At 38.8% G+C, this 142,663-nt stretch overlaps 14 protein-coding genes and 2 pseudogenes across 21 annotated transcripts in view; 9 read left to right on the top strand and 7 right to left on the bottom strand.

Annotated features, from left to right (window-relative positions):
* Positions 1-9,383, bottom strand: part of LOC146482386 (CUB and sushi domain-containing protein 3-like) — a 19,219-nt gene extending 9,836 nt beyond the window's left edge. Inside the window, exons 1-4 of one of the 2 annotated variants that reach the window (XM_085107214.1) lie at positions 8,953-9,383; positions 6,745-6,948; positions 4,087-4,281; positions 1,024-1,224 (exon numbers count right to left, since the gene is read on the bottom strand). In XM_085107214.1, the coding sequence (XP_084963340.1) occupies positions 1,024-1,224; positions 4,087-4,281; positions 6,745-6,948; positions 8,953-9,049 (697 nt within the window). In that variant the 5' untranslated portion in view covers positions 9,050-9,383. The remainder of the gene's footprint in view (positions 1-1,023; positions 1,225-4,086; positions 4,282-6,744; positions 6,949-8,952) is intronic. The other variant, XM_085107215.1, reaches the window with a different exon arrangement.
* A 1,482-nt stretch (positions 9,384-10,865) lies between these two features.
* On the bottom strand, positions 10,866-29,226 carry LOC146482385 (sushi, von Willebrand factor type A, EGF and pentraxin domain-containing protein 1-like). Of its 2 annotated transcripts, XM_085107216.1 has the most exons (8): positions 28,791-29,226; positions 23,672-23,860; positions 18,489-18,689; positions 17,556-17,771; positions 16,423-16,620; positions 14,480-14,797; positions 13,893-13,982; positions 10,866-12,635 (listed from the first exon to the last, which is right to left on the bottom strand). In XM_085107216.1, exons 1-8 carry the CDS (start codon positions 28,885-28,887, stop codon positions 12,325-12,327), a joined length of 1,620 nt encoding a protein of 539 aa, XP_084963342.1. In that variant the 5' UTR covers positions 28,888-29,226; the 3' UTR covers positions 10,866-12,324. The 2 variants fall into 2 exon arrangements, with proteins under 2 accessions (XP_084963342.1, XP_084963343.1); XM_085107217.1 differs by lacking the exon at positions 13,893-13,982.
* Positions 29,227-31,617: 2,391 nt separating this feature from the next.
* Positions 31,618-47,780, bottom strand: LOC146482384 (E-selectin-like). 2 transcript variants are annotated; one of them, XM_085107224.1, is made up of 8 exons: positions 47,382-47,780; positions 43,091-43,294; positions 41,487-41,556; positions 40,353-40,553; positions 39,499-39,726; positions 38,365-38,589; positions 36,314-36,670; positions 31,618-35,548 (listed from the first exon to the last, which is right to left on the bottom strand). In XM_085107224.1, the coding sequence occupies exons 2-7, from the start codon at positions 43,256-43,258 to the stop codon at positions 36,621-36,623; spliced, it is 942 nt and encodes a 313-aa protein (XP_084963350.1). In that variant the 5' UTR covers positions 43,259-43,294; positions 47,382-47,780; the 3' UTR covers positions 31,618-35,548; positions 36,314-36,620. The 2 variants fall into 2 exon arrangements, with proteins under 2 accessions (XP_084963350.1, XP_084963351.1); XM_085107225.1 differs by having other exon boundaries at positions 38,365-38,475.
* Positions 47,781-52,267: 4,487 nt separating this feature from the next.
* Positions 52,268-71,123, top strand: LOC146482381 (uncharacterized). Of its 5 annotated transcripts, none has more exons than XM_085107218.1 (9): positions 52,268-52,338; positions 63,551-63,624; positions 65,080-65,145; positions 65,642-65,891; positions 66,955-67,108; positions 67,887-68,107; positions 69,603-69,656; positions 69,767-69,892; positions 70,912-71,123. In XM_085107218.1, the coding sequence occupies exons 1-9, from the start codon at positions 52,326-52,328 to the stop codon at positions 71,121-71,123; spliced, it is 1,170 nt and encodes a 389-aa protein (XP_084963344.1). In that variant the 5' UTR covers positions 52,268-52,325. The 5 variants fall into 5 exon arrangements, with proteins under 5 accessions (XP_084963344.1, XP_084963345.1, XP_084963347.1 ...); XM_085107219.1 differs by having other exon boundaries at positions 52,282-52,332; XM_085107221.1 differs by lacking the exon at positions 65,080-65,145 and having other exon boundaries at positions 52,311-52,338.
* LOC146482383 (uncharacterized) lies at positions 55,125-57,563 on the bottom strand (annotated as a pseudogene).
* Positions 57,689-60,027, bottom strand: LOC146482382 (uncharacterized). The gene is made up of 4 exons (XM_085107133.1): positions 59,928-60,027; positions 58,600-58,734; positions 57,966-58,150; positions 57,689-57,889 (listed from the first exon to the last, which is right to left on the bottom strand). The coding sequence occupies exons 1-4, from the start codon at positions 60,025-60,027 to the stop codon at positions 57,689-57,691; spliced, it is 621 nt and encodes a 206-aa protein (XP_084963259.1).
* Positions 71,124-76,650: 5,527 nt separating the features above from the next.
* LOC146482380 (beta-2 adrenergic receptor-like) lies at positions 76,651-78,326 on the top strand. The gene has a single exon (XM_085107118.1). The coding sequence runs from the start codon at positions 76,733-76,735 to the stop codon at positions 77,744-77,746; it is 1,014 nt and encodes a 337-aa protein (XP_084963244.1). The 5' UTR covers positions 76,651-76,732; the 3' UTR covers positions 77,747-78,326.
* Positions 78,327-81,697: 3,371 nt separating this feature from the next.
* LOC146482379 (metal cation symporter ZIP14-like) lies at positions 81,698-94,981 on the top strand. The gene is made up of 12 exons (XM_085107148.1): positions 81,698-81,902; positions 84,004-84,084; positions 85,316-85,435; positions 87,144-87,437; positions 88,390-88,908; positions 89,570-89,762; positions 90,327-90,496; positions 91,402-91,599; positions 92,322-92,474; positions 92,741-93,023; positions 93,337-93,524; positions 94,234-94,981. The coding sequence occupies exons 1-12, from the start codon at positions 81,900-81,902 to the stop codon at positions 94,375-94,377; spliced, it is 2,346 nt and encodes a 781-aa protein (XP_084963274.1). The 5' UTR covers positions 81,698-81,899; the 3' UTR covers positions 94,378-94,981.
* Positions 94,982-95,130: 149 nt separating this feature from the next.
* LOC146482378 (melatonin receptor type 1B-B-like) lies at positions 95,131-99,091 on the bottom strand. The gene has a single exon (XM_085107213.1). It carries the CDS (start codon positions 99,047-99,049, stop codon positions 97,970-97,972), a length of 1,080 nt encoding a protein of 359 aa, XP_084963339.1. The 5' UTR covers positions 99,050-99,091; the 3' UTR covers positions 95,131-97,969.
* Positions 99,092-101,352: 2,261 nt separating this feature from the next.
* LOC146482377 (neuromedin-K receptor-like) lies at positions 101,353-102,673 on the top strand. The gene has a single exon (XM_085107117.1). It carries the CDS (start codon positions 101,353-101,355, stop codon positions 102,397-102,399), a length of 1,047 nt encoding a protein of 348 aa, XP_084963243.1. The 3' UTR covers positions 102,400-102,673.
* Positions 102,674-107,416: 4,743 nt separating this feature from the next.
* On the top strand, positions 107,417-108,485 carry LOC146482376 (melatonin-related receptor-like). The gene has a single exon (XM_085107147.1). It carries the CDS (start codon positions 107,493-107,495, stop codon positions 108,483-108,485), a length of 993 nt encoding a protein of 330 aa, XP_084963273.1. The 5' UTR covers positions 107,417-107,492.
* A 7,449-nt stretch (positions 108,486-115,934) lies between these two features.
* Positions 115,935-116,927, top strand: LOC146482375 (beta-2 adrenergic receptor-like; annotated as a pseudogene).
* Positions 116,928-122,349: 5,422 nt separating this feature from the next.
* Positions 122,350-123,541, top strand: LOC146482374 (melatonin-related receptor-like). The gene has a single exon (XM_085107116.1). It carries the CDS (start codon positions 122,350-122,352, stop codon positions 123,352-123,354), a length of 1,005 nt encoding a protein of 334 aa, XP_084963242.1. The 3' UTR covers positions 123,355-123,541.
* Positions 123,542-127,142: 3,601 nt separating this feature from the next.
* LOC146482373 (melatonin receptor type 1B-like) lies at positions 127,143-129,246 on the top strand. Its single transcript, XM_085107115.1, has one exon. The coding sequence runs from the start codon at positions 127,164-127,166 to the stop codon at positions 128,190-128,192; it is 1,029 nt and encodes a 342-aa protein (XP_084963241.1). The 5' UTR covers positions 127,143-127,163; the 3' UTR covers positions 128,193-129,246.
* Positions 129,247-132,242: 2,996 nt separating this feature from the next.
* Positions 132,243-133,256, top strand: LOC146482372 (melatonin receptor type 1B-B-like). The gene has a single exon (XM_085107146.1). It carries the CDS (start codon positions 132,243-132,245, stop codon positions 133,254-133,256), a length of 1,014 nt encoding a protein of 337 aa, XP_084963272.1.
* Positions 133,257-136,919: 3,663 nt separating this feature from the next.
* Positions 136,920-138,469, bottom strand: LOC146482371 (adenosine receptor A3-like). Its single transcript, XM_085107145.1, has 2 exons — positions 137,608-138,469; positions 136,920-137,191 (listed from the first exon to the last, which is right to left on the bottom strand). Exons 1-2 carry the CDS (start codon positions 138,467-138,469, stop codon positions 136,920-136,922), a joined length of 1,134 nt encoding a protein of 377 aa, XP_084963271.1.
* Positions 138,470-142,663: the final 4,194 nt, after the last annotated feature.

Genomic DNA, 142,663 nt, shown 5'->3' with positions numbered 1-142,663 from the left:
CAGCAAAACATTTGCACAAATGTGCACAGCACTTACAGTTCTCAAATAAGCTTGAAGTTTAAAAACTTGCACTGAATGCTTGTCTCAGTGAGGTTGTACCTCGTACTCTTGCACTTGCCTGAAGTGTTTTAAATCGTCCGCGATGAATTCAGTTCAGCATGAAAAAAACCGTCCTTGCCCTGATCTCTTCCTTCGCTCGGCACCACATAGCAGAACATTTGCTCAAATGTGCACAACTATTACGCTTCTCGATCAGCTAAAACTTCAAAAGCACTTGAATGCTAGTCTCAGAAAGGTTATAATTCATACATTTAAACGTTTTTTCAATTTTAGATGTCCGACTGTGTCCGATTTTCTTCGCCTTCGATTTTTCATTCAACTCCGTTTGCAAAGCGCTGCGCGTGTCATGTGATCATTAGGTTTCGCGCGCTTTGGTCGGAGGTTGCCTCAACATCCGGTCGTTTTAATTTGAAGGAAATTTTCTTAAAATTATAAAAATTCAGTAAACTTCAACACCAATATCCAAACGCGGAGAATTTAATAAAACAATTATTCCATTTGCGCTTGTTGGATATGAAATTAGTTATAGCCAACTCGGCGCTTCGCGCCTCGTTGGCTATTTACCATCTCATATCCAACGCGTGCTCATGGAATAATTGTTAAATGTACACGTATACGATAAAAAAAGATAAGGATTTCACAACAACTCAACAATGAATAGAACCTACAGTAACTACATGTATATAAAATAATAATAAAATAATGAAGGTTTCCAATTCACAAATTGGCAACACAGAAGTGATAATTATAATCACATATAAAATTTAAAAAGCAATTTGGCCTCCGTGAAAAGATTATAATTTTGAGTGCTGATGTTTGTGGCCACCATAATGAGATTTGAGAGCTGGCGTTCCAAGCCTTACCCTTTGTCAGAGTGAATTTAAGAGCTACTGCTCAAAGACTACAGTTAACACATACACTGTAACAGTGTACATGTATGTACTGTAGGCGTAGGCCACTTACCACAAGTAGGTGTTGTTAATAACCAATAACCTGTCTGGCTGTCGCATGACCGTATTAACCTAACAGTAAGCCATAATCCACTTCTGAGTAACACATAGCCAGAGTCGCAGTAGTAATTGGCATAAAAAGTGTCACCACGTGTGTAGAAGGTGTAATTTCCATGGCCTGTCCTTGGGTATGGAGGGCGGCCACAGGTTTTTTCTGATGAACAAAACAAACACTTAAAGTTATTTACAATCTATATTTTTAAAGAGTGGGAAGAAAATTTAAATTTTTGTTTGTTCCCTGGTCATCCATCTCTGAAGTTTAACTTAAGTCATGTACATGTACTTTCCTACAGACAATTAAAATTATTATTTTCATTTATTACATGTATATAGATACTGATGAAATACCAGGATTTTTCCTTTTACTAAAAATTCATATCTTCATCGCGCGCAGTGAAATGCTATTTTTATCTTTCAGGTGCCAGGATATTGGTGTCGCCATGGTTACTAACATGATAAGCCAATTACAAGAGAGCTTCCCGCTCAGGAGCGCAGCCAGTTCTTTTGAAATTTCATTCACAAAATGGCTTCAAGGTGCAAAGACAGTACAGTTACCGGTGACTTTCTTGATGAGCTGCCAAATTTTTACATCAATACTTTTTCCGAGCTTAAAGAACATCCAGGAAGATTTGCCGCGGTCTCAGAAAGTGATGTTGAAAAATTCATTGAGGGGAAAGAAAATGCAAACACTAAAAAAAAAGACCTTCTACGACTTAAAATTAGTCAAAAAGTTTCTGGTAGAAGAGTGCCACGAAATCAGACAAATAGAGAAGATTCCTCCAACTGAATTAGACGGGCTACTTGAGCCAGTTTGTTTTAGCTGCAAGGTCGACCAAGACTGGAAAGGATTATGAACCGTCATCTCTCCGCGGAATTTTGGCGAGTGCTGAACGCCATTTGAGTCGCTCCAGTTATGGCAAAACTATCTTCAAAGACAGTGATTTAAAAAAAAAAAAGAGATGCGTGGAAATCGAAACAAGAGCAACTCAAGCGACATGGACCCTGAAACAGACCAAACGCCACAATGGCTCCTATGGACAATGAAATTGAGATTCTATTTGACAAAAAGTTGCAGGGTTCTCATTAGAAGGCGGGGCCCGGGTACCAGTCCCAGGATACACAAGAGTCAGTACCTGCCTACTTTCAAACAGAACATAAAGAAATTCCCTTCAAGTGTAATTTTCTTCCCAGCTATTCTTCTATAGGTGCCCGCCTACTTCAAAACTTAATGAAACCCGTGAAGTTGCTTGGATTAAGTTCACCACAAGCTCTGTTAAATACTGTGTGGCTAAATAGCATGATTCACTTTGGCCTTCGTGGTTGTAAGGAACAAAAAGAACTCCGCTGCGGAGACATCGTTAAACTGACAGTGATGGTAAAGAATATCTTGAGTACTTTGAACGCCAAACTAAGACTCGAACAGGAGACGATCCACGGAATCAATGGTTGATCAAGCCACAAATGTATGTCAACAATGATGCCATTTCTGTCTATCGTGATCCGGTGCACGTTTACAAGATGTACAAAGAAAAACGACCACCATCCATGCTAGAACCGGATTCAAGTTTCCATTTGTCTGTAAATTACTTAAAAACAGAAACTCCTGCATCAGTGGAAGGCAAAAACTGGTTTAAAGCACAGCCAATGGGAGTGAACAAGTTAACAATATCATGAAAGACATGACACAAGTGGCGGGAATTTCAGGCAAAACAAACCACAGTGGTAGAAAAACTTTAGTTCAAAAACTACAGGACAGTGGAGTTCCTCCCAACCAGAGAATTCAAATAACGGGGCATAAAAACTTACAGTCAGTTAACAATTACAGTTCTCTACAAGAAAAGCAAATGGATAGTATTTCACGTATTCTTTCCTCTACAACCAAAGCCGCTACCAACATCGCACAGACCGAAAACAACTTGACAGAAAAACCCCTGGCTGAGTATTGAATCGCTTCAACGTCTACCACTTTATCTACCTTCGATGTGAATTCCTTCAATGAGAATAGGCTCCAAACGATGTTTTAAGGAAATTACATAACTGGAGGCGTCTTTAACATTAACTTAGCTCCCGCAAAAAATGAAGTAAAGAGTCCAGAAGTTGACCCGAAGCGTAAGAAACGGCGACTCATTATTGAAAGCCACAGTAGCTAAGAATCCATAACATAATGCTACTGTATTTTGAGATATGCTTTTGCTGTTATAGAATTTTTCTCTTCTCCATTAGAATTTTGACTTTTTTGAACAGAAAATTCAAGTATTATTGTCTTTATTTCTCCTTTATATGTAACTTTATACCCGAGTTTCAAAAAATTTTTGTGACAGGCATTTTGCGATAGGTGACCACTTTAATTGCACTATTTGCTGTTTCAAAAATGATTAAAAAAGTGTGTTTTATGTGGGAATTTCATCAGTACCTATAAAATAAACAGAATTTATTACATGGCCGCTTGAGAATACAAATTTTATCTTCTCGTGCTGAAAGTACATGTATGTCTCACTCGTTTGCGAAGAGATAATTTCAGCACTCGAAGATAAAATTTGTTTACCTGCGTGGCCATGTAATATCCTCTACTTCTCACTTGCTCTACACGCAGTGCCATAATGTCTGTTCCTGTCACATTATCACTTCCCACACTGACGATCATACATGTAAGTTACAGTAATTCAAGCTGATTCTGTAAATTTAAATTATTGAGTAAAGACGTTAATCTTCCACCCAGAATGACGATTGTACATTGTATCTAGATGTATGGTAAACTATGGTGTACAAAGTCATGTATTAACAAGCTCAGATGGCGCCCTTTGTTCGACAGTGAGTCCCACATATTCCTGTCTAATTGAAATGAATTTTTAACTACAGTACATCTGGGGTCAAAAGTTCTGCTTCTTTGACAGACGAAAGCGGGTACAGGCTGTAACTGGATTTTGGTTACAATCCCTGAATGCATCATTGTTATTACATCAAACTAGAATTTAGAAAAGTTGGTATATTTATTTTACACCTATTGTCTACTTACTCTTGCAAGTGAAGTTGCCACTCCACTTGTAACCATGCGATGAAGGGTCCTTGTCACACAGTATGCGGGTCTTTTGGTCATCAGCCAAGTAATATCCATCATTGCAAGAATAATCAACATAGCTGCCCTTACTGTTCAGTACTGGATGTGTTGTTATGTTGGCGTGAGCAAACGTTGGAGGCGGCATTGGACACCCTGAACATAAAATGAAAGTAACACCAACTTTCAGTAATAATGCACATACATGTACAACAATGTGTAGTTCCAGAAAATATCCATACCCCCACCACGGAGGGAATTTCACATAGGACCCCCCCACCCCCCAGGATTTTCCATTTTCGGGGTATTTTTTTAACCCCCCCACCCCTTTGGAAATTCCTCAAATACAGAATACACCCCCACCCCCCTCTGGAAAAGTTTTATTTCAAAAGAACGCCTCAACAATCAGTTTGATGTGAACATTTCAGAAATATCAAGAACTGCCGACACGAGAAGAAAATATGCGTTATCAAAGAGCGCGCGCGCTGTTCAATTTCACCAGTAGAGTTTTCCAAAAAGCTCTTGATACTGAAATAATTGATGTGTTTTATATTTACCTGTGGTCATTGACATCAAACTTTACCATTAGCTTCGCTGAAGATTTTAATATAAATCTAAGTTGTTGATTAAGTCCAGCAATGCAAAAATGTGTTTTCATTTAATTTGCATATGTCATGTTTACGTTCCTATGCAAATTTGTAGGAGATCAAAAGGATTATCGCTTCAGTTCTACTCAATCGATTTTTCTCATGGTAATCATTCAGTCTAGTTATTTTAGTCAATAGTTTTCCTATTGAATCGGAATAGCTTGGACAAAATAAGCATTAGCAGGGCAGGGAGACAAATTGACCTTTCAGATCGTAACTTGAAACCGCAGACGAAATGGAGCCGCAAAACGAAATTAGCATGTTCAAGTTCTTAGGCAAATTTTGAATGAGATCAATAACGCATTAAAAGAATGTCGACTTGGCTCTATTTTGTTGAATTTTGGCATAGAAATTAAGTTAATAGTTTTGGACTTTGAGTTGAAATACTTTGGACAAAATAAGTTTTAACACGGGTCAGTTTTGACAAACCAGTGTTAATTGACCCCGGGAATTGACCTTTGCCCGTAACTTTACACAGCATATAAAAATAACAAACAAATATTTCAATGTTTTATGTAAAATTGGGCTTTCACTTTATAACCATACAAAAGTTTCCCTTTTCCCAATTCAATTGTTGCCAGTGAACAGTACTTTTCTATGCAAGAAAGTTTCACAAACAACAGTTTTAAAATAACTGAGTCACGCAATGCAGACATAGATTTCTTGTCTCACTTAGACTACTTCGCTTACAAAGGCTTTCCGGAGAAGGAAAACATGTTTTTAATGTAACAAGGGTTTCTTTAAAACAGTTAAACAAAGTAACGTCTTCAAGAAAGATCTACGAAGTTGCTAAGTTGGTAAGTTACAATTTTGAACAACTATGTCTGACATGAACGTGAAGTTGACCCTCTGGAAACTTATCCAACCATTCACCCCTCCTCCCCTCTGGAATTTCCAGGGCCATTGACCCCCCCCCACCCCTCTGGAATTTCCAATTCCCTCCGTGGTGGGGGTATGGATATTTTCCGGAACCACACAATAGAGAACAGTTCCTTTCAGTCTCTAAAGTTGAAAACTTCTCATACACTGCAAATCATGTTCTTGCAAACACAATTACAAACAGAATCAGCATTTAAAGTACTCCTACAGGTACTGTATGATTACTATGCTCTTTCTTTGTGTTTCATTATTGAGTGATTTAAAACAAAATTTAATAAAGGGTTTTTGGCATGACAAGTATGAATGCCCTTTTTGCCTTGAAATTGCTCCAAATAAGCCCTATTTTGACACACAGTACACATGTACATGTGAGAAACTTAGTTCGGTATTTAATTCTTGAATAAAATCGTTAGTTATAAACAAGAAACAGCGTACTACTTTTCTTGAAAACACAAGCAACCTACACAGAAAAGAGATGCCAGTGCTTGACAGATTTCTTTTGTATACAAGACTGAACCAAGACAAGCAAAGTATTGGTGGTTATGAACTTTTAAATCAGTCAAGTAGGGTTATTTCCTTTGTGTAGGTCAATTTTGTTTTTTTCTAGATTAGCGATGATCTACCAAGTATCTCTTGTTCATTTAGTTCGAAAGCTACAGTGTAAGTATGCAAGTGTAGGCTTAAGGTTTCTTAAATGATAATTATTCTCTGTGCCAATGCTACGTATTGTGGCTATAGTGCTTTTACAGTTGAGTGGGGTTTAAATTCAGCTTGTATTATCTTTCAGTGCTATATTGTATCAGTTACAAGCAAAGGTACACTGTACTACACATGTATTTATCGTTGAAATATTCCACCATTACGCAATGAAATAAAACAAAGAAGGAAAATCAGATGTCAAATTTTATTCCATACAGTGTAATAACAAAGCCTTATGTGGCCAGATTTCTTGTAACTTGGTTGTTGTGCTACGGCAAATTTTATCCACCAATATACATGTACTCTATTTTTAATTTCAGTTCAGTTTCAATACTCCCCTCTAGAAAAACCTCTCCAAGGGATAACAACTTCCATAAAAGGCAAAAACACTTACCTTGGGAAATACATTTTGGTACTTTTCCACTCCAATAATAGTGGTTTTTCCAGACACTACATTTAATTTTTGGGACTCCACTCAGCATATAGTGGGAATTGCAGTAAAAAGAGACCACAGTTCCCACAGGAACAGGAAATCTACCACCTCCGTTTGAGACAGTCTTGCCACCATGAAGTGGAGATCCTGGATCACTGCAATCAGCTGAAATAAGAAAAGAAAACTATTACAATTATAATAACAATATCTAGTCCCTCCTGATTAAAGTGATAACGTCACAAAATTAAATCAATTATGAAATAATAGAATTTGCTGAGATATTATTGACTATTGTGAAAGAGCATGATGAAAAATACATACAGGTACTTGCCAAAAATCAGCATCTTATTGCAATTTTGGAGTGAGATTTTTACTGAGAAGTATGATCATTGTACAATGTAACAAAATAATTATTTCTTTGACCTTCACTTTGCATAACCATTAATTATTTTAAAATGTTCAAACATGTACATGTAGTACAAAGTTCTGAGCCTGAAAACCTCTGAGAATGAACAAATTTGACTTATACAGTGTACTGCCAAACTATAATACACTGTAAATTAGTCTTCCTTTTAAACAATCAAGTTTCAATCGTGGTTACCTAATGGTCAGATACAGATCGTGGAACGAAAACTTGTCACAATTTAAACTTTATACAAAATCATGACCTATGTTACACCATGCTTATAAATGTACCACTGAACTGTCAAAGACATATAGCACAAATAATGTTGTTAATAAATGTAGATGTACAGTGGGTTAGACATCTGTCGAGCTCAGTGCCCAAAGTTGGAACCTGTTTCCCATGATCGTGTAGCTCTGAGTGCTACATGTGACATGAAACTAAAGAATCTACGCTGCACTTTTAAATTACCGAGATTCCAACCCACAAACAAGGAAGTTAGAGAGATAATTACGCTTACATGTACTAGCCCTTCACAACATAATAATTATATTCTGTGATAAAGACATAGCTTGTAAGGTAATACTACATGTATGCATGAAACACCCATAGCCTTGCTATGTTTGAAGTTTTAATTTTTTGTTTACAATGTCATTGATTGGTTAAAAAAAAATAATTATCTTTATTTAAAGGTGGTGCACTTTTCAGTTTTCACTTTTCAGTTTCACATGCATTGCCCAAGTCTATTATCCTGAGTCCTAAAACAATGCTACATGTAATCTTGGGACTCTCACTTGTCCCTCTGGGACCCTAAACTTTGGTCAAAGGAGTCCTTAGGAATTCCAAGAAGAAATTTTGAGGGAAAACCTTGAGTTCATAGCTTTCTGGTAGTACAAGACCTTTAAACCATATCCAAAATTAAGAGTCAGGCCGCTTACATCATAATAAACGCGATGTTATCACATAATTATCAGTTTTCAGTTGTCAGAGAAGGTTACATTGTAAATCCGACAATCTTTATGGTTTCTTGGCAAATGTTGAAATTCCTAAAATTGCGGCAAAGAAACTTTTCATCAGAAAATTGTTTATTCTCAGCACAAATATACATGTACACATACAGATGTAGATACATACATCAACTTTTTTAAACTTGAACTTTAAAGTAGCTCAAAAAGGGTATTTTTGAGGAAAATTATAACAATTACAAAATAAAACAAATTATACAGTATACATATATGTACTGTATAACCATAAGTGTACCACTAAAACAACACCAAACAGTCAGCAAAATTAATAGGTTAAAACAAATTCATATAAATTTGTAAATGCTGGAGTTATTACCAAGAAAATGCGTCAAGGCCAATCAACTTTAACAAAATACCTATTAACTAAATTTATATTCCACAAAATATTTGTAAGTGAATATTAGGATACCATAATGGTGACTCAACATTTTTTAGGAGCACTTAATTACATCTGCAAACGTCTCTCTTGTGTCCCTGAGGGCAACGAGTGTGTGTGTGTGTTCCACCGCTGAGCTCACGTCACGAGACACATGAAAATGCTTTCATTAATCACTTCGTGAAGCAAAACACAACAGTTTATTGTAAGTTTATGTCTACAAGGAACACGTATTTTCACGCACATGATATGTACGAAATTATTAAAGTACATTATGGCAAGTAAGACAGGTTTCGATAGCAAAGAGACGGAAGTGAACAGCAAAAAATTGTGAGGAAGTAAAAGATTAATTTTACTAAGCTTACCTGAAACGAGGTGAATCGTACTGTAGCCAGCCATTAGAATTGTGACTGAAGTCGCTAATATCCGCCAAATTTCTGCTCTAAAACGACCCATCATCATTGGGAAACGTCTAAAACAACACAAGCGTTTCTTTGCAGGGTAAAAGGACTGCAAAAACGGCTAAGAATGTCGAAAGGAATGCTTCGGCGGTATGAAAACTGCGTCACCCAGGCGAGTCACGTAGAAATGGAATTCGCTGCTTTCCCACGAAATAAACTCTGTGTGCTACAGTAATATTATGTGAAACGAAGCAAATACAATTCTTCTTTCGATTTACACTGGCAAAATGTTCGTAGAACTTCGAATATCTTACCAAATCAGGCTTTTTTCGATCGTCAGACAACCGCCTTCGATATTTCCGCTATCAAAGCGAAACTCCTTGTTTGAGATGGCCGCGAAGGGTCTGAGCACTGGTAACTATGGCGCAAAGTCATTTTCAGTCTCTAGGGTAGGGTGGGGATGAGTTTTGAGAGCCTACGTGTACGTCAAATGTTTGTTTGTCAGTCTTAAGCTTCTTGATGTTAATTAAAAGCTACCAGCAAATGAGAACGAAGAAGAGCCGACGAACTCTTTGGGAGCAGACGAAGGTCGATGAGATTTTCAGTCGGTCAATCAGAGGACGAGATTGGTTTCTAGGAATAGCTGATATCGATAGTTTTCAGCACTGACCTTGGGCGTCGCTTTGTACGCTTGTCAACAAGCAAGGTCATTATATCATTTTAATGTCATGCGTTGTAGTAAAAACTGATTCCCGTTACAAAAGAAGAAAAAAAAACCCAAACAAACAAGGAAAAAAACAAGCCAAACAAAACAAATAAGAAATCAGCTTTCATTTCCCTGCAAAAATTCTTAATTTTAGACATAGAACTATGAGGTTATTTTGATCAAGGGTTGCTAGCAGTAAATGTCACTGAAGCGACTAAATGCGCCCATACACGACAAATACACGCTTGGCAGTTCTAAATTGAAGACCAGTGGGCCGGGTTGTTCGAAAGCCGATTAACGCTAATCCACGATTAAAAGCTAACCGAGGTTTTCGTCTCGCTCATTAAAAATGACTTTAAAAGGCTCATTTTAAGCTAATGGTAAAGAAAAGTCTAAGGTAATACTTAGGGACAAAAATCTTTAGGACGAATCCTTATGGATTAGTAAATATACTCGAATCAAAGTTCACGTCAACCCAGGATTAGCTTAATCGGGCTTTGAACAACTGGGTCCTGTCTGTTTTCTTGTCTATGGTTAAGCACACTAAGGTCATAGTTATCTCTCGTTATCTCAGTCTTACTGAATAAGCGCACCTGCCACAGTAGCGATACACTGACACATAAATCAAAGGATGTTAAAAATTAAACAAAATCTTCTTTAGATCTCAATTTGCAATTGCCAAGCAACTCGACACAACAAGATTTGACTTTTGAAAATGCAAGGCCTGTACAGGTAATTCGAAATGGCATTATTTTCACATATTTTCCATATGGGTAACTATGACGCTTCAAAGAAGTCGAGTTCCCGATCAGTCTACCGTGGGTGGACTCAAAGAGGCGGGACAATTAGTAAACGAAAAACCGTTTTCCGTACTTATAAACAAAATAAAAAGCGACGAATGAACGATTTGCGTAAATGTAAGAGGTTGAGCGCTGTTCTACTTTTAACGTTTACGTACGCGGCTCATATATAGCTTAAGCTTCATATCATATTTACGTACGTAAAGAAAGCTAAACGGTTACGTCCGTAAACACATAAAATGGAAATACACCTTCATAGCTTGCCTAATCGATTTAATACCAAAGAAAATACTAGCAACCACAACAATATATATTTGTGTCACACTAGCTTGAGACAAACATAACATAACATGACATGACATGACATGACATGACATGACATAACATACTTTATTGACTTTCCCCAAGAGGCTTTTCAAAGACAATGAACTAATCTAAAAGATGATACAATGGTACAATGTAATAAAAATAGAATCGAAAAGATTTAGTGTTGGATATAGTAAGGCATTAATTATGTTATTAAGAATTATAGAGGTCTTTGCTGAGTTTACATTTAAGACGGTATTTAAAAACAGATATGGATTGCAGAACGTTTAAGGGAGCAGTCTAGGGAGTTCCATTTATACATTTAACTCACGTCTCTCAACGTGGCGTCCTCGAAACAAAATTCCTTGAACAGCTCTCTTAAGCCCCATGCATACAATTTGTTTTTCGCAGTATCTGCCCTCTCTTTTATCGACTCCATACGTCTATTTAGAATTCGTTCCACCCTCATTAATGTGTCATCCGCATCATGATACGATGACTTTTCCGATCCTGATCATGATAAAAAAATCCCTTCAGTTCATTATTACAACCACCCTTTAAGGTCGGCCTGTTACACGTTGTTAGTCGTATCGACGGCAGTAGGTAGTCTGTGCCCGGCACGTTGTCTTAAGACGGGCATTGCGTCTGGTGCGGTATTTCAGGCAGCTCACGCATTTCCACTACAGTATCACACACCGCCAATGTAATAACGGTAATGTATCTATTTTCAGAGATGACTTATAAAATGAATTCCTTGTTTGTCGTAGTCATCTTTTCTATTTTTTTTTAATTATTATTATCTTTGAATGCTACAGAAAACAGTGTTTACAATACTACACACCACTTACAGAACTTTCAATAATTTAAATCTAATTTGCAATATTAACAATACTTTTTTCTACTAACAATACTTACTATATTTACAATACTGACTGTATTTACCATTCTTAATAATACACACAATACCTATCCTACTTACAATTGGTTATACAATACTAACAGTATTTACAATACAACACAGTCTTACTACAAGTCTTACTATACAACTTGATTACTTACAATATTGATTGCAAAAATCAGTAATGAATCCCACTGGGTGTCCTGGCTACTCAAATACCCAGCTTCTATTTTGATTTGACAAAAAAAATTACTTTCCCTCTGAGGAGGAGTATTTAAAAGGGGCCCACTTCTTCTTGAAAGAGGTTATAGATCTGTTTTTCGATGTCCATGGAGTTCATAACCAATTGTTTGTATACTTCTAAAATAGGGAAAGTGCTTCTTAGTCTGCAGGTGTATATATTGTGTCTAGCGATGAGAAGAAAATGGACGTGCAATCAGCTTCTCTATTTACCTTGAAGTGAAATTTGTTCAGGTGAGAGGAACTTTGTGTCTGTTTCCTCAAAGTGAACCTTAAGTAAAACGTGAAATGACCCCAGGCTACGCTATCGAACCGTGAAATACAGGAAAGCAATTCAAGCTTCGAAAACTGATGCAAGTACTGAACTACAAGTATAAATTAGGGTTTTATTTTACTGTTTGTGTTGGCGGCGAGTTTTGCACCTGGCCCATAGACTCGTCGTAAGAAGGATTAATAAAATGAACGTCTCCAGTGTTTGCCGCGATGATCGCAATCCGATCGTCTTTGCTGTGTCTTTGGCTTCTAAACGCCGAGTATCGGAAACGGCGACTGCGGTGAAAGCGCCAAAAGCAAACCAAAGCGGTCAGCAACACGACAAGAGCTCCAAGTGTTGAACCTACGGTCGCAACGGCAATTGTCATCTTGTCTACATTATTGCCATTGGACTTCCTAGTCAATACAGCGGGGATACTTTTAGCTGAGGAAGTAAAAAAAGTGAAATAAGTTGCAGTGCTAATGCTTTCATCTTATTTGAGAACAGTTCACGCGGCTGTCCTAATCCAAACCGAGATATTTGAAAAATCGCTTAACTTTATTACTCGGGCCATGAGGCGCCGAGTTAAGTTCGCGGTCGCGTTTTTTTTTTTTTTTTTTTGTCGCTATTGTCTAAGACATAATGCATAAGACTTTGTATACACTCGATTGCAAAAACGTTGACACCTAAAAAGCATAAACCATGAACGATGAGACCCAAGGGATTTGTGGATAGTGTTTAAAAATTCGCCCTTATTGGCCAACTTGATTCACCACGTGCAATTAATTATGGTTATCAACCGTCGCACGAGAATAGAATATTATGCAAATATATTTAGTACACTTATACCCATAAAGCCATTGAGTCTCATCGTTCACGGTTTATGCTTTTAAGGTGTCAACGTTTTGCAATCGAGTGTATGACCAAATGACGTGTCACATACAACTGATACAAGATGCCGGATGCAAAACAGATGACTAAAAATAAGACTTAAACATTCATAAAGAGAAGTTTTTCGGAAATTCTTAATGACTACTTTAACTCATTTCTGTCCAAACCTGTAAATATCCGGAATTGAACAATGATGACGGAAAACGCTTGCAAAAGTTTGCGTTTTAATACAATGTCAGTGATCACCAAAATATTTGGTTGAAAGCGTAGAACATTTGCATGTGGCCTTCACGACGATCATACTGGAAATTGCGATCGTTTTAGCGTCACCATGACCCAGGGTAACACAGATACTTATCTGACTCACGGTTAGAATTGAAATAATCAATGTACAAATAGGTTTCTGTCTCCAAATCAAAGGTGAAAACGTAAGGATTAAAGCCCGGGATTAAAGCATCCGTATGAAGCACAAGGTATTCTACTTAACAAATGTACAGTCAACTCTCGCCTTGCGGACACCTCGCTATTACGGACACCCCGATAATACGGACAGGAACAAGACCCCAGTCAAAAAGATATTACAGACGTTTGACTGAAATAAATTCCCGCTATTACGGACTCTCGCTATTAAGGACACTAACTCGCGGTCCCGTGGGTGTCCGCAATAAAGGGAGTTGACTGTATTTCGTTCTGACTGCAATATGCAATTCTGTCTGGTGGTTACTTATTCGTCACTATATATCTGTATCTATTGATTTGGGTGAGTTAGCGATGCTGGAGGTTATCACTGCTAAAAGATCGTAGGCTTACGTGTTGAACCTGCGGTCGCAACGACAATTGTCATCTTGTCCACATCATTGCCATTGGACCTCCTAGTGAATACAGCGGGGGTACTTTTAGCTGTGGAAGTAAAAAGAGTGAAATAAGTTGCAGTTCTAATGCTTTCATCTTACTTGTACAGTACAGACTCCTTGGTATCCTGAACCAGCAATTTCCTCGCTCCTCCAATCTTGCACCCAGAGTCCTCAGGCTCTTTGGCCAGTGGTCGTTAGCGGAGACTCTTATTTACATTTCTTGATTGGCTGCTCCGTAACGGCTTGCATTGTTTTACCGCAGAAATCCCGCAGTATTAAAATTCCAGTTCTCCAGAGTCCCTCCCGGCAACCAACCGCTGGCCAAAAAACCTGGAGACTCTGGGTACGAGATTGTCGTTCCTCCATTTAACGCCCACCATTTTGTCTATTGTATCACAGCCTGGGCGCATGGGGAAAAAGGGCAAGAACTGACAAAATCCTGTTCAGACCAGTGCCCATGCTAAGGACTGATGCCTGACGCAGTGTCCGTGCACACCCCACAGCCCACTAAACACATACTTTGTTCTCGGTCATCTGCTGTACCTTGGCTAGACGGATCGCAAAAAGCTTCGTTGTTGATCGTTGCATGGTGGCCAGTTTTCTGAATGCACTTCTCATCATACTGAGCTGCTAGAAGACACTCAGGATGACTGATTGTACAGTAACGATAAGAAGGGCAATTCCCAGGGAGCCAACCACCAATGTTGTCTAGGGCTGTGCATACCAACGTTTGCTCGCCCCAGAGGTAATACCCACGGTTACAATAGTATTTGACTCGATCATTCAGAAGGTAGTTCTGCTGTACGCGTGAATAAAAACCATGGGCAATCCTGGGCGGAGGCCCGCAAGTCAGCTCTGATTCTGCCAAACACAAAACAAAATAGCAAGGCATGTCAGTTACTGTAAGGGCTGTGTCCAATTAATTTCGGCTGCAATGTTGGTCATGTAAGCAACAATGAAATGAGCCCAAGTTCTTTTGGCGGGAATCAATTGGCCATTTTCCAATCGGCCATTTTCATGACTGTGCCACACATGCATGTACATTCATTCACACATCCATCAGCTAAATTAATCCTAGCAGTCGGAAGACTATACAGGATATTGAGAATATTAAAAGCGGTCACGGCGGGAAAGGAAAGGAAACAAAAAAATCTATACCTACAGTGTGTAATTACCTAATTAGATAGCAAACTAGGTAAATAAATACATGTAAACATATACGTGAATAAAATTGTGACATCATCTCATCACACTGCTTAACAATTAGATTTCATGTTGCCGTGCGTCTGTCCAGTAACAGATCACAGATGACGTCAAAATGTTGTAAGAACAAAGAAGTGGCACACGAGGCACAGCCGTCATCTGTGATCTATTACTAAACAGACGCATGGAAACATGGAATTTTTTTTAAGACAGCAGTTGACTCTGCATTAGTGGCACACAGGTAGACTGTTCCATAATAGGATTGTGCGCGGAAAAAAGAGTCACAATTGGTTTTCGTTTTCCTTCTCATTGGCTGAGAAATTAGTCCAAGGTTTCTTAACCCTTTACTAACTGTAGTTACTGTAATACATCGGTAAATTACTTTCTCAAACGTATTAATAATTCATCAAGAGAAGAGAAAGAAACTCACCACTGTGACTATGGTTTTGATAAGTGTTGTTAATTACTATAAAATTTACCAACTTTAGCCTTGAATTTCTCGGCAAGAATTATTGATTATTTGAGAAGCCAAATCAAACACTCGAAAATGTGTTTCATCAGATATCCAAACACTGAGAAGTAATTTGAAAAGACGAGGCGCAGACGAGTTTTTTTAAACGACTTCGAGGTGTTTGGATATCTGATGAAACACACTTTTGAGTGTTTGATATGGCTTCTCAAATAATCAATAATTCTTGGAGAAATGCAAGGCTTAAGTTGGCAAAATTTTCTAGTTATTAGGATCACATATCCAAACCACGGTCACGGTAGTGATTTTCTTTGTTTTCTCTTGATGAATTATTAATGAGTTTGAGAAATATTACTTCAACACCCAATTGAAAACAGGGTTGGAAATTAGCGCTCCCCAGAAGAAGAGGAGGACGAGGAGGAAGTTGTCTTCACTTAAAAGAACGATGACTGTGTTGGAGATGACGACGAGGGCGGTGTCAGATTATGAATCAGATGCTGAGATGCCGAAGAAATGATTCTGGAAAAACTAAACTACCTGTAACCTAATATTAAGCTAAAAAAGTGCTTGCAATCAACTAAACACCAAGAAAAAAACTATCAACAACAAAAGCAAAGTTGTTTCCTATATATATATATTTTTTTTTTGGGGGGGGGGGGGTGGGGGGGGGAGTATTTGTGAAGTAAAAACGTATCCGGGCGAATACAATCTGAACGTCACTCGCCTAGAGGGCGAGTGCTGAGAAATTTAAGTTTCCAACCCTGTGAAAACCTCTCCATTTTCTACATTCACAGTATATTTAACATTTCCCTACTTTGGCACGTAGGGTTATGACCTCCAGTCCACTCTCCACTGGGGAGACACTGCCGAGATTGGGGGCCATGCAGCCTGTATCCAGTGAAGCACTCAAAAGTCACTGTTGTCCAAATGGGAAAATCAGTCTGAACAGTACCATTCAGTGCAGAGATCCGTCCATGCTGTATACCACCAGGGCTACCACACTTACTCAGCACTATAGAGGGTAAAAACAGCAACAGTGGAATAATGTAAAAAGGATTAAAATATCACGATAGTACACCTGTTTGTTAGACTGCGAACAATCATACTTTTTTTCTCAGATCACGCACGTAATGGTTACATTATGCAAAAGTGGATAAAGAGGGATTGGCGAGAGGGAGGAAAAACTTTGAAGCTTTGGGACTCGCTAAATCCATCGCGCACTATACAGAACTCAGGAGAAGAAAGAGACTGTGCAGTCTACATGTATGTCTGAACTTATCCTTGTGTTTATAACAGAACCCTTCTTCAAATCACCTTAAAGTGTCAGATGATGGTGTTCTTAATGCTGTTGTTATTCCTTTATTTTGCACATGGGTTTTAATTTCATTATTATTGAGCAACAGAGTCAGTATAATTAAAGTGATGTTACCACAAAAACTTAAATAATTATTTATTTAATTATGGGATTTGCTGAGACTGAAAGAGCATGAAGAAAAAAATAGTGAATACTTGACAAAAATCAGCGTCTAGTAATATAAAAATAATTATTATTGAAATTTGGGGATGAGACATTGGCACTGTTATGCTCTGATGACTCCATACAAATCCTTCTAATTTTGTATCAGTTCTGAAGGTAACATGGTACAGCCTGTATTTATTTTTCTAGGAGGATCGATAGAGCATTGCGAGCCACTTTTTGGTACGCTGAAGATTGCTTTTTGGGTGACCTTCAATTCTTTCAGAAGGTGACCATAAAACAGGCTGCTAACATACATGAAGCTCTTTAGGCACTGAACTCGCTATCTGAGCAGTGACCAGTCATCATTCTCTGACAGCCCCAGAAGAGCAAAAACAACAATAGCAAGGGGAGGGGGGAGGGAGGAGGAACGAAGAGGGCAGAATGTCTACAAATGAGCCACATTCATGCAAAGCTTCACTACCACTTACCACAACGAGGGCGGTTCCCATCCCATTGGCCATTCTCTAAACATCGTAGTTTGGCACTTCCTTCAAGCCTGTACCTGCTGTCGCAGGTAAATGTCACTTCCACACCTTGTGCAAACCGGTAAAAATAAGCATCCTGATACGTGTACATGTACTGCGGCTTTCTTGATTTAATTCTACCATGATCAAGTTGGACATCTGTTGCACTGCAATACTTTACTGTAAGAAAAAGGAAAACACAAGACTACTGTCAGTGAACAAAGCATGTCTATGACAAAATGTTAATGTACACTTACTGAAAACAAGACTATAACAATGATATCTAACTTAGCAGCTCGTTCCACGGGGTTAATTAACATTTTGAATCTTGAAAGAGGTATAAGCCAAAGCTGTTAAGGCAAGGGGGTTGGTTTCTAAAGAAACTGTGGTGTTTACATCAGTGAGGGAGTGGAAATGAATGTTTGGTTTTATAATAATTTTTGGTAAGGTACATACAGTGTATATACATTAAATAAATTTTATTTCATGTAGCAGGTTATAATTAAGGCAACTTATAAAAGCTGATGTGGACCTGCTAATTATCAAATTACACTGTACATCAGATAAGATACAGTGTACATGTACAAGATAAAAAAAGATAAGGATTTCACAACAATGAATAGAACCTAACTATACACAATAATAAATCAAAGTAAAATTTCAATTCACAAATTGGCAACTCAAAAGTGATATAATCACATATAAAATTTAAAAAGCAATTTGGCCTCCTTGAAAAGATTTGAGTGCTAATGTTCTGGCCACCATAAAGAGATTTGAGTGCTGCTTCCAAGCCTTACCCTTTGTCAGAGTGAATCGAAGGGCTACTGCTCAAAGACTACAGTTAACACATACACTGTAACACTGTACATGTATGTACTGTACACGAAGGCCACTTACCACAAGTAGGTGTTGTTAATGACCAATGACCCCTCTGGCTGTCGCATGACCGTGTTAACCTAACAGTAAGCCATAATCCACTCCTGAGTAACACGTAGCCAGAGTCGCAGTAGTAATTGGCATAAAAAGTGTCACCACGTTTGTAGAAGGTGTAATTTCCATGGCCTGTGCTTGGGTATGGAGGGCGTCCACAGGTTATTTCTGATGAACAAAACCAACATTAAGTTATTTACTATCTATATTTTCACAGAGTGGGAAGAAAATTAAAATTCTAGTTTGTTCCCTGGTCAACCATCTCTGAACTTTAACATAAGTCATGAACAATGTTCATGTACTTTCCTACAATAATAATTATTATTTTTATTTCTTAATTGCTCTTCATGTACATGTAGTGCCATAATGTCTGTTTCTGTCACTGATTATAGTACTCCCCACACTGACGATCATACATGTTACTTTACTTGTCCCCTGGTGTCAAGGTGGCGCATAAGGCCTCCACATGGGCTTTCCAGCGATTCCTGTCTTGCGCTGCAGTGCGCACCTCACCTAAGGACTGCCACCCTGCTTTGGACCTCTCTTTTTCTACCGTGCGCCGCCAAGTTGTTTTTGGCCGGCCTCTCTTTCTCCTTCCCTCTGGGGTCCATGTTAGGGCTGTGACACAGTCGTTGTCAGGTTGCTGTCTCAGGATGTGTCCAATGAATCTCCATCTCCTTCTTCTTACCTCTTCACTCAACTTCTCCACTTTAGCCCTTTCCAGTAGCTCTCTATTACTGATCTTATCTTGCCATTTAATCTTCATTACCCTTCTCAGGCATCGGTTCTGAAACACATCGATTTTCTTGGCATCACTTTCGTTCATTTTCCATGTTTCGCAACCATACATGAGAACTGGTTTGACCAATGTTTTGTATAGCCTGATCTTTGTCCTCCTCGACACACTGCTGGAGCTCCATACTCGGTTTAGCTTCACAAACGCTCCTCTCGCTTTCCCTAGCCTAGCCTTGATGCCCTCTTCGCCACCCCCTTGTTTACATACTGTGGCGCCCAGGTAAGTAAACTTCTCTACATCTTCCAACGCCACACCGTTCACTGTGATGGCTTCGTTATTCCTCGCATTTACTCTCATGACTTTGCACTTCCCGACATTTACCCGAAGGCCTGCCCTTTCTGCATTCTCTACCAGCCTGTTTGTTTTCAACTGCACGTGTCTTTGCGTCGAGGAAATTAAAGCTACATCGTCCGCGAAGTCAAGGTCCTCAAGTTTTGATGTAAATTTCCACCTCAGTCCGGTTCCCTCCTCCTTAACAGTATGCCTCATTACCCAGTCTATAATAAGCAGAAAAAGAAAGCCAGACATTGTACATCCCTGTTTGACACCAGTCGTTAGCTCGAACCATTCTGAGGTTGCCTTCCTCGACAACAGCACATTTAAAGCCATCGTACATCGCTTTAACTATGTTGATGATCTTCTGTGGGATATCATACTGGCTCATTATCGTCCATACCATATCGATCATACATGTAAGTTACAGCAATTCAAGCTGATTCTATAATTTTAAATTATTCAGTGTAGACGTTAATGTTCCACCCAGAACGATTATTGTACATTGTATCTAGATGTATGGTAAACTATTGTGTATTATGGAGGCTCGCGGCAGTTTTTCTGGACTTAGGGTGGAAGTTTTGAAATTACAATCTCGCGTACAAGATAAACTTCGATCTCCTTCATACTACATCATCATTTCAACATATGCATATGATCAAAGTTAATTTTTTTCATCGGTTTCCAAGCAACAACAGTTACCATAGCAACGGAAGTGCAACGCCTCTCATTTTAAACATTGTTGATTTTCTCGAAATCTAATTATACACTTTATGACGAAACTTCAGGCATTTAAACTATTCAATCTAGACAACTTGTAGGCAAAATTAGAAAAAAATCTGCAAGAGCATTAATTTTTTTTCTTTTTTGCCTCAAAAGACCCTTTTGGTGAGCTATTTTTAAAAAAATAATATTCAAAAGTTCCAGCGAATTTTTATTTTTGTAAAAATTGGGAAAGTTCGAAATCGGCCTAAACGTGCCCGATGGCCCGATTGAAAGTATCACATTTTCACATTTTCAAAACTCTCGTTCAAGACAAGGAGACGTTTTCTTGAGTTGATGTTTTTACATCCCTTGTGCTTGCTTCCAAACTATATTTTATCTCGACCTGAGCATTCTTTCATTTTGAAGTTGCCCACGTGAAGAATACAATGTTTGCATGCTATTCCTTATATAGAGTGATTTTTGCCATATTCTCAGATGACCATATCATCGGAAGTATACGAATACACTGCTAATATGGGCAGCACCCAAGTTTAAAGCTAGTTATTTACGTGTACAAAAGCATGAGATGAAACCAGAGACCTTGGCTTTTATCTAAAAGCTTCCGTGAACTGTACCGACGCGTGCAAAGTAACAGGAGGAACATGAAGTACTGAAATAGCGGATTGTGCCAAACTGCATTCCACACATCTCGACCTAGCGCGCTCACTTTTCACGGAGCAAACTAAATATTTTAACATGATAAATAAGAAATATTGCACGTTCAAAGACGTTCTTTTATTAGCAGCATATTCGTATACCCCCGATGATATGCATGGTCATCTGAAGTCACTGACAAAAATCGCTCTATCTAAAGAATAGCAAACATTGTATTCTTTACGTGGGAAACTTCAATGAAAGAATGTTCAGGTCGAGATAAAATATAGAGGACCTCCCAGGGGGTACATGTTCCCTTGTTCCCTTGAAAAAATTGGAGTTTCTCCCCTGTTCCCCAAAAATAAGTTAAGATGTTCCCTGAAATTCACTCTCGTCAAGTTCTTTGTGTGTCAGATCGGTGGAGCAAGATGAAGTCTCTCGCTATAGCATTGCAGCTTTAATATATGGGAAACCTTCTAATGTTTAAATATAGCTTTTAAATTTTAAATTTTTAAGATTAAGCCCATGTAGAAAGCTAATTAATTTGTAGAAAACCGTGTCACTAGTAGAACTAGTAAGATAACCGAACAATGCGGAAATATGGGAAGGGACAGAGTGAGACAGACGGAAAGAGGAGTGAACATAAGGCTGAAACCACTAAGGCCAATGAGAGACTAACCGAATAATCAGACAAATACCCCATGGATACCAGCCAAAATGAACAAACTACACAACCGAAAGCCAACCCAGCCCCATAACCGAAAGATCAGCATAATAAGCCAATTGCACGGTTTTAATTAGTTTGAAAATGGGCTATTAGTGTGTATATCATTAAATTTTTCAGTTCTCTGTCCATATAGATATTGGATATGACCGCACGACCGAAAGAACAGCACCAAATGCCAATTTCACGGTTGTTTTTCCGAATTGAGGGCTTCTTCGTAATGTTTTGATGCAACTTTTAAATGGTTAAATTTTATTCTTTATAACATGTTTATGCCCATGGATAGCAAGAAGACCTGGGCAAACGGAAGAACAACTGAACAAACCAGAAATGCAAACGAACGAGCAAATGGAAGGCCAAGCGGGCGAACGGATGGCCGAATGACCGAGTTAACGAACAAACGGTCTACCGAGCGCTCGCCGGCAAAAACGAACGAACGAAAAACCGAGTGAACAAACCCGCGAAACGACATGAACAGTTGAACGACCGCGTGGACAGTTCTTTTGTTTACAGTCATAAGTGTTTACATGGATCGATTTTCTCATATTCTAATGCAAACTTAAAAGTGCTTATCTTTTCGGAACGAGTGAGGAGCGATGTAGCTTTCGTTCTGATTACTTAATGCTAAGTAATTATTAAAAATCTTACGCACGTATTTTAGTGAGCTCACCAAAAAGATAATTAAGAAACAGCATAGATTGACAAAAGCAAAATAAAGCTCCGTCTGCTCAGAAGGTCTGTCAATCTCATCAGGGGGACAGTGAGCAGACCCGGTAGAGAGTACAAAAAAAAACAAAACAAAACAAAAAAACACCAAACAACGAAAACCACGAAGGAAATATGTAAACGTCATAGCGAGGGAGAAAATTATGAATAAATTCAGGGTGAATCTCTCTACCACACGTTTCAAACTGCGACACCACAGCTGGCCCTACGTGCCTGAGCTGACATGGAATATTAACGGGCACATTTACCATAAAAATGGCGGTCGACCCGACGAAATTCTCCAAGGTTGCCACGCGTTCCAAACTCGTCACCAGTTCATTGTGAAGATTAGTCGCCAGGCCCGATAGAGAATTCAGTCGTCGGCCGCATGTGAGAAATGACGGAAATTTCTTCATAAACAGTAACAGGAAATTTCTCCAAAAGTTAGAAAATGGTCGGAAGAAAATGTTCCCTTGTTCCCGAATATACCTGAACAGTTCCCTTGTTCCCTAAAAGTTATTTGAAAATATCCCTTGTTCCCTAAAAGTAAATGGCTATGTTCCCTTGTTCCCTAAAACCCCTGGAAGGCCCTCAAAATAGTTTGGAAGCAAGCACAAGGGATGTAAAAACTATTGTGAAAACATCAACTCGAGAAAACATTTCATTGTCTTGAACGAGAGTTTTGAAAATGTACTAATTTGCATACTTTCCATCGGGCCATCGGGCACGTTTAGGCCGATTTCGAATTTTTCCAATTTTTACCAAAATAAAAATTCGCTGGAACTTTTGAATATTATTTTTGAAAATAGTTCATCAAAAGGGTCTTTTGGGATAAATAAAAAGGAATTCAAATTTTCGCTTCTGTCGCTGGATTCTTGAAAGTTACTGAGTCCCAAATACAGTATTCCTGTCTAATTGAAATGAAATTTTAACTACAGTACACCTGGGCCGAGTTGAACTTTGGGTTAGCATGAACTTTGATTCGAGTATATTTACTAATCTGTAAGGATTGTTCCAAACGATTTTTGTCCCTTAGTTTTGCCTTAGACGTTTCTTTACCATTAGATTAAAATGAGCCTTCCAAATAATATTTAATGAGCATGTTTCTTGGATTAGCGTTAATCGGCTTTCGAACAACCGGGCCCTGGAGTCAAAAGTTCTGCTCTTTTAACAGATGAAAGTGGGTACAGGCTGTAACTGGCTTTTAGTTACAATCCCTGAATGTATCATTGTTTTTACCTTGAACTAGAGTTTAGAAAAGTTGGTATTATTTTACACCTATTGTCTACTTACTCTTGCAAGTGAAGTTGCCACTCCACTTGTAACCATGCGATGATGGGTCCTTGTCACACAGTATGCGGGTTGGCTGATCAGCCAAGTATCCATCATTGCACGAATAATCAACATAGCTTCCCTTACTGTTCTGCACTGGATATGTTGTTATGTTGGCGTGAGCAAACGTTGGAGGCGGCATTGGACACCCTAAGCATAAAATGAAAGTAACACTAACTTTCAGTTATAATGCATGTACAACAATAGAGAACAGTTCCTGTAGTGTTCAAGCATAATTATGCACTATTATTGTCCAATCAGGATAAAGCTATTATGATTGATTCCCTGAAGGATTCAAGGATTCGAGAATCGACGGGTCGAAAATTTAACGGGAGCAGTTAAAAGATGCCGCGTGGTGAATCGGGCGTAGCGGGATCAAGTAGCAGAACGGAGCCGAGCGATTCAAGAAATATACATAGCGACGTCCAAGAAATATATTTCAAACTGGTCAGCGAGGACGAGATTACTACTTTCGAGGCCAAGATGAAAGTACTAGATGATTACTTTATCCCAAAGGCAAACGTTCCTTTTGAGAGACATTTGTTCAGGCAGATTGCACAGGAAATGGGCGAAACCGTTGATCAGTTCGTTTGCAGACTTCGCCAACGCGCAGCTAGCTGTGATTTCGAGGATAACGAGGACTACTTTATTCGCGATCAAGTCATCGCCAAGTGTCATTCGAGTGTTATCCGTCACAAGTTTTTGGAAAAGGAGGGAGCGGTGAGTTTAGACGATTTGTTAAGGATTGCTAGGTAACAAGAGGCGGTCGATCGCCAGATGAAGGTGATGGGGACAAACGCAAGCGCCGATCAAGTGAATACAGTCGGTGGAAAGACGAGTATCAATAAACATTCTGCTAGAGTCAAGATATGTTTTGGTTGTGGTCAAGATGGTCATTTTCGTGGAGACAAGAAGTGTCCCGCGCGCGATCAGGCTTGTCGAAGGTGTGGTGGTATTGGGCATTTCATGGTTAGATGTCCACAGCTTCAAAGTCATACTAGGGGTGAGTTTAGAGGTTCTACAAGTGGAGGCCGAGGTGTTACTGGTCGGAACAGAGGTGCGGCTAGTGGAGACAGAGGTCAAACTCGTAGAGGTAGAAGTACTACTGGTGGAGGAAGTTTTAGACCTGGTAGAACAAGAGAAGCAAACCAAGTGATTGGCGGAGATCATAGTGAGCAATTTACCGGACCAGTTCAGCAGAGTCCTGAGTATGCATTCTTGGTAGAACAGTGCATTGACCAAGTGAAACAAGATAGTGGTTTACTAACTCTGATGATCGGAGGAGTGGATTTAGCAGATGTCCTTATCGATTCAGGAGCTACTTGAAATGTGATGAGCCAGCAGACTTGGGACTTGTTGAAACAGACAGGAATCAGGTGCGAGTCTCGTAAGTCAGCTAAGGCACTTTTCGCTCATGGTGGCACAGAACCATTACCAACTCTGGGCACTTTCACTGCAGATGTTATGCTCTCGGGGAGCAGTAATGATTGTACGGCTGACTTCGTGGTTGTCACCGGCAACGGGCGAACGCTGCTAGGTCGTGGAACCGCAGAGAAGCTTGGTGTCTTACACATCGGTCCTTTCCAAGCAAATAATTTGAGAGGGTGAGTGGAGTGTGATATCCGTGAGAGATACAGCAGTTTGTTTTCGGGCGTTGGTCTCTGAAAGGGGTATGAGCTGAAACTGCACCTTGACGACGCTGTGAAGCCTGTAGCACAGCATGTGCGTAGAATTCCGTTTGGGTTGCGGGAAAAGGTCGATGAGAAGCTTGACGAACTACTGGAGCTGGACATAATAGAAGAAGTACCAGAGGGGACGTCGGGATGGGTTTTACCTTTGGTAGTAGTGCCTAAGGGAGACGGAGACGTCAGGGTCTGCATGGACATGCGCCGTGCAAATGAGGCAATTGTTCGATAACGGCATCCGATTCCAACGGTGGAGGAGTTTCTACATGATTTAAGCGCGGAAGTACCGTCTTCAGCAAAATTGATCTCAAGTGGGGCTTTCATCAGATTCTGCTCAGTGACGTGAGTCGACACGTCACAACGTTTGTCACTCATCGGGAGCTTTACCAATACAAGCGGTTAATGTTTGGTGTGACATCAGCACCGGAGAAATACCAACAAATTATCCGAGATGTTTTGAAGGGTTGTGCGGGGGTTGCGAACATTGCTGACGATCTCATTGTTCATGGCAAGGACATAGAGGAGCATGATGTACGTTTGTTTGCAGTGCTTGACAGGCTGAGTGAAGTGGGACTGACCGTGAATGGAGACAAGTGCCAGTTTAGACCGACAAAGCTGACGTTCTTCGGTCATTAATTGACTAGTAACGGAATTAATTCAAGTGAAGAGAAAGTGGTTGCTATTCGAGACGCAAGACCTCCCAAGGCCGCAAGTGAAGTTCGATCTTTCATGGGTTTGGTCCAGTATTCAGCGAAGTTCATGCCAGACCTAGAATCCATAGCCAAGCCCATTCAGGAGTTGAAAAGGAAGGGCGTTGTGTTCAAGTGGGGTGCGGAACAGCAGAGATCATTTCAAGAGTTGAAGAGGCTGATTACAGAAGCCGAGACAGTGGCTTATTATCAGGTGGGCTGCAGGACACGAATTGTCGCTGATGCGTCCCCAATGGGGTGAGGGGCAGGTCTGACCCAACAGCAGGGAGGGGTATGGAGAGATTTCCTATGCGTCCAGAAGCTTGTCTGGCACACTGAAAAGGAAGCACTTGCATTGGTCTGGGCGTGCGAACAATTCAGCATGTACGTTACTGTTCAAACGTTTGAACTGGAAACAGAATACAAACCCTTAGAGCGCATATATTCGCGCACGTCAAAGCCTTGCGCGCCAATTGAGAGATGGGTGTTGCGCTTACAAGGATTTAACTTTACAGTGGTGTACCGGCCAGGGAAGACGAACATTGCTGATGCCTTATCCAGGTTAAACTCTGTGGAGTCATGTGACGGCGGCGAAAAGTATGACTTCGTCAAAACCATCGTAGAGAACAGCGTGCCTGTTGCTTTGTCATTTAGAGAAATTGAGGAGGCGTCTTACAATGATGAGGAATTATGTCAAGTGAAGAGCTGGGTACGTACTGGTGACTGGGAACATTGTACACTCTCCTCGTACCTTCCTATCAAGGACGAATTATGTATTTATGGTGACATTTTGCTCCGTGGTACTAGGATTGTAGTTGCCAGGATCCTACTGGACAAGGTCGTGAGATTGGTGCACGAAGGGCATCAGGGGATGGCTAAGACGAAATATCGACTTCGCAATGAAGTTTGGTTGCTGGGAATGGACAAGGACGTAGAAAAGGTGTGCAAGGTGTGCCATGGCTGTCAGGTTACTTCAGGTTACGACCCACCTAAGCCGATGTCTCGTGTGTTGCCTCCTACCGCCCCGTGGCAAGATTGCAGTGCAGACCTGCTAGGTCCCCTGCCCTCGGGAGAAAGTATTGAGAAAGCAATGACGTCCGAAAGTCTTCCAGAAGTCGCTATCTTGAAGTCTACCACAAGCGCCAAGATTATTGAAGCCAACCCCCCGATATTTGCGAGAATTGGTGTTCCGTTTTCCCAGAGGACAGATAATGGTCCACAATTTGTGTCCGAGGAGTTCGAGACGTTTCTATGTAGTCATGGTGTTGAAAATCGAAGGACTGCTCCATTATGACCGCAGGCTAATGGCGAGGTCGAGCGTCAGAATCGTTCTTTGCTTAAGTGTCTGCAGATCGCACATAATTTGGAGAAGAACAACCTGCGCACTGAATTGGTTACATGGTTGACAGCGTAGAAGAGAGATGTGGTCCAAACTGCCGGAACTGAGAAGAGAGACGGTGGACGTTTTTCACGGGAAGAAACACGCGACAAAGACTGGTCGAGCAAGTTAAAAGGGAAGACATATGCGGACGACAAGAGAGGCGCTGTCTCTAAGTCAGTCAGAGTCAGCGATGCAGTGCTTCTAAAGGCAGAAAAATCGAACAAGTTGTCAAGCAATTTTCATCCAAGTCCATTAAAGGTCGTTCAGAAGACGGGAAGTGAAGTTACTGTCAGGAATGACGTGGGAGTAGAGTTCAAGCGCAACACAGCGTTTGTCAAGAAATACAAAGTGATGGCGGTTGTTCAGCTGATCGTGAAGGAGATAGACAAGAGCCAGGGCCAGCAAAAAGAGACAACGGACGAGATGAAGGACACTGGCCGTAAACTGCCAGAGCCAGAAGTCCGCCAGAATGTTGTTTGTAGGTCTACTCGCCAAGTTCAAAGACCTTCGCGGTTCAATGACTTTGTTTTGTCGTCCATTAAGGGTCCATTAAAGTCCATCAATGGTCGTTTAGAAGACGGGAAGTGAAGTTACTGTCAGGAATGACGTGGGAGTAAAGTTCAAGCGAAACACAGTGTTTGTCAAGAAATACAAAGTGATGGCGGTTGTTCAGCTGATCGTGAAGGAGATAGACAGGAGCCAGGGCCAACAGAAAGAGACAACGGACGAGATCAAGGACACTGGCCGTAAACTGCCAGAGCCAGAAGTCCGCCAGAATGTTGTTCGTAAGTCTACTCGCCAAGTTCAAACACCTTCGCGGTTCAATGACTTTGTTTTGTCGTGAAGAAATTAGTTTGCGGTTCAAGGACAATGTTCTGTCATTATAAAGTGTTTATTCCGCTTATATCGTGACTGCTAAGCTGGATCTTGTTTTGTTTTGTTTGCTGGCAACGAATCCAATTATAAGGCTTTTATTGTTTTTTCTTTGTTTAGCACTGATACGTAGCCTTGATTAGGTTTCATTTAAGAAAAGGAGGGATGTAGTGTTCAAGCATAATTATGCACCATTACTGTCTAATCAGGATAAAGCTATTATGATTGTCATATATTTATAAGCGAGTTGCGAGTTAACGGTCGAGTTGCTGTCATGTCATGTTCTGCGTAAGCGGGTGAATTAAAATACCGATCTTAGATGCTGGCGGTCCGTTTTCATTTGAGAACTTGAACCGGCGTTCTACAGTTCCTTTCAGTCTCTGAAGTTGAAAACTTCTCATACACTGTAAATCATGTTCTTACAAACAAGATTACAAACAGAATAAGCTTACCAGAAACGAGGTGAATCGTACTATAGCTAGCCATTAGAATTGTGACTGAAGTCGCTAATATCCACCAAATTTCTGCTCCAAAACGACCCATCATCATCGGAAAACGTCTACAGCAAGACGAGCGTTTCTTTGCTGGATAAAAAAGGACTGCAACAACGGCTAAGAATGTCGAAAGGAAAGCTTTGGCGATCTGAAAACTCTTCGGTCTGCGTTACCCAGGCGGATCACGTAAAATGGAATTCGCTGCTTTCCCACAAAATAAACTCTGTCTGCTATAGTAAAATTATCCCAAACGAAGCAAATACACTTCTTCTTTCGATCTACCTTGACAAAATGTTCGTAGAACTTCGAATATCTCACGAAATTAGGCTTTTTTCGATCATCAGACAACCGCCTCCGATATTTCCGCTATCAAAGCGAAACTCCTCATTCTCAGTCTCTAGGGTAGGGTGGGGATGAGTTTTGAGACCGACTACCGTTACATCAACTGTTTGTTTGTTAGTATCTCACCCTGGCGGGGGAGGGGGGGGGGATCTCACATGAAAGGGGCGGGGATGCTCGTCGTCTCGCTTAGGGGTACAAATTTCAGATTTTGGTCTCACATATACACGCTCGGCAAATCTAAATTGAAGACCAGTCGGTTTTCTTGTCTATGGTTAAGCACACTAAGGTCATAGTTACTAGTAATAACCAAAGGTTAGGAAGTGCGGGCGAGGACGATGCATTTTTGGCTATTTGGTTAATGAAAGATTTGGCGGCCGATAGGGAGAAAGGATTTGTTTTGCGTGATTGAAATTTTAGCCCATGAGGACACGACATGAACGGAAACGTCTAATCCAGATGGTCGGCGATGCTGCTATGCGTGAGCTTCACGTGATCCAAGGTCCAAACTACGCGTGATGCGCGTGAGAAAATAGCGTTCTTTGCATTCCATACATTCTTAGTGGAAGACTCACGAATTGAGCAAAAATCGAGTCCTCAAGCAGTTTTTAAAGGCCTGGGTTTGAAGGGTGTTCAGAAATTATGAATGATCCCCTATATCTTCGGTTTGTCTGCCTAAAACAGGATGAAATTTTCCCTGGATATTAAACTTGATGTTTTCTTTTGCTTTTACGTATAATTTTGATCACGTGACACATCACGTGACCAAAAAATGAAAATTTCGTAATTCGGCGATATGGCGGCGAATTTTCTTTATATAGATAACTGAATTAGTGTTTCCGAAGCAGATTTTAAATATTTAACTTTTTACGTTTGGAATGATTGTCCTTAAAGGGACAGTGTCACGCTATTTTTAGTAACACATTGAAAATCGGAAAGACGCTATTCAGTTGATAGCAGCCAAGATATAATGACAAAATTCCATTAAAAGGCTATCAGAATGCAAAGAAACTATCCACGGATATTTTCGCCAGCAGATGACCAAGATAGAGAGGGGTTCAAATTTGAAAACGTCTGGCAGACGTTTTCAAATTTCGCTGATGTAACGCACTAAAAATCGCCGGTTGTACTATATTTTGGTTCAACCTTTCGTCTTAGAATCACTAGTAATATTTCTTTAAATTAGCGATTGAGAAATTAAGTAACACAGTGTTCAAAGTTTAAAGTTAGTGAATTTTGGCCGAAAATCATGATATCTCCCATCGATCTCCCATGATACTGCCCCTTTAAGTTTTTAAATTGGAGAAATTAACAATCAAAGGCTGAATTGTGGACTAAAAATTGACCTTTGTCCTGATGAATTTTTTCTGGAGAACAATGGACGATCATTCCAAACGTGAAGCGATGGAGATATTTAATCTTTATTAGAAACGCGTTTTTGTTTGATGTTTTCTATTAAAACCGTCGCCTACCTGCCAAATCTTTGCTTTTTTTCACAAAAACGATCACGTGACATGTCACGTGATCTATAGTACCACTTATTACGCTTAGAAATTTTTAGAATGATTATATCTTTTTATCTTCCAAATTTCAGTTCAGTGCCATTGAATTTGTTAAAGTTATCTAGAATAAACCATTTTTCCTCTTAAAAGCCCTTAACCCAGGCCTTAAACTGCTTGAGGTCAGGGCCAAACTACATAACTGCCGCGCTTGCGTTTGTAAAAACAACGTTGAGATTTGGATTGCGGGCTCCTCTTGTCGCCCGCAATAAGGTCTTATAATGTCACGTTATCAGGTCTTATAATAAGCGCACCAGTGGCGATACACTGACACATAAATCAAAGGATCTTAAAAATTAAACAAAATCTTCTTTATACGGATCTCAATTTGCAATTGCCAAGCACCTCAACACAACAAGATTTGACTTTTGAAAATTCAAGGAAAAGGTAATTCGAAAAGGCATTACTTTAACATATTTTAAATCGGTAACTGTGACGTTTCAAAGAAGTCGAGTTCTCCATAGCTACTGTGGGTGGACTCAAAGGGGTGGGACAGCGTCCGGCGTTAGTTCTTAGTAAACGAAAACCGTTAGCCTTACGTGGATTTCATTTCCATTCTCGCGTAAATCTTACTGAAGTTCGTATGGATGTAGATTGGGCTGGTTCTCCGTACGTATAAACAAAATAAGAAGCGACGTATGAACGATTTGCGTAAACGTAAAAAGTTGAGCGCTGTTCAACTTTTAACGTTTACGCACGCGGCTCATACATGGCTTCATATCTTATTTACGTACTTAAAGAAAGCTAAAGTTATGTCCGTAAACACATAAAATGGAAATCCACCTTCAGAGCATGCCGAATCGATTCAATAGCCAAGAAAATACTAGCAACCACAACAATATATGTTTGTGTCACACTTGAAACATGAATGAACGAAAACAAACATAACATAACATAACATACTTTATTGACTTTCCCCGAGAGGCTTTTCAAAGACAATGAACCAATCTAAAAAAATGATGCAATGTACAATGTAATAAAAACAGAATCGTAAAGATATAAAAACTATTTTGAAAAAACTACTGTTGGATATTAGTACTGAGGCATTAATTATGTTCTTAAGAATTATAGAGACCTTTGCTGAGTTTACATTTAAGACGGTATTTAAAAACAGATACAGAATTGAGAAAGTTTAAGGGAGCAGTCTAGGCAGTTCCATATATACATTTTACTCACGTCTCTCAACGTGGCGTCCTCGAAACAAAATTCCTTGAACAGCTGACTTAAGCCCCATGTACACAATTTGTTTTTTCGCAGTATCTGCCCTCTCTTTAATAGACTCCATACGTCTTTTTAGAATTTTGTCAGCTGATAAAACCATATATTCGTTCCACCCTCATTAATGTGTCATCCGCATTATGATACGACGACTTTTCCGATCCTGATCATGATAAAAAAAATGCTTATGCAGTAATTTCGTTAATCCCTATCCTGTCCGTATCTAAGCAATATCCCATTTATCCGGACCATCCCTTCAGTCCATGATTACGACCACCCTTGAGGCCGGCCTGTTAAACGTTTTTAGTCATATCGACCGGGGACTGTCTAGATACTCTGGGCCGGGCACGTTGTCTTGAGACGGGCATTGTGTCTGGTGCGGTATTTCAGGCAGCTCATGCACGCATTTCCACTACAGTATCAGTTTCATTAAACACCAACCCGAAACGATTATGGTCATTTGTGAAATCATGTACAAAGAAGCAGAGCACACCTGGTTGTATTATATACAACGGAACTCGCGCGTTAACTCCAGAGGAAAAAGCAGACGTCTTTAATCAATTCTTTTGTTCGGTATTTAATAATAGGACCGATAAACTGTCATCCATACCAGGACGTGGATGTGATTATTCAACTGTTTTGCCTACACATCTCAGTAATGACCTGATTTGTACACCTAGTGAAGTGGCTTAAGTACTTAAATCTCTAAAATGTAAATATGGCCTGTGGACCAGATGGGGTTTCCCCGCGGTTGCTCAAAGGAATGCCACATGGAACTAGCTCCAACTTTGGCAAGGCTCTTTAATTACACCCTTTCTCGTAGCACACTACCTATTGAGTGGAAGACGGCCCACGTAGTTCCAATTTTTAAGTCGGGGGAGCAAACGGCAGTTGATAATTATCGCCCTGTTTCTTTAAATAGTGTAGTTGTCAAGTCTTTAGAACGTCTTGTACACAATCACATAATGAGTTTTCTTTCCGATAATAAGTTATTATGTGATAATCAACATGGCTTCAGACCACTTCGCTCATGTGTAACTCAGCTGCTCCAGCTTGTCCATGGCTGGCTTCGTATTCTTGAAGAGCGTGGCGCTGTGGATGCAATTTTTCTAGACTTTTCGAAAGCTTTCGATAAAGTGTCCCATTCACACCTGCTACTAAAACTCCAACATCACGGAATCAAGGGTCAATTATTGGAATGGATTTCAGACTTCTTGACTACCAGAAGTCAAAGAGTAGTAATTGACGGCCATTCTTCCGGCTGGTCCGAAGTAACATCTGGCGTGCCTCAAGGAAGTATTTTTGGCCCCTTGCTCTTTCTTGTTTATATTAATGAATTTCCTTTGGCGGTTAAGTGTAACTGTGGACTCTTTGCTGACGACAGTGTTCTTCACCGGAAAGTTGCTTCAGCGTCGAATTGTGAAGATCTTCAAACTGACCTTCATAGTGCCTATGACTGGTGTAACTCCTAGCTTGTTACTCTGAAGTCCGAAAAGTCCAAGGTCCTACACCTATCGAAATCCAAGGATTCATATCATCATGAGTACTGGTTGTCTGACAAACCCTTATCAGCAGAAGATCACCATAAGCACCTTGGTGTCTGGCTGGAGTCTTCCCTGTCTTGGGATTACCATATAAACTATATCTGTGCTTAGGTTTGATAAGAAGAACCTTTGGTTCAAACAATCCTGAAGGAGTCTCGACAGCATATAAGACTTTAGTGCGTCCAATTTTGGAATATGGATGTCAGGTCTGGAATCCGTATTTAGTGAAGCACATCAAAAGTATAGAGTCGATACAGAGGCGAGCTATTCGACTCATTTGCGGATCAGAGAAAGAATATCAGGAGAGACTTGGGGTCTTGAAATGGCCTTCGCTTGAGTTCACGCCGAAGGAAGTTTATCTGCTCAGTGCAGATGTACAAGATTATTTTCGGACACTGATCCTCATATGTTTTTTGATTTTAATGTATTAGCGAAAACGCGTAAGAACCATAATTTCAAGATAAGACCTAAGAAGACACGTACGAATTACTTTAAATTTTCATTTTTTAATCGCTGCATAACAGACTGGAAAAGTACCCGAACAAACATTATGCATGCATCTTCATTGGGCAGTTTTAAATCCCATCTTTAAGATCATTTGTGTCATTTAAATCAGGAGTAACTCGTTAGGTTAGCTTTGGGCCATTTGTAAATTTTACTTCACAATTCTTAGTATCAATTTTAATAGGTAATTTAATTAAGCTAGTTTTTAGCCGCATTTAATATTTGTTTCATTTTTTGTTTCTTTTTTTTTTTTTTAAATGTTTACATTTTTTTTTGGAGAATATTCTTTGTGTGGGAATTTAGTTTCCCCCAATTATTCTCCGGTCATGTGCTTTTTATAAGTCTTGAAATTTCATTTTTTTTATTGTACATATACTAGCATGGCAAAGCATTATTAAACATTAAACATTAAACATCACACACCGCCAATGTAATAACGGTAATGTATCTATTTTTAGAGATGACTTATAAAATGAATTCCTTGTTTGTCGCAGTCATCTTCTCTATTTTTTTTAATTATTATCATCTTTGCATGCTACAGAAAGCGATGTTTACAATACTACACACTACTTACAGAACTTACAATAATTTAAATCTGATTTGCAATATTAACAATACTTTTTTCTACTAACAATACTTACTATATTTACAGTACTGACTGTACTTACCATTCTTAATAATACACACAATACCTATCCTACTTACAATTTGTTATACAATACTAACAGTATTTACAATACAACACAGTCTTACAACAAGTCTTACTATACAACTTGATTACTTACAATATTGATTGCAAAAATCAGTAATGAATCCCACTGGGTGTCCTGGCTACTCAAATACCCAGCTTCTATTTTGATTTGCCAAAAAAAATTACTTTCCCTCTGGGGAGGAGTATTTAAAAGGGGCCCACTTCTTCTTGAAAGAGGTTACAGATCTGTTTTTCGATGTCCATGGAGTTCATAACCAATTGAATGTATACTTCTAAAATAGGGAAAGTGCTTCTTAGTCTGCAGGTGTATATATAGTGTCTAGCGATGAGAAGAAAATGGACGTGCAATCATCTTCACTATTCACCTTGAAGTGAAATTTGTTCAGGCAAGAGGAACTTTGTGTCTCTTTCCTCAAAGTGAACCTTAAGTAAAACTTGAAATGACCCCAGGCTACGCTATTGAACCGTAAAATAGAGGAAAGCAATTCAAGCTTCGAAAACTGATGCAATTACTAAACTACAAGTATAAATTAGGGTTTTATTTTACTGTTTGTGTTGGCGGCGAGTTTTGCACCTGGCTCATAGCCTCGTCGTAAGAAGGATTAATAAAATGAACGTCTCCAGGGTTTGCCTTGATGATCGCAATCCGATCGTCTTCGCTGTGTCTTTGGTTTCTAAACTCCGGGTATCGGAAACGACGACTGCGGTGAAAGCAAACCAGAGCGGTCACCAACACGATCAGAGCTCCCAGTGCTGAGCCTGCGGTCGCAACGACAATTGTCATCTTGTCCAGATCATTGCCATTGGATTTCCTAATGAATACAGCGGGGGTACTTTTAGCTGAGGAAGTCAAAAAAGTGAAATAAGTTTATAATGCTTTCATCTTACTTGGAAACAGTTTATGGAGTAGTTGGAGCATAAAAGTGCCAATTTCTCGTACCCAGATCGAAAAAAAAAAGCAAGTAGACAATGGTCAACATCCTCTTTCCTAATATCTCATCTAAACCCATCATTTCCCAAATTTAGTTTTCATCATTAATTCAAATTTAGTTTTATCCTTTTAAGACTCTACCGAGTTATGGCAGCTGGAATTTTCAGATCTTTCCATTCTGGCTGCGGCTGTTTCTTCAAATTATTCAATCTAAGGCCCTGTTCACACAGTTACCCGTCCTAAGGCCCTGTCACAAGCACTGAAAGGGACATTGTTCAGACTCCTTGGTGTCCTGAATCAGAGTCCTCAGGCTCTTTGGCAAGTGGTTGGTCGCTGGGGGAGACTCTGGAGAAATGGAATTTTATTTACACTTCTTGATTGGCTGCTCCGTAACGGCTTGCATTGTTCTACCGCAGAAATCCTGCAGTAATGAAATTCCAGTTCTCCAGAGTCTCTCCTGGCAACCAACCGCTGGCCAAAGAGCCTGAAGAAGCTGGGTACGAGATTGTCGTTCCTCCATTTAGCGTCCACCATTTTGTCTATTGTATCACAGCCTGGGCGCATGGAGAAAGAGCGCAGGAACTGACAAAATCCTGTTCAGACAAGTGCCCATGCTAAGGACTGGTGCCTGAGGCAGTGTCCGTGTACACCCCACAGCCCACTAACACACATACTTTGCTCTCGGTCATCTGCTGTTCCTGGGCTAGACGGATCGCAAATAAGTATGTAACTGTTCTTCTTAAACGTTGCATGGTGGCCAGTTTTCTGAATACACTTCTCATCATACAGAGCCTTTGGAAGACACTCACAAAGAATTGAACAGCAACCATAAGAAAGGCAATTCCCAGGTAGCCAAGTACCAATATTGTGTACAGGTCTGCATACCACCGTTTCCTCGCCCCAGAGGTAATACCCAAACCTACACGTGTAAACGAGGCGATCATTCAGAAGGTACTTTTGCTGTAGGCGAACGGCGTGATCCTAATAACCATGGAGAATCAAGGGCGGAGGCCCGCAAGTCAGCTCTGATTCTGCCAAACACAAAATAAAATAGCAAGTCATGTCAGTTACTGTATGTGTTGTGTCCAATTAATTTCGGTCATGTACGCAGCAATGAAATGAACCCACGTTCTTTTGGCGGGAATCAATTGGCCATTTTCTAATCGGCCATTTTTATGACTGTGCCATACACACATCCATCAGCTAATAATCCTAGCAGTCGGAAGACTATAAGGATATTAAGAATATTAGAAAGCGGCCAGGGCAGGAAAGGAATGGAAACAATTAACAATTATTCCACGAGCGTGCGTTGGATATGAGATGATAGATAGCCAACGAGGCGCGCTGCGCCGAGTTGGCTATAATTATCTCATATCCAACAAGCGCGAGTGGAATAATTGTTTTATTAAAAAACAATCAAGAAACATTGCTAGATCTTGTTGATTTCGCTTTGCAAGAACAATTAGAAGACAATTTTAATGGTCTCTATTTCTCAGCCTGGTATAATTGCTCATATACCATTGCCGCTAAGCCAATCAAATCGCTCGAATTGCATTATACAATGATCCAGTTTTTAATAAAAAAATATATACCTATAATTATCTAATTAGCTTGCAAACTAAGTAAATAAATACATGTAAACATATAAGTGAATAAAATTGTGACATCTTCTCATCACATTACTTAACAATTTAGATCCCATGTTGCCGTGCGTCTGTTCAGTAATAGATCACATTTCTTTTTTGTTCTTACCACGTTTTGACGTGTTCCATAGCGAGATTGTACGCAGGAAAAAGAGTCGCGATTGGTTTTGGTTTTCCTTCTCATTGACTGAAAAATTAGTCCAAGGTTTCTTAACCCTTCTAACTGTAGTTACTGTAATGCACAACCAAATCATCTGTAAATTAACAGGGAGCTGTTACCAGCTTAAACTCGGGCCATATTTGACTGTGTGGTGCGTAAGCCTACGATTTTTTAGCAGTGATAACTTCCAGCATCGCTAATTTCGCAAAATCGATAGATATAGAGATATAGTGAGGCAATATGTAAACACAATTTGTCAAGATAGAATTGCATTACTTGCAGTCAGAATGAAATACACGGGAAAACGATATTTGTTAAGTAGAATACCTTGTGCTTTATAGGGATGCTTTAATCCCGGGGCTTCGCTTTCGATTCTACCAGATCTTGTGGTGATTGCCGACATTATATTAATCACTGTTCAAGTCCAAATATTGTCAAGTGTGGACAGAAATGATTCCAAGAAGTCACTAAGAATTTCCGAGATGTACTTCTCCCTTGAATGCCAAAGTCTTATTTTTAGCCATTTGTCTTGCATCCGCAATCCTGTATGTGACACGTCATTTGGTCATATACGATGTCTTATTGGACAATCGCGACCGCCCCCCCCCCCCCCCCTCAAAAAAAAAAAAAAATTAAGAAAAATATAAAGAAAAAGAACGACCGAGAAGTTAACTCGGTGCCTCATGGCCCAAGTAATTATTGATTATTTGAGAAGCCATATCAAACTCTCGAAATTGTTTTTCAGTAGATGTACAAACACCTTAAAGTCATTTTCAAAAACTCGGCTGCACCTCATTTTTTCAACGTACTTCTCAGTGTTAAAATATATTCTCGTGTTTGATATATACATTAATACTTCAACACCCAATTGAAAACTTCTCTATTTTCCACATTCACAATATATTTAACATTTGAACCCTACTTTGGCACGTTGGGTTATGATCTTCAGTCCACACTCCACTTGGAAGACACTGCCGAGAATGGGGACCATGTAGCTTGTATCCAATGATGCACTCAAAAGTCACTATTATCCCTATGGGAAAATCAGTCGGCTCAAAGACCATATAGCCTTGTTGTTGAACAGTATCATTCAGTGCATAGATCCGTCCATGGTCTATATAACCTGGGCTACGACACTTACTCCGAACTATAGAGAGTAAAAACAGAAACAGTGGAATTACGTAAACAGTCGCACCTTTTTTCTCAGATCACGCATGTGACGGTTAAATTATGCAAAAATGGATGAGGAGAGATTGGAGAGAGGGAGGAAAAACTTCACAGCTTTGCGACTCGGCGCTTCATCCATCACCCGCTACGGAACTTATAGGATAAGAAAGAGACTGTGCGCGGTCTACATGTACCTCTGAACTTATCCTTGTGTTTATAACAGGACCCTTCTGTAAATCACCTTACTGTGTCAGATGTTGGTGTTCTTAATTTTTATCTTTTTTATTTGTATCTTAGCACAAATGTATAACAAGTACTACACTTAAATCACAGTTTGGATAAAACTACGGAAAACACTTAGTACTATATACTATCTTATGTTGGTGTTCTTAACGCTGTTGTTATTCCTTCACTTTGCACATGGGTTTTAATTTCATTATTATTGAGCAAGATCGAGGGTACTTTTAAAGCGATGTTGCCACAAAAACTTAATTATTTATGAAAGTACGGGATTTGCTGAGATATACTGAAAGAGCATGATGAGAAAAATTAATGTCTTCTTGCTAAAAATCGGTGTCTAAAAATCTAAAAATAATTATTATTGAAAGTTGGGGATGAAATATTGGCACCGAACAACCACTTTTTAGTACACTGTAGATTGCTTTTTGGGTGACCTTCAATTGTTTCAGAAAAGTGACCATAAAACAGGCAGCCAACATAAATGAAGCCCTTTAGCAACTGAACTCGCTATCTGAGCAGTGACTATTTATTATTCTCTGACAGCCCCAGAAGAGCATCAACAACAATGGCAGGGGGGTGGGGTGGGGGACGAAGAGGGTAGAATGTCTACAAATGAACCACATTCATGCAAAGCTTCACTACCACTTACCACAACGAGGGCGGTTCCCATCCCATTGGCCATTTTCTAAACATCGTAATTTAGCCCTTCCTTCAAGCCTGTGCCCTCTGTCACAGGCAAATGTCACTTCCACACCTTGTGCAAACCGGAAAAAATCACCTTCATCCCAGCCAAAATACTTGTACTGCGGCTTTCTTGATACAATTCTACCATGCCAGTGATAAAGGGGTTGGACATCTGTGGCATTGCAATACTTTACTGTAAGAAAAAAGAAAACTCAAGACTACTGTCAGTGAACAAAGCATGTATATGACAAAGCGTTAATGTACACTTACTGAAAACAAGACTTTACTGAACAATGATATCTAACTGAACAGCTTGTTCTACAGGGTTAATTAACATTTTGAAGATAAGAGGTATAAACCAAAGCTGTTGGTAAGGGGGTTGGTTTCTAAAGAAACTGTGGTGCTTACATCAGTGGGGGAGTGGAAAATGAATGTTTAGTTTTATAATAATTTTTGATAAGGTACATACATACATAATTAATTTAATATAGCAGGTTCTTAATAAGGCAACTTATCAAAGCTGATGTGGACCTCAATGGATGTGGATTTCAAAACAATGAATAGAATGTATAACAATATACAAATTATAATAAATGAAGGTAAGATTCCAATTGACAAATAATAAATTTTATTGGCAACTCAGAGGTGATATAATCTCATATAAAATATTTTATTTGAAAGGCAATTTAAGCTCTGTGAAAAGATCTGAGTGCTGGATTCAAAGCTTTTGTCAGAGTGAACTGATGGGCTACTGCTCAAAGACTGAAACACGTACACAAATGTACACTGTAACACTATATGTACACATAGGCCACTTACCACAAGTTATAGGCACTGTTAATGACCAATGACCCTTCTGGTTGTCGCATGATGCTGTTATACTATATAGAAGCCATCCACCACTGACAAACACGTAGCCAGAGTGGCAGAGGTATGTGGCATAAAACCTTCGACCACGTGCAAAAAAGGTGTAATTTCCATGGCCTGTGCTTGGGTATGGAGGGCGTCCACAGGTTATTTCTGAAGAACAAAACAAACGTGAGTTATTTACAATCTATATTTTTACAGAGTGGGAAGAAAATTTAAATTCTAGTTTGTTCCCTAGTGGTGAACCATCTCTGAAGTTTAATATAAGTCATGTACATGTACTTTCCTAACAGACAATTATAATATTATTTTTATTTCTCACTTGCTCTACATGTAGTGCCACAGTGTCTGTTTCAGTCAGGTTTTCTATAGATCATATAAGCGTTTTTTTTAAAGTCTTTGTTATAGTAATTTCACAATTTTATGGTGTGAGACCTTGTAATAAACTGTTGGTCAAATCTTGATTTTGTGTCCTATGATACCTCTTATGATGTCTTAGCTTGAGATTGATTATTTTATCTTGACTATCGACTTCAAGTTCCTTACGAAGATTCTTATCAGATTTTACCAAGATCTTGTAAGATCTTACTATAATCTTACCAAGATCTTGTAAGAATCTTTCAAGAATCTTGTAAGAATCTTACAAGATCTTGTAAGTTTCTTGTAAGGATCTTAACTATTGTAAGAACTAAGATAAGATCTTGTTAAGAAACTTAATAAGAATCTTACCAAGATCTTGTAAGAAACCTGTAAGAATCTTACAAGGTCTTGTAAGATCTTGACTTACAAGATCTTGTAAGATCTTACTGTAATCTTACCAAGATCTTGTAAGATTCTTGTAAGAATCTTAACTAAGAAGTAAGATAAGATCTTGTTAAGAAACTTGTCAAGATCTTGTTAAGATTTCCAACTGGGTGTACAGCAGCAGCTAGAACACTTGGAGTCAAAAGTTCTGCTCGTTTAATAGATGAAAGCGGGTACAGGTTGTAACTGGCTTTTAGTTACAGTCCCTGAATACATCATTGTTATTACATTGAACTAGAATTTAGAAAAGTTGGTATTATTTTACACCTATTGTCTACTTACTCATGCAAGTGAAGTTGCCACTCCACTTGTAACCATGCGATGAAGGGTCCTTGTCACACAGTATTCGGGTCTGTTGGTAATCAACCAAGTATCCATCATTGCAAGAATAATTGACATAGCTTCCCTTACTGTTCAGTACTGGATACGTTGTTATGTTGGCATGAGCAAACGTTGGAGGCGGCATTGGACACCCTCAACATAAAATGAAAGTACTGTAATTCAGTGATAATGCACGTCGCACAAAAATAGAGAACAGTTCCTTTCAGTCTCTGAAGCTGAAAACTTCTCAGAAGTCGTGTTCTTACAAAGACGATTACAAACAGAACCAGGTTTTAAAACGTATTCCTTCAGGTAATGTATGATGCTCTATGCTCTTTCTTTGTGTTTCACCATTGAGTGATTTAAAACAAAATTATTTTAATAAAGGGTTTTTAGCAAGGCAAGTATGAAGGCATTTTTTGTCTTGAAATTGCTTCAAATATAAGCCCTTTTTTGACATGCAGTAAACAAATTACATGTAAAAACTAATAGTTGGGTATTTAATTCTTGAGAAAAATCCTTATTTATAAACAAGAAACAGCTTACTAAGTTGTACTTTCCTTGAAAACACAAGCAAGCCTAGTACACACAAAGAGATACCAATGCTCGACTGATTTCTTTTGTATACACTTGACTGAACCAAGACAAACAAAGCATTGGTGCAGGTTATGAACTTTTAAATCTGTCAAGTGAGGTTAATTTTTCTTTGTCAATTGTGTTTTCTAAATTAGTGATAATCTACATTTATTATTAAAAACTAGATCATTGTATAACGCAATTCGAGCGATTTGATTGGCTTAGCGGCCATGGTACATGTATATGAGCCATTATACCATGCCCGAGACCGTTAAATTGTCTTCTAATTGTTTTTGCAAAGTGAAATCAGCAAAATCAAGCAACATTTCTTGTTTTTAAAAAAAAAAAAAAAAAAAAAAAACCAATTACTTCACTCACACTTGTTGGATATGAGATGATTATAGCCAACTTGGCACTACACGCCTCGTTGGCTGACTATCATCTCCTACCCAACGCGCGCTCCTAGCTAGAATAATGTTATTGTTAAATATACAGTGTATAGAAATCTTGTTCATTTAGCTCGAAAGCTAAGTACATGTATGCAAATGTAGGGTTAAGGTTTCTTAAATGCTAATAATTATTCTCTGTGCCAATCCTACATGTGGCTATGGTGTGAGTTACAGTTGAGTGGGGATTAAATTCAAATTTTAGAACTTTTCAAGCTTGTATTATCTTTCAGTGCTATATTGTATCAGTTACAAGCAAAGGTATATGCACTGTACACTGTACTACATGTATTTATCGATGAAACATTCCACCATTACGCAATGAAATAAAACAAAGAAGGAAAATCAGATGTCAAACTTTATTGCATACAGTGTAGCAACAAAGCCTTATGTGGCCCAATTTCTTGTAACTTGGTTGTTGTGCTACGGCAAATTTTATCCGCCAATATACTCTACTTTTAATTTCAGTTAAGTTTCAATACTCCTCTCTAAAAGAAACCCTTCCGAGGGATGAAAACTTTCATAAAGGGCAAAAACACTTACCTTGGTAAATACATTTTGGTACTTTTCCACTCCAATAATAGTAGTTTTTCCGGACACTACATTTAATTTTTGGAACTCCACTAAGCGTATAGTTGGGATTGCAGTAAAAAGAGACCACAGTTCCCACAGGAAATCTACCACCTCCATTGGAGACAGTCTTGCCACCATGAAGTGGAGATCCTGGATCACTGCAATCAGCTGGCGCTGATGAAATAAGAAACAAAAACTATTACAATTTTTCCTATGATAATAATAACAATATCTTAAGTCCTGAAGTGGTCATGTTGAAACGCAGACCATGCAGACTGCAGACCGCGGACTGCAGACAGTGCAGACCATGCAGACCGTGCAGACTGAGTGTTATTTTTTTTTTTTTACTTGTACCTTAATTTTTCTTGTAAGACATTAATTAACGTAGTAAATACTTTCACTAGCTAGTTTCCTGCTTCCTTTTTTACAGTGCAGGGCCAGAATTTTAAGTGAGGAAGCCTGACTTAATTGTTATAAGCCTTGCGGTTTCTTTCAGGTTTTCTCACCATTTATCTTCTTTCCTTAACTTTCTTTATTTTTTCCATCTTGTGCTGTAAATGTTGTGTATATGGCTGTATTGTATTGTATCGAATTAAGCGAACCAAAACATACACGTAAAACGCGTCTGCTGCGGATGCGTATACGCGTCTAAAAATCTGCAGACGCGCGTCTAGCTATAGTCAGACTCATTAGCATGTATGAGCTAGCTCATTGTTTTACAACTTTAAAAAAAAAAAAACGCTTGCCGAGAGGCTTGCTGTATTTTGCGAAACGAAACGAAACGAGATGATGAATAAATCCGTAGAATTGAAGATATCAAGACTACAACAGATTTCCGTGGGTGACAAGCTAAAAGAGGAATTAAACGCCGGAAGTGGAGAGTTTCTGTACTTTGCGAAACAAGCTCTCCATAGACCATGAAGGGAACTTGTTTGTTTATATTTGTAAACGCTTTTCTTATTTATCCCTTGCCCCAGGGGTCCAGTGTGAGCGATCAGATCGGTTACCCGGAACAAGCGTAAACACTGCGAGTCTACTGTACTGAGTACTGCAACGCTTGACACATTTCTATATTCAGTACGTTCGCTTGGATAAAGCCAAAATAGCATCTTTTGCAAGATTTAAAGCTTCTACTGACGTTATAAAACACTGACAGAAGCCGTCGTTCCGACGTAGAAAGGAATTGCCACGCTGAAAACACTGGCAAGATTTTTGCCACGTGCTAGGCAATCGAATTCCTTCACATGTGTCAAGTTACATTCGGCAACAACACAATGCAAGGAACAAAATTTACAGAGGTTCTGGGAAGGAAATCTAGACGCTTTTTTTTATTCAATCAACACGGGAGCCACAGTGCCTTTCCAATTATACCCAACTTGTGCCATTTTCAGCCCTTCGAAAAAACCTCGAAACACATTAATATATGTATGTACACCTGTAATGGCCATGGCTAAAAAATGAGAAAATCACAAGAAAAATTAAGTTACAAGTAAAAAAAAATAATACTCAGTCTGCACGGTCTGCCGGTCTGCACAGTTTTCACGGTCTGCAGTCTGCATAGTCTGCGTTTCAACATGACCGGTCCTAAAGTGATTATAATGTCACAAAACTTAAACTAATTATAAAATAATGCTTATTGATTATTGTGAAAGAGCATGATGAAAAATACCTACTTGCCATTAATATCAGCATCTTATTGCAATTTGGGAGTGAGATTCTTACTGAGAATTAATAATACTTATGCCCATTGCAAGATGTAACTAAATACATTTTCTCCAACCTTCACGTTGCATAAACCCTTTACAATGAACATGTAATACAAAGTTCTGAGCCTGAAAACCTCTGAGTATGAACAAATTTGACTTACACAGCGTACTGCCAAACTATAATAAAATTATTGCCTTCCTTTTAAACAATCAAGATTCAATCGTGGTTACCACATGTCAGATTTTGGAACGTCACAATTCAAACAGTTACATGTATACAAAATCATGACCTATGTTACACCATACTTTTAAATGTACCACCGAACTGTCAAAGACATACAAACAATACTAACTGTTTTTGGTTACTACATGTAGGTTTAAAGACATCTGTTGAACTAAGTGCCCAAAGTTGGAACCTGTTTCCTAGGATTGTGAAGTTCTGAGTGCTACAATTGTGACATGAAACTAAAGTATCTACGCTGCACTTTTATATTACTGAGATTCCAACCCACAAACAAGGAAGTTGGAGAGGTAATTGCGCTTACTAACCCTTCACAACGACAACATATATAGCTTATGACGGTCATACTACATGTATATATGAAATACCCATTACCCTGCTATGTTTGAGGTTTTAATTTTGGTTTACAATGTCATTGATTGGTTAAAAAATTAATTATCTTTATTTAAAAAGTCGTGCGCTTTTCAGTTTAATATAATTATTGTGTTGTCCAAGTCTGAAGCAAATTATTCTCCTAAAACAATGCTTCATGTAATCTGATCTTGGGACTCTCACTTGTCCCTCTGGGGCCCTCAACCTTGGTTTAAGGAGTCCTGAAGGCCTTCCAAGAAGAAAATTTGAGGGAAAACCTTGAGTTCATAGCTTTGTGGTAGTACAAGACCTTTCAACCCAATCCAAAATTAATAGTTAGGCTGCTTACATCATAATAAATGCAATGTTATCAGATAATTATCAGTTTTCAGTTGTCAAAGAAGGTTACATTGTAAATCTGACAATCTTCTGGTTTCGTAGCAAATGTTGAAATTTCCAAAATTGCGGCAAAGAAACTTTTCATTATAAAATTGTTTATTCTCTTTATAAATATATACATGTACACATACAGATGTAGATATATATATCAACTTTTTTAAACTTGAACCTTAAAGTAGCTCAAAAAGGGTATTATTTTTGGGTTAAAATTATAACATTACATAATTACGAAATAAAAAAAATATATATATACAGTACACAACGCCAAAACCGTGTACCAAGAGGCACTCAACAAAAGTGGCTACAACTACAACCTGTGTTACAAAGAGTCACACAACGCTACGCAGCAATCACGGAGAAACCGTCCAAGGAACATTCTTTGGTACAACCCACCCTACAGCAAGAATGTTAAAACGAACGTAGGAAAATGCTTCCTTTCCCTGATTGATCAGCACTTCCCTAAATCAAATCCACTTTACAAAATTTTCAACCGTAACACGCTTAAATTGAGCTATAGCTGCATGAGTAATATCAAAACCATTATTTCCAGCCACAACAAAGCCCAAATTAATAAATCTGATGCCATCAATGATAGTAATTGTAACTGCCGGAATTCAAGCACGTGCCCCATGGACGGAAAATGCAACGATCAAAGCATCATCTACCAAGCCGAGGTCACAACATCCACCTCAAAAGAGACATACATCGGTCTTTGTGACACGGCTTTTAAGTTAAGATACAGACACCATGTATGCTCATTTAGGAACGAACGGTATAAGCACGCAACCGAATTAAGTGAATATATTTGGAACCTAAAGGATAGAAATATTATGTACAACATCAAATGGCGCAAGATAAAACAGGCCCGATCGTATTCAAATGTGAGCAAGAAATGCAATTTGTGTCTATGGGAGAAATATTTTATTAGATGTCGACCTGAAATGTCAACACTGAACAATAGAAGCGAACTTATATCCACGTGTAGACATTCCAAAAAATTCCTGTTCCTCTGAGAATCTATATATACAGTACACATATATGTACTGTATAACCATTAAGAGTACCACTAAAACAATGCCAAACAGTCAGCAAAATAATAGGTTGTAGATGCTGAATTTATTAACAAGAAAATGCGTCAAGGCCAAACAACTTAAGTACTAACTTTAACAAAATACTATTACCTATTGACTATTTATATTCCACAAAATATCTAGAAGTGAATAGGATACCATAATGATGACTCAACATTTTTTATGAGCAAACGTCTCTCTTACTATTACATGAGATCATGTTCCTGAGGGCACAGAGTGTGTGTGTGTGTTCCACTGCTGAGCTCACGTCACGAGACACATGAAAACGCTCTAATTTCACTTCGTGAAGCAAAACACAACAGTTTATTGTATAAATGTTTATGTCTACCAGGGAACACGTACTTTCACGCACATGATATGATAAAAGTACATAATGGCAAGTAAAACATGCACAGATTTCGATAGGAAAGAGACGGAAGTGAACAGCAAAAAATTGTGAGGATGTAAAAGATTAATTTTACTAAGCTTCTTACCTGAAACGAGGTGAATTGTACTATAGCCGGCCATTATGATTAGAATTGTGACTGAAATCGCCAATATCCGCCAAATTTCTGCTCTAAAACGACCCATCATCATCGGAAAACGTCAAAATGCAGCAAGGCCATCGTTTCTTTGCAGGGTAAAAGGACTGCAACAACGACTAAGAATGTCGAAAGGAATGCTTTGGAGTCTGAACTTAAGTACTGCGTGACCCAGGCGGGTCACGTAGAAATGGAATTCGCTGCTTTCCCACAAAATTAACTCTGTCTGCTACAATGAAATTATCTCAAACGAAGCAAAGACACTTCCTCTTTCAAACATGAGACAACCCCCTCCGATATCTCCGCTTTCAAAGCGAAGAAACTCCTTGTTTGAGATGGCCGGGAAGGAATTCTGAGCACTGGTAATTAAGGTGAATCCTTGCTGCGCAGACTGCTGCGCATAATTTTTCGCGTCATTTAGCGCGCGCACGCACAACATTGCGGGATTTAAGGACGGTGCCTACTATTGTTACTGCGCATACGTTCTGCGCATCGCAAGATTCTCGGGTTTCCTATGGGTGATGCCTACTTATACAGGAATGTTTTTGCGCGGTTTAAAACTATACGGAGAAAGCAGAACTTAGCAAATGCTTTTGGTTCATCAAAAGAGAATTGGGGGTAACCATGCATTTTTCAGAGATAATTAAGCTTCAATTTAGGAAAAAATCCCATACATTGCTTTATATTTTGGCGTTTTTTAGATATATTATTGCTTAATTGTCTCTGAAAAATGCATGGTTACCCCCAATTTTCTTTTTGGATTCCAATAGGCCTTGCTAAGATCCACTTTTCCCACATAATCATAAACCGCACAAAAATACTTCGGTATTAGTAGGCACCGTCCTTAATGGTCCTTTTCTTCTAAACGAGCATGGCGACCCCCATTTTTTAATTCATTAATTTAAATGTCATACGGTTGACCACTATATATCGCGATTTAAAGGAAAGTTTAACACTCTATTTTGAGATAAAGTCGAGCTTCCCGTAAGCGACCACCCATAATGTCAAGGATATGTGGTCGCTTACGGGAGGTGGTCGCTTACTAGAGGTCACACCAGAGGGGGTCTAAACATCGGGTAATATCAGATATGGTCATTACGTAGACCTAACCCTTTTGTCAGTGCTTATCGAAACCCATAGTAGTAACTTTTATTAGCTTTAAGCCTGGTCCAAAAATAATTATTCTAGGCAAAAAAATCTTAGGGTCTCTGGTGATTCTCACAAATTACAGCGATTGAGACAATTACTGTGAAAGAAACTTGACTCTTTTATTACTCCAGGTAGCGCTGTCAAATTTTTCAGGGAACGGAACATAAGCAAAAAGATAAGAAAGATAAAAGATAAGAGTTTTTTTTTTCCTACAATGGATGCAATCTGATTAAAGTTTATTTCAGTGTGAAGTAGTAGTGCAGGTGTATTTTATCAATTGTTTCAATGCTATACCGGGAAACACTTCTGGTAACTCCGACTGTGAGGTTTACGGTGTCTGCTGTAATGATGTGGCCAATATGTAACAGCAACACATTTTTCAATTTCAATTTGAGAAATACAGCCCATTGTGTGTCAAATGGTCGCCTACGGGAGGTTAAAAACAATTGAAAATTTTAAACAATCATCTCTAAAAGTGGTCGCTTACGAGAGGTGGTCACCTACGAGAGGTTCCATCTATAGTGATTTGACTTGAAAACGTTTGGTATTTTGGAAAAGTAGTCGCTAATGAGAAGTGGTCGCTTACGAGAGGTGGTCGTAAAGGGAGGTTCGACTGTATTTTTATTTTAATGCTTTAAAAAGCACGTATTTAGCAGTGCTGCTTACGTGCACACGCAGCAAAATCTTTTATTTCTTTCATAATCTTAATTCCAGTTCAATTAAAATAGTTTGTTGTGTAAGATTAAAGTAATGTTTGTTGAACTGCTTCGATATTTTAATGCAAGAAATTAATTTTTCTAGAAAGGGTAGTTCCCTTTGCTGATTACTAGCATTCCTAATATAAACCGCGTGGGTCATCTATTTACTATAATAGCCATCCAGGTTGCACAAAAACCAACCTAGTTCCCAGCGTCTCTCTTCTTCCCGCCCCCCTGGAGCGAGAGAGGAGAGACCGTCTCTCCTCTCTCGCTCCAGGGGGGCGGGAAGAAGAGAGACGCTGGGAACTAGGTTGGCACAAAAACGAGCACGGTGACCCCCATTTTTCATTCCATTTTTGTAATGCTCATAACATAGTCATGAACTGGACCAAGTCTTAGACAATTTTAAAAACTCCTTCTTTTTCAGTGGAATTATCTTAACTATGGCGCAATGTCATTTCAGTCTCTCTGAGGATGAGTTTTGGGACCGGTGACCGTTACATCAAATGAAATGTTTGTTTGTTGGTTTCTTATACTTTCTCAGACTGGAAAATGAAATTGATAACATTTTACTGCCCTGAACATGTTTAAGTTCCCCTGTCTAGCCTATTACTTAAATCTACAGCCGTAAACTATAGCATTGGGGACAACTCGAGGAAATCTCCTGGCTGAGCAAAAAACGACAGTACAATATAAAAATATTCTCCGCAATGCTGATATCTATAAACAAAGTTTATTTGAGAAGTCGAAGTCGGTAAAACCGTTTATTTCAAATTGGTTGTAAGTCCTTGTCCCAAGCGGTTTCAATTCTACGCGCTCACTGTGCATGTCATGAATATTCGGCGCTTCCACATAAATTTGTAAACTGTCATTTTTATTACGAGTTTGTGCCGGGGTTTACGTAATAAGCCGGACCAAGAGAGGATCTCTTGGCCGGACATGCCGAGTGCCTGTAAAACAGTTACTGGTTAAAAAAAGTTAGAGATTACCGAGCGAAAGGTTACAAAGAATTCAGTTTATTTACAGAAATTACATAGTCAAACTAAAAGCTGCCAAATTGAGTAGATTCCTTTCACAGATCAGTGTCAAATTTTTCAACATTAGTCAGAAGTGAATTCTCGATTACTGATCCTTTCTGCTGAAAATTTTACTGCTTCTTATGACGGCTGTTAGCTTACTGCTTTCAAGAAGTATTACACGTAAGATTTGAGATAAATGTTCATTCGTTTATTACGGTAGTTGTTGATCTATGGTCATCGAAAGGACAATAAAACAGAAAACTGTAAACACACGTTCTTATCTGTTTTCAAACTCTTTCTTTTTTCTTTTTCTTTTTTTTTTTTCAAGTGCACAGGATAAATTTCCTCAACATCAAACTAGCAACAAAGTAAGCTAATAATTTGCAGAATGATTCCGGCAGAACTTTTAAAAGAACTGAAGCTAGAGTTGAAACCGCAAAAAACTAGCAGACAAATGACAAGTTTTCATGCATGTCCGTGGGAGTGAAAACAAATATTAAGATAAAATAACAGCAGAGAATTTTTACCGCTTATTTTGAAGTTAAGGGTATCTTGACTAAAACCCTGAACTCCCCCCCCCCCCCCCCCTAATCTAAATGTTTCAACTCGGTGTCGATCATAGTCAAATGCATCCATCCACTCCACTTTTTTATTAATCCGGCATCAGTAAAAAGCTTTGTTTATAATAGCTAAGAAACCAGCTGCGGTTTTACGAATGTGAGAAGGTATAAAGCTGGTATAATTTTTAAGCGTAATTTTTTTTCCTGGTTAGAAAGTCCATCCACGTGGCCGGTTGTTCTATTGCTTCTTCATTTGTATGGCCACGGAACTTGATTCCAAGCAGCAAAACGCTCTCTTTCCAGTTCAACGTGAGCAAGAAAACAGTGAAAGCTGACAGAGCTCAATATGCCGGGAGGTTGCGAAAACTGCGTAACAACTTTGCAGAATCATAACTTTCCACAACTGTTTAGCCTTTCTCCAACAACAAATAGCTGAGTTTAGACATTTTTCGGCTACTGTTTGAACCACATCATACTGGCAAAAGCAGCTGAGAAAAAAATTCACTAAAGTCACGTGTCTGAGCTTTTTCCATTTATTCAACTGTAGCAACGCACGCAGCGTCACCGCTTGGCGCCTTTTTGACTTTTACTGTGAGAGTCATGTGATCAATAGGCCGCTTATTTCAACTTTCCCCGTCTTCTTTCAATTGCTATCTTTTCGTTGTGAGAGTCTAATTCCTTAAGTGTGGGCACTGAGGAGATATTCACCGGCAGAATTTTAAAATTTGGACGTCATTTTGAACTGGTAGAAAAAAAAAAATTAATTTCTCCACGCGCGATCCTGGCCATTTACACTCGTGCGCGCACGCGCGTATGGTGCAATTTTTTCTAAAAATAGATTTTTTGGTATAACACATGGGGACAAGCCCACAAGGAAAAATGATATCTCGTTACTGTCTCCATCCCTGATTATGGCTCCTGGTTTCGAGGAATAGCTTATATCGATAGTTTTCAGCACTGAACCTGGGTGTCGCTTTGTACGCTTGTCAACACGCAAGGTCATTATATCATTTTAAAAATGTCATGCGTTCTAGTAAAACTGATTCCCGTTAAAAAAAAAAAAAAACCAAACAAACAAAGAAAAAAAACAAGCCAAACAAAACAAATAAGAAATCAGCTTTCATGGCCCTGCAAAAATTATAGAAGAATTAGTAGTAGAACTACGAGATTATTTTGATCGAGGGTTGCTAGTAGTAAATAATGTCACTGAAGCGACTAAATGCGCTCATACGCGACATATACACGTTCGGCAGTTTTCAATTGAAAACCAGTCGTTTTTCTTGTCTATTGTTAATCACACTAAGGTCATAGTTATCTCGCGTTATCAGGTCTTACTGAATAAGCGCACCTGTCACAGTGGCGATACACTGACACATAAATCAATGGACCTTAAAAATTAAACAAAATCTTCTTTAGATCTCAATTTGCAATTGCCAAGCAACTCGACTCAACAAGATTTGACTTTTGAAAATGCAAGGTACAGGTAATTCGAAATGGCATTATTTAACATATTTTATATCGGTAACTGTGACGTTTCAAAGAAGTCGAGTTCTCCGTAGCTACTGTGGGTGGACTCAAATGGGTGGGACAGCGTTCCGCTTTAGTTCTTAGTAAACGAAAACCGTTAGCCTTAAGTGGATTTCATTTACATTGCCGCGTAAATCTTACGTTCGTATGGATATGGTTGCGGCTGGTTTTCCGTACTTATAAACAAAACAAGAAGCGACGTATGTACGATTTGCTTAAATGTAAAAAGTTGAGTGCTGTTCAACTTTTAACGTTTACCTACGCGGCTCATTTATAGCTTCATATCTTATTTACGTAGGTGAAGAAAGCTAAATTTACGTCTGTACACACGTAAAATGGAACTACACCTTTATAGCTCGGCTAATCGATTTAATACTCACGAAAATACTAGCAACCACAACAATATATGTTTGTGTCACACTTGAAACATGAATGAACGAAAACAAACAATATATACATTTTACTCACGTCTCTCAACGTGGCGTCCCCGAAACAAAAAATAGTCTTCAGTTGATTAGCCGACTTAAGCCCCATGCATATAATTTGTTTTTCACAGTATCTTTTTAGTATTTTGCCTGGAGACATTTTTGGCATTTATTTTAGTCAGCAAAAAAAAAAAAAAAAAAAAAAAAAAAACTTGACATCCGTGAAAACGTGGAGACCATTTCTGCTGAAGATTTGCTTCAAGTCGAACAAGGCCTTGTGCAAAAACCTTTTTTATCAGATGAATACATAAATGACTTAACATAACATAACATAACATAACATAACATAACATAACATAACATAACATAACATAACATAACATAATATAACGTAACATAACATAACATAACATAACATAACATAACATAACATAACATAACATAACATAACATAACATAACATAACATAACATAACATAACATAACATAACATAACATTCAGGAGGCTTCAACACAAATACAAAAACACCCTGAATAGGGAAATCGTGAGGTTAACCCTGTATAAAAACAGTTTCCCTAACTAAAAACTTACAAAAATATTTTTAAAATTTCTAGAACTAGATAAAATTAGATGGCTACTGATTCAATAAATATTCAAGTAAATTTTAAGTCTACTCTCTTTTAAACAGATAATGATTCGGTATGAAGATTATATCCTGGAAAGTCATTCCATTTCCTTGCAATGCAAATAAAGAATTAAAGAATATTTGTAGTCCGGAAAATCCGATCAACTCGTCAGCTGATTAGATAAGAGTTCGGTCGTTTCTAAGGAAATTGTGGTGCTGCGTCGGTGGAAGTGTTGTCCAATACACACGAACGGAATCCAATGGAATGCAGTTGGCAGTCAGTTAGCATACCATTGGTGAATTGCATATCATTAAGGGGACTTAGACTATTTTCGCTACGGTTCGGTTTGAGTACAGTGGGATTCCGTTCGTCCATTGGTAGCAATGGTACGATCTGTACCAATAGAGTGACTTGGCATTCCATTGGTACACCATTGGTGAATTGACTAAGACTATTTTCGCTACGGTTCGGTTTGAGTACAGTGGGATTCCGTTCGTCCATTGGTAGCAATGGTACAATTGGTACCAATAGAGTGATTTGGTATTCCATTGGTACACCATTGGTGAATTGCATCTCATTAAGGGGACTTAGACTACTTTCGCTACGGTTCGGTTTGAGTACAGTGGGATTCCGTTTCGTCCATTGGTAGCAATGGTACGATCTGTACCAATAGAGTGATTTGGCATTCCATTGGTACACCATTGGTGAATTGAATCTCATTAAGGGGACTAAGACTATTTTTGCTACGGTTCGGTTTGAGTCGGTTGGATTCCGTTCGTCCATTGGTACCAATGGTACGATTGGTACCAATAGAGTGACTTGGCATTCCATTGGTACACCATTGGTTAAATGCATCTCATTAAGAGGACTTAGATTATTTTCGCTACGGTTCGGTTTGAGTACAGTTGGATTCCGTTCGTCCATTGGTACCAATGGTACGATCTGTACCAATAGATTGACTTGGCATTCCATTGGTACACCATTGGTGAATTGTATCTCATTAAAAGGACTTAGACTATTTTCGCTACGGTTCGGTTTGAGTACAGTTGGATTCCGTTCGTCCATTGGTACCAATGGTACGATCTGTACCAATAGAGTGACTTGGCATTCCATTGGTACACCATTGGTGAATTGCATCTCATTAAGGGGACTTAGACTATTTTCGCTACGGTTCGGTTTGAGTACAGTGGGATTCCGTTCGTCCATTGGTACCAATGGCACGATTGGTACCAATAGAGTGACTTGGCATTCCATTGGTACACCATTGGTGAATTGCATCTCATTAAGGGGACTTAGACTATTTTCGCTACGGTTCGGTTTGAGTACAGTGGGATTCCGTTCGCCCATTGGTACCAATGGTACGATCTGTACCAATAGAGTGACTTGGCATTCCATTGGTACACCATTGGTTAAATGCTTCTCATTAAGAGGACTTAGATTATTTTCGCTACGGTTCGGTTTGAGTACAGTTGGATTCTGGTCGTCCATTGGTACCAATGGTACAATTGGTACCAATAGAGTGACTTGGCATTCCATTGGGACAACATTGGTGAATTGCATCTCATTAAGGGGACTTAGACTATTTTCGCTACGATTTGGTTTGAGTACAGTGGGATTCCGTTCGTCCATTGGTGAAATGCATCTCATTTATTTGTGTAAAAAAAGTTATTAGATACATTTGACGTAAAATTTAATTTAAATTCCCATTTAAAAAGAAACAAATGGTTCTGGATATTTTCATTGTCAAAACAAAGTATTGTTTCACCAAAGCTTGTGGTTGGCCACAGAATCTCCATCAATTCATATGTTTAGTTATGTGGCTCAACTTTGATAACCATGAAAAACAACTGCTCACATACTTCGGTGTTGACGTCCTGTTAATGAAGAAGAACGATCATTGTTATCTTATATCTGTTTAATTTGTTTATTTTGTTCTGGTATGTTTGTGAAATGATTATGATTGTTGTTAAAATAAAAAGGGAAAAATTATCCCTTTTAAGCATTGAAGGTCCATTATGATACAACTATTGCTACTGGTTTCTTTTGGGAAAAAGTTTTAGTTATGACTTTGGTGCATTTTGTATCCTTTAGGTATGTGGTCTAAAGGAGTATTGTTGTATATGTTAGAAGATATGTGCTATTTATGTACACATACTGCCACATCGCGTTTGTCCCGGGACTAATTAATTTTGGATATTGAAATATTTTTTTTTTTTTAATTTTGGATCATGTTATTTAAATGAAGAATTTTTTATCGTAAAGTTACAAATAATTAATGTCGAGCATAGAGTGATTACAGTATGAATTGGCAGGCAAATCATTATTTAAAAGTGAAGACTGAGGAAAAGCCGCATGATAGACAATTAAACTTGCGAAATTATGCAGTCAATTTTTAAGCTGTTATTACTAACGTGCCCAAAGTAATTTTCATCGTGAACTTGACCTGTAATGCTCTTATGGTGGCATCAAATAACAGGTTTGACTGTACAATCATTGCTGTTTCTTGATGTAAAGTATGTACTTAAGCTTTTAGCTAGGCAATATAGTTACTTCCTTGGGGTTTGTCACTCTTGTAGGGATTGCAGTTTTCCTTACACCATCCACCAACATGATTTTTGAAGTGGAATCTGTCAACCACTATTTCCATATTTGCCATTTTTTTGTTTTTGTTGTGAGTGTTGATCTACAAGGAATTAGGGCAAATTTTTTCAGGTGGCATGCATCATCATAGCAGATGGTTTCTGTAACAAGGGAAACTTAGTATGAGGAAAGATTTTATTTATTTCACATCACTGTTCACTGTGTTTCAGTAGGCATTGACTAGACACTGAGGAAAGAACAATTTATGTCATTCAGGAGAGACAACACATAATAGATAGCAGTTTTGTTAAAAGTATGTTATTGAGTAATTTGAGTAGGGTGATGGCTTAATGTGCTGTGTTGAAACTTACCTATATCATGCATTTCAGGCTTCGGCAGTTGTTCGTGGAGATGTGCATATACTTGTGTTTTACTTTTTGCCCCAAATAGTTCTTTCACACTGACATTACTATAGAGCAGGGTTTTGCAATTGCCAGAATTCCTGTGTCAAAATAATTAGCATGAGAAATTTGTAAGTAGTTGTATTAGATGGAAACATACAATGCAATTTCAGCGTTTTAATGGTAAAATTAATGGGATTAATCAGTTATTGGTACAAAGAAGTTATGTTGAAGGAATATGGCAAGGAAGTGTCTATTAATTTGTTCAGTGTTGTCCTTTTCAGTCGGAAACCGGTAAAATTTACTGCATGACGCACCACATATCACTGCATAAGGTCCCTTAAAATTCTTGAAAATTCATCAGGTAAATGAATAATTAAAAACACTTAAAAATTACAATTCTGCTCCATTTCATTAATTTAATTTTGATATCGAATGTCTACGGTGTAAAATTTCAGTGCAGTGAACTGTAATACTATCTTTTCAAAAAAAAAAATGCTTGTTTTAGGAAACAACAACATCAGCGATGAAGTGGCTTTGCAATTTGAGAAAGAATTAAACATAGCTGCCATTCACCGGATTGCGCTACTGGTTTGAAACGTTCTTTTACCCTTTCTTGCTGAAAACAAGGGAGAACTCTGTTGTTTAAAGTAACAATGACTGACCTAAAAATATTTTTTTATTTAATTCCTTTCCTGGCTCAGCTTCCCCTTCTTATAGTGATAAATGTAAAGTTTTATAGGATGAAGGTTGTAAAAATTTTTTGTTCACCATTGTCAGGAACTTGTGCGATCATTACTTAGTTGTAATAATACACCACATTATGTTGGTAATTGAAGTGTAATGTACAGTTCCTGCTGTTCTATGTTTTTTTGCCTTGTGTCTTGCCTTTTCGGTGCCAAAAGACAACTTTGAAACGCTTTGATGGCCTGTGTGATGTTCAATGGCGAATCCAGTACTAAAGTATAGAAAGATGACATTAAAAGTGTTTAGATAAATAAAACTGGCAATGGAAATAAAACATTTCATCTAAGGGTATAGGGAGTTCTTTTATAAAATTGTTTTATACTTTAGTATGAATATGCGATTTTTATTGATTTAAAGGAGAATAAGGCTTCTGGATACTTGTGCCCTGATAGTAGAGGCATTTTATGTTTTTAATGTTAAAAAATGTAAGAATACTTTATAAATTGTTATTGTTCTTTACTTAAAAAAAGTAATGTAATAATTACATGAATAAATCATTATTTTAACGTTATGATCTTTAGTACCGTTAACCTCTTAATACAGCAGTAATGGCTCTTGGTTGTGAAGCTGTGGAAATGTGCCTGAATTCTATGCGGGTTTGCCCATATTCTTTAATGGTCATTTGTTGTTGGTGGTAATTGTTGCCATGATTCTTCAAACATTCCTGTATCTTGGTTGGGAGATTCTCTTTCTTTACCCAGCTGGTGCGGCCACCAGCCCATAACACCTAGTTAATAAGCGATAATCTTTAAGTTCATATATTTAACATTTGAAATCAGTTTATACAAGATGTTTGCTTTTACCTGATAATTACTACTGTGGCAAAGTTGTTTTTCATCTAATATTGCAGTAATCAATGACCCAGGTTGGTCACTGTCAGGGTGCTTGCTAGAAGTGGTGCTGTTGTCTTCGTCATCCCTAAATACCATTGCTCTTCGACAATGATCGGGACAATATCGTGCTCCTTTTGCATGTGTATTATGGCAGCCTGTGGAACGTTTTTTTTTATTTTACCTAAAAGGACCCTAGTCAGCCTCCGCCGTTTTAGATGCCATCGAAATTATTGTTATTGCATGGTGAAGCGAAATCTTATTGCTTTACTGTAAGTTGTGTTCCTGAAAGTATTTTTTATTATCTTTAGTAGTTTCACAGTGATTTCGTTCATTTCGACATGCTCCGAATAAAATATAATAGCCAAACTCTCGCATTTAAACAAAAACAAAGGTGTGTCTGACTAGGGCCCTTTAAGGAGCTGGTGTACATGCTGTAATTATGTTACAAGTGCTGTTACGTCTACGAAGGTGATGAAAAGGTAGAAATATCAACAAAATCTATTTATCCATTTTATGCCTTGGATTGTAAAAACTGGTGGGATTTTGGTTAATGATTAAATAAATTCAAGTTTGAGCTGTTGCACGATCATTAACCCATATTTACCGACTACAACTGATCCAGGAATGCCAGGGAAATGGAGCTCTTCAACCTTCTTTAACATGCACACTTGGCGGGCATTCTTCATGTTGCAATCAAGAACTAACACTGTTTTGCAACCAGGGATGTTGCATGAATGATCTAAATGCAAGGGAATATGAAAAGTCAATAAACTAGTACTTCTGACAGAAATGGAGTGTAGGCTTTTGTTTGTGTTTCAGCTCACTCTATTGTGTGGCATTGATCACCATGGTTCTCAGAATAATAAACAATAAAAAATAATATGGCAATGATATTAAGTAACGGAGTATAAAGGATCTTGTATTTTTAATGATTACAATACAGCTGCACATAGTTTTCTACGGGAGAAATGTGAAGTGGAGTGGCTCAAATAAAAATTACATGACGATTAATTGGGATTATAGCACTATATATCAGGGAATTCCTAGACAATTTTTGTGTCATTTGGTGTGTTTGTTAATAGTAGAATGGTAAAAAATGAAAAGGAAATAAAACAATGTAGCTTTAGGTGGCAATATTTTATGGATTATTTTATGAAATATTATAATTTGGTTATTTATTTTAATGGTGAATGGTCTGTGTGGTGTCTTCAATGACTTGTGGTCAAAATTCATCGGAGAGCTGGAACGACAGATCTTACGGAATAGTATTAAATGTTTTTGTTAGGATTGTCAAAAGCAAGCTAAAATAAAACTGAGATTTTAATTTCTTTTAAGCCAACTTATCCCCTTTAAATTTTTAGAACATTTTTGTGCTCGTGCTAATGCTTGTGTCGGCGTAAGTTTTCATTTGCCGGGGACCTTGATGCTCGCGCTTGTGTAACAAGCGAAAACCAGACTTAAAAGTAAAGAGAACAACTGATGGGACTGATAGTTCGAGTCGGATCAGAACAATAATTTTACGCGACAGTGACAAAATTGTCCCCAATTTTCCTTTCTGGGTTAAGTTATTTCAAATAACTGAAGAAGAACGTTTTCATAGTGAAATGACATTACCAGGTTTCTCTTAAAACGGTATCCGGTCGTTTCGCTACACCGTTATAAGTATGAACATGTGATTATTTATCGTTCTTAAAGTGAGTCAGTCGGGGGAAAAATCATCTTAGCTGTTTCTACGTTTCACAGTGTTTGCGCGAGACGTAAATTGAGTTCAAATATTAGAGGATAATGTCAATTTTAAAATCTGCCGTGTAGCGAAAGGACCGGTAAGCCTTAAAACATCGTTTTGATGATTGAGGGCAGTTAATTTTTAAACAGACGGACGTTTGTCAAAACGGCATCGTTTCAAAAAAAAAAAAGTAAGCATGCAAATACTTACTTCACGCAGTTTTTCTGGCATAAGTGTCCAGTCGAGGTCATTTTCATAACATTTTTCCAAATCTTCGCCGTCAAGTCGTTGCAACCAACTGGCCATTTCTCCATACAGTTGTAGCAGAACAATCCTGACAACGCGTGCAAACACAGTGAATCTGAACAGCCCGTTTAGAAAGCGCCGACTATCATCAAAAATGTTTATACATGGACCAATTAGAAAGTGAGAGGTTAATTCATATTGTTGTGTTTCGAATGCAGCCTTTGTGATCATTCTTGACCGAAAATGATTGCAATTATAACAAATAACTATAATGGTTGATTACTGAAAATGTATTAAGACAAATATAATTGCGTAAAGTAGCGGAACGCAGTGTAACATTTCGTGTATTGCGTGAAATATACCCAACGGTATTATTTATTTTAATACTGTATAATAAGACAGATTGCCCTATTTCAACACAAGATGATAAACATTCAACATTTTTCTCACACGCCGATTCAATCCTCTTTGGACCTCGAAAGGTATACAAGGCAGCATCTAATAAAAGGGTGTGAAACTCACGCGCCAATTCAATCCTCCTTCAGTGTCCATAGAGAGGTATAAGGCAGCATCCAATAAAAAGGTGAGACAACATTAAGTCATTTATAATTACAATGTCAAACTTTAGAAGAAAGATACCGAAAAAGTGCAAATTTGCATAAGACATTAACCTTATAACGCCGTGGTTGTTTCGTGAAGTAGCCACTCTCATGAGCTTTAACGAATTGAACGAAGACCGTCACTCCAGAGCGATGTCTACACTGCGTGAATAGCGCGAGACGGTCAGACACCTTTCCAGAAGTAAAATATCCGAGGTGAGAGCAGACCTCTTCAAGACCATGAACGGAGACTCTTTCTTTCCTCTAAAATGCTGGCCAAAAGACCTACGAATGGATTTTTGGCGGAAGCCTATTAGAGATTGCGATACATTCAAGCTGATGCTATTCTGTTTAGGCAACGGCTGTTCCCCAATCTTGATCTCAAGGTGGATTCTACTGTCACAAACTTGAGAGCCAGAGAAAGCAGAGAAGAGAGCTAGACAGATAGACTTCGTCTTGAACAATGCAGACGGAAAAAGAAGCACGTGGTTTTACTACTATACGACCTTGATAACAAGAAACTGTTGTTCCTCAACGGGCTGCCGAAACAGTAAAGCCAGCACCTGTACTCTGAAGTATGCATAAAGAAAACAAGAAAAACATTAAAAAAAATCCCTGCAATGCAGAAGAAAAAAAAAAAAAAAAAAAACCGGCTCCTTTAGGAGCCACCAAATTTTGTGTGCAATCGACACTTTTTCGTATGGTTCGCTTTTAGATCAAGGAATATTCAAGCTATGACGTTTGTCAAGTTTACTCAGTCGTTTGATATAGAACATCTCTAGCGCACTTGTTTCGGCTCATGGATTAGAAAACGAAAAATTCATGTGTAGCGTGCTTGTTTCGGCTCATAGATTTAAGAACGAGATATATTCATGTGTAGCGCGCTTGTTTCGGTTCATGGATTAAAGAACAAGATATATTCATGTGTAGTGCGCTTGTTTCGGCTCATGGATTAAGGAAGGAGGTATTTTCATATGTGTAGTGCGCTTGTTTCGGCTAATGGATTAAAGAACGAGATATATTCATATGTAGTGCGCTTGTTTCGGCTCATGGATTAAAGACTACGAAGTATTTTCATGTGTAGCGTGCTTGTTTCGGCTCATGGATTAAAGAACGACGTATTTTCATGTATAGCGTGCTCGTTTCGGCTCATGGATTAAAGAACAAGATATATTCATGTGTAGTGCGCTTGTTTCTGCTAATGGATTAAAGAACGAGATATACTTCATATGTAGTGCGCTTGTTTCGGCTCATGGATTAAAGAACGAAGTACTTCCATGTGTAGCGTGCTTGTTTCGGCTCATGGATTAAAGAACAAGATATACTCATGTGTAGTGCGCTTGTTTCGGCTCATGGATTAAAGAACAAGATATATTCATGTGTAGCGCGCTTGCTTCGGCTCACGGATTAAAGAACGAGGTATTTTCATGTGTAGCGTGCATGTTTCGGCTCATGGATTAACGAACGAGATATATTCATGTGCAGTGCGCTTGTTTCGGCTCATGGATGAAAGAACGATATATTTTTAGGTGTAGTGCGCTTGTTTCGGCTAATGGATTAAAGAACGAGATATATTCATGTGTAGTGCGCTTGTTTCGGCTCATGGATTAAAGAACGAGCCGAGGTATTTTCACTGATGTGTAGCGTGCTTGTTTCGGTTTATGGATTAAAGAACGAGATATATTTATGTGTAGCTTGCTTGTTTCGGTTCATGGTTTAAAGAACGAGATATATTCATGTGTAGTGCGCTTGTTTCGGCTCATGGATTAAAGAACGAGATATTTTCATGTTTAGCGTGCTTGTTTCGGTTCATGGATTAAAGAACGAGATATATTCATGTATAGCACGCTTATTTCGGTTCATGCATTGAAAGAACGAGTTATTACGCTTACAGATCAAGGAATACTCAAGTCATGGCGTTTGTTTTAAGATGCAGATTCCAATGGTTAACCAATCAACTGATTACTTTTCCATTTGTACCAATGGTACCAATGGAACCAATCGACCATTCGTTTTCTCATGGCTTACAAGTCAGTTAATTAGAGGCCGTTTACAAATGGTATACCGATCGACCGAGGAGCTTACCATTCGTTCCAATGGTACGAATCGTAATCTTTTACCAATGCTACGATTGGCGAGTGTGTTTTGACGAATCGTAACCGTTTGTGTATTCGACATGAGTGATTCCAATGGTTCACCAATCGACTGACTACTTTTCCATTTGTACCATTGATGGTAACAATGGTACCAATCGACCATTCGTTTTCGCAAGGCTTACAAGTGTTAGTGAGATGCATTTCACCAATGGAATTCCGATCGACTGAGGAGCTTACCATTTGTCCCAATGGTACGAATTTGACAAGTCGTAATCCTTTACCAATGGTACGATTGCTGAGGGTGTTTTGACGATTCGTATCCGTTTGTGTATATTGAACATGAGTTGTCGGTGGGGGGCGTGGAAACGAATATTGGTAGTTGATAGTGGGTTACTGTCCGAGTATCGACAGTTTGCAGTGCTAGCCCTTCGTCAGACAGTTGACCAATGGCTAACGTTCGAAACGTCAGCTCTCGGATCTCTTTATCCGGGTGGCGCACCAAATAACCTTTAAAGTCAGTTCATAAAATGAAATATTCGTTCCACCCTCATTAATGTGTCACCCTCATCATAATACGACCACTTTTCCGATCATGATTAAAAAAAATGCTTATGCAGTAATTTCGTTAATCCCTATCCTGTCCGTGTGTAAGCAATATCTTATTTATCCGGACCATCCCTTCAGTTCATAATTACGCGTACGACCACTCTTTAAGGTCGGCCTGTTACACGTTGTTAGTCGTATCGACGGCAGTAGGTAGTCTGTGCCGGCACGTTGTCTTGAGACGGGCATTGCGTCTGCTGCGGTATTTCAGGCAGCTCACGCATTTCCACTACTAACAGTATCACATACCACCAATGTAATAACGGTGATGTATCATTTTTTCAGAAATGACTTCTAAAATGATCTCCTTGTTTGTCGCGATCATCTTCTCTATTTACCTTGAAGTGAAGTTTGTTCAGGTAAGGGGAACTTTGTGTCTCTTTCCTCAAAGTGAACCCTTAGCAAAACGCGGTGAAATGACTCCGGGCTACGCTATTGAACCGTTAAATACAGGAAAGCAATTCAAACTTAGAAAACTGATGCAATTTTAGTTACTAAACTACAAGTATAAATAAGGGTTTTATTTTACTGTTTGGTGTAAATGTTTATCCTGTGCCGGTGGTCTCCTCAATTCAAATTCTTAAAATTATTTTGCATAATTTATAAGCGGTCAGCTGGTGTGGTCAATAGGCCATTTCCGAGTTGCTATGAACCCCCATTTTGAAAACGAACCTTCGTGCATAGTTTTATTATCAAACTTAGTTTACTTTTCATCCATATGCAAACAAAACTAATATTGAATAATTGTGATGGGATATTGTTTAAGCTTGGTGAATGAATGAGAATGATGTATTATTATATTCAGTAAGTGACTTAAGCCCCATTCACACCAACAAAACATGTTAAATTAAACCAGGTTAAACAAAATGAAAATTGATAACAGAAAGCTGAACCATTGGCTTTCACATAGGATTCAACTAAACTTTAACTAATGTGCTAAATCGATAGTCGGTAAAAATCCGAAAGCACCTTTTATGAAAGAAACAATGTTAAACTGTGTTTAACTAAACAGCTTTTAAACGTGTTTAAGCCTTGGTGTGAATGGGGCATTAGGCATACTTGGAAAAAGAAAATCCGAGTTCTCCTATTGAGAGTCGAACCTGAGATCTTATCGAGTATGCCTGTGACACTTTGAATAATACACCATTCTTATTCATTCATCACGCTTAAAAATATTCCATCACATTTATTCCATTGTGCATCAGTGCCACACATTGATATTCAAATCCTAGCGGTATGCCGAAAGATGTTTGACCCATGAAACTAGTTTTATCCACAGTGATGCCTGTGTTACTTCAATTGAATAATACATCATTCTTAAACTAATTTTCACGTGAAAAGCTTTCCACTCAGCCTCTCTTTCGTAACGAGGCTTACAACATTTCAGAATTGGCCAAAGTGCGAGTTTTCAGCAGTCGTTCCCAGTGTACCGTCTCGGGGACGCAAAAAAGGCAAATGCGCGAAATACCGAAGACGCGAACGAATTCGTTTAGCGTCCCTGTCTTGGGGACACTTAACGTCTCGTCTCGACGCTGAGAAAAGCCAACTGCGCGAAATAGAAGAGACGCAATGGACTTCGTGATGGACTTCGTGCTAGAAAACTTACAGGAAGAAACGCTCTGCTAACAGGGTAAAGGTTCCGAAGCTTGTATCGTATTTTACATTGTTTTTCTGTGCAAAAGTAAACCTAACCGGAAACAATTGATGAGATGAGCGTAAACTCCTCTTCCGTATTGATCCTCCTCTGAAATGTTAGCTTTTCGTCTTCCATCAAGTCATTAGAATTGGTTCACATTTATTTTTGCTGTTTACAGGGAGAAACGACCATGGAAAATGTCAAAGCAATATGGAGTCGATATGTTCAGGTCACCAAAGGTGATGTAAGTTACACTGAAACTTGGAAATAAAACCCAAAACTGTCAAAAACAGGAAAATAATGTTGATTTTGGACAAGAAAATACTAACATACTTGGGATTCCAAAACATTATTCTTCGTTGAAAAATGAACCTCCTTGATCACAGTATAGGACATTTCAAAAAAACATTTCTTGCCGCAAAAGGTCACAATGTGTCGACCTTGACAACCGATACCTCTCTTGAGTATCGACATCATTCGATAATACCCCAGTTTGGACGACATCGAATATTTGGGACCATTGCTGGCCCACCTTTGCTGAAAGCTATTTTGAAATTCTGATTGGGTAGTAAAGTTGCGAAAGTAGATGCATGTTACTTATTGGAAAAGGTAACTTTGCGCTGAGAAACATCGACTCCTATGCGAGAAATTTCATCTAGGGACTTGGTTGCCGCACCACCCCCTCCCGGCAAACTGTATAAAAGCATATTTATATATTAACTTTTTTTTTAACTTCCAAGAGCACTTACTACGGGGTTTATCCAGGAGGAGGAGCATGCGCTTTAGATCCTCCTTCGCCGCTGAACAAACAGCCCGGATGGATTATGGTTGCAGCTGGCCAGTATGATTACCAGAAGTCCCTTGGGTGCGGTATGTGCATTGAAATCACGGCCAACGGAGAACAAACGAGCCCCTCCACTGGGGGGCCCACACCCATGAAGGGCACCTACAAGGCATACGTTGGAGATCTATGTGGAGGCTGTCAACAGGGTGGGTTTCAATTGAGTGTCGAAAGTAATTTCGCGTTTGCGTTGTTTTTGCATTACTACGCTCTGTAATTGGTTAACAAAACTCGCGCCACTTTCTCAACCAATTGGAATCCAAGCTAAAACCAACCGTGTTTTGGCCGCACGCGTTTTCCCGCGCTTGGCGCCAGTTACATGCATTTGCTTTGAATTCTGATTGGCTCGTTGTGTTGTTTATATCTGATGCAATTGGCCAGCGTAATTACTTTGGTTTTGGTTCTACGACACTCGATTGAAAACCGTTCTAAGCAGAAAGATGATATGATAATAGGTCAATTACTTGATCTTGCATTCAATTCGAAGTTCAGGTGAGCTTAGCTTGTAGGGCCCCAGACCGGGAGAGGGAAGTCAGTTAATTTTCGCTTAACATTTGTCAATGATTAGACCTTAACTTAACTTGAATGACTTACACTTTAACCATTTAAGTTGGAACAATCGTCATGTGAAGTGGGAAATACTGAATGACCTTGCTCACCACGATTTTCCCCGGTGGTTCATGACCAGTAGTTAACATCTGGTTCGTGTCCGAAGATCATTAATTCGGCTCCTATCTGCAACTGATAAGAGTCTCTTCGCCAAATCTGAGTTTCCTGCGTATGACAAACTGGACAATGAAACGTTCCCGCAAGTGTACATGTATTAAATTATATAACAATTATCCTGCGAAATCGCACCTAATATCGCCTGATACTTAGCCGAAAAGGCCGCGTTGGCTAAAATCAGGGGAAATTCAGTAAGATTGAAGGGTGATTGTTTTATTATTCAACACATTCAACAAAGCACAGTTTTATCGCAAAAAAGCTAGAGACGATCTTTGTTTTGTCATTTTCTGCCCGACACCTTTTACGTTTATCGCAGGAAATCTGTTATCTTATGCGAACGACAAGTATTCAATGCATCATGACCATATTTGGGTAGTGTTCGATGTGTTGAATACTTGAAGTGCTGATATAAGCGGTTTGTTTTTGATCCATTTTCGTGCTGTTTTAAACTCTTCATTATAACATTTCGTTTTCTTCACTGTCCAGCTGGGTTTGATCTTTATATCAGTGGTTTTGGTAAATACAAGACTTCCTTCAAAGCGGTCCCGTGCCCCAGTGTGCCAGGCAAACAGGGAAACATCCAGTTGCGTTTTACCGGAAGCAACCCCTGGTCGATGAAACTACAGGCTCGAAACTCTAAGTAAGTCTTTAGTTATGCAAGGCTTCAATAAAGTTTATACTGACAACAAAAGGAACTACAAGTGAGTGCAGTATAACCTTGTGGTTCTACAGCGTTCAAAAGCAACAAGCTAACCCCACACCCGGTTTCGATTCAACAAGCCTAACGTTGCGGATTAGAAAGCAATGCAAAAAGGGCCAAAAAAGAGTAGGAGTAAACAAAAACAACATGCAACAGCTATACATATGTCTTCATACGTTTTCAATACAAAAATGCTTGTCCTCCGCTAGCTAGAAGCTTCAAAGCAAGAGAGGATGAAAGTACCTTTTATTTATCCTCTCTTCCCTCAAAGCTGATTGAGGATGGGAGAACGATTAAAGCGAGCTTCACACCGGCAAAGCTCGGTGGCTAACCATTATTTACTTGAACGTGATTAAATCGTCGTCTTCGTCATTTTTGTTGCACTTGTTCTACTATATATTAGGGCACTTCAGTATCATATGAACCTAGTTAATGACCTGGTATCCAATAGAACCCAGCCAGTGTGCGAATGGTCAACGGTGCAATTCCTGTTGACGATTTACTAACGCCAAGAGTTTCTTTCCAAAAAATGAATCGAAGAAGAAGATCTAGAAAATTTCAATATCTGTAAACCTTTTAATTTTGTGCCAGATGGGCTTAGCAACTTTTTCAGCTGAAGGTAATTTGCGCGGAACATATTGGAAGGAAACTTTCAGTGGTCTTTTTATGAACCTCTGCTCTTAGTTTGGTGTTGTTGTTTCCGTCCTTGTTTCAACAGGATTGTAACTGTGGGTATGGAAATAGAGCATAATAACAAGTGGGTCTGTATGAAGCGTACAGATGACAACTACTTTACCATCAATGGTCTGGGAGAAATAAAATTCCCCAAGAGATTTAGATTGACAAGCATCAGTGGAGAACAACTCGTCAGCACGGTGCCTGGGATAAGGAACAATGAAAACATCCTTACTGATATACAATACTCGGGATTTAATCCAGGTGGGTTTGCTGGGTGGACCCAAGTTCCCCTAGAATGACCGAACAGATAGAAATATTATATAGTGTTCTAAAATGAACCTACAGAGCTATAAAGGCACTCCAGATAGCCTAAAACAGCGTTTCAAAGGATCTGAGAGAAAACTGTCGTTGGGTTCTCCTGATGTTAGCCTGGTTGCGTGGCTAAGTTTTTTTTTTTTTTATTTGTTTTTTGTCAATGTTGCACTCCACCAGTGGGAAGATATAACCAATCCAGCCCAGAAACAAGAACTGGGTATTGATCCAACTTATTATAAACGAGAGTAAAGCGACTAATAATTCCTAATGAAGGGAAAAACGCTTTGGTTACTTTCAAGGACCCCATATCTAGCTCCGAAGGATATAAAGAATTCCTGAGGAAAGAAAACATCCATCCCAAAGAAAAATGTTCTGTCTTCTCACCGGGGTCCACTTACCTCAAGGACTTCCTCAATATCGCTCCGAAAGAAAGAAAATAAAGTGGACTAATCTTTGAATTTGTCAATTTTTCCTCGACCGTTTAGAAATGTGCTTACTTTTGTCTCATTCAAAGGGAGATGGGCAATCGAGCTATGTGAGTCTGTTGAGACTAAGGGTTGAAGGGTTGTAAGACCCTACGACTGTAAATACCTTGACAATTTCAGGAGAAGTGTGACGGAGGTTTGGTACCACAAAAAACCCCAGACGTTTTCGTTTTAACGGATAGCTTAAACTTATAATGGTCCAGTTTTACCATTAAAATTATCATGGCAATGTACTAAAAACTGTCCTGATTGTCTCTGGCCAATAAATGAACAAGGTCGGAATGGATTGCAACCTCAAGCAAAAAAGGTTGGGTTATTTTTTGTAGCCTGCGTCGCAGACAGTCTATACAATCCCTGGCATAGTCCGATTCTTGAGTGACAAGTCAGAGTTTCAAGTGACATTAGTCCAACTGCAACGCAAGGCTAATTTTTTGGAGTTGTCGTATTTTTGTTTCTAAAATGCGCTAGAACAGATTATGAGTTGTTCTTTTCAAGAATTCGTTGTTTTTTATTCTCTTGGTGTCATGGAAATGCTTTGCAAGTTGTTCAGCTTAGTGATCGCTGTACCAAAAGGGTCAAAATCCTCGCGATACTTTAACTGACTTCATACCAATCCCTATCAAGATTAAAACAAAAGAACAAGAGAAGGAAGAGTGGAGAAAACAAGCTCCAGCTTAAGAGAGAAAACGTTTCTCCCCTCAGGAAGCTTGTTTTGCTCTCATGTTTGTTTAGCCAGCTCTTCCTAATATTGCAACGAAGTATTGCTCACCGAGAGTAATCACGGATGGCATCAGACAATCTTCTCGAGACTCTTGATGACGCCCTTCATGTATTGCGGCACACAAACATTCCGGCCAATTAACGAGTTGCGAAAGTATACTACAGTAAGGCTAGTTTTGCATATCCACATCCAAACTGCTACTTTTAATTTTCAATTTCAATTACTATCTTTTCAGGTAGTAAGCCAGAAAACATAAAGTGCTTCGGGCAAGCAGGAAAAACTGAGCAGCGTGAGTAATGAGAGCTGTTGTACTCATTATATCCTATTGAAGTGGAAAGCTACGTTCGGGAAAACCTCATTTAAGGATGAGTATTCTTTCTGTTTCGTTTAAACTCGCAGCTATTGGTCCAACTAGCGCACCAGGTCCAACTTCCGCCGGAAGCACTCCGCCCACAGAGACTGGTACCTCACAACCAACAGGTGGACAAACTCCCCGTCCCTCTACTCCCACAAAACCTACCGGAGGTAAGATTAAAGGGATAAACAACCTTGCCTGTATGAGAATTAAATAGTTTGGTTGTGTTATACAACCATGATCAGTCGAAATTCACTATTATTGTTGTCTACGACCAATGTGTGCATCAACTCCATTGCCTTTAGCAGTTAAATAGTTTAATTGAATTCTACAACCATAACTGGTATTGGAAATGAATACCTTTTTTGTAGTGTAAAAGCAATTCATAGATCATCAACTGCCTTCAGTCAGGAATGTCAACGGGGTGGGTGGGGGAGAGGATCATAATCACAATGTTTTTCAAACAACGGAAAAAGCAAGATCATACTGGTGTTCCACGCATTTTCCATGTGGTGCAGGGAACTAGCCTCACTTACCGCTTGGTTGATTTGCGTGAGATTTAGTTTACAGTAGCCTAGTATTGAAGCAACTTTTATAAGGCGTGCTTGCGCACTAAGTATAAGAGATGCCCTACAAGGCAGTATAATTTGTGTTAAAACAACGCAATTCATATCTTTGAATTGTATTACTGCATTCCAAATAAAGACCTTTTGACTTCATTGTTTCAAGATCTAAGGAGAAATTTGGCCAGACCAAGACTCTTTCAGTGAGTCTTATCCAAAATTCAAACTACTTTTGTGTTGTTTGCTTTTTATTCTCTACCTACTCATTGCCCGTACCGTTCTCGTTGCTTTTGACTCTATTGCACTAATCTCGTACCCCAATGAACCAGAATCCTTACGCTCTTTCACCAAGTAGCAGTTGGTGGCCAGCAGAGACTCTGAGTTAATAGTAGCTGTGAAAATTAAATTTTTTTGAGCTCTGTCTTTCACTTGCATTATTTTACCGTAGAAATCCTGCATTGAAAAAATTCCAGGCAGCCAGAGGTTCTCCAGGCGACTAACCGTTGGCCAAAGAGCCTAATGATTCTGGGTACACGAGCAGAGTTAGCGATGAGCTAGACATGGAAATCATTGGCAAATTCTAATTAAATATGAACTCTTTATCGGTGTACTTAATCTGATTCCAGAGGACAAGAATTTCTGCACAGGAAAAGCCACAGGACTTTACGCTGACCCAAACGACTGCGGCAGCTTCTATCAGTGCGGTAACGGAGCAACGTACTGGAAACATTGTCCTGCGGGTCTCCACTTCAACGCCAATCTCAAGGTTTGCGATTGGCCAAGTAGTGCTAAATGTACCGCTGGGATGGAGATGGTACTGAAAAAAAGAAAGTTTTGAAAAAGCGTTCAAAATACATTAACTCTTATTCTTTTCGTCAATGAGGCATTCATGATAATGGACAAAATATTTCTAATTACATCTGATTGCCGGTTTTGCTGCAGAGTTTTACTCTCTTGAGAAGTCTAACTGTTCTGTTTTAGTCATTTGTAGCATTCAGTTATAAACGATATTAGTATATTCTCAGCTCCGACTATTGCATTTCTAGCTCTCTAATTGGCTCAAAAACTCCGACTATGAGCCATTATAATCCATCAAACATATTTTCGCTCGCGCGCGATTGGTCTAAACTCCTCACGTGACCGAATATACCCCAGCTAAAACTGGGGAATATCCGAGGATATTCCCCAAGTGATATTCCCCAATTTCAAAAACTTCAAGGAGCGTCAAGTTTGCAATTAAAATTAATGTCAAGATGGGGCAACGGTTTGCTTTTGTGACAGAAGAAGAGATAAACCTGCTGGTCGATAAACCACTACCAGAAAACAACATTACGCTCTAAACGTTTTTGACGGTAAGCTGTTCGTAAACGAAATGTTGAAATACTCAAGCTCGTATTTGCGACATTTTCTCTTGGTTTGAACTCTGTTTAACAGTCTTTGTATTAAAAATGTGGTAAAACTGAAAAATATGAAAGGCGAAAAGTTTTAGCCCATCTCATTTAAGAGTATTTATGGTTTTCTTTCAGTCTGGCGAAATGAGAAAGCCATCAACAAGCTATTAAACGAGTTTAATTAATAAGACTAATAAGCTCGAAGCTCGCTCACACGACGGCAAAATTACAGTTGTAATTCAATGAGAGCAATTCGTGCTGGCCTGGATACAAGAAATTTAAATAACGAAAATATAAATTTCAGTACCATTACTGACAGTACTGACAGAGTTCAAGCCGGTAAATGATGCTATCAATGCTCACCTGGTCGAGATCGCTCGCGAACATAAAATCTCGTCCACGAAACAAAAACCAGCCATGATACCCCGAGATGTCGAAATTCTCTATGAAGAGAAGCAGCTTGTCCGGCCTACTCTCGAGCAACAAGTTTAATCCTCAGTGATTGTGAGCGACTTCGTTGCTGGCTCCATTCAATGTCAAGTTAGCAAAGAAAGCGCTTTGATGGAATCCAGCAAAAACAACCGGTGGCGTCGTATTCGACTGCAGGTTCAGCTTCGATTTCTTCACAGGTCGTTTTCGGCTAGCAAATTCCACAATTGTATTTTCGATATAAAGTGCTGCTCCAATTGAACACGAGATAAAGGAAGAGAACGACAAAGCGCCGGCTGTTTCGTTGACAGCAGTTTACACTTTTTACGGAATGCGATACTTTAAAGTTTTTCGCTTTCAGTGATCTTTAGCTTGTTCTCGGAGAGGTAGTTAGATTCCCTGTAACCTTATCCGCCACTTGTATCTTGCTTTTGTCTTTCACGGAATTAAACAAGTTTACTTTCCTTTCAAATGTTTTACCTTTTCTCCAAACAAACGCTTTCGACCTGAAGCGAAATCTGACGTGGAGATTTTGGAAGCCAACTGACAAACTTTGACGTGATTGACATATGACAGAATGGCACATCCTGCCGATTCCCGCGAGATTCCCGTATGTTGCGAAAAATATTTGAAGGATAATAAACACAATAGCCTCCATTTGACTTTAAAAATACGCTCAGATATTTGTCCTTGGACATTATCTGCTCCTCGAAGCTCACAGTTTTCCCCGAGCTTCGCTCTCGGAAAACTGTTCGCTTCTCGGAACAGATAATGTCCGCAGACAAATATCTGAGCATATTTTCGCGCCAAATGGAGGCTATTGTTTATTTAGTCGGAGTTTTACCTAATATGGAAAATAGTGCGCCAAGTTTAAAAATTTTCCGCACGAAGTTGTTAACTTCAGCTCTCCATAATGACCGATACTGGCAGGTTTCAGGAGCTGTCTCCCACTAAACATCAAGAGATACTAGACAATGCCGTTCCAGAAAAAACCAAGAAAGCCACAAAGTTCGGCATGAACATATTTAATGGTACGTATCTGGGAGTTTTACTCAAAAACTAGCAACAATTGTTTACGTTCACTGTCGATATTTTGATAATTTTATAACTGCGTAACAGCGACAAAAATTCTCACCTTGTTATTTACAGAATGGCGGTCAAGTACTGTTGCCTCAAAATTTTCGAAACGAATGGAAGACATGTCCAAAGAGGAGCTTAATGAATCTACACCTCCACAAGGAAGAAAGACGGCACGTATTACAAAAACACATCCATGAAGTCCATTCGAGTCGCCATAGATCGCTTTCTTCGCTCGCCACCGAACAACAAGTCTTTTTCTACCATCTCCTACGCTGTGTTTACCAAAGGCAATAAAATTTTCGATGTCTTTGTAAAGGATCTCAGAAAGACGGGTAAAATAGCTGAAATTGCCCACAAGAAAGCAGTGTCAAAATATCAAATCCAGAGGCTCTTTGAAAGCGGCGAACTTGGGCCGGCCGACAGTCAAAATCCAGCCCAACTGCAGAGAACGGCATGGTTTTATCTCACCCGTTTCTTCGGACGACGAGGAGGAGAAAATCTGCGGCAGTTGAACCCTGGAATGCTCTCCCTAAGAACAACGCCACAAGGTGTCGAGTATTTTGTTAATGATTGAGTTTTTAATGTATTTGTTAATGTATTGAGTTAATGATCGCCCATCCATATGAGAACAGCAGAAGAAGATGTCACACGTTCTCAGTGATTTTGTCTCAGCCGGAGCCTCTGAAGCTTCCCAATGCACTGGTATCTCTGCAGCTGAGAAAGAAAACGAATGCCATGGCCAGCAAGAACGGCAACCTCAAAGTGAAGGGACAGTTTTAGTCCAAAATCAGGTCGTAAATACCGAGGTTCGGCAAAGCGAGCGAAGAAGCTTTCCGCAGGTTTTCTTCAACTGCAATGTCCAAGTTCACAACTATTACGGAGGCGGAGAATAAGGAAAATCTTCCTGAACTTTGAACACTATTTAACCACTTGAAAGCTTCCGAAGCCGTCTTTTCCCGTTGCATTCGAACGGTTGAATATTCCAAGGTTGATTTTCGTTAAGAGTTGACCACAGTTTGTCGTTTGTGTAGCTGTCAAATTTCATTCAGCTCATCCAGTGATGTAATAATCAGGTGACCACGGCGCGCGTGTGACCGGAAGTTGTATGCTCTTTTGACCGCTTTGTAAAATTGTTGAAATAAAAATCGGCGGCAAACACCCGATTTGAGAATATACTAAAACAATTATTCCATTCGACCTTGTTGGATATGAAGTGATCATAACCAACTCACGCTACGCGCTCGTTGGTTATTTATCACTTCATATCCAACGCGGTCTCATGGAAAAATTGTTATGTAGATTCACATCAGCGATAGTCCTGATGGGTTTCTCATTGTCTTCAACCTCCTCGTCAAATAAAAGTATATCATGTATGTGGAAGAAAGTTTGAGAAATTTGGTCATTAACGACTGCTTCTCCTCAAGATTCTCTATCTATTATCAAGGTTTCCGTGACTAGTAAACTTGTCACATTGAAGAAGGTTAAGAATAGCAAAGCAAACTTGATGGTTTGCTTCCCAAAATTTCCAGTCAGGGAAACTGGATCGTTCCCTTTGACTTTCCACCAGAGCAACCAGGGTTTAAATGTATGCAAAAAAGAAAAGCGCTCGAGAATTGTATTGTCATTGTACAACGGCCCTCCCTAAGCTAGCTTAAACTGGCCCCCGGCTGCGCAAAGAGCCGATAACTTTGTGCGGCAAAATTGCTATCCAGCGAATTGGTTGGAGTGCATTTTATTCTCTGGATAACGGGGCGGATTAATATCCGCTGAATAGATTATTTTACCCCCTGTTAAACAACCGAGGCCTGATCTACTTTACTTCAGTCAAATAATTACAATATGATACAAATAATTCAAATTTAAAAGAATATAGTAAAGGGAGACGTTTTACATCTAGTGGGCACACGATTCACCCGTGATCTCAAGAAGGAGATGGACTAATCAAAATAAAGGTCGTTTAGAATCTCGGTGGTTTTTAATTTCATGGTTTGTATACAACAACGTGCTAAAAAACATTTTGGATATTAGTTAACACGTCCTTTTAATAACAAAATCTCCCGGCGGAAAGAAAGAAGTTTAAGCGGTAAATAAAATAAAGCCAAGTACAAAATGATAAGACTTAAGAAAACGAAAAACAAAAAGAAAAGATTTTCTTAAAATGTTCACGGTTTTCTGGAGATGTACGAGGGGATCCGTTAAAAAACTTCTCGGCCTTTGAACAGCTGTCCGCTTTCCTAAAATCCAGAAAAAGGAGCTGAGAGGAGTTAGAGGCTGTACAAAAGCTTTAATACCAAGCCTGTAGAGTAAGATTAAAAGCACATGTTTCGACTTAAAGAAACTAACCGTCGTTGCTTTCAGGACGGGACCTTCTTTTGCAACTGCGCGTTAAGTATTACTTTCTGAGTTTCTCAGGATGCCTTTTAATTCAAAGAATATTTTTACACGGTCTTACGGCTGTTCGGGTAAAGATGATCTTAGTATGGGCTATTGAGCATAACAACGCATTTTTCAGAGAAAATGTAACTTCAGTTTTGAAAGATTTTCGATACGTTGTTATGTATCTTAAGGCCTTTTAAGAATTATTGTTGCTTCAGGTTATCTCCGAAAAATTCACGCGGTTACTCCCAATTTTCTTTTACGATTTCAATAGTCCTTACTAATACCTTTTTTTCCCGCATAGTCATAAAAACCGCCCAAAAACACCTCTGTATTTAAATCAAATTAAATTAAACATTACGGCAAATTCGGTAAGAAAACAAGAGGTCCAAATGCATAAACCTCCAACCCAAATGTTTTCATAACAAGCACTGTTTGTGGATCTACGTACAGGTTTTTTTTGCAAACCTGCGCAATTGCATACATCAGAGTTAACGTTTTTCCGAAACATTCAAAACACCAAACGATTTGAAAACTAGATATATAATTTGTGAATTTCCGATGAATCACGAAGTAAATAACTCGGGAAGGCAATCATAGGTGCAAACGATATCAGGTGTTCAAAAGCGAGGAAAAATATCGCATGCTTTAGATAACAATCTAACCGATTCCCGCACAGTATGCATATGGAGTACAAAACGCACAGTGGACTGTTCTGCGAAATCGTTATAAATAGAGAAATAGAAATATAACTGACTTTAGAATGTTATATTTTTGATCTTAGGCCAAAATTGACAGCTGTTTTTGTGTGTTTAAAGAAAAAATGAGATTTTATTTGAGTAAATATTATTAAACTACCACCGAAATCCTTTTTAACTAGTAGGTAAGTGTGCCAATAAAATTCCTAGGGCTGATTGGTTGAACTTCTGTTTTTTTAACACCTCATTTATTGATATGAGGTTATATGAACAACCAAAGCCTTTCGTTTAATAACTTCTTGTTAGGCTTTCCGCCCGCCGGGCTTTGGCATATACCCGTTGGTTAAATACGCGCATATTGAAAATAGCTGGTATTGACAAAAAATATCACTAGATGCAATCACTACATAGCTGACGGCCAGGAACCAAACCAGGTCAGAAAAATCACCACCGCATTCTCACCCTTCATCAGCATGAATTCAGCTTCAGAACAGCAACTGAAAGAAATGCTACAAGAATTGCAGTCAAGAGGAAAAGCCCAAATTATCTCTGAGTCGGTGTTTTTGGCGATAATACAGTTTTTGATGATCACCGGAAACTTTATAACTCTGTTGATCTTAGCCTTGAAACCCCACATGCAGACGGTACCCAACATGTTCGTTGCATCGCTCGCGATTTCCGATTTCCTTCAGGCAGCATTTGCCGCCTGTCCGTTTGGCGTTCCAGTATTGGCAACATCCCAATGGCCTTACAGTAACGCTGCTTGTCAGTTCCAAGGATATTTTGCGGTCACTATGGCTGTTGCATCGACGCAAACTTTGGCCTTGATGGCGATGAATAGGTACTTTCGAATCGTGAAGCCGGCAGCTAAGTACGCACGCTTCTTTACGAAGGAGAAGACACTGGTAATGATACTTGTGTCGTGGGTCTATTGCGCTTGTGCTCCGTTGCCTTATATTTTCAGCGGACACAAAATGGTGTTTCATCCTTCCAAGTTTTTCTGCTATCTTGAGATCGATAGCAGAGCATTCACAGCGTTTCTGGTGACAGTTTACGTCGGTATTCCAAGCTGCGCGATATTTTACTGCTATCTTGAAATCTTTAAAACTGTTCGAGCCCACAACAGCAATTTTCAATCGGGTAGCGGTGGAGGAGGTACAGTTAACGTAGAAGAGATTAAGATAACACGCATGCTGTTTGTGATCGTTGTCTCATTCAACCTGTGTTGGACGCCCATTTTGTTAATAGACATGGTGGACACCATTCGCGGAAGGTGGACATTCCCTCGCGAGGCGTACGTGGCATACAGCTTTCTAGCAGCTATAAGCAGCGCATTGAATCCTGTGATTTACGGTGTATTGAACAAAAACTTTCGAAAGGAGTACCTAGCAATGCTGCGTTGTAACTACTGCAGCTCCGGAAACGCAAGAGTTCAACCGTCCATTGTAAAACCGCGAACAGAGACGGCAAGTACAAGCCCAACGTAAAAATCTCGACAAAGGACAAAAATAACCTGTGATATAACATCAGATTTAACCCTTCTACTACTAAATGCATAAGAGCCGAAACATTTTGCCAACATTAAAGGGGCATTTCTGAACTTTGTCTCGACTTGTAGGCATACTTCCATACTTAATTTTTCAACATTTTTGTTTTCCTCGTAAGTTCTTTACCTTCCCTAAATTCTGTGTGTATCAATCTAAATGTCTCGATTGTAATAAATATAACAATATTTATTTTATCCCTTAATAGTTGTTAGTCTAGCCCGCCTAGATTAGCTCTCGCTACCTGCGGGCCAGTCTCTTTTGCTTCTTTTTCTTGTTGGATTTTTGAATAAACATTTGTTGTTGTTGTTGTTGCATTGAGAGACGTTGCCTGTTTCGAATTTCCAGCAAATTTGATGCAGTTTACTTATCTGTGCATTCTAAGAACGTCTTACTGAACTAGCTGTTATGAAAACATCTTTTCATGGCAAAATCTCAGATTTTATCACAACTTGTCTCCCAGCAAAACCTAGCCAAGGGTTCAACAGTTTAAGAGTCGTTATCCATTTTTTTTTTCTTTTCGCGTGCCGTGATTTTCAGATAAGAGGTAGAAACTTTGAAAACCTACACAATGTTTCAGCACTGAAAGGTGAAATTTTAATAAAATGAAGGGAATAATTATAAGTTTTGGAAAGCAATTATCAGGTGTAAGCAAAACCAGGAGGTCCAATATTTTCCAGGCCGTGGTTAATTAAAGGCTAGCTTGATATCTTTAGTACAGAGCTAAAACTGAGCAAGAGAATATAGTCTGTGACATTCTTAAGTGTTTTTAAAAACTGTACCAGACCTGTATAATTATATCTCTGTGAAGCAAGAAAATAAAAATCTTTTGATTGTGACCGTATTTATGTGTTTTTGCTTTACCTAATACCTACGCACTGCACGGGATCTGACCACACGTGAAAATGCAAACCATCCAAACCTCGGAGACAAATTTCTTTTTTCCAAGTGCACGAGTAGCTCATAATGTCATCTGTAATGTCCAGTTCAGTAAAACAGCGAGACTTAAAGGGAGGGGTTCACGGTCCTGCGCATGTCCATGAATTAAAATACTTTTTCGCCTTTGCTTGCTATGACGCAAACCTGTTTAAGTTAATTTGTTGTTTATGAACCATTCGGAAGGGAATAGGTAACTCGGGTAGTAATTTTTTTCATGCGATTGCGTTTTTTCGCATCCAAATAACTGCAAACACATCAACCGTGGAATAAATCCTACGGGTCAACGCTAAATTCAATATCGACAATATGAGTGCAATCTAGCATTTTCTGTGAATTTTGGTCATCAGTCATTTTGCTTGGACTAATTATAGAATGTGATTACTGAAATACATGTGACTGGGATTTTAAAGGTCATAAAGTTGATAAGAAAGAGAAAAAGCATTTAGATTCATGCACATGCGTTGAAATGTGAACCCCTTCCTTTAAAGCGGATCTCCCGAATTGTATTGTTATATTGTATCAAAAAACCAACAACAACAAATACAACAAAAATGCCAGAAGAGTGTAACCATAAGACATGCAGTCACATAACATATCAGAGTTTCAGAGGGACATGTTTTGCTGGCGTTACGATGGTATTATAAGCCAGGTATGTGCGGCGCCAAAGGGTATGAATTTGAGCCGTTTTTTTTTTGACTGAAATAGGGTATAGAATTTACCCATCTTGGTCTGAAAGTCTGAAAACGGGAATGGATTTTACATGAACTTGTTTGGATTCTAGAAACATGGTCTGAAAGACATATGAATTTTAGAGGCCAAAGGGTACCGGAAAAGACGTATTTGGGTTTCAAATAGGGTCAGGGTTTTGAGTAACGAGCCGCGCAACTCCACAAAAAGATTCCAAGGAGTACCCCTCCCCCCGGGTATCCACCCTACCCTACTAGGTTATTCCCAACTGTACGTGATGTGATCGAGTTTATTTGAACAGAAGCTGACAGCTGGCTCTGTATACAATTTTGTCACTTTAGCAAGCAAGTCAGCTTACATTTACCCGGAGGAAGCGTTTAGATCAGTAACCTACTAATGAACTCAATTGAAACCCAGCAAATACTGTCATGCAGGAAAATATACATCTTCAGTTTTGAATTCTAAACTGCAAAGATATCTAAACGAGCATTAAAGCGTCAAAATTGCCGATAAGCAAGTTTTTATGAAAACATGACAAGTACGTAAAAAAACTGTCATTCTTTCGCGGTGGTATAGCAGAATTTTGACTCGTTTAAGCACAAACTTCCTGCTTCTAACAATTTAGCCACACAAGATGCTAAAAATGTTTGGGTTAACTTTTTTATCAATATTTTAAAAAAAGCTGTTTTTGATGATTGTGAAAATGCCAAATAATAGTGACCACGTCCTCATAGCTGGCATGTTTTTCAACTTTTCTCGAAGATCTTACTTTATTCATCCGAATATAATGAGCGAAGGGGATGTAAATTACCAGCTCCTAATTTGCTTGTTCTTATTTCCCCCTCCCTCGAAAAGTTGTTTAAAAATTAAGTCGAATTATTATGATTTTGAATTTTTCAACCCGTTAATATTGTTGATTCTACTTTCTATCGTTTTGGTCATAACACCTTCTTTTGTCATTCGAAGCATTTCTTGGCAACATGAAGTGCCAAATTAATAATTGCTGTCCCACAACCGCAACCCAGAAATGTGAGTGGCAGATGCAAAGCGGATTGATTTTAAATAAATAAGTTTTCTTTACCCCGTCAATCAATAGAGTTTCAAGATTCCTCAACTATATTTGGAGCAATATGAGAATCACGAGACCGAACCAATTGACAAGGGAGCACGTGATAGTCATTACAAGAAAATATTGATCAATCGAGTATTTTCTCGTCGTTTTCATTTATTTAAAACCTACAAGTGTAACTTTTTCCTGGTATCTTAGTAGTTATGTGCTTGTTAATGGAAATCTCTTTTTAGCACGAGGCGATTGGAGAAATAAGGTATTTACGCTTGTAGAGCTTGGACTACCTGTGCAGAGACGTCTCCTACTTCCTTTGAGAGGAAGGAAGGAGGCACAGGCTACTAATGATTCAAAAAGCTGTTTTTGACGATTGTGCTTGGTATGGAATATTCAGTAATGTTCTTCTGTGGCAACATTTAGATCAGTAAATATAACTGGCATCGTCAATGACTTTCTTGGCTGAGCCAAACCGCAAAACTGTAGCACAAGGAATTGTCAGTGAAATAGAATGCCAAATCATAACAGCTACATAACTGGCATTTTTTTAAACTTCCCTCGAAGGCTTGACTTTATAAATCCAAACTAAGATAACTTAGAGGCTGTGAATTTCCAGCTCCTAATTTGTTTGTTCTTACTGTCCCTCCCTTGAAAAGTTGTTTTAAAATCAGGTCGAATTAAAATGATTTTGAATATGCCAAATCCTTAACATTGTTGATTTCCTTTTGTTTTGATCATTAGAAGACTCATTTGGACCTCTCACCCCTCACCCCTCAGTTCCTGTTAGGTACTGAGTGGAGATCGTTTGTCGACAGTCTGTGACGAGATGTCACTCAGTGAAGGGGCTAACAAATTGCCTGCAAACAGGCTTCCCGGCGCGCTCAGAAGGGGAAGGGATTCAGCGCCCAAAATTAGTTTGAGGATCTCACATAGCAGACTTCCTGTTTTTCATCTAAAATATAAACTTTGCCTCTTTTAAAAATCTTTGTAGGAAATATATTAGACCATATGAGAACAATTCGCCCCCATGCGAACAACATGCACAAAAGTGACGTTAATTGAATTCCCTGTAAACCGGAGCGGCTCCTTCGTTTTCTTAAAGGTTTTGGTCCCGAGAAAAGAACGAAAAAATACTACTCTGAGTATTAATTTTCAGCGGTCATGGTGAGCATAACAGTCTTATTATCAATGACCCAACAAACAAACACAGTTACATAGAATGACCTCAACTTCCGTAATCTACAATAGCTAGAATTTCAAACATTACCGTGAAATTTAAGGACTGTCTGTAGGAGTTGACAGCCAGTCTTAAAACGAAGCTTATGGTGTTGGATCATGAGGAAAACATAATCACACAAACCAAAATACGAGTTTAATTTACGCACGAGCCTTCAGGAGACAACGAAGATGGTGAGTTCGCGGTTTGAACACATTTATCCTTAACAATATTATCGCAGCTTCTATTCTAGTCTCCTTCGTCACTGTCACTGATTTCTCAGTAGCTGCGCCCCTCAAAAGCCGTTGCGCAGTGTTGTGTTGCGTGGATACAGCGCAACAGTTTTTCTACGCTCTTTGGCAAAAAAAAAAAACGTCTTGTCTGATTGGCTTTAGTTGCCGTACTTACGAGGATAGGTGGACCTGATAGCTACATCTTCGCATTTAGAATAACATACAAATAACTGCGCATTTTTCTAAATTGTGCTGAATCATCAGTTCCTACCCATCATATGTAATTACGCAGGATGCCCGAAGGGGCATACCGTGTCTTAAAACGGGTCGATTTCTTTTTTTTTCTTCGTCGTAGCTACAAATCTGTACATTAATTTATTTATTAAACTCTCCCCTCTCCTACTCGGGATGTATTGTTCTGATTATCTTCAACAAAAGCAGGCCAGTTAAAATCGATTCTTGTCGCTTATATCGCGAGGGAGGGGACCGACTCACCCCTACCTGTGTGACGTCAAAGCATCATTTGATTTATTCATTAATCTCGGATTAAATTTGTGGTGCCATATTGTTAACATGTTGTGGACTCAAGTGTGCCGTTTTCAAACGGAGATTTCACCATTTTGAAAAGGTAAATCGAAAGAATAACCTCTAAGAAGCACTCGAAATTTAAAACGGTGGAAATTGGAGAGTTCCTGGCGAAGGAATCATGCTTTGTTTGACAGTCTTATGCCACGATAGGAGACTGAAAAGTGGTCATTGAGAAGCTGACGTTATCGTAATGGAACTTCCGAAATTTCCGGGGAAAGTCTGAGTAGCGTAACACAAGGGAAGCAACGTAACGCGATCGTCGTTACTCAAACTATTCCATTAGCAAGGATAGTTTTATAAATCTGCGAAGCATACAGTTGGAATAAATGCATCTCGCGTAAATGCCAGTATAGGCATCTTGTTTCTCTTAGAATGACTGGTTATTATTCAAGTTGCGTAGCGACATCCAACCAAAAGCTTTCCTGAATCTGAAAGCGTAGAGGCTGGCAAAGAGTTCCATAGCCGAATAGCCCAGCATGTAGACACAGACGCGCGATCACCAGTATTTTTTCCACTTTCTCATCTCATCACTGCTAAAATTATTATTCCATAATAGAAGCTTCTTTAGTCAACGAGAATTATCTTGGAATTAATTAAAATAGAAAAGCTAGGCCTTTTTGATTTTCGTTAGTTAACAATTGTTGGCTTCACACTACAAGCTAAGTTAGTTTCAAGTAGGCACTTGATTCAAGTCCACTTGAAAATCTCAAGTCGCACTTTAGAAAACTTGGCTTCACACCTGGTGACAAAGTATACACTTGAAGCACAAGCTGTCAATCATCGTTCGCGTTAAAATCAGAAATGCGATTGCTCGCCGGATAATCATGGAGCCTTTGCGACGGAAAAACGTTTTATGTTGTTTACTCTTTATTTTGTGTTTAATTTTAACTGAGAGAGTCTTAACATTACAGGAAATGCATACTAGGTACTTCATTGTTTACGAGTACTTGGCGATAAAACAAAAGAACAGGCGACATCTTCTGAACTGAAAATCGATGGTTCAGGGCTGTCTGTTAAGATGAAATTCAAATAAGATCGTAAGTTTAACTATTTGTATCGGCTTTTCCTTCCTTTTTTATGTTTACTTACAAAAAAGGACTGTTCCATGGAGTCCTCAAACTGCGAGGCGTATCTCCAGCCATCCATTTTGATTTTTTTTGGGATTAATTTTAGTTCACGACAAAATGTTTTTCTGTCCTGGCACCGCAGCACGTGGCTTTCAGTTGGTTTCCCTTTTCCTATTGGTCAAGTACGTTCTCAAGTGTGGTGTTGGCCATACTTGGCGGCGTACTTCGGCTTCTTTGAACTACGAACGTATCCATGGTCACTAAGCAAAGTTCAAGTTGGTAGGTTTTACCCCTTCACACTCAAGTAGGTTTCAAGTGCACTTAGATTATACTTACAAGCTCTAGTGTGAAGCCCCCAAATGTAGCTTTTCATGAGAATACATTACAATTGTGGATTTCTTTAACAGGTCGTCAAGTTGTTCATTTTGTGGTCTGGACTTCTAGCAATCACCATCACTGCGTCAGCTACTTGCGAAAGTGACTCAAAGGTAAAGGTATTTATAAAGTAAACAACGAACACTCACAAGGTTTTAACTTCCGTGTCTTGGTAAATAATAAGCACGCGATGCAAAAGGAATTCCATTTACGCTAAAAAGCGTAAATTGGATGCCCCTGGATAAATATTAAATTAAATAAAAAAAAAATAAAATAAAATAAAAGCTCAGTGTCAACCTGATAGCTGATGCATTAAGCGTGTGGCGGCGCCACTGCAAGTTAATTAAAGCTTTATTATTTTGCCACACAAAACCGGACACACATTTACGTTCACTAAAATATAAAGAAAAAGTGGCGAGAAGACTTACAAGAAATTATAAAGTTTTTTTACGATTAGGCCTCCACAAATTATTAAAACTTCTTTAACAGACCTTGTTTCATGTAACCCGAGTTATTCGGAAGTCTGAAAGTGCCATAAAAACCTGTCGTTTTGTACGAAACTTTTTCAAAGTCCGTTTTTGTGGGAGTCCAGTCAGGCTTCGTCGCACGTTGGTAACTCTTCGTTTCGGCGCATAAGATTCTCGTGTCTTCGTCACTGATCGATTACTCTTTTCGACGCATAAGAAGACTTGAGGAAAGTCTAGTTTAGTACTTGCTCAAGAATTTAATATTCTGTGTAAGACAGATATATTTTAATTTTTAACTGTAAAAAAGAGTGCATGCGATCGAAATGACAGCCGTGTATCATTTCTTCCCTGTTGAGCTGTTTATTGTTAATGCTTATTTTGTTGTATGAGTGCGGTTGCAACTTTTGGGTTCTTGGACGAAATCTTCACTGGGTCTTTCAAGAACATAGAAACTAAAAACCCAACAAACGATCATGTCTGAGTTCTACTGGCGTCAATTATGATTGCAACGGCGACCAATTAGCGCAACACCAAATACCAATAGTGTGATCAAAATCCTCCAATCACAGCGTAACGGACGCGAACTTTGAGCCCAGCGAGGTTTTCTAAGACATCCGCTGCCATGACTGAAAGAAGTGGAAAAATTTCATCTTGACATAAAGAGTTCAAGCGTGGCACGTGTTTTTTTTATAGGCAGAGTAAGCGTTACTGTTCAAATGAAACCTTTTCAGCAAGCAGATGTTCAGTCTTATTAGCTTCCGCTTAAAGGAAGATCGTTTCTTCAAATATTTTAGTAACAAATAAAATTAGGGAACCTTTCTCTATTAAAGTTAATTAATTGAGGGGTTTATTCACTCTCTTGGTTTTTTCTCCACAGCAAGACACTTTTAAAGCAGTAAATGGCGACTTGCTTACGTCCGATGACGTTCAGAGGCTTTTGTCCAAGCTCCATTTCTTGAATTGCAACGACAGCAAACCCAGTCTGGATTTTCAAAAGGTATGTGGTACCGTGTATTATAGACAACCATCAATCAATGAAGCCCTTTTAAATTCTTGCCAATACATAGCCCAGAAATCGATTTGCAGTTTCAAGCTACAGTTAGGTTTAAGGGAGAGTAATTTGAACAATTTTGGAATTGGTCGGATTTGCTATGTCTGGTTGTGTTAAAGTTTCTCGTGGGCAAGATTGATGATTGCTGCACAATAGAAAAACAAGTGAAAACAACATTGTGTTCGTTAATGTGCTTGCAATTCACGTCATTCAAACAATTCACCCACACGATACTTCATTGTAGCTACTAGCCTGATAGCAGTCGTTTCGCCGCTTGCCACTCGAGGATCGCCCAATTCTCGATTTTTGCATTGCATGCTTAACCTTCTTTAAAGAAAATTACAGCTGTTCTCAACCTATTTTCGAAGCTGTGTTTGCATTTTGCAAAACACTCCAGAGTACGTTTGCCTCGTACGCGTTACGCTTGCCATGCAACCATATTTCGGAGCCAGGGATTGCATGACAAGCCCCACAACAGGATTAAAAGCATTGAAATAAATGAAATGATCAAATTTTATAGTTTTTATGCTTTAGTATGTTCCGTGTTTCCTTGTTATCATGGTTGGCAAGATTAAGGTCATTATTCATTCGAGTTTTTCCCGTCAACATGAAGCGCCTATATGCTTTTGCGCCGCCACATTCCACAATGGTGAGCGACGGAAGTCAAGCGAATTGGAATGAATGAGTATTCCTTAAGTCGACTCTCGCAAGAGTTTCACGATTCCTTGACTATTTTCGGGGCACGATAAAGAAGGGAGCACGTGAGAGTCAATGCAAGGAAATATCAAACGAGTATTTCTATTTGATCAAGCTTGTACCGTAAGTTGATAAAGCCAAGACTTATAGGATTTCGTTTCAGGAAGTCTGTTATAATGTTGGCATGGGAACGGATAGCCATTGAGTGGACGTTTTGACCAATTTAGCGTGTTATCGACGTTTCCATCGGTTTAAAATAGCCTGGTGCAACTTTTTTCCCTTTTCTAGCACGAGGCAGTTGAACTAACTTCAGTTTTCGGCCAAGTAGCTGCTCTTGTAAACCGATCCATGTTTTTTTTCTTGTTGGGGGGGGGGGGGGGGTACTGGATGGTTGGGGATTGGATGGGAGTGGGGCTTGGGGCCTGTCTGTGACAACATAAAACTGAGAATTTGAGCCCTGAAAGATGTTTGAAAAAAAAATTGCATAGTTTAGAACAGCACCGTAAACGATTGAATAATAGCCCTTTAAAATGCTGGTAACCCTTTGTATGCCGTGAACAAACCCTGTGATAATTTACTGCTCCACGATATCTACCTCATGCCAGGTGATACTCGAATGCACGGTCACTCGAGTGCACGGTCACGAGAAGATGCGAATCATGGGCTGAGCACAGAACAGCGTGTTCTCACAGTAAGCGATTATCCGGCGCCCGCTAGCGTGTTTGGCGTGTTTAGATTCCTGATAGAAATAAGGAAAACTCGCAGTATAATCCCTTGAAGACCCTCAACCAACTAAACACGTTCGGGAAACTCTTGAAACCTCTCCGCGAACCCAGTTTTTTTTTTTTACCTTTGTTGGTCTTATCAATATAGGTCCTTAAGCTATAGTCGGCGTGAAGTTTGGTTGGAATGATTTTTTTTAGTATTGTCACGTTAAAATTTACTTTTTTCTTTGCAGTGTTTCACGCCAACAGATCTCTACAACTTCCATGGTTCATCGCCATCAGAACCGTTGAATTCCACCGAATTCACGAAAATCAGTTCTGCAATTGTTTATTGCCTTTTACCAACAGCCGAGAAGAACAATGGCTTTCAACAGTGCCTAATTAGTCACAAGAATAACAGCGAGCTGTTCAACTGGTTTGCAAGAAATTTCAGCCAGCACAGCGAGGGAAGCATCACACTGGAAGCTCTTGACGGCATATTGGAGGAGATAAACAAAACGAGTGGAGAGTCTTTAAGTGGCAAAAAGGTGAACCATTCGCCTTAAGCTTACTTAATTTAGTGTTAGCCCTTTTTTAGACGTGTTCGGAAGATGTTTCCATGCACTATGACTGAAGTATTTTAAAGAAAGGTATTTTAGTACAACTAACACGTCTTATTTTCATGGAAGTTTTGCGTGAATATGACCAGCGGAGCACAACTGACCATAAATTGACGGTTGCAAGCCACCATCACCTTAAAGAGGGGTCCGTTCTACTTAAAAGAGGATGACAGTTCAACTGTAAAAAAAACATAAAAAAAAATATTCTTTCCATTGTTAGAAATCCCATTTAGTCTCATTTATTTCCAAAGCTCGTTGGAAAACACGAAAATAATATTTCTGTCAGTCAAAACATGATTTGATTATTGCTTATTTTCGCTTTCAATTTCCTGCGCATCGCCATTCTGGATATCGACGTCATCCATTGCCCAATTGTAGCAAACAAAAGGACATTTACCTCCTGACAATAGTGACAACAATACGATGTTATAAAATCCAAAATGCCGCGCACGAGAAATAAGAAAACGAACATAGCCGATGTCCGTATCCAGTGTTCATAAAATTATCTCTCCAGGGTTTGAAACAGCATTTTAAATTAAGGTGTTTCCAATTTGTCAATTTGTTCTTAGAGTGGAAGTTCCCTTAATTCAACCTAACTGATTACTACTTGCCGTGTAAACGTATAAGTTATCAGAATAAGTAGAATGTTAACAAACAATAAGATTTCTTGATGCGTGAACAATTTCCTCCAAAGTAGATTCAAGAAATCCAACTAAGAACTGAACAAGGAAGTAGACTGGTCCGCAAGTAGCGAGTGCTAATCTAGGCGGGAAAGACTTGCAACTCCCATAAGAATATTTGAAGGCCGGTTGTTGCTTGGGGAGTAATATATGTCAGTTTGGAATTCGTATAAAAGTTCTCGTTGTTTCTTTTTTTTAAGTGCTTTTCTGCTGAAACCATCATGAAGAAAATCGGAGGAGAACATGAGGACCACGAAGAGGAGGACCACCATCACGAAGAAAAGGAAGATGAAGAGACTCCAATTCTTGATCAAGACGACTTTGAGAAGGCTTGTACAAGCATTATAATACATCTTGTACAAGGATTCTGTATTGAAGAGGGCCATGAACATGAGCACAACGAGAAGAAATCGTCTTTACCTTCAAAGGAATCCTTCGTTAAGGACCTCTTCAAGGAGAAAGAACATCTATCTGAAGAAGACTTGGAAAGGATTGTGGAAAGCCTTGGTATCGGCAAGGTCACCGAGTCGCCAACCTCGTCATCAAGTGGAGGCCATAAACATGATCAACACGATCACAGGCGCCGAAGATCAGATAGATCGTCCGAGCCCAGGCCACAGCAGATCTTAAGAGCGTGTCATAAACTTCGTCGGCGAGAGGCACAGGAAAATGGTCATGAAGACGAGAATGGTTACGATCAGAAAAATAATAAGACAAGAGTAAGTGTCAGTCTCTCCCGTCTGTTATCTAAAATGGATTATTGTTTTATATCATTTGCAAATTAACGACACTAGGGAATTCAAAGTTGCACATTTGGGACAAAAGATGACATGCTTCAGTGTGACTAGACTTATGGCCCGGTTCTCACTTGTGGGATAACTGAGCGTGTTTATGCTTATATCACAAGTACAAAACAGGCTTAAACGAAACCAGATTCTTTTCTTGTGCTTGTGCTTGTGCTGACCGCACAAGTATGAACCAGGTTTATGGAATTGTGAAATATATTCATGATAAGTTTAAGCGAAAAATCCGAAATTAAATATTTAAAAGAGCTAGACATCCACAAGGGATTGCTGTTAGAATGACGCTGTCATTCGGGTTTTTTACTTTTTGTGTGATTAGTATCAGTTTATGTCCTCAAGCAATTCAAACCAAAAAGCAAAAGAAAAAATCCTTTAATTACTTTGCATGAATGTTTCACTTGTCAACAACGTAAATTAACTAGCATTTCTCATAATTCGAGTGTTAAGTGCATCGTTGAAAAGTATCTTGTTTACGTATCATTTAAGTTAGTCCAGATCAATGTATATAGGTTCTGCAGCTGATCAATTCCACGGTTGTTGGCTGCAAAAGTTATTAATACTCAATATTTTATTACAGTTTTTTTCACTGGACAACATGTTGGAAATTTTTGACATCGATCATTCCGTTGGTGCGGATGAATGTGCCTTCAAAGAGCTTTGCCCCGCTTTAGTTCAACAAGCGACCAGCGGAGCCTGCAAAGCATCAGACCATGAAGATCATCATGACGAAAACGAAAAACACCTTAGTCTTCCTCGCAGACACTCTTTTGGCTAGTTACACAAAGAGCGTCTGCGGGAGAGGCTAGGTTTGGTTTAGGCCAAAAAATAATACTTAGGGCGCTTTTCATTTGGCAGAACTGGCCGGAGAGATCGGTCAGGTCGTAAACGGAATGTAACATTTTGAAGGATACGTTTAACCTTAGTCCTTCGAATTGCATCATCATCATCATCATCATCATCATCATCATCATCATCATCATCATCATCATCATCATTTTATTAATTTCTTTAAAAAAAAAACGCGTACTAGTTTTGAGTGATTATTTTTCAAGATTTTGCAGCTCCATCCCGTCAAAATGACGCATTCCATTGAAAGACTGGCAAATAAAAAGCCCATTCAGTTGACAAACATTGCACAGAAAATGAAACAAACCCCTTTCCCAGTCTCTTTTTTACGCTTCCCACCCCAGTGGTAGCGTGGTTGAAATTCAATTTCGAGGGCCAACTGGTACGCTATCAGAAACTGCAAGAAAAAGGTCTCAGGACTTAACATCCTTTATGTTATTCAAGGGGATATAATTTTTATAATTTTGAGCTCTTTCCTCTCTAACTAACTTGGGGCTATGGCTTTCTTTCTGTGACCATTATCAGTCTTGCATCTCTGGCTGGAGTCGCAGCCATTCCTTTCATGGGAAAGGCAATTTACAAGAAAGTTTTGACCATCATGGTGGCCCTTGCTGTCGGATCACTAACTGGAGACAGTCTACTTCATCTTTTACCACACGTAAGGACAGTTTATCTAATAACAGAGTTGGACATTACTCTTAACCTCTTTTAAACAGTTCATAATATCACCCTAAAGATTTAGACCTAATCAGGGCACGTCAGCTCACTGATTCGGTTAAAACTTGGCATGTTTTTTGATTTGCAAACCGAATCACAAGTAGATGTTTTTGAAGTTCCTGTGCCCCGTCATAGTGAACCTGCAAGCAACCTGTCTAGTATTAAATTTAAGACCTAATATCCTTTCTAAAGGCAAGTTTTCATTCTTCTCAGTCGACGTAGCATCAAATATATGAAGGAACAGTAACCTAAATGGATTTTAAATACTCTATTTCTTTTTAAAAAATTAGTTCCAGTGGCCGACTTCATATTAGAAGACAAGAAAGTCGTCTTAGACGAAATTCCATCCGACAATACTGACGTAACTCTGAATGGGAATTTAAGACGGCTTTTAGTATCAGACTATTTTTCTATCTGATGAAAGTAAATGGACAAATCTGAGACGGAATAGCCTGTTCCACGCGCTCTCATGTTAACGTCGGCGAAAGACCGAAAGTCAGAAAAAGAACGCGAGAATTAAACGCGCCGGTGCTTAAGGGGGAAAAAGATTAATATTCGCCTTCGTTTTCTGATTGTGGTTTTTAGTCGGCCCAACTCAGTTTCCCGTCTAAGACTTTTTTCCGTCTCTAACTTGAATTCGTACATTGCTTGTACAGTGTGGTGTATTCACCCATTGAACCTGGAGGATGATGCCGACTGAACCAAGGATTTAACCACAGACAGTGAAACACAAATTACTTGCAGTTGAATCACGAACAACCAATACGCAAAGCCATGCTTCGCTATACTAACATACATGAATACTATATTCCTGTGTCATGTTTGCCTCGTTTATTATTTTTGCAGGCACTTGGTCTCCATGGTCACGAGAAGGAAGGTGGTGGCCATGGTCACGAAGAACACGAGGAGGATAAGGAGTTCGTTTGGAAAGCGTTGGTTTTAATGGCCTCTATTTACGTCTTTTTCCTGTTTGAAACTTTGATGCATTTAAGTCTGAAGGGCAAAGTTGGCGAAAAAACTGGGAATAGTCATACGGATGCTGGGGTCAGTAATGTTTGCAGCAGCAGTAGTTGTAGTAACTGCTAAGAGTAGAGGTAATAATCATAATGACAGCCATACAACACCAACAACAATAATAATGATAATATTAACAATATCATAATAATACAAACTACTACTATTGTTGTTATTATAATTGAACGTTTCTGGAGGAGATCCCGGGGCACATGTAATCTAAGGGCTTGAATTTAAACAGCTAGAGAAAACGCATGGACGGCTTGCGTACGTTGAATTACGCGATGGTGGAAATCCATGCACCTAAAACAGTCCCGAGATTAGTCTCCTACGCGACGATTCCAAAGACCTGCTGCATTTCAAGGTGGCGTTTCGTGTTTCATGCGGTTTACTTGAGAAAAAAAATCTATTCAAAGGAAAACAATAAAATCACAATAGGCTAATGGTATAAGAAGCTACTGTGTCGGGCCTCGTTCTTTTGACAGCGGTAAATATTCAACCTAGGTTTCGTCTCGTGAACCGCGCGGGCCTTCATGCGTTCTGCCCCTGCGGTTCACGCCTACCAATGTGCATATGGATACGGTACTGTAGTAGTAGTAGTAGTAGTAGTAGTAGTAGTAGTAGTAGTAGTAGTAGTAGTAGTAGTAGTAGTAGTAGTAGTAGTAGTAGAAGCAGCAACAGTGAAAATGGTAGTAACAGAGGTAGTGATGTTGGTAGTACCTATTAATAATCTTCATTTTCTCTTTCAACAGATTCCTGGACCTTCCAGTCAGCACATGACCTTCATGAACAAAAGGAATTGTTCCGAGCTCGAACACCATGAAGGATCCCCTCAAATCGAAAGGAGCGATAGTTTCGGACGTCTTGGAAATATGGACAGTGGCAGTGTTATCTTAACAAATATGGTAAACTCAGTTAATTGGTGGTATTAAAGTGCAAATTGAAATTAAATGTTAATGTTTTTAATATTTGATTTATGTCTTGGGGTGTGGTCAGTCAACATCGTTATCGAAAGGCAGTGAAAGCGCGAGGAGTGCAGGACATGTTGATTCAGCGTATTAAGAAGATTATTTTAGAAAAGCTCAGAAAAACACGAGCAGATTGATTAATTGGTCACGAACGTAATTTTCTTCACTATTAATTCTTGTTCATTTCTCTTAATCTTCAACAGAATACCAAAGGCATCGACAACTTAGCAGGGCCTGAAGAGTCAGAGGAAGGGCATAAGAAATCAAAATGGTCACTTGGAGGTGCGTTAAGTGAAGAAGAAGGCGCAAAAAATCTGAAGGACATATCAACTGTGGCGTGGATGATCATAATAGGTGACGCGCTTCATAATGTCGGTGACGGATTGGCCATTGGTGCGGCTTTCTCTGAAGGTGGTGCTTCTGGGATCTCTGGAGGAATGAGTACCTCTATTGCTGTGTTTTGCCATGAGTTGCCTCATGAACTCGGTAATTGTTTTCAAAAGTATACGCTTTTAAGCCCTCACCTTCCACGAGCCCCACGATACAAACTGAACCGAAGATGTTTGCAAACAAATCGTTTGGCTTTTCGACTAATTGTTAGTAAGAGGCGTTCCCTTTCGACTAGAAGAAATATGTGTTCAAAGTTTTGTTTAAAAATGTTCTTTTAGAGAACCTAAGAGACGGGAAGAAAAAAACTAAAACCCCGTTCCCTTTTCCAACCAGACTGTTCACCATCCTCTTTTGCCTTGTAAATTCACACATTTTTCTTGAAAAATTTCTCTTTTATTTTGACACACAGGAGATTTTGCTGTCCTTCTAACGGCTGGTATGTCGGTGAAGATGGCATTGATAACAAATTTCCTGTCCACCCTTACTTGTTACATCGGTCTTGCAATCGGTATTTACGTCGGTCAGGAAGCCAACATACGATTGTGGATGTTTGCTCTTGCTGCTGGGATGTTCCTGTATATCGGATTGGTTGACATGGTAAGTCTTGGTCACCTTCTCTTTTTACTCCACTCTGGTTCTAAGGATTTGCCGGTCTATCAAGACGCACATCTCGTTTAATCGCCATGTTGGTTGTAATCTCAATCAACTGGGTTCAATTGCTCCCAGAGTTTAACTGAAAGACATTCAGCGTTACTCTTATGTGGTGTCTGTTTTGCTTTACGATGCATGTAGTTGTAACTAATATCTGTTTCAGTATGAACTCTTACTTTGAAGCTTCACCATTCCGAACGGTACGGTATTTTCTCGAGTTGCGAGTTATTATGCTGCACAAGGAGGTTACAACTCTTGAGTCTGTGCGTGAAATCCTAAGGTGTAACCATTCAAAAAAAAAAAAAAAAAAGTAAACTGTTTATTTTGCTGTTCAAGGTGGTTCCAGCTTTTGGGTCCGTGGACGAAATAAAATTCCTTATTTAGTTTTTAATCAATGCAGTGACCACTAGACGGGACGAGTGATTATTGTGAATTTTCAAATGGGAGTGAGATTGTAAGTAGGTAACCAAGTGCGCAATTGCAGTAATCTAATTTGAAGAAGTTGCTATTGAACAACTGTAATTGGACACCCACGTCACCTCACTCCACTAACAGTACAAACTGACGCTGAGGAACCAACGGGAACCAAGTAATTTCTTACAGAAACGATATTAATTAATTAATTCATTTATTTATTTGATTTATTTATTCATAGTTCCCGGAGTTGATACACAGCGAGACGCTGCAGACAGAGCCCGTCGTGACCTTTCTGTGCCAGAATGCCGGTCTTCTGGTTGGAATTGGCATCATGCTGATAATAGCCTTATATGAGGAGCACCTCATGGCTATAGCATTTTAGCACAGCTAAAAAACTGAGTTATTCACAAGGATGATTAAGCTAATCTAGAATAAGAGTCAACTAAGTTAATCTTATACAGCTGTAAGCTTCCATTATCAACAAATAGTTTCCCTTTAATAGTCTCCATATATTTCTTATGGTAACCATTTTGAAAATTTGTTTCAGTAAGAAGCCATTTTATCTTTGGTAATCATGTCGTCTTTCAATTCTAAGGCCATAAAGAGTTTAAATAGTAGGGTCACTTGTGGTTCGTTATCCGTTCAGAAAGCTTTTCGTAGCAGTGCATGGCCAGATTCGTGAAGCCTTCCGGAATATAAGATAAATCTTAACAAAAGCCAAGAGTCCAATAATAGACCATTGTTAAGAAACAATACATAAGATACAGCTCAAATAAGGAAGACTTTGGAAGTGGCCCAGTTGGAATCTAAGGGTCAGTTATTAAAAGACAGTTTAGACGGTGTTTAACAAAATCACGTTCTAAGCCATTTTTCAATTTTACCAACAGTCATATCTAAACATTGTCTGCTGTTGACGATAACAAGAAGGTTTGCATCCCAGACTAGAAAACTATTCATCTACGTACAATAAACAACTTATAAACAGATTTGGAGGCCCACTGATTGTCTTTAGCCGCGGCCTAGGTTAGACTCTGTTTAAATAACTGGCCCTAACTTGTTTTGTTTTCAGAAGGACAAAAATTCCGTGCGAAATTTTGGAATAAGGGCAGCTAAAGAATTTGAACAGGCCAAAATGTGTTAGCTCAGAGACACAAAATTACCCCCAAAGAACCTTCATTCAGACTGGAAACTCTGATCTGAGTGCCCTTCTAATACATTCATCAGTAAAGATTGATGTTGAAGTTTAGTTGATCTCTGTTAGCTGAGAGTCTTTAAGACTGTTGAAGTTCCTTAGTAGTAACTAAGAGCTATACAGGAGGTGAGGTCACCTTACTCTGCTTAACTGCCTCGAACTTTAAACTAAAAGGTTAACAGAGTTATCGTGGTTGCAGTTTTACAGCCAGGGCTGATACCCCCTCCCCCCTCTCCCCCACAAAAAAAAATACACATCGAGAAATCACACTAGCTAGTTCACACAAATAACACTACAGCTATGTAACTGGCTCCTTGATATTGCCTTGACACAAATGCGCCTTATTTTTGTTACTTGGTTTTCGTACGCTAAACTAAACAAATAAATAGAAATAAAATATGTATAAATAAATTGTATCTCCAGTTGTTTTAAGAAGTATGTTCCGATTTTCCTCGGATATTTCGTTTCCTGGAATTTTCCTTCGAACTTCGCTCTAAAAAAACTGTTCAACTAATATTTGTCTGAGTAGCAATTTTGAATATATAAATATAGATGTTCAAAACGTCATTGCTGGATAGTGAACAGTAAACCCCATTGTCTAATTTCTATTTCAGGGGTTTTGAGAAATCACTCTATCAAAATATGAGCTCCTGATATCAAATAGAAGTTATCATTTTTCTCTGATTATACAGCTGTTTCCAGCAGGCGACATAAATCAGTACAAGCCCTAAGCCTATCAATGAATCATCGGCTGACATATAATACGTTAGTACAGTTATATGAACATCATTATTAGTGAACAACACTCGATTGCTCGATATTTGAAGTAAGAATACAGGCAGGTTGCTTAACATTTTGTTGACAAACGTTTTCAACTCCATTTTAGAAGAGACATTTTGTGAGGTCACACACAGAGCGATGTCGCGTGATTCAAGCAAGCGCTCTCATTTTGTTGATATTATACTAGTCAGGGCCCAGTTGTTCGAAGCGCGATCAAGCTAATCCTGGGTTAACGTGAACTTTGATTCGATTTTATTTACTAATCACTGAAGACTCTTCAAAAAGATTTCTGTTCCCTAGTTTTGATACTTTTCTTGACCATTAACTTAAAATTAGCTTTTAAAAGCATTTTCAATGAGCGACATGAAAACCTCGGTTAATTCTTAATCGGAGATTAGCTTTAATCGGCTTTCGAACAACCGGGCCCAGATACAAAACATGCGAAATCTATCAAACTCAGATACAATTTTACTGGAGAATAATATGAGTAATATATATGGATTTCTCTAACGTTTCACCGATGCCTTAGCTGGCCTGGGCATTCTTTTATTATAATTTGTTTTATTTTTTTCATTATTTGAATTTGCCTTTGTATCAGCAAACCTGATAAAACAATGCTGCTTGCTTTTTAAACATTACATAGCCAGAAAATTAACATTCAGCCATACATGTGTACGCTTTTGATAAATCAAATAGTCAAATAGAGAAAACGCAAACAAAGCAGTGTTACTGTTAAACATTGCGCCGGTGATAAAATTTGGGTTCATTTTACACTGATTAAATACACCAAACTCCTACCAGGCCATTTCGTAGAAGTGTTCTCGCTGATTTAGTACTCGTTTTAAAAGCCCTCAAACTAATCGTAAAACTAAAGCTTAAAAAGCCTTCCTTTATCAATCCATTGATAACTTTTAGGTACTATAGGCCCAAAGGTAAAACATTGAGGGTCAGTTATTAAAAGAGGGTATAGAGGGTGTTTAACAAAACCACGTTCTAAGCCGTTTTCAATTTTGCCACCAATCATATCTAAACATTGGCTGCTGCTGACGGTAGCAAGAAGGCTTGCATCCCAGGCTAGAAAACTATTTATCTACTTAAAATAAAGCACTTATAAACAGATTTAGAAGCCTACTGATTGTCTTAAGCCACGGCTTAAGTTAGACTTTGTTTAAATAACTTGCCCTAAATCGCACTTTGGGCTTAACTGACCCATACTGCCAGGGCATATTAACGCGGCATTTTACATGTGGCGTGAAACAAGTGGACGTAATATTACTCCTCCTTGGGTAGGATCCTTAAAAGGGTTAATCCGGCCCCCAGCATTGTTCCGCCTGCATACTCATTTACACAACTGGGTAGAGAGAGAGAGAGAGAACGTGGAGTAACGTTTCTTGTCTATAAAGAAACGGCATGGCAATTCAGAGACCAACCTGCTATAGTCGACGACTCTACAGTCCATAACTTACGTTGATGAGCTTCATCCTCGATGTAATCTTTTCAAAATGGTCTTTCGTCGTTGTCATTGGCTTTTCTGTCTTGCTTTTTCACAATTTTTTCGTATTAATCTCATTAAGGGTGGAAATCTTCTTTCAAAGGAAGAGCTTCAAAAATTTTTTGCTAACGGAATCTGAAGAGAAGCACCCTGCTTTTGATAACCCTTGCTTAACACACCCGCCAGCATTTTGCAATCACGTTTGTCAAGTGACGCTGTTAGCTGAAATTGAGTTTCTGTTGGCCAAGCAATTCGCAATTTCAATGGTTTCATTACAAGTTCGATAAGCGATGTTTAAAAGCTTAAAAAATCGATAATTTTATTTTAAATCGACAGTCTTTGTTGCCTTCCACGGTGAGATAGATCATCAGCTTTCCCGCATCGTAGTCGGGTGACGCTGTTGTCTAAAATTCAGTTTCGTAGTGGTGTATGGCTAAACAATTCACAACCTACAACGGTTTGATTCCGAGTTCGATCAGGGTTGTTTAAAAGCTTAAAAACTCGATAATTTCATTTTAAATCGACACAGTTTTTGTTGTCTTCCATTATGAGACAGATCATCAGCTTTCCCGCATTGCTGTTCACCTCATTAAGGGCTGTAGCCACTGTACTGGCTCCTTCTTCGACTGTCAGCGGCTCTACAACGGTTTGCGAACGGCAGTGATTGCAGCTAAGAATCTTCAAGTACCCCTTTTGAAAGTTTTTGTTCAGCACACCGTATATCACAGGATTCAAAGCGCTGCTTATAGTGGCCAGAAAGCTGTATGCCACGTACGCCTCTCGAGGGCAGACCCAGCTCCCGCGAATCGTGTCAACGAGGTCTATTAACAAAATGGGCGTCCAACAAATATTGAAAAACACCACAATCACGAATAATGTCCGCGCTACGTTAATTTCTCTCACGTTTACAGTGTTAATTCCATTCCCAGCAGCTGGAAAATTGTTGTTGTGACCGCGAACAGTTTTAAAGATTCTGAGGTAACAGTAAAAGATGGCGCAAGTTGGAAGCCCTACGTACACTGTCACCAAGAAGGCTGTGAACGCACCGCTATCGATTTGAAGATAGCAGAAGAACTTGAACGGGTGAAAAACCATTTTATGTCCACTGAGAAGGTACGGTAATGGAGCACACATGGAGTAGAGCCACGACACAAGAATCATGATGGTGGTTTTCTTTTTAGTGAAGTGTCGTCGATATCTATTTGGTTTGACGATTCGAAAGTACCTGTTTACAGCCATTAATGCCAGTGTGTGAATCGAAGCAACGGCCAGGGTAATAGCCATGTAGCCTTGATATTGGCAAACAGCATCGCTAAAAGGCCACTGAGATGTCACCAATGCGGTGAGACAAATAGGACAAGCCGAGAGGGCCCCCAAACAAAAATCCGAGATAGCGAGGGATGCCACGAACATATTCGTGATCGTGTGCATTCGTTTGTTTAGCACCGTAACTAAAAGTGTTAAAAGGTTCCCAATAAACAACAGCGCTAAAATTAGGGCAAATAATCCTGATTCCAGGATGACCTTCGTCTTGTTCCTTGATTTGAATTCTTTCAACATGTCTGCCAGTTGCTTTTCAGTCTCATCCATGTCGACTTTTTATTCTACATAAAAGACGATTTCTTATCGGAGAACACCAAGCTCTCTGAACACAAAGAACCTTCGACTGAATACAATTCTAATTAAAATCTGCATCAATATTCGCCAGGTTTAGCTTTGAACTAATTGTTTCAAAAGATTGACCAATCAGATTAATCCATTATATACAAACGCCCACTGTATAATGACGGTTGTATTCCGAACAACAAATAAAAGGCAAAATTTATTTAAACGACGTGAAAGGTAGGAAACAGCTGAAAATTGCCGCTGGATGATTGTGACTTTTACAAATAAATATAGCAGAGATATATAAGTGTTAAATAAAATTTTTTTATAAATTGAAAAATTGCAATTTTCTCTACCATCAAATCTTGGCCGTGTAAACTTTATTAATTTACCTCTCTTCGAGGTCTTTTGCAATTGCATTATTACGTAAACTTAAAACCTAGTCATTATTTAACTAATATATAATATACGCTTTGGAAATAGCCTCAGTATTTTTACTCAAGAACGACTAAAGACAATTTTAATTAAAGGATACTTCAGAGAGGGAAAAATTTACTATACTTAGTCGCAATCCCTGTTAGATTTGCAGATATCTACCAAATTAAAGACAAAGGGTAAGGTAGTTCAACATAATTAATAAGCCATGTAAGTTCCTGTCATGTTAATTAATTAGGAACACTTTGGATTGGCAGCAGTCCAATCTGGTGACCATGGATTCATAATCAAGTTAAAAATATATATTTCTCGGTTTCCCTGAGGTAAGCTTTCATACACAGTTTTTTTTTTTTGAAGTCTTAAAATTGTAAAAATCACATGATCATGCAACACAATGATAATAACATATAATAAATTCAATATCAGCTTTAGTCAAACAATATAGAGCAGATTTTAACAAAAATAACTCTTAGGGCAGATTTTAACAGAAGTGATCCTCGACAGATTTTGGCGAAATTGACCCTTACAGAGCAGATATACGGCGTTTGAATGCGGCAAGCGTTTCAAAGTAGCTCGCCAGAAACTTGAAGCGCCTAACAAGCTACGCCACTTAAGACACTGCTTCCCCTCATGCAAGCTCAGTCAGACCGGCTCTTTAGCCAGACGAAAGTATTAAGAGGCAGTAACAGAGAAAAAAGGCGATAGAAAAAAAAAAACAAAAAAAACAAACAACTAACTGGTAAAAAAAAATTGCAGGAAAAAAATAAACAAAAAACAACAATCACCAAATCAAAACAAAACAAAAAGACAGTGCCCATTTCCTTGAAGCAATTGATTTTTACCCATTTTTTTTTTTAAATACTATACTCTTGATGCTGGATACCACAATTCTTTTGTTGTGAAGAATAGAAGTACAGTGTAAATGACGCTCTGTTGTATAGAACGTGGAAAACGAACCACGAACATCATGCCAAGAAACGCAAGCGAGCCAAAGAAAGAAGAAACACGGCAGTGAATGCGGACAGCAAATGGACATGCATGTTCATCTTTGGGCCCATTTAAACGGTTTCAACATTTGCTTCAACATGCGTTCAAAAATTTGTTCAACCAAATGTCGGGGGCGTTTGAACAGGTCGTTCAACATAATTGAAAGTGCAAAAAAAGTCGAAAGCTTCTTGAAAGTATGTTGAATCAGGAAGAACAGAAGTGTCAAGATAATTTTTTTTTAAGTCATGCGTCTACGCACGTGCAAGGCGTGCAACTTTCATTGACCAATCAAATTGGAGAACGTAACCGATTTTACCAGATATTATCTGGGTACGAGATAACATGGAAGTTGGGGAGTTTTACTGGAGGGTAGCTGATATCGAGAAGAACTGTCTTTAACACAAAAACAAACACTGGTTTATGAACATAGTTGGCAAAGAATAAACTGAACATAAACCTCCTGGGATGAGTAGATCCCAAAAAATGTGTGTAACTGATGGCGACTTGCCATGATTTTCACCGAAAATTCGCTTCACACAATACTGAATGTGATTTAAGTCTACAATGACTTAACCTTCGGGAAATGTTCAGCTGTTTTCTTCCGTTTACAATTCATTTCCTTTGAGAGCAACACCAGCTGTGAACTGTTTGACCATGCCAATTTAAAATGTTGTGATTGGTTGATATTTTCCCAAGTTGTAATGGCTTGAAAGGTGTGTCAAAATAAATTAAGAATTGTAATTTACATAGTAGGCGATAGGAAATTGTTTATGCAGACAAGTGGATCAAAATTGGCAAAATCAAGTGGCTTTCTTAAGCTTCGATGCTATCAACTTAAACCACTTAAAGCTATTGTTAAAGAAAGCATGGATCCGACAGATAAGCAACTAGCAGAAATGCTTACAGAGCTAAACGCGAGAAGCAAAGCCAGAATTGCCCTGGAGGCAGGATTTTTCGCTGTTATTTTATCACTGTGTTTTGTGGGAAATTCAATAACCCTCCTCATAATGGTGTTAAATCGCAGGATGCGAGTAGTTCCAGCCAACATGTTCGTCGCATCGCTTGCTATTTCGGACTTCTCTTTGGCTGCCCTTTCCAGTTTTTCCGGTTTTGTTGTATTGTCGACATCCCATTGGCCTTTCAGCAACACATTTTGTCAGTACCAAGGATATATGGCCATAACTTTGGCTTTTGCTTCGATGCAAACTTTGGCCATGATGGCGGTGAATAGATATTTTCGAATCGTCAACCCAAAGAAGTACCAACGCTACTTCAGCAAGAAGAAGACCATGACCATAATTTCTGTGGCCTGGTTGTATTCATTTTGTGCCCCGTTACCTTACGTCATAAGCGGAAACAAAATGGTTTTTCATCCCTCAAAATTCTTTTGTTACCTTCAGATAGACAGTCGTGCATTTACGACACTTTTAGCGATAGTCTACGTTGGCTTTCCCACCTTCATAATAATCTACTGTTATCTAAGAATTTTTAAAACAGTCCGTAGTCACAACAACAATTTTCAAACCTCTTACGTTGGTAACAGCGCGGTGAACGTGGAAGAAATTAAGGTGGCTCGCACTCTCTTCGTCATAGTGGTGTTTTTCAATCTGTGTTGGACACCAGTTTTTGTCATTGATATCGTTGACACCATTCAAGGGAGCTGGATTTTCCCACGTGAAGCTTACGTCGCGTACAGCTTTCTGGCCACTATAAGCAGCGCTTTGAATCCCATTATTTACGGTGTGCTAAACAAGAATTTTCAAGATGAGTACTTGAAGATTCTTCGCTGCAGATACTGCCGCTCACAAACGACTGTAAAACCGCTGAAAGTGGAAAATGGAGGAAGCGTATTAGCAAACAGCCGGGATGATGTTACTAGTCGCTGTAGGACGGAAACAATCACCGAACTGTAAAGAGAAGGCTTTTCTCAAATAACAGAACAGTAAACTACACGGTAATATTCAACTTCAATCGTCTCAAGAGTAGCTACTTTTCTGTTTATGCCCAACGCAAAATCAGAAATTAAAGTCTGCTTTCAGCTGTCTTAAGAATTTAATTTGCACCCTAGAGCCTCAAAAACCTGAGCTAGAAACATTATGATTAAAAAACAAGTCTGGAACGGTACCGGTGATAATCTTTCATTTGAATGCGTTCACGGGTTGGGATTTTTTTTTCAACTGATTCGAAACTTAGCGTCATATTACTCATCCACGAAGACAATGGCTCGACTATGAAAGAGAAAGCCCTAACCTTACAATCCTGTACTCCCTTCGTGACTTTAAACTACTGTACTTTAACTTCTTTGTGCCCCGTTAACTTGGGCTTCGATCGGACTTCTTCCATCAGGAAAACTCCACAGTGCTACACTAGAAAATGCAGCCTCGTTGTAACGAGCCTTAGTGAAATGAAATGAGGTTAAATGGGCTAACACACCGTAATCCTCAGCAACACAGAAGATTAATATCTAACTCAACTAGCTCAAACACCGAGAACAGAAGTGCCGGTTTTTTTTTTTTTAACTTATTACATGGTCTTCTTTTAAAAGAGCGACCGTGAAATGTGATATATCCCTAAATTAACGAATTTTGTAGTTTATAAGACCCCTTTCACTGGCAAGGCAAAATCTAGTCAAAGTTATTTGGCTGATTTTTTTTTTAACACCAAGCGATAAAGAACTAGCGTTATGACATTTTCACAGCAGGAAAGCCTTTTGGTTCCGACTATTTTTCCCAAAACTAATTAAATTTAATTAAAATTTCCCCAACAAACGATCTTAGGTATCTTAATTATAAGATAACAAATGAATGGTTTGTCAATGTTTGACATATTCGTATTGCAATTGGTTCATCACCTTCACTCAATAATTAACAAATATTTAGCAAAATATGGCGATTTGTCAGCGGCAAATAATTAATTGGTCTACGAACCACTAACAAATCACGATATTTTGCGATAACCGAGTTCAATAAACGTTTTGCCATTCTATCACCGAGTTTGATTTTGCTAATTATTTTAGAGAAGCGGTGTCGTGACAGCTCAGGGAAGCGATCTGTACTCGGATGTTCAGTTATCGTGCTTAAAATAAAGTCAAGTTCATATGCAAGACTATTAAGGTGGAACACGATAGATTTATCGTGTGTAATAATTTCCTAGTCTAGAGAGCATATTCCGCACTCGCTAAGCTGACAGCCTTTCACAAGACCAATACACCTTTTCCGAGTTGCTGTAAACCTGATTTGAAAGCGAGGCTAACTGCAAAGCTTTTCATCTAAAAAAACTAATTACCCAGGCCGTGAGGCACCGAATTAGGTTTTCAGTCGCTCTTTTTAAAAATTGTTGTTGTTATTATTATTATTATTATTATTATTATTATTATTATTATTATTATTATTATTATTATTATTATTATTATTATTATTATTATATGTATATTTCGTGTCGTCATTCTCCAAAGACTTCGTATATGACCAAACGACGTGTAATATAAGACTTTGGGCAGTGAAGAACGTTATCTCGGAAAGTCTGAATGAATACTTTTAAAATCATCTAGAAATAGTTTACACTACAACTGCCCCCGCTGTTTAAGACTGTTACAAATCACTCATCTGCGATCTGCTGCGCGAAGAATTCGGTTTTGGAAAATGATATGGCTGCATTTCGCACCTTTACATCCGTCAAGATTGGTCACTCATCCTGTAATAAGATGGTCAATTTTTGAAATCAAGGAAAATCAGAAAAGTAATCAGCGCGCAAAAAGACAAAGATTACACAACCATGCGACTGACTTGCACTTTATCTCTTAACGGTTGCTTACTGACATAGCCGAATGACACTTACCCGGTAAGAAATATTTATGATAACCAATTTCTTATAAAACACACCGTTGTTTACTGACTCGACAATTTAAAAATTATGCACATGCTTTCTCATGTCGTCACACTAGTGTTAAAAATTTAATTGCACTAGAGGGCAAGTATTCATGGTAAGGGACCATATCGTCACCCACATAACCCTAACCCTACATATAGTCTCCCAACCCTCCTTATAGTCACCTTTTCCTTATTATGAAGTATACACTCGATTGCAAAAACGTTGACACCTAAAAAGCATAAACCGTGAACGATGAGACCCAACCGATTTCTGGGTAGTGTTTAAACAATAACCTCATTTCCATAATCAATAATTTACCATTCTCTTCTTTGCAAGAAAGAATTCAGTGCTGACTTAATTCTTCCTAACAATTTTCTACCAAATATTGCTTAAGTTCATTGACTGATTTGAACTTAGGCAAATCGCGATATCACTCAAATTGGCCCTCGGTGGCCAACTTGGACACTTTAAGGAAAGCTTGGACTGTTTCCATTATTCACCACGTGCAACTAATTTTGGTCATCAACCGTCGCACGAGAATAGAATATTATGCAAATAAATTTAGTACACTTATACCCATAAAGCCATTGGGTTTCACCGTTCACGGTTTATGCTTTTTAGGTGTCAACGTTTTTGCAATTGAGGGTATGCTCAATAGAGGATTTGGGCTTGTTAACGTCAGATCAATCTATTTATTATATGGTATTGACTATTTACGAGCTCTCGACGTTTCAGGGATGAAAAAAAAAGCAGAAAATTAATCCACGCTTTACGACCTAGTTAATAAATTAATGCAGTCTGATAGGTAAGGTAACGAGGTTGCTACGTCATCATTATCCATTTTTCCGCGCGCGCCCTGTTTGGGCAACATCGACATTGTTTCTAAAAAAACAACTGAATATTTTTCACGATAATCATAATACATTTAACTGTTACTACTATTACGCGGGGACTCCAAGGATGCCTCCTCAGGTTTTGGCCTCTGGACCAAAAAAGGCTGTGGGGGCAATAATGTTTAGAACAGTTCAAATGCTTCATTTGCAACAATTCTTTGTCAATACAACAAATTGGGAACCGAAGACAAAAAACCGAAGCAGTCGTGCTAATACTACAATTTGGCACGATGCAAGTAGGGAGTTTAAAACCTGTATCAATTTTATTTATGTATTCTTAGGAAGTGGTAAATGTAATGTACAGTGAAACCTCTCCTTACGGACACCTCTATAATGCGGACACCTCTCTATTACGAACATTTCACTTGGTCCCTAAGAGACCAAATTGCATATAAAGCCAACTTCTCTAAAACGGACACCTCTATCAAAAGGACCGCTTATTTCTGTCCTCTTGGTGTTCGTAATAAAGAGGTTCGACTGTATTTCATCACGATCTGATAATATAATTGTGACTTTTCCCTATGAGCAATATTGTGTTACAAGGGTTCGATTTATAAGGGTTTGTATGGAGACAAAACCTAGTATTTATTTCAAAACGTATAAGTTCAAATGTTTTGTGAATATAATTAACTTACCTGTTGCTATCTATTGGTTATTTATTGCCTCACTACTGATTTAAACGAGTTTGGGGAGTTAGGGATGCTGGACCGCGTTACAAGCTCAAGGCTTTGAAATTGAAAACCTAATTGACATATCTACATCCAATTTTTTGGCGCACTAATGAGACGGCTAAAATAATCCACGCTCTTTTTGCGTTCTTTTCTTCCGGTTAAAATTAAGAGAAAAGTTCTCGGTATGTCCATATTTCACACAAATCGATAAGGAGGTGAGTTTCTAAAGAAATTGCGGTTCTGCGTCGGTGGGGAGTGAGAAACGACTGTTTGGTAAATCAACAGAGTTTATAACTAAAGGTAAATTGGCCACCGTAACCTAACGGTGGCCAATTTACCTTTAGTCATCAACTCCGTTGTTAAAACCAAACATTCGTTTATATTTCACAGTTCAAGTTAATCCGAAGTTGAAACCATAACATCTGAGCAACAATTTTCCATGGTATTATGTCGGAAGCGAAAGTTATTGAGCACAATGTTTTTCTAGTTTCCTCCTTAATGTGCTCTAAATTCAGAGGCTGTGTATTAAGTACGATTGTGCATTCAGATTTTTGTTGTTACTTTCTCCTCATGTTTCCAATTCTTTTAATTTGAAAATTCACATAATTGGAAATGTAAAACTCAAGAAGACATGCAGGTTTTTAGCGCATTCAGCCCGGAAGACGCTACTTAGTCAAATGTTTGTTTGGACTTGCAACTGAAGTTTTATTTGTATAAACCCGACCGATATGAAAAGTGACATTAGCATATTGTTTCATGTATCTTTCACTTAACAGGTGATATTAGACAAAAACATAAAAGACGAAGGCAATAGCTAAATAAATGAACTTATTTTACTAACAATAACTCCTTAGAGTCATGATAAAATCAGTCTCATAATTAAGAGAAGATTCATTGGCCAAATACTCATTTATCTAGCGATATAACGAAATTAAGCCAAACACAAACAAACTTCAAAAACCACTGAATGCGAGAAGAACTTTGATTCACTTTGTATTGAAGAAATTTCCAGACTTGAATTTTGCTCATGTGCCCTTATGCATTGATATTTGAAATCGGCGAAACAAAAGTCAATTGAATATCCTTCATGCTTTATTTTTTCTTCCATCGTCTTCGGGCTATCAAATGGGACAAGCGCCTTCTCATTGGTTGGTCATTTCCTTGTGAATTAACCCCAGCTTTTAGACCATATGTGAAATATTTTTTGCTATTGGGATATATAAGACCAAACCACAGCTAATAAAACATATCTTTTGATACATAGCAAATGGATGTAAGGAATTATCCAAGTTTAATTTTGGTCATCCGCCTTTATGCATTGATAGTTGGATTCTGCGAAACAAAGGTCAATTGAAAATCCTTCAAGCTTTGTTTTTTCTTCCATCATCTCCGGCCTTTCAAGCGACTTCTCATTGGTTGGTCATTTCCTTGTGAATTAACCCCAGCTCTTAGACCATCCGTGCAATATTTTATTCTATATATTGGGATATATAAGACCAAACCACAGCTAATAAAACACATCTTTTGATATATAGCAAATGGTGATACGGGCTGAGTGTTTTTTAAACGAGGATGAATTTCACGGAAAAGCAACTTGCTGACATGTTAAAAGAGTTCCAGTCAAGAAGCAAGGAGACAATCATTTTGGAATCAGGATTCTTTGCGCTAATTATATTCTGTATGTTGCTTGGAAATTCTCTCACTCTTATAGTTGTGGCTTTAAACCGTCGGATGCGAACAATCCCAAACATGTTAGTGACATCGCTCGCTCTCACAGATTTCACTCTAGCAGTCATCTCTGCCGGTCCACTAGGCATTGGTGCGTTGGTGACATCTCGGTGGCCTTTTAGCGATGCCGCTTGTCAGTACCAAGGTTATATAGGTGTCACTCTGGCTCTTGCCTCGACGCAAACGTTAGCCCTGATGGCAGTAAACAGATATTTTCGAATCGTTAAGCCAGCTAAGTACCAACGTTATTTCACCAAAAAGAAAACGACGATCATGATTATTGTGGCGTGGCTCTGGTCCATGTGTGCACCATTACCATACCTCCTCAGCGGAAATAAAATGTTGTTTCATCCATCCAAGTTCTTCTGCTTCCTTAATATCGATAGCGGTGCGTTCACAGTTTTCATGGTCTCAGTTTACATCGGCCTCCCCACCTGCGTGATCTTTTACTGCTATCTCAGAATCTACAAAACCGTTCGCAGTCACAACAACAATTTCCAGACCTCTGGAAGTGGAGCAAGCACTGCAAACGTGGAGGAAATTAAGGTGGCTCGCACTTTGTTCGTCATTGTGGTGTTTTTTAATCTTTGCTGGGTGCCCGTTTTGTTGATAGATATCGTGGATACAATTAGTGGGAGGTGGATCTTCAAACGCCACACTTACGTAGCATACACCTTTTTGGCCACTGCAAGCAGCGCTCTAAATCCAATTATATATGGTTTGCTAAACAAGAGCTTTCAAGTGGAGTACTTGAAGATGCTTCGCTGCTTCCACTGTCGCTCACAAACGATTGTAAAACCGTTCTTTTTTGAGAGAAGGGCAGGTACGGGATCCTGATGTAGGAAATATCATTACTTGTGCTACCCTCAGTTGTTACCCAAGAAACGTTACTTTTTAATTTATTAACTTAAATTTTAACCATTCTAGTGAAAGCTTTTTAGCAGAACGTTCTCATAATGCTGCTTGTTCTATTTCTTTTTTTTGAAAACATAACAAATTATCTAAATTATTTTGCCTCTGTGTATAATCAATGTTTATAACTATTCCTAATATATTTAATGACTTTTTCAGAAATGTAATTTTTGGCCGTCTGATAAAAATATGTATTGCATTTTTTCAATAACATTCAAGAGAAAAAAAAAATGGCAGTTATACTTATATTATAATAGGACCATGGAATTAGCTGTTCTTGCAATGTGTTGAAAGAATTAATTTTGGTCCTTTCAAATTTAGCATTACGTTTCTCCTTTCACCTGTTCCGTTTCAGATTTTCATTAGATCGTGCAAAAACAAAGGTCTTTCTTTCACGTATTTATCCTATTTTCTGTTCTGTTTGCATTGTCTAAATTAAATTTTATGATTTTGTGTGTATTTTTATTTCGACCATCAAGCTTCTGAAAAAAGGAAGATAGCAGCACTTTACTAAAACTTGTGAATTCGTTTTCAAACGAAAGTTATTGAGCAGAATGTTCCTGTAATTTTCAACTGCATCCGCTTTATATTCAGAGGCTGTGGACCAAGAACGATAGCGTATTCAGATCTTTATTGCCACTGAAGACTTACTTTCTCCTCATGTTTTTAATTCTTTTAATGTAAAAATTCACATAAATTGCTATGTAAAACTCAAGAAGACAGGTTTCAGCACATTCAGCCGCACGTTCAGGCAAAGTAAATGTTTACATGGACTTCCGACTGAAGTGGTATTTGTAATAAACACGACGATATGAAAAGTATTTTAGCATGTTTTTCGTGTATCTTTCACTTAACGCCTTAATTGGCAAATCCTTTGGACTTTTTCTGCCAATTTCCGGGAAGCAGACGACCAAAGGGATTTAGTTGTCCTATATGAAGGTCTCCCTTGGGACGCCAAAAGTGTTCGTATTGAATCATGGTGGCTCACGAGTGAAGTTGTCTCTCTGGTCGTTCTGTGGACTGAATGTTGGATCTACCAAAACAATTTGGGCGGGATGTGACTTGCAAAGAACACAATGAGTGTGATATTTTGGAAGAAGGACCGAATGGCTCGACACTTACTACAAAATTGAGATGGCGGGCCTTGCATTTAGCCGTAATATCCAAAGTACCCAAAATGCCTTTTGGGCGCCAAATACGAAACCACAGTCTTTCAAAAGTGGCTCTAATCAAATGGCTGAGGCTCAACTCGCTGTAGGCGTGAGATCGAGGCAAAATTGGAGACAGGTGCTTAGTCATGACGTGAAGGTCTGCCTTTATTAGGGTATTTTGTATTTAAAATGAGATTTTGAATTATGGAATTGAAAGCAAAGATATGTGTTGTTTAGCTACTCTCCAGGACGCATAAAACGGGCAGTTTTGGTTTTGCTTGAAAACAAATGTTGGTATGCAACGGCAAACGGTTAAGCCTCAAACACTTACTGGTTGTTACTAGAAACAGACCATAATAACCAGGTTTCTGGATTTGAGAACGTGGCCAATCTTTTAAACAATAAGTTTTAACAAACTGTTAAAGGGTTAATAGGTGACAACGACCTAAAAGACGAAGGCAATATCTAAATAAATGAGCTAATTTTACCAGCAATCATTCCGTAGCTTCAAAATTAAGCAAAGATAACCGAAAACAAACACGAAATTAATCCATAGAGAGACAAAACTTCAACAACCGCTGAACTGATTTGACATGGCCTTTGAATTTAAGGAATTTTCCAAGTTTGATTTTGGTCATCCCCCTTTTTTAATTGATATTTGGATTCTGCTAAACAAAGGTCAATTGAAAATCTTTCAAGCTTTTTCTTTTTCTTCATCATCTCCGGCCTGTTAAAGGGGAAGTATCATGGGGTTTTTGGCCTCTTTTGTTAAAAATGGTGAAATAAGACCTTCACTTTGCTACAAAATAATTCATGAACAAGGAGAGGAGAGAAGTCAACTCAATTCTTAAAAGGAACAACTCGTGATCTGTTCTAGCGCATTTTGGAAACAAAAATAAGAAAACTTGAAAAACATTAGCCTAACATTTTTCAAGTTTCAATCCATTCCGACGTACTCTGTCTCTGGCCAGAGGCACTAATCGACAGTTTTGTTGCACTGGGGTGATAATTTATAACGAAACAAGACAATTATTTTTTGTTTCTGTTGTCAGACAAACATTTTTGGGGTTTTGAAATGACAGCAAATTTTCGTGATACTTCCCCTTTAAGTGACTTCTTATTAATAATAATAATAATAATAATAATAATAATAATAATAATAATAATAATAATAATAATAATAATAATAATAATAATAACTACTTATATAGCGCTTATCCAGTTCTGTTCTAAGCGCTTTACAAAGTAAAAATCATATTTGTTTAAAATAATTCGAAAAAAGATGAGTCTTAAGTTTACGTTTAAAAACATTTAAATTGTCGCAATTACGGATGTCGATAGGTAGTTTGTTCCAGAGTTCTGGGGTCGAAACAGCGAAAGCTCTGGAGCCATACGACTTTAAATTATGGTTGACATGACATAGGCGAAATGCGTCAGACGACGATCGGAGCGTTCTTGAAGTTGTATAGCGGTGTATCAGGTCTTGTATGTAGATGGGGGACTGTTGGTGAAGAGCTTTGTGGGTGAGCAGAATTATTTTGAATTTGATTCGCTCGGAAACTGGAAGCCAGTGGAGTTCAAATAAAATAGGGGTTATGTGGTCATACTTGCGAGAGCCTGTGATCAGTCGAGCCGCGGCATTCTGTACTGACTGAAGCTTTTTAATGACATATTTCGGAACATTGTATAAGAGAGAGTTACAGTGATCCAACTTGGAGGTTATAAAAGCGTGGACTAGAGTCTCAGTGGTTGTAGTGGATAGCAATTTTCTTATACGAGAGATGTTTCGAAGATGATAGAAGGCAGATTTACAAACAGAATTAACATGAGGGAGCATCGACATAGTACTATCAAAAACGACACCAATGTTTCTGGAACATAGAGACGGCTGAATTGTATCAGATCCAAAACGAAGTGGAGGTAGAGACTGTTGAGGGCAATACTTCGGTTTTGTCTTTGTTTAGTTTCAGCTTGTTTAAGGACATCCACTGATCAAGGTCAGATAAACATTTCTCAATTTTAGCGATGCTGTTGGTTAGTTCCAGATCGTCATTAGTAGAAAAGGAAATATACAACTGAGTATCATCGGCGTAGAAATGAAATTGCATGTCGTGGAGACGTAGAATGTCGGCAAGTGGAGCAGTGTAAAGGAGGTAGAGAATGGGCCCAAGAACGGAGCCTTGAGGTACTCCACATTTGAGCTCAAGAGACTGCGACTTCCTCCCGTCAATTAAGACAACCTGCGTGCGGTTAGTAAGGTAGGAGCGGAGCCAATCGAGTGCAGTGCCACATATAGAGAATTTGGAGTTCAATCTTTTGAGCAATATTTCGTGGTCGACAGTGTCAAATGCAGCGGAGAGATCAAGTAGCAGGAGCATGACACAGTGACGATTATCAATAGCACGCAAAATATCATTATGAACGCGAACGAGGGCAGTTTCGCAGCTGTGAAAGAGTTTGTAGGCTGATTGTAGCGGCTCTGTTAGTTGGTTAAAATCAAGGTAAGCTTGAAGACGCACAGCGACAACCTTCTCAATAACTTTGGAGATAACCTTGAGGTTCGAGATAGGCCTAAAATTATCGAGAACTTCATGATCCAGATTTGGTTTCTTTAGTAGAGGTGTTAAAACGGCGTTTTTAAGAGACGAAGGCAAATGACCAGATTCCAGCGACAAGTTTACAATCCTACAAATAGATGGTAATAGCAAGTCGAAGTGTTCTTTCAGTGCAGGTAAAGGGTCTAGACAGCATGATTTCTGTACAACAGAACAAGCAATTTTCGATAGTTCGGAATTCGAGGTGGGTGAAAAATTGCTAAGCTCACAATCAATGGTGGAAATGTCCAAGGAAGAAAAGAATTCAGGAATTTCTGGAGGAGTAGGTATGTTTCTGATGCGGGTTATTTTATTTTCAAAAAAGGTGACAAATGTGTTAGCGAGATCCTCAGCCGAGGAGCTGGTTGGGAAGCTTTTCTCTGCTTTCCTGTGGAGGAGACGGTCAATTGAACGAAACAGGGCTTTGTTGTCTTTGCCAGCCTCCGAAATGAGATTAGAGTAGTAACCCATTTTTGACTCGAAAATGATATTCCGAATAACAGCGCGTTGATTTGCATAGTGTCGATAGTCTGATTCAAGTTTGGAGCGTCGCCAGCGCCTTTCAAGCTTGCGGCAGGTTGATTTTTGTTTTCTGATTTCCTCACTATACCAAGGAGCATTAGGTCGTAAGGTGATGATCCTTGTGCGCAGAGGTGCATGTTTATTCAGGATTGACCATTATTGGCTGGTCATTTTCTTGTGAATGAACCCCAGCTGTAAGACCATCCATGCAATATACTTTTTTTCTATTTGGATATGTAAGACCAAACCCCAGCTTATAAAACGCCGCTTTTGAGATACATAGCAAATGGTGATACGGGCTTTCTGTTTAAATATATAGGATGAATTTCACGGAAAAGCAACTCGCAGACATGTTGAAAGCGTTAAGTCAAGAAATGATGGAGAAAAAATCATTCTGGAATCGGGGTTTTTTGTACTATTTATATTTTGTTTGTTGTTGGAAATTTTCTCAGGCCAATCGGGTCAAACGTTGAACTTCGCATGAGACGAACTAAATTGCAATTTGGGTCGACCCAAATGGGTAAAATGGCTCGACCGTTGGGTCAAACGTCGAACATAATTCGTCAAACCAAATTCAGAGCAGCAAAAACGAATCTTTCGGTTAGCACGATTTCAGCGGAATTTATTCATGAAGGACGTTGCCTACTTTTGTTACTACGCATACGTTCTGCGCATCTCGAGATACTCGGGTTTCCTATGGGTGGTGGCTACTAATACAGGGATATTTTTCCGCGGTTTAAAACTATGCGGAGAAACCAGAACTTGGCAAGTGCTCTTGGTATTTTAAAAAAATTAATTGGGGATAACCATGCATTTTTCAGACATAAGTTTTAATTTGATAAAAAATGTCATACATTGCTTTGTATTTTAGCACTTCTTTAGACTGCAAGCAGTCCCTTTCTGGTTAGTCGAGATGGTGTACCCATAGCGCAGCGAGACTGGAGCGAGGAGAAATACACAAGAAGAGACTGGGGGAGAGAAGGAAAAGAAAGGGACTGCGCTCTTAACTGTAACAAACGCGTTCGAATTTCCCGTCGCTCCAGCAACGGAAAATTCCGATTGGTCCATAAACAATAGCTGCTGTCAGACAAGTTTGATGTGTAATTAACTTCTTCACACGTTTGATGTCAACACTTCAGATCACTAGGAAAATGGCTTCGGTGAGAGAGAGAGTAGCAGCAATGTGTTCGTAAATTTAAGCGATCAACTCGGCGGCTTAGTCCTAAGAGAGGAACAGAAGAAGCTAGCAGTAGAAGCGCTTTCTTGGAAAATATGTAATGGTCGTTCTTCCCACTGGTTTCGGGAAATCCATTATTTATCAAAGCTTCGACTTTGCCAATACGGCCTCGATTGTGGTTGTTGTTCCGTTTCGCAGTATTTTCCAAGACCAGTTGCAGTCAAAAGACTTTGGTTTAAAAGCAGTTGCCTTCAAGATAGAAGATCCCACAATTATTTAAAGACATTTGTGCCAACAAGTACAGTGTAATTTTCGCATCCGCGCGGAACAAGCTTTGCCGGCAAAATTCACCGCAGGATGCTTTAAAATGATATAACAACAGCTTTCCAGTTAATTTGAGCCACGCTCTTAATTACACTTGGGACGTTTGTGTCGTCGATTTCTTTTACTCTGGGCCCTGAAGAAAAATTCGAATTTTGGCCTTTTCAAAGAAGCTCGGCGATTATTCCCCTTCGCTCCTAATGTTCTGGCCCGGTGTTCTGGTCATTGAATAACAATGCGGAGTTGTTATCTATTAGCTGTCATTTTTAATTGGATTTTTAATGGGTTTAACGAATTGTGGGCGGAGTTACCCTGAACGCGTCCGTTACAGCTAAGAGCGCAGTCCCTTTCTTTTCCTTTCCCCTTTTTTCCGCCTCTCCCCAAGCCCCCCTCCGCTCGTTCGCTCTAGCTTTTTTTCGCGCTCGGCTATTTCGTGCAACCTCTCGACTATCCAGAAAGGGACTGCTTGCAGTCTAGCACTTCTTAGAATTATCGTTTCTTAATTATAATTATCTCTAAAAAATACGTAACCGCCAGTTTTCTTTTTGGATTCTAAAAGACCTTGCTAAGATCTGCTTTTCCCGCAAAAATTCCTCTGTGTTAGTAGGCACTGTATTAGTAGTTGCCATGGCACCAAGCACACACCGTTATTAGTATTCCATTAATAATATAGCGGTGGTTAGCTCGAAAGCTGAGCTCCTCTGACCACCCTAGACTTCTACCAAAGCCATTAACTTCGAATTCTTTCTTTTCTCCTTTTATTTGTTATTTTATTCCTTTGTTCCTGTATACAATGTAAATACTATATCCGAGCGTAAATAAACTGAAACCGTCCTTAAGTTCGATTCATGAAAGAGCGACGTTCGTCCAACAGTCGATCTTCACACGTTCTACTGATTTGTCTAAATTAGACGGAGAAAACGTCTTGGTCGATCCAAATTGAGTCGGACGAACTCAATTGCGTCAAACGTTGATCTTATCATGAACTTAATTCGCTCAGTTTAGTAAGTCTCATGTGAAGTTCGACGTTTGACCATGGCCTCACTCACAATCCCGAACATGTTAGAGATATCGCTCGCTCAGAAATTTCTATTTGGGAGCTTAGTCATCTCAACAGGTGATAAAACCTTAAAGATGAAGGCAGTATCTAAGTAAATGAGCTAATTTTACCCGTAATAATTAAGAAGCGTCATGATAGTTAAACAAAGATAATCGACGACGATCACGAAATTTATTCATACACACAAAAAAACTTCAAACACCGCTGAATCTGAGATAGCCTTTGATTTATTATGAACGTAAGGAATTGTCCAAGTTTCATTTTGGTCATCTGCCTTTATGCATTGATAGTTGGATTCTGCAAAACAAAGGTCAATTGAAAATCCTTCAAGCTTTACTTTTTCTTTCAACATATTCGGGCTATCAAATGGGACAAGCTCCTTCTCATTGGTTGGTCATTTCCTTGTGAATTAACCCCAGTTTTTAGACCATTCATGCAATATTTTTTTTTTCTATTGGGATATATAAGACCAAACCACAGCTAATAAAACACATCTTTTGATATATACCGAATAGTGATATGGGCTGAGTGCTTTCTTTTTAAACGAAGATGAATTTCACGGAAAAACAACTTGCTGACATGCTGAAAGAGTTTCAGTCAAGAAGCAAGGAGAAAATCGTTCTGGAATCAGGATTCTTTTCGCTAATTATATTCTGTTTGTTGCTTGGAAATTTTCTCACTCTCTTGGTTGTGATTTTAAATCTTCGGATGCGAACAATCCCGAACATGTTAGTAACATCGCTTGCTCTCACAGATTTCGGTCTAGGAGCTACCTCTGCCGGCCCACCAGGAATTGGTGTATTGGTGACATCTCAGTGGCCTTTTAGCGATGCCGCTTGTCAGTACCAAGGTTACACAGTTGTCACTCTGGCTCTTGCCTCGACGCAAACGTTAGCCCTGTTGGCAGTAAACAGATATTTTCGAATCGTTAAGCCAGCTAAGTACAAATGTTATTTCACCAAAAAGAAAACGACGGTTATGATTCTTGTGGCGTGGCTCTAGTCCATGTGTGCACCATTACCGTACCTCCTCAGCGGACATAAAATGCTGTTTCATCCATTCAAGTTCTTCTGCTACTTTAATATCGATAGCGGTGCGTTCACAGGTTTTATGGTGTCAGTTTACATCGGCCTCCCCACCTGCGTGATCTTTTACTGCTATCTCAGAATCTACAAAATCGTTCGCAGTCACAACAACAATTTCCAAACCTCTGGAAGGGGAGCAAGCACTGCAAACGTGGAGGAAATTAAGGTGGCTCGCACTTTGTTCGTCATTGTGGTGTTTTTTAATCTTTGCTGGGTGCCCGTTTTGTTGATAGATATCGTGGATACAATTAGTCGGAGGTGGATCTTTAAACGCCACACTTACGTAGCATACACCTTTTTGGCTACTGCAAGCAGCGCTCTAAATCCAATTATATACGGTTTGCTAAACAAGAGCTTTCAAGTGGAGTACTTGAAGTTGCTTCGCTGCAGCTACTGTAGCTCACAAACGGCGGTAGATCCCTTCGTTTTGGAGAAAAGGGAGGGTACGGGAGCCTGATTTAGGAAATATCATTAGTTGTGTTAGCCTCTTGGTTACTCAACGTGGTTGTCAAAACCTTTACTTTTTTTTATTTATTAACTCTTAAATTTGAGCAATCCAAGTGAAAACGTTTCTGCAGTACGTTCCCAACAGTAATGCTGTTGTTGTTGTTTCCAAATTTTAATTAACAAATTATTTAGATTTACCCTAATTAGACTAGGGGAGCGGATCTTGCTCGGGCGCACTTTCAAGGTTTATAACTTTTCCTGATATACGATGAAGCACCGTCAAACTTTGTGACTTTTTCAGAAATTTAATTTCTGTCGTATCGCATTATTTTCATTCACATTCACGACAACAAACATGGCAGTTATACTGAAAGTTTAATAGGAACACGGAAAGCTGTTCTTGCAATGTGTTTGAGTAATTGTTTAAAGTTAGCATTATAATATAGTTCTCCTGTTCCGTTTCAGTATTTTCGTTAGATCGTGCGAAAACAACGGTCTCTCTTTCATGTATTTATCCCATTTTCTGTTTTGTTTGCATTGCCTAAATTAAATTTGATAATTTTGCTGTATGTATATTTCTTCCATCAGGCTTCTAAACATGGTAAGATTGCGGTACTTTACCAAAACGTTGAATTTCTTATTCATTCGTTTGTTTACTTTAGAAATTATATATTTAAAGCCATTGACATTTCGGCAATCAAACTTCTGATTAAACAGAAGAAATATAGTAGCAGCATTTTACTTAAAAGGAATCACCATCATTTCTTTCCATTCAACTGTTAAGATCTCTTTTGATTGACAACCTGCACAGACATACCAAAGAGAGGAATTTACCAGAAATAATAAAGAAACTGAAGCCGTAGTGACTGTAAAGCGAAGGATGGAAATTGTGTTCTCTTATATGAAAAACCAAAAGGACTGCTTCTTAATTACATAAAAAAAATACCATTCCGTGGAGTGGTCGACTTCATTCGTTTAGCGAGTGATATCTTTGGAAGAAAAACAAATAAATGGTTATCCCCGAATTCATAATACAACGATTACTACTTCCACTTTAACGTTCAGGCCCCAGTTGTTCAAAGAGCGGACAATTTTATCCACTGGATAGGTCGCTCTCCGGCAGATGAAATGTGTGCAAGATTTTCGCGATAGCCGTATTATTTGTGGATAGAGTAGAAACAGATGCCAAATTTAAGTATTGAATTGTGTGGAAAACTTGCCAAAAGCGTTATAGTTGGAGTACATTTGCTCCGCTGGATAGTTACTTATCCAGTGGATAAAGTTATCCGCTCTTTGAACAACTGGGGCCTGAACTCTAGACTTGATGTGCGGAAAAACGAAGCTTTTTCATGTATTGGCGTCAAAACTTGGAATGAGACACCTAATGATTTAAAAACTTAATCAGAAAAAACTTTCAAGAAAAAAAAATGAAAGAAGCATTGTTAGACATTCTAAATCCCGAAGATTCGTATGATAAGATTGATATATACATCTTTTAAGAGGAGGCCTCCTTCACTAAAAAGTGGTTTTCAGGAGTTGCTCTAAAATAACTCTAAAACTTAAACACCATAAGATAAAAATAAACACCTTATCAATACATTCCATTTCCTATTACTCTTTTCTACACTTTTTTTTACCACCACAATCTACAGTTTTCATTTTACTTTCTCTCTTTTATTTTATTTCCTTTTTGTTCTTTTTATGTTGTAAAAAATATAACATGTATACAATAGTGGATAATGTAGGTTAAAGACTGCCGGATATGCCTTGATTAGCGTTGCTATTTGCGGGTCAGTATGATATTTAATATTTGCTGTAAATGAATATATTGTTGTTGTTCTTATTTACCTTTGAAAAGATGAAAGTAATAGAAAGTAATAGACGAATTAGTTAAGCTCACAGACTCATCTATGCTTTTAGTGATTTTACGGTATTGAATATTTGTGAATTTTCGCCTACAAAATCAACAAATGGATTCCACAGAAACCGGAGCAGCTCACAGATATGATGAAAGAGTTTAAGTCAAGGAGCGAAGCAAAATTTATACTCGAATTGGTAATTTTCACTACAATTTCATTATTCTTGTCTACTTGAATCTTTTTACATCTTAGCTTTTCGTAATTTTCTTAAACAAGCGCAAGCAAACAATCCCAAACATGCTTGATCGGTTCGTTTTTGACAAATAGATCACAGTCGGTTAGAATAGGTAGTGCTACCTCGGGTCATGTTGTGCCTAGGGGTGGTATTCCCCAAAGGACTACATTGGCCCCCTTACTGTTTGCAGTACTTGTTAATAACCTAGCCAGGCAATGGAAGATCAGGGCTAAAAACGTAGACAACCTCTCGGTGGTGGAGATTATGCCTAGGTGTTCCACCAGTTTTCTGCCGTTCACTGCAAGAGATATTTGCACATATGCTACTGAGCATGGCATGCACCTCAACCCAGTGAAGTGCAAGGAGATGTTTATTGATTTCTTACACTATAAGCCGCACCATCCTCCTCCTTTGCAACTTTCTGGGTCCGAAATCGAGCGCGTCCACACGTATAAGTTGCTTGGTGTGTATGTTACTGATAATTTATCGGCTGGAGCACGCACTGCGAGTTCATTTTTCAGAGAGCGCGCAAACGCCTGTACGCTCTGCGCTGTTTGAAGAAGTCAGGTGTGATGTAAAGGGAGTTAGTTCTGGTGTACTCCAGTCTGATCCGTTCAGTGTTGCAATATGCCTCCCCCATTTGGGCAAATTTGCCGGAATATCTTAGCCTCCTAGTTGAGAGTGTGCAGAAAAAAGCCTTGGAGATAATCTTTCCTCGGCTTCCCTACAGGGACACACTGGTGCGTTGTGGTCTTCATACTCTCTCGGATCGGCGCGCCGCAGCATGCACTAAGTTTATCCAGAGAGTTCGGGACACTGGCGTCCTTGCTAACTTGCTACCACAGCGAACAACTGTGTCCCATGGATACAATCTACGTTCAGCCACCATCAGAGAGGATCCCGCCATGGCCTCTACTAATCGTCTCGACAAATTTATTACATATAGATATTCTTAGTAAAATGTTTAAATGTGTAATGTTTCATGTTAATGTATATATATGATTAGTACCCTGACCACTCTTGTAATTTAGCTGTTAAGCTACAAAAAGAGTAATTAAACTGATTATTATTATCATTATTATTATTATTATTATTATCATTATTATTATTATTATTATTATTATTATCATTATCATTATCATTATCATTATCATTATCTTTATCATTATCATTATCTTTATCATTATCATTATCATTATCATTATCATTATCATTATCATTATCATTATCATTATCATTATCATTATTATTATTATTATTTTTATTACTATTATTATTATTATTATTATTATTATTATTATTATTATTATTATTATTATTATCATGCTTGTGGCATCACTCGCTGTGTCGGTTTTCTACTTCAAGGCTCTTCTCGCTGCTTCGTTTTGGCATTCCTACGTTACCGTCGACGGAGTGGACTTTTAGTGATGCGGCTTGTCGATGCGATGGCTAGATAGCTTTATTTCTTGTTCTTTCTTCCACGCAAACTTTAGTCCGATGGCGGTGTACGCTCAGATATTTTCGAATTGTCAAATTAGGTAACTCCAGTCGCTACTTCACCAAGAAGAAAACTGAGATAACGATCTCTCATTAAAATTTTTGTGGGTCTATTCCACCTGCGCTCCATTTCCGTACATACTCCGTAGCAGACATAAAATGGTATTTCAGCAACCCAAATTTTTCTGTTATCTTGTAATCGATAGTGGCGGTTTCACGGCGTTTATGGTCACACTTTGTATCGGGCGTCCAACCTGCATCATGTTTTGGTGCTACCTTAAGATCTTCAAAACTGGTTGAAACTATAGCAGCAATTTTCAAACAGCTAGCAGTGGAAACATTACACAGTAAACGTGAAAGAGATTAGGATAACAAAGATATTGTTTGTCGTTGTCGAGTTTTTCAATTTTTGTTGGCCGCCCATTCCATTGATTGGTGTCGTTGATACAATTCGCGGGAGTTGGATTTTCCCTCTAGAGCTTATGTATGGCATACAGCTTTCTGGCCACTAAAAGCAGAACTTTGAATCCTCTTATATACCGTGTGCTAAACACGCGATTTGTCTTGGAGAGAGGAGAGATATGATAGTAGCTCGATCCTGAGAATAAAAGCACCGTATGATGTAGCTATGGACTGTTCGCAGACAAAATCTTAAGTGTGGCCATCATAACGGTCTTTAAAAGGATGCTGTTGAGTAGCAGAGCTGTGTCATAGTCACCGACTTTCTGTTGGAGCCGTCGCTGGCGACGCGGCAAGCTTCAGTGTCATTTCGTTAGACAATATACTGCATATTGTCTCTCTTCGCACAGGGGTATTAATGGGTACCGGCGACACACTGCTGACGGTAGGCCTACGATGGATTAGTGTAGTATCTTTTCCAGGTAAGGAAAGGGAAGGAGTAACTACGGCTAGCTACAGAAGCTGGGTTAAGATCCGGCTGAGTGGGCCACACTGAATGAGCACAAGGCGCGATTTTAGCTATCTCACCTCAAATGGAAGCTGATGTGCAGTATGTGACTTTGGTTCTGTTTGAATTGACATTCAAGCTTAGCGCGTTTATACAAAATTTGCAGATCTTGGCTTTTAATGAAAGCACTCTTAATTGGTGCTGTTTGTTTTGAAAAATACTTTTTTTACAGAAAATAAAACTAAAATTGATAATTCTAGCCAGACTCCGCTTTCTAAAGAATGAAACTTACATTTAAAGTAAACCCGCGCCGACAGGTGCAGTTTTTTTGTCCTCGTTTTTGACTAAAGCCAACACAATTAGAAAAACAAAACAAAGCAAAAACACGCTGCCTTGTGGGGTTGTGTAACTAATAACATTATGCAATCAAGATTGCAATAGTCAAAAGGTTATTAATCATAGGAAGTGTAGGTCGAAGATGTCAAAGATTGTATAAGGGACGTAAAGCTTATCAATTTGAAATCGTCTTCCTACACTTCCATAATTTATTTATTTATTTATTTATTTTATTTCAATAAGCCGTACACCTGTTTTAACAGTTTAAAGTCACACTGATAAAAAGTTATGACATCTCTATCACTGTTTAGACTGTGCCTGTGATTATCTGCAAATCGCAATAACCGAAACAAAGAAATAAAATTTTGATTAAAGCTTGATAGTACACCATTCACATCATTCGTTGCTAGAGTTTATTTCAGCATTGAATAAATATATGAAAATGAGATGGTTATCATTTTTTTAATAACTTTAGAGAAAAACTAACGTTTTCCAATTACAGAGACGGAAGTTAAATTAAGGAAGGCGACCTCTTCACAACTCATACGTGATTAGAGCAATAGAGAGAAGGTTCGCCGATAAACCACACAAGTATCAAATGGATCTCACAGAAAAGCAACTCGACGACATGTTAATAGACTTAAAATCGAGAAGCAAATTGGAAGTCATTCTAGAACTAGGAATTTCCGTGATAGTTTTATCATTGTTGATCATTGGAAACACCTTGACACTTTTAGTCATTGGGTTAAACAAACGAATGCGAACAATCCCGAATATGTTCGTGGCATCTCTCGCCATTTCGGATTTCTGTGTGGGGGCCTTTACAGGGTGTCCTTTATTCATTCCTACATTGGCGACATCTCGATGGCCTTTTAGCGATGCTATTTGTCAGTATCAAGGCTACATAGCTGTAAGCCTGGCTGTTGCCTCCATTCAGACATTGGCCTTGATGGCGCTGAATAGGTATTTTCGAATCGTCAACAGGATTAAGTACCGACGCCTCTTCACGAAGAGAAAAACTGTGATTATGATTCTTGGGTCGTGGCTCTATTCCATGTGTGCCCCATTACCCTACCTCCTCAGCGAGCACAAAATGGTCTTTCACCCTTCTAAGATGATTTGCTTCCTTCAGATCGACATTGGTGCATTTACGGTCTTCTTGGTGACACTTTACATTGGCTTTCCAGCATTCGTCATCTTTGGCTGCTATTTAAAAATCTTGAAAACTGTTCACAGGCACAACAACAATTTCCAACCAGCTGGCACTGGAAACAGGACAGTAAACGTGGAAGAGGTTAAGATAACGTGGATGTTATTCGTGATTGTGGTGTTTTTCAGTTTGTGCTGGACTCCCGTTTTGTTTATAGATATCGTTGACTCTGTTAGCGGAAATTGGATCTTCCCTCGTGAGGCTTACGTATCATACATTTTTCTGGCAACTATAAGCAGTGCTCTCAATCCTTTTATCTACGGTCTGATGAACAGGAACTTCAGAAGAGAGTACCGGAAGGTACTTTTCTGCAGGGACTGGCCTTCAACGAGGGTAAAACCGTTGAAGGTGAAAGGAAGAGCGAATGTTGTGGCCATGCATGATGGAAGATGATAACCAATTGAAGAGAAGAAAGTGAGAAATTATAGACAGTGTCTAAAGGGCCTCAAAGGAGGCACTTATTTCTTAATTCGTTTTTCACCCCACGTAATAACATTTATTGTTTGTTGTTTATTGCGTACGAAGCTTGAGTAATATTACGAACAAATGACCAAGTCAAAGCCAGAGATTAGACACAATTGGGGATCATACAAAAGAATTAGGCTCTATCCGAGTATATCTTACTCGGGACATAAGTAGAAGACTTAACAAGGTTTCTGAAAATCTTGTTGAAAACAAAAAATAAATATGCATTTCAGATAGACATTTGGCATGAAATATCTTCAACATATAGAATATAAAAAATGGTAACAAGAGCAAACAAAATATAGAACAGCCGGACTCCCCATATAGCAACTTATGACACAGAATTATTGTTACTGCAATAAATTATTCTAAATACATGTGTAAATAAATGTATGTAATTGAAAACATATCTATAATTTTCGATTTCCAAACCAGCATTGCTTGCATATATGTCTAAAGAAATTACTTTTCTTTTAGGATTAATGTAAGGAAAATGCTACTTATTAAATTATACTACCAAGTGGCTAGTGCTCAGTTACTGGTTGGGTCTCCACTGACGCCCTGAATTTCTTGTGATTGGCGAGATTATTTTAATAATCGTTATAGGTAATTGTATTTTATTAGTTTTGGGAGTTTGTGAATGCGTGATGGTTCTTTATTAATGGTTTCGGAGCATCGGAAGGTAATGATTCAAGGCTGGACTCCTTGCTCCCGGTGTTGCCTGTTTTTCTAGGCTTCTCTCTACCCGTGCAGGTGGAGAAATGAACTGATACGAAAAAATCGACCGTTAGGGAGACCAAAAAAATATTGGAAGAAAAATACTCTGTGGTGGACCAGCATCGTTTTCAGCTGAGAGAGAACTGTAAATGGATGACGGACGGAATGCATAAGTGGCATTATTTCTAAACTTTATAGACTCGCCGTTGGAAAATAGACAACGGCGTCGTTAGTATTTTTCCACTAAACTTAACCTGTTCTTGCATGGATCTGCGATATTTTATTTCAAATGTAGGCATTTGGTTTGTTTCTTTTTTTTTTATTTTCTTTCTTTCTCTTTTTCTTTTTTAATTAACTTCGAAAGTCAAAGATTTGAACACCACAGAAAGAAAGAAAAACCCATAACCGTTGACGTAACGTTTTCTCACTCTTTGCTCGCCGTAGCTCAGTCGGTAAAGCAACGGTGTACAAATCCGGAGGTTGTGAGTTCGATTCCCGCCGAGATTAAATGCAATATTTGCTAGCGAATAGGAATTTTATGCCTTCTCCGCCTGGCTTTTATTTTAGGTAACGCCGTCTGATGGCGTGACAACATCCGGGTTAATGCAAAGGGGTCAGGGCAGTTCAATTGCTTGTTACCCCTGTTAGGTTGTGTGACATGTGCGGTTGTCATTCACTATCGAGTCATTCAGCTCATCTACTCCGAGAGGAAAGAAGTTTTACCCTCCCTTCCCTCCCTGTTTTTCTTTTGGCATTGACCTGCGTTTTTGGCGGCCTTCACCTTTACTGGGCCATTACAATTATTCTTAGTAATTGTAAGTTTCTATGGAAAATAGTGTTTTTATTAAAGCGGTTATGGGCCCTTGTCCATAGCCAATTAACTCCATGAATATAAATATATGAAACATATATGAATAAATGAATATGAATATATGAAACATCATATATTGAACTGCGGACGAAAGATTAGATAGAAGAAAGATCCTTTTTTTCAATCTAATCTTTCATCCGAAGTCGGCAGTATATGATGTTTCATATATTCATATTCATTTATTCATCCTTCACGGGTATATTACGAACTCACAATATGACCAGCTCCCAGTTGGCTTGAAAGCCCAGTTGGTAGAGCACTGCACCGGCATTGCGAAGTTCATGGGTTGGAATCCCGTTCCGGCAAGCCTGAATTTTTTCGGCAACTGCTTAAGTTGCATACTAATATAACTGTGAGGATATTTCTTCTATCTAATCTTTCATCCGTAGTTTAATATATGATGTTTCATATATATTCTTATTAATTTATTCATCCTTCACGGGTATAGTACGAACTCACAATATGACCATCTCCCAGTTGGCTTGATAGCTCAGTTGGTAGAGCACTGCACCTGCATCGCAGAGGTCATGGGGGTTGAATCCCGTTCAAGCCTGAAATTTTCTTTTGGCAACTGCTTAAGTTGCGTACTAACTGCGAGGATCTTAATTTCTTCTTACTAATTAATTCCATCTTGAGTTGTTACTCTAGTGTTTTGGGGGCTTCAGGACATGCAGCACTATTCCATTTTAAGATATTTACGGTCTCGGGCCAGGGGAGAAAGCATAAAGATTTTTTTTTGCCTTGTTCGGTCTCTCATTTCCTTACTAGGGATATTAACGCTCAGTGGGAAATCAGTCAGATTTTCACTTAGCACAACAACAAACACTGGAGACTTAATTCTCTGATCCATCAGTCGTGTTCTCTCTCACTTTGGCCGAGAACGTTTTTGCAGTGTTGGGAACTTGTACTCTGCAGCATACACCTTTATTAGTATTCCAGCTAGCCAAAACAACAACTGGACCTGTTACAAGAGATTCTATTTATAAACTAGTCAAGGATGACTAAGCATGATACAGCACGTTCTAGAACATTCTTGAAAATTACACAGTATTCTTGACAAATGCAGGAGTTAATTAAAGCTCTCAATGATTGGACTTTAATGTTCTCAAATATTCCCCACATTGCGAAGATTCACCGAGAAGACCGCATTTGAGTATTTGGGACAAGCTACGTATTTTTTTTTTTTCATTATACTTTAAAATGAGTAAACCTACCAACAAGAGTGGTATGGGATAAATATAGTCACACGTCTACCATCATCTTAATTTCGTTCTTGCGTCAGACAAGGGAAGCAGGAGGTAAACAAGAAGAGTCTGTACGAAGGCTACACAGGATCACCCTTCTCGCTTTTGATGGATCAAGCGGTTTAACACTTCGAAAATGTGGCAAGCTCGTGAAAAAATGATCTCCTATTTCTTGAAAATGACTGCTTTTGCCTTGGTGACAATATTGGCTTTTTCACTGATGATGTTTCTGTAGGGCATCGTGCTGCTAAAGACAATACTGAATGAAGCGTATACTGTACAGTATATCGCGCATCGGTGCTTTTCACAATGCAGTCACACATGTCACAAATGACTGAATGACTTTGATCATTATAAAGGCTTTTGCTCATGAGTAAATTTTTTTTTTCACCCAAGGTTTTCCTAAGGAAATCATTCTACTGATGCTGTTCGTGTTTATTTAATCTAGAAGGATCGGAGGCCGACAGCTTCCTATTATATATGAACACCTGTCCTTCTCAAAAAAAATATTAGGTAAACCTAGTACCTTATTAAGTAAACCCGATTGCAAGCAACGGTGATGAATAGATGTAAGTTATTTCAATTTTTAAAAGTCATTAATATACTGTGAATTCTCTTTTCTTTTCAATGTAAAAGAAAAATAGGAGAGGAACAATGTTTCTTTAAAAGCTGTAAAGCTGACGCCTCCAACATACCAAACTATCAATACTACGAACAAAAGAACTTGACTTTCTTCCGCTTTTACTAATTATAATAAGATGACATCATTGGTTATTCAGTTTAACTATGAATTAAAGCACCCGCAAGTGCACGTGGATTATACTACATTCGCTCTTCTACTTATCTTATAGTCATTCCCTTAGGCTCTTAAATTAGATCAGCAATTTACTCCATAAAACCGCGAAATGGAATCGGTAGAAAAGCAACTGGCAGACATGCTAAAGGAGTTAAAGTCGAGGAGCAAAACGAAAGTGATTTTGGAAACAGGTTTCTTTGCAATAATTTTCTTCTTCGTGGTGTTTGGAAACTTCCTAACTCTCTTGGTAATGGTGTTGAATCATCGGATGCGTACCATCCCACATTTGTTTTTGGCATCACTCGCTATCTCCGATTTCTGTTTAGGAACTTTCATTTTATGGCCTCTAGGCCTTCCCGTAACAGTGACATCCAAGTGGCCTTTTAGCGATGCGACTTGCCAATACGAAGGATACATAGCAGTGTTTCTGTCTTTTACCTCGATTCACCAGCTAGCTTTGATGGCGATGAACAGGTATTTTCGAATCGTCAGACCAATAAAGTACCGCCGCTATTTCACCAAGACAAAGACCACGATCATGATTTTTATGTCATGGTTATATTCCATTGGCGCGCCATTGCCATACATCCTAAGCGGAGATAAAATGGTGTTTCATCCTTTCAAATTCTTTTGCTATCTTCAGATCGATAGCGGTCTATTCACAGCCTGTATGGTGACAGTTTACGTCGGGCTTCCATCTGCCGTCATCTTTTACTGCTATTTTAAAATCTTTAAAGCTGTTCGCATCCACAACAGCAATTTTCAAAACAACGAAGTTGCAACTGGAACAGCAAACGTGGAGGAAATTAAGGTGACGAGCACGTTATTCGTGATTGTGGTGTTTTTTAGCCTGTGTTGGTCGCCAGTTTTGGTGATCGATATCGTCGACACAATACGCGAGCGATGGACGTTCCCCCGTGAAGTGTACCTAACATACACATTCCTGGTCACGATAAGCAGTGCTTTAAATCCCGTAATATACGGTGTGCTAAACAAGCAATTTCGAAAGGAGTACATGAAGGTTCTTCGCTGCAGATACTGTCGCTCCCGAAGAAGGATTGTAAGACCACCGAGGGCGTGTGGAAACGCATTTGTCGTATACAAGACGGGGAAAGTAGGGTGTGACTTAACGCAGTAAAATAGTCGTATGGATTTTAAACTACAATTTTTGAACGCTTAAAGGTGGAACTACAACGTGAAACAAGAAGCTGTAAATAGCTTGTACTCGGGGCGCCTTAAACGTTAGTACTTGTGCGTTCTATTCAATACGCGAGAAGTCGCTACATGATGGCAACGAGTGGTATGGTATCTTAAGTAGGCAATAAGCGCGGCTGTAGTCAAAAACGTACGGCAGACTTATTTGAATACTGAATAGACTTGTGGAAAGTTCTCTATGGTGGCTAAATCGTTGTGTGTGTGAGGAGGACTTTCATAGAAAAAATGAACGGGGGTACTGGTCAGAAATTTTAAGGCGATTAAGTCCTTTAGAACAGATATCACCAATGAGCCTTTTGTAGAAATACGACATGATTAGTTTTTGCATCAATTGGAAACTCGGAAAAAAATCCGAGCTCCAGATGGGATTTGAACCCACAACCCTCCGTGATCTAGTCGGATGCTCTCGCCACTGAGTTACTGGAGACTCCATGGTGAGCAAGGGTGAACAGATATCGACCGAAAATGAAACGTTAGGTGCCCCTGATGGGAAACAGTCACCGACTCATTTCACCTCATTCTTCTTAACAAGGTGTTTTACTTTTACTTCTGTTTACGGTAAAACCATACATAGCCTTAGGCCCGGTTCAGACGCCGAACTTTTCGTGAGCTGAAACTAATACCTCGAATTAAGTACATGAAAAGTTCGGCGTCTGAATCAGTTGAGAACGGCTGTTTCAATTTGGAACGGATCAGCTGTTCCTCCCGCCTGGCTCAGCCGGGAATTTCGGCTTTGGAACAGCTTTGATTTAGACGTCGAACTTTTCATGAGCCGAACCTAATGCATAAATTATTATAACGTATTTCAAATAAAAAAAAAATAATAAAAAAAAAAAAAAAAAAAACGCTGACATTTCGATTGGTTTTGCTTCAAGTAAATTAAGTCCGGCTAATTAATATAAGTTTGGCGTCTGAATCAAAAGGCGGGATTTTCGTGATTTGGGCCGACCTTTATTTGAATTAAGTTCGGCTCATGTATGGTTTTACCGTAAACAGAAGGGATATAAACGCTCTGCTCGAAATAACTGCAATTTAATCTGGTTATACTTAAGACCCAGGAAAAAAATGGTTTAACTCACGTAATTAATTAATTAATTAGTTAATTAATTAATTAATTAATTAATTAATCAATCAGACCATTAACCCTAATTGTATCTAGACCGGTCTTTTTTGGTTAGTCTGGGGCAAGGCGGATGTTGAATGAAAGTTTAAACCAATATAAATTTGATTCAACACACTTTCAACAAACTTTCACCTTTTTTTTACGCTTTCAACAACGTTGGACGATCTGTTCAAACGCCACCGTCACATTTGTTCAACAATTGTGTTGAAAGCACGTTGAAGCAAATGCTGAAACCGTTTAAACGGGGCTGCTTAAGTTACTCGAAACAATCTGCGAATTCTCGGTCATAAGCCTGCGAATAGCGAAATTAGTTTAGTACATAGCAACTGTAATTTTAATTAGCTATGTACATGCAATAATTTAAGTTTTTTAGGCTATTTTCGCCATTTATTGACCTGTAATTAATAGTTTTGAAAGTAATAAACTTTTGGCGACGTTACTTGACTGTCAATCGACAAACCCTCCCATTTGCCAAACTGAACCGACACGTCGGAATAAGATACGTTTTTCCACGACTGCGAAAAAAAAAAAACTCGGTTACTTTTTGAAGCAGAGTTTAATTAAATTTCCTGATGGCAGTTTGCATGAAACTTCCGTTGGGTTTCACTTTGCTTACAGTTCCTTTAAGCCATTCTATGCACAGAGTTTAATATTAAGGCACAGCGTACCTTTTTTCCCTCTCGCGACAAAGCGACCCAATCAGAAGTCCGTCGAGAATAATATATGTACCTGTTTTTTCTGTGGTAGCCAAATACCTCACCTGCAAGCAAAGTCGCCCACAAAACTTTCTCCAAAGTTAAGAAAACGATTAATTTAAGCAATTTTTTTAACGTCACGTCATGCACTTAATGGAATAAAAAAAAGGACAATCTCTGATGAACGACTTGGGACCGTTTACAAAGAATTTTGACGGTGTTTGTATCTTATTCTACACTAACTTGATAAAATTTTAACCCTACGAGCTTGACATTTAATAAGCACCGATCCATAATATTCAGTCATACAGGAAGTGTTACTGGTTTAAACTGGCAAGGGCAATATTTTTTTATGGTGAAAGAACCTTGTAGCAAGTTAGTAAGTTGAAAAAGCAGAACGAGAAGGCTAAACAGTATGGGACCTCACTACCTTTGGTACCAAGCCAATTAATTGTGCAGTTGTTGCTTTAGATTATAACGATTGCTTCCCCTTCTCCCTCCATGTTTCAGGTTTAACAGTTCGAATGCGAGGGATTTCACTTTACTGCGCAGGCGAGTTTGCAACTTCAGGCAACTTGCCATTGCCTGACATTCATCATCGATTTGTCTGAGTTGCATCAAAAGACGACAAAAAGACATTGTTGTGTCGATGATATTGTTTGAAGAAAGGAAAAAATGTATTAGCAGCTGTTTTTCTTAAAAAAATAACTTCATTAAAATTTTTCTTATCTAAACAAATTTTAGTTTAATCGTGGCCTTGTCTGGTCCACTTTTCATGTTAACTCAGGCAAAGATGGTTTTTTGTAGAAAACTCCGTGACAATATATGTCTGTATTAATGTCTTTTTATTTCGTTTCCACAAAACTACTGCTTCTTCCGAATTATCAAGTGTCCATTTGAATATCTTTTTTGTCTTCTTTACGCTCGCTAATAAATACAGTACGTAGCGAATAGAGTGGGAGAAACATGTTAATTAAAAACTATCACTGTCGTACACTCCATGCATTTATTACTTATTTGAGCCCTTACCGACAAATAATAGGGAGCTTAAGCAACGACGACGCCAACGGCAATGAAAACGTCACCTGATATATCTTTATTTCATTTGTGCTACTTAGAGATTATTTCAACTCGCTCAACTTTTACAAAAATGGCGAACTATCCAGGAACCAAATTGGTAGGGGTGGCGTACAAGTTAAGAAAGAAAATGAAAAATTCACCGTCGTGCGTTCACGTTCTCCACAAAACCTTAAATGTGGTCATTTCACGTTGTTGTTTTGCAGAGTTCGGCAAAGAAATGTACCAAAATGTGAAACGCACGTACAGAGCGATGGTTTTTGCTCATTAAACCTATTGTTTTGCGGCGTTGTCGTTGCCGTTGCCGTCGTCGTTGCTTAAGCTCCCTAATTAATCCTCTAATACCATTTCATCTAGGGAGCGTTCTTTTGGCACTATTCCGAAAACTGAGTACATAGAAGCTATTCAGAAACTTTTGGGACTGACATATTCTATTTTCGGAATGTAAAGAGAAGCATTCCGTTCATTCTGTATTCTGTCTACAAATTGCTATCAGGGGCAGTTTAGAGATAGACAAGATTACGTCCTTTTGCATCTTTTGGGGATTGAAATTCTGTACTATGATATTCTGTTCAGTATTCTTGAACCAGAGCAAGAATTACATGTAAGTTGGAATTGTTCCAAAAGAATGGGTACTCAGTCCGAATAACATTTAAACACTGGGCCACTTTTGAATACAATAAATTACATGTGCGATAATCAGTGGTATTACCTGGCTAGATTAGAAACCAGAATATCTTATGCAAATTTTAAAATTTATTTTATTTATTTTACGGTGAAGTCATAAACATCAGAAATCTCTGGGATGGCTGCTTTCCTTTTGAGATAGTACAGAATGAAAAGCTGCGTTTTGGTTTGTATAATTTGAGCCAATACTTTGTATTTGATTAACGCCAAACCGATGGGCTGTGCAAACATTTGAAAGCCGACAATATCAATTTACTGAAAAGCCGATTGGTTTGTGGTCTTAACACCACCAAACCTGTTCTACTCCATTTTCCATTTTGCAATTAATAATTAAAGGGCAACAAAAAATGTCCGCATAGGTGAGTAAGAGCTTGATGTCTATTCCCTTAAAATGCATGACATAGAAAAGCAACTTGGGAACATGCTTAAGGAGTTTCAATCAAGGAGCAAAGCGAAAGTCATTTTCGAATCAGTTTTCTTCTCGTTAATCTTATTATTTTTGTTCGTCGGAAATATTGTAACTCTCCTGGTCTTGGTGTTAAACCGTCGAATGCGTACGATCCCGAATATGTTCGTAGCGTCACTCGCTATTTCGGATTTCTGTTTGGGAGTTTTCTCTGCATGTCCTCTAGCACTTTCTACATTAGTGGAATCCAGGTGGCCTTTTAACGATACAACATGTCAGTACCAAGGTTACATAGCAGTAACTCTGGCCGTCGCTTCGATTCACACGCTGGCCCTGATGGCGGTGAATCGATTTTTTCGAATCGTCAAACCATCTAAGTATCGACGTTACTTTACCATACAGAAAACCACCATCATGATTTTTGCGTCATGGTTCTATTCCATGTGCGCTCCATTGCCCTATTTCCTCAGTGGTCACTTAATGGTGTTTCATCCGTTCAAGTTTTTCTGTTATTTTGACATTGATAGCGGTGCATTCACGGCCTTTTTCGTGACATTGTACGTCGGTTTTCCAACCTGCGTCATCTTCTACTGCTACCTAAGAATCTTCAAAACTGTTCGAAGTCACAACAATAATTTCATATCCACCGGGGAAGGAACCAGCAGGCCGGTAAACGTGGAGGAAATTAAGGTAGCCCGTACCTTATTCGTCATAGTGGTGTTTTTCAACCTTTGTTGGACACCCGTTCTGGTGATAGACCTCATTGACACAATTCGCGGGATTTGGATATTACCCCGGGAGGCATACGTGGCATACAGCTTTCTGGCCACAATAAGCAGCGCATTGAATCCTGTGATATACGGTGTGCTAAACAAAAACTTTCAAAAGGAATACGTAAAGGTACTTCGCTGCAGCTATTGCCGCTTACGGAGAATGGTTGAGCCGGTAATGGTCATTGGAGGAGCCAGCACCGAGACCATGAAGGAAACTCATTGCTAGTTGAGCAAAGGGAATTAAATAAAATTACACTATGATTATATGATGAGGAAAATGTGAAGACTAAAGTCAAAGAAGGTACGAGATGAATCCCATATTCTATGAAAGCATCCGTCTCGCTGGAACAGTTTGCTGCCTTGAACTTGATCTCATACGGTTATATTTAAATTATTACTTGGAGCAGCTGTAATCAACTCTTCATGTTTACAGTTTTAAATTATAGCTTCAAAACTAGTTTTACCTTGCCCCTTTCAAGACCCAATGAAAAGCTTTCTCGCAACTTACGTTTTAATCGAAGTCTAAGCTTTGCAAACAACAACAACAACAATAAAAAAAGCTTTGTTATAAGTAAATCAATACAAAAATACATCTAACCGCAGGTAGTAAACTAATCGAGTGGAAAAAGGAAAAAGGAAATTACAAATATCATACCAAACAAGATTTAAAGTTAATTACAACAGAGTAGCTGTAACATTGTAGATAACTTTAATATTTATGATTACAGAGATAATATGATATGTGAAAATATAGCTCACATTGTAAATACTAGTAAATCTAAGAAGAAAGAAAAGATACTAAACTTAGACCTATAACATAACATTGATAATTTGAGTGATCTAAAGATTAAGCCATCGTCTTTTTTGAGAATTTTTATGTCTTGATTTAAGTTTCTTTAGAAAAGTGAATTCAGACAAATTGCGGAATTCTTAACATAATGCGCGATCTAAACTAATGTTACAAGTCTCAAGAATTTATTTTTCACTCTCTCAAGATTGGAATGTTCACAAGTTATCATTAATAGAGGATGTGGTTGTATAATTATGAGCATGTCTGGTTGGTTTCGAGGAATGAAGAAGTGATTTATCAGGCGCAGTATATACCTCTTGCTAACCGAATTCGAAGTCCGTACTGTAAGTACGGACCGAGAAAACGAGGTTAGTAAGAGGCCGGTATATGCCTTTTTTAGCTAAATAAAGACAACACAAGTTAATTTACTACTGTTCATATTTTTATATATCTAAAACTACATGTTGCGTTTTATGGCCACTCCTAAATCCACATTGGGAACTGGGCAGAAAATTGTTTTTAGAAAGAAAATGTAACAAGAATTTCATAAATAAGTTTCCAAAAAATTCGGTTAAAGATAATAATAACCCTGTAAGAAAACTTACGTTTATATAAAGCCCTACTCCTTCTTCTGAGAGGGAGGTTGGTACATGTTCAAAGCTGTAGCCTTGGAGATATATCCCTTAGAGCGTAACCGAAATTCACACCGCGCAGTTTCTATAAAATATTCAACTGTTCCTTACAATAAGGTATTATAATTATACAAAACGGGACTTAAGATTACAATTCTGAAATTCCGTAAAATAAATAGAATAAATTACAAATAAAGCCTATGCAACAAGACCTCAAGGTGATGTGGGTAATTTATAAATAAATTTTTCAAATTCAGCTATGGCTCACCCGAGGCTGACGGCAGAGGGACAGTTTGTCGCTCGAATAATGAAGATCTAACCGAAATACGAACTGGTGTCGTGTAGCCGAATGGACCAATCGACTTATGAAAACTAGCCGTCGAAACGTTGTGATTTATATTGCTTGTGACCACCTATCGTGAGACAAATAAGAATATATCAAAAATATTGATCTCGCGTGAAAACAACCGTGTAGCATGAAAAGTTTGCGGTTTGCTGATTTTTGCGGGTTGTCCTCGATCCGCAAAAATTAGTTCCCGCAGAAAAAAAAAAATGCAAAATATAACTCCGCAAAAGTCAAATTAAAAGCTCCACTTTCAATAGACTTGTGCCACTGGGGTGATATACATTGGACTTAAACGTTTAAGTTATCATGATTTTCCATTGGAAAAAGCAACCAGAGCTTAGATACATACGGTAGTCTGTATCGCAAACAAACAAAAATGTGTAAAGCACAGTCAAGTGTACAGCAATGCAGTACATTAGATTGGCACGAATGGGTCATCTGAAGGAACACCCTCTTAGTTGCTAGGACGTCTGCGACGCCACATTTTTCCATCCATACTCGGTGATTGCTGGGTTTTTCCTGTATGTACTGATTAGCATCGTGAGGATTAACCAACGCGAGGTAAGCTCACACATAAGTAACTGGAATGCCCATCTCAACTGCAATGTCACTAGTAGGGCTCGCGCATCATTATTATTCGACCCTTTAAAGGTGTTCCACACTGTTAAGGTTTTTTTCTTTTTTTTCAGTTTAATGTTCTGCTCCTTGAACACAGAATCGCAAAAATTAATTCCCAGCAGAAATTTTAGTCATCTCGAACCGCAAAAATTTGTTCCCGCAAACCACAAAAAATCGCCAATTCGCAAAATAAAACTCTAGCAAAAATTTCGTGCTACACGGTGATAGGCATCTTTTCTAACAAAGCTCTATCTAGATTCGAACTGGCCACAGAGTTGAGACAACATACGTGAGACATCTTCCTTCTCAAACACATCAATAATCCATGAAGAGAAAACAAAGGAATAATCTCTACCGTGAAGGAGGCTTCGAAATGTGGTCTTCAGATTATCAAAACATTTGGTGAACTTTTGCTTTTAATTTGTACAAGAATTATTAATGATTTGAAAAGCTAAATCAAATCCTCAAAAAAACTTCTTCATCTGATTTCCTAACTCTCGGCTGCACCTCGTTTTTTCAACCCAATTCTTGGTGTTTGAAAATCGTATGAAACAATCTTCCTCGTATTTTAGTATTACATTCCCGACCGTATTATCCGTCCATATTTCTTTCTTTATCGACACATCGAATACTTTCAGTATTGGCATCATTGGTGATCATTTTAGCGTGCAGGACGTTTACGCGTTTTTGAGCATATTAAATGGATTGATCAACCACCCCAAGAGTCCTTCCTTAGGTCAGTGCTTAGAGCACGCGACCGAGGCTCAAAAGATTGAAGTCCTATTTCCCGTTAAGGAGTCAGCTTTTTTTCTAATACTCGTGCAATGTTGAATACTACATTTTTCTTTTTAGCGTTAATTTTGGAGCTAAAAAAGCTTCTTACTTCCCCACTGAGCTTCGGGGAGTGTGGAATTGCCAAAATGTTTTACCGGAATAAGAAAATTGATGTGCAACCGTGTCACATTTAGCAAAAAGTACTTCTTGCTCGTGTCAACTAGTACGTTCTCCTCTTTCCTAGTTTTTCGTTTTACCTTTTTTAGGATTCTGACCTCAGTTCTAAATCGGTAGACAGAAGGTCAGCGAACAGCAAGGGTCGCGGGTGATTTTGAGCAAAATTTTCAATGGCAGTATCAACGTCAATATCCTGGTCAAAGTGGATGTTAATGAGACTCTCATTCACTGTACATAAGTCTTCAATTGGCGATAGAAATCATGGTCGCATTCAGCTAGAGCTTTAACCTGGTTGTCAGGTAATGAGGATTGGTCATGCTGCAGCTATTTTCGGCGCCGTCGTAGGAGTTCATGGACGACCTGAGGCGATAGAATCGCATCAACATAAAACTTAAGTGCATCCTTAAGCTTATCGTTCTTGAGAGACCACCAGTTTTGGAACAAGGCAGAGCAGCGAAGGCAGTATTTTGTCGTTTTCATGGCTGAAATAAATGTTCTTCAAGTAGCTAAGTGGTCTAAGAAGGGAATTGCTAGGGCCCTCTTGTAATACTGTTAAGGGGTTGTTGCCTCCACGTTACTGCGTTGCTCCTGTAGACCTTCTATCCTTGGAATAGAAGATTTGATGCCGAATTTTGTTGCAAGAGAAGCAGCTGTTTCAAACCATTGTTGAAACTGGGTGTCAATCTGCTCTCTAGATAGCTTGAGGTCGCCTTTGATATCATCAACTTGGCGGTATGTCTCGTACACATCAATGTCGCATTTCACACATTTCTGTAGCCTAATGCCCTGGGGCTTTACTATCAATAGGCACTTCATAGCAGTAACTTGAGTGATGAGGAAGGGAAACCTCAATACCGCATTTAAAAGAAAACTCGCTTTATTTCGACTTTCGCCATCCCAGTTCCATGGAATGCTGCTGTACTGGCTTTGGAACAGTCGTTCACGGGAGATGACCTCAAGTGTCTTGACGATAGAAGATAACCTGTCAAAGAATACATCGTATGCTTCACGAGCGTCGTTCGACCCGTGTTGTACGACAAAGACTCGACAGCGTTGTTTTTTTGCATTGGGAGCCTCCTTTCTATTACTGCGCGCAAAAGCTGCTTTAATGTAATTTAGGGGGGTTCCGGAACCCCTGAAACCCTCCCCTGGGTATGCCCCTGTCCTTTAAGGTACCACTAAATCACTAATTACACGAACACAGAATTTGTCTGATTATGGCTTTCGCCGCTTGTCTTACTTCTCTGATCTTCCAGCAATAAAGAAACGGATTTAATGACGAGTTCCAGTCCTAGGTAAGGTGCTGAAGACGGTTCACTCTGTTTATTTCTCAAAGACGCCATTACATTGCATGGTAGGTAGCAAAAAACCATTGCTAATTGCACCCACAGTGCACTAGACACTGTTCTTCTGTATCGCGCGATACTAAGAGGAATTTCTTGGCTCGGTTGTCCTTGGGCATTGACTTGAATTTGATGCTGATGATGACGCAGCGTCAGAAAAATCTTTGTGTAAGAGTAAATGGATGTTATAAGGCACACGGTTGTACCTATATAGATATACAGTGACGGTGAAAGCTTATTCCAAAAGGACAATGTGGAGCCAGCAATAGAGACAACCCAAAACACAATTATAATTACGTTTGTCCTCTTCAAAGTTACAACTTGTCTGTATCTGAGCCCTAACAACAGGGCGAGAAGTCTGTCCACGCTTATTGCTGTCAGTGTCAAGAAAGACACTGAACACAAAATATAGCCTGTTATGAAAGATGCAGTGAACGTGTAAAAACAAATACGCCATTGTTCGTTCACCATAGATATCCAGTAGATCACTGTTACAGGCTCTACAAACGTGGCAACGCAGAGATCAGTTGTCGCTAGGTTACGTAACAAGAGTTTGGACGGCGGGTGGAGAGAAGACTCCTGGTGAAGGGAGGCCAGGATCAAAGTGTTCCCCAGAAATGCAGTAATGGACACAAGAATGTTAAACACTAAAAGAAAAATCACCTGGCTGTGTATACCTCCAGTTATTTCTGCAGAGCAGTACAGTTTTTCGAAAAATGCTATCTGGTTGGCATCGGCGGTTCTGTTTGTTATCGCCATTTTACTACAGAGAGACAACGTATGCAGATTAATAAGAGCAAATGAACAAATTTCCACGCCAGATATATAGAGGATATTACATGAGCACGCGGAGATACGAAATTTCTCTTCGAGTGTTGAAAAATATTTCACGAGTGAGCGCAGCGAACGAGTGAAATATTTTTCAACACGAGAGGAGAAATTTCATATCTCCAAGCGGCCATACAATGTTGTGTTTATTATTATATAAACACCAAATCATTGCAAAAGGCGCGATTTACTATGTAACCATAGCAGCGGTGATCTTTTCACGTGTAAAGATATCATGTTTTCGCGCGAAAGCTCACCTGGTATTTCACTGGTGTTTATATAATAAATAAATATAATTACATGTTTTATTTCTAGTTTGAATTTTGAAATACGAAGATGACTAAAACCAAAACTAAAAAACTACGTAACTGATGCAAAAGCAATGCCACATGGGAAAGAAGAACTTAAGTTTTTAACTCGATGACTTAAGCCAAAGTAAAAACAGAAATGCCTTCTAGCAACGGCTTTTCTGCTTCCTCTTATAATTGGTAATTATTTTCTAGCACACGACAGCAATCAAAATTTATTCCTCTTCTTATCCTCCATAATTTGCGACATGTCTGGCTGTGAAGTACGCCAAACATGTTATAGTGTCCAACGCCGAATACACGCCCTTACTTAGGCCGTACCACACATTCAGTATAATGCAAACGGTATCAGCAAAATATATTAACGACGTGTTCAGGTCATGAGCTACAGTTTCAGCGGTCTGTTTAAAAGAACTTTAGTCTGGTAGATTTGGAAAATACTTGGAACTTTTGTCCAATAGGTTCCAATAAATCATTTGGTTCTTTTTCTCAGCTTTTTGTCTCGAAAAGGTTCTCTGCGGACTATATTTTTGAAACTTCACCAATTAAAAAAAAAAAAAACGAAATATCTTTGGATGAATTGAACTTTATAATTAATGTTCGATAATTCTTCCACTTTTCATTTTGCCTCAAGTCGTGTTTCTTTAAAATTGAACATTTGTTTTGCTGTAAGTTGAAAATTAAATTTTGCTTCACCCTGTAAAAACCTATCTTTAATGTAACTTTGTTTTAAGCAATTTATTATTCTGACTGTATTGTGGGGTAATCATTATGGGCTGACGTTCTCATTTAATATTTTATTCCAATTGCTCGCACTTTCCGTGGCAAGCTTGCCACGGAAAGTGCGAGCAATTGGAATAAAATATTAAATGAGAACGCCAGTCCATAATGATTACCCCACAATACAGTCAGAATAATAAATTGTTTAAAACAAAGTTATTAATTTTCCGTTAGACTTTTTACAATATATGCTACTTATCAGTCGCTTTTCCATATTTTCCCTTGATTTTAAGGGCTGTACGTAAGTTTTATTGTTAAACACCGGTGAAAATCTTTATTATTATAGTTCACTTAATTTCTTTTCTCAAAGTTTAAATGCTGAAAGCTTATGATAAACAAGAAATTCGACAGTGCACATTAGTATTATTTCTCAGGTAGATACCTTTTAAAAGCAGCTGCGTCTTCTCATAATTTAACTTTAATGCCTGCAAACTAATTATGGGAAACACTGAAATAGGTTCGATGGATGATATATATCTATTTTCGGTTGAATTTATAAGTTTTGGGCTTTGCGCTGTATGGAAGTAAAATTCTGAATTTATAAGTTTTTGCCTCTGCACTGTATGAAAGTACAATTCTAAGCTTAAGCTTTCGACTCTGCTAGAGTCTTGTTCACAGTGATTTGGTCAGGTCACGTGTCATGTGACCTGACCAGCCTTGTCCAGATCGCTGGAAGGCCGTATCCCCCCCCGCCTTGTTGTTTGCCAGTTTTTCTACTCATAAAACGAGCTACCCTTTCTTCCCTTTCTTGCTGAAAGCAAGCTTAAACTCAGGATAAACAAATAAATTGGAAGTAAATATCCTTTTTATTGCTAAATTTACACTTAGTTTACAAGATATTGCATATTACATGATCATACGTTCCCTCGTTCAAATTTGTTTCGCTGAAGTTCAAATGCTGCAAGCGTATATCGTTAACGTAGAAATATGCTTATGAATGTCGAAAGTAGCTCATAAGAACTGATTCCACAACGAAATAAGTTACCTTATTGTCTCCTTCACCGCTTGTCTTACTTCTCTGATCTTCCATCACTAAAAAATCAAATTGGGTTTATTGTTGATTTGAGATAGACTAAAGTAACTATAGCTTGCCTTGCAAGATAAATAACCGATACCAAAAATTGTATGATATTGCTTTTCAAAGCAGCAACAGCAAATGGTAGATAACAAATAACTAATGTCAACTGTACCCACAGTACACTGGACACTGTCTTTCTGTATCGAGCTATCTTGAGCCGTGGCTCGGTTGTCCATCAACAGTGTTTTGCTCTTGCTGTTGAAGACGACGCAACGTGCAGGAAAATATTTTTTTAAGTGGAAATTGAAGTTACCAGGCCCAAAGAGATGCCCGTATAGGTACACAGTGACAATCCTGATAACCTTATTCCAAAGAGACAATAAGGTACCGACGATAGACACTACGAAAACACTGTTCACAGTAACCGCATATGTTTACCTCAAGGTTACAACTTGTCCGTATCGAAGTCCTAATAGCAAGGCGACTGTCTGTCGACGCTTATTGCAGTCAGTGTCAACAAAGACGCTGAACACGGCTAGCATATAGGCTGTGATGAAAGATTCGGCAGGATGAGTAATGACAAACCAGAAAGAGAGGGAGAACTGAGGAGAAGGAGACAAGTACTTTGAAATTAGATTTATTCCCATAAACGTACTTGTCATGAGCAAACCTAGCTTCAAGCTACATCGGTGAAGACACATCGGCAGCATTAACTTGCAGTAAAGAATTGGGTTTAATGACGAGTTGAGATAAAGTAAAGTTGTTGTACCTTACCTTGCGAGATAAACAACTGGCGTTTGTGTGCTACGACTCGTTGAAGCCAACACTATATTATATGGTAGATAACAAAAAACTAATGTCAACTGCACCCACAGTGCACTGGACACTGTCTTTCTGTATCGAGCTAAGTTAAGCCGTGGAAATGTTTGGTTCGGTTGTCCTTGAACACGGTTTTGCACGACTTGATGATGACAACGACGCAATTTGAGGAAAATCTTTGTGTAAGAGTAAATCGAAGTTACCACACACAAAGACGTACCTATATATATAAAAAATGAAGATATATGCTTAATCCAGAAGGATAATGAAGAACCAACGATTGAGACAACCCAAAATACTATAACAACCGCATATGTTCACTTCAAAGTTACAACGTGTCTGTATCTGATTCTTAACAACAGGGCAAGAAGTCTGTCCACGCTAATTGCCGTCAATGTTAACAAAGACACTGCACACAACATTCGGGCTGCTACAAAAATTGTAGCATCCGTATTCTTACAAATATTCCATTGTTTTGTCACCACAGATATCCAATTTATAACTGTCACGGGCTGTAGAACGATTCCAACACAGAGATCAGTTGCCGCTAGGCTACGAAACAAGAGTTTAGACGGCGGATGAAGCGAATATTCCTTGTGAAGCGCAACAAGGATCAGAGTGTTCCCCAGAAATGCAATGATGGACAGAAAGATGTTCAAGACTGACAGGTATATCAGCTGGTTTCGAATACCCGCTGTAAAGTCTGCTAAACATTTCAATACTTCGTATGTTTTCTGATTAATGTTGCCAGTTAAGTTTCTCGTCGCCATTTTGCTGCAATGTGAAAACTAACCCGTAGATGTGTAATTCAGTTACGACGAATAATAATGTTTTTGGCTCCGTTTATGTGCCTGGTATCAATTTCATAACACGCAGCTGGTTTCAAAACAAAAACAAAAAGATTTAAAAATGGCCTGCCTCGTTTTTTTTTCTTTTTTAATAATTTCTTCAAGACTCAAAAACTAAATGTTTGAGATTGTGTGTACAATAATGATGTGGAGGATAGTAATGGCTGTGTTTTAAGGAGAAGTAGTTACCTCTAGGGTGTGCACGACTGTTGCTTCCGGCGTTGCTACAGTGGATTTGTCAATTTCCTATTGGCGTATTTGTTTTAACTGTGGTCACCTGTTTATGGCTGTCTTCACTGGGTTAAATTGGCACTGATCAGACTTCAGCATTCACCGGCTTTAGTTTGCCATA

This window comes from Pavona decussata, unplaced genomic scaffold (assembly GCF_977016875.1).
Source record: "Pavona decussata unplaced genomic scaffold, jaPavDecu1.1 SCAFFOLD_46, whole genome shotgun sequence".
Taxonomy (NCBI): domain Eukaryota; kingdom Metazoa; phylum Cnidaria; class Anthozoa; order Scleractinia; family Agariciidae; genus Pavona; species Pavona decussata.
The sequence above is the reverse complement of the archived record's forward strand: the minus strand, read 5'-3'. Positions and strand labels throughout refer to the sequence as shown.

What these genes read in the sequence shown, in the direction of transcription:
- LOC146482385 (XM_085107216.1), bottom strand. Translation starts at nt 28,887, where the DNA reads ATGATGATGGGTCGTTTTGGAGCAGAAATTTGGTGGATATTAGCGACT. An exon ending in TGGCAACTTCACTTGCAAGA is followed by an intron (nt 18,690 to 23,671) that starts GTAAGTAGACAA and finishes TTTGTTCATCAG; the next exon opens with AAATAACCTGTGGACGCCCT. An exon ending in TGGGAACCGCCCTCGTTGTG is followed by an intron (nt 16,621 to 17,555) that starts GTAAGTGGTAGT and finishes TACCCTCTATAG; the next exon opens with TGCTGAGTAAGTGTGGTAGC.
- LOC146482384 (XM_085107224.1), bottom strand. Translation starts at nt 43,258, where the DNA reads ATGGTGGCAAGACTGTCTCCAATGGAGGTGGTAGATTTCCTGTGGGAA. An exon ending in TGGGAACCGCCCTCGTTGTG is followed by an intron (nt 38,590 to 39,498) that starts GTAAGTGGTAGT and finishes TACTCTCTATAG; the next exon opens with TTCGGAGTAAGTGTCGTAGC. An exon ending in TCATAACCCAACGTGCCAAA is followed by an intron (nt 36,671 to 38,364) that starts GTAGGGTTCAAA and finishes TGTGTTTGGCAG; the next exon opens with AATCAGAGCTGACTTGCGGG.
- LOC146482381 (XM_085107218.1), top strand. An exon ending in TTGAAGTGAAGTTTGTTCAG is followed by an intron (nt 63,625 to 65,079) that starts GTAAGGGGAACT and finishes TGCTGTTTACAG; the next exon opens with GGAGAAACGACCATGGAAAA. An exon ending in TCCCACAAAACCTACCGGAG is followed by an intron (nt 69,893 to 70,911) that starts GTAAGATTAAAG and finishes ATCTGATTCCAG; the next exon opens with AGGACAAGAATTTCTGCACA.
- LOC146482382 (XM_085107133.1), bottom strand. Translation starts at nt 60,027, where the DNA reads ATGGCCAGTTGGTTGCAACGACTTGACGGCGAAGATTTGGAAAAATGT. An exon ending in TCCTGGATCAGTTGTAGTCG is followed by an intron (nt 58,151 to 58,599) that starts GTAAATATGGGT and finishes AACGTTCCACAG; the next exon opens with GCTGCCATAATACACATGCA. An exon ending in GCCACAGTAGTAATTATCAG is followed by an intron (nt 57,890 to 57,965) that starts GTAAAAGCAAAC and finishes CTTATTAACTAG; the next exon opens with GTGTTATGGGCTGGTGGCCG.
- LOC146482380 (XM_085107118.1), top strand. Translation starts at nt 76,733, where the DNA reads ATGAATTCAGCTTCAGAACAGCAACTGAAAGAAATGCTACAAGAATTG.
- LOC146482379 (XM_085107148.1), top strand. An exon ending in CCAGTCTGGATTTTCAAAAG is followed by an intron (nt 85,436 to 87,143) that starts GTATGTGGTACC and finishes TTTTCTTTGCAG; the next exon opens with TGTTTCACGCCAACAGATCT. An exon ending in AGAAAAATAATAAGACAAGA is followed by an intron (nt 88,909 to 89,569) that starts GTAAGTGTCAGT and finishes ATTTTATTACAG; the next exon opens with TTTTTTTCACTGGACAACAT.
- LOC146482378 (XM_085107213.1), bottom strand. Translation starts at nt 99,049, where the DNA reads ATGGATGAGACTGAAAAGCAACTGGCAGACATGTTGAAAGAATTCAAA.
- LOC146482377 (XM_085107117.1), top strand. Translation starts at nt 101,353, where the DNA reads ATGGATCCGACAGATAAGCAACTAGCAGAAATGCTTACAGAGCTAAAC.
- LOC146482376 (XM_085107147.1), top strand. Translation starts at nt 107,493, where the DNA reads ATGAATTTCACGGAAAAGCAACTTGCTGACATGTTAAAAGAGTTCCAG.
- LOC146482374 (XM_085107116.1), top strand. Translation starts at nt 122,350, where the DNA reads ATGGATCTCACAGAAAAGCAACTCGACGACATGTTAATAGACTTAAAA.
- LOC146482373 (XM_085107115.1), top strand. Translation starts at nt 127,164, where the DNA reads ATGGAATCGGTAGAAAAGCAACTGGCAGACATGCTAAAGGAGTTAAAG.
- LOC146482372 (XM_085107146.1), top strand. Translation starts at nt 132,243, where the DNA reads ATGCATGACATAGAAAAGCAACTTGGGAACATGCTTAAGGAGTTTCAA.
- LOC146482371 (XM_085107145.1), bottom strand. Translation starts at nt 138,469, where the DNA reads ATGGCGATAACAAACAGAACCGCCGATGCCAACCAGATAGCATTTTTC. An exon ending in ATTGCTGGAAGATCAGAGAA is followed by an intron (nt 137,192 to 137,607) that starts GTAAGACAAGCG and finishes TCATCACTCAAG; the next exon opens with TTACTGCTATGAAGTGCCTA.